Genomic DNA, 135,579 nt, shown 5'->3' on the forward strand with positions numbered 1-135,579 from the left:
GTGGGGGGGCCCTGCTGTTTGCTGTTAACCCCCGAGAAGCATGACTCTGTTGACAGCTGCATCTCCGCTTGGTTTGTTCTGAAAGACGCTGGAAATCCGTGGAACCGCAGCCACGCCAAGGCCCGAACACGTTGTCCTCAGCCTTGTTTACAGCCCCCCTGGCCCTCCAGAGGGGCGATTGCTCACTCTCACATGTGACAGGCAGCAGTTCATCTGGAAACTTGACCCTTCCCAACTGGTTTTGCTCAACCGGGGCCCATGTGACCCTGAGATAAATTATAAATAGACACCTAAGAGGAGCCGCAGACAAAGGCAGGAGCCAGGCTTCGGTTTTAGGGAAGGAGCAAAACTTTGGTCTCTGAAACCCAGCCCAGGGGAAGAACCGGGACCGAGCCAAAGCAGCAAACTCAGGAGCCAGCCGTCCGGCAATGGATTTAACCCGGAGGGGCACTATGGATTACGAACCCAGCATCATCCGGGACTCGAACCCCATGGAGAACCTGGAGAAGCAGCTCATCTGCCCCATCTGTCTGGAGATGTTCACCAAGCCCGTGGTGATCCTGCCTTGCCAGCACAACCTGTGTCGGAAATGTGCCAGCGACATCTTCCAGGTCAGTGGCCAGGCTAGGAAAGGGCAGGTTCCCCCCGCCCCGCATCCGCCAGGGCGTCCGGAGCGGAGCAAGTGGCTGCTACGGGGTCGGGAGAGCTGAATGGGGGAGGGAGAGGGCTGGGGCTCCCTGAATGGCCCCTACCAGGGGATCTTCTGATCCCACAGCAAGCCAAATCGACCCGCTCCAGAAAGTCCATTTCTCAGTAGAGCTGGCTGCACTCAAGGCATGGCTCATCCGTCCTGCTTGCGGGCGCATCGATGGAGCCCCGCAATTTGCAGGGTGCCCATCGCTAGGATGCTGGTGCCACGGAGCCAGGGAAGGATCCTGCTTGGCACCTGCGGTGTGGGGGCTGAGACCTGTAACCTCTGAGCCCACCATGTCCCCATGTCTCCTGGAGCCACGGCCGTCCCGCTGCCCGCGAGCAGAGGACCCCTGGACGGGCCCCAGCTGATAAAGCCGTCAGCGCCGCGTTCCCCGCTCACCGAGCGGCGCGGCACTTGTCAAATCTCAGCGATAAAGAGACGGCGGGGGCGGGGAGGAGGGCAGAAATTGGAGCCCGCGGCTGCAAGGGACCAGGCCTGCCGGCTTGGTGGGGTGGGGGCGGCCACGGGCAGGGCTGGGGCTGTCAAGGATGGTTTATAACTAACAGTTGGTGCACGGCGAGGAGGGAAAGGCGGCATCCCACCAGGCCGGCAGCCACCTGCCGCCGCGGCTCAGGCCTTCGGGGGGTGGGAAAAGCAGCTGTGGAGGTACCCGGACCGGGTGAGCCTGGGAGAGTCATTCCCCTGCCTCGGTTTCCCCAGTGCGGAGCTAATAGCAGTGCCCCCCTCCTGGCTCGCTGGCGAGGCTCGCTGCCCCGAGCCTCGGATGGAAGGGGCGGGCAAAAGTGCAAACCGTTCTGGGAGGCGCGGTGGGACGCTGGCGCGGACGTCCCAGCCCCGGTGGGGATGTCGTGGGGGGACCGCGTGCGCCGGGGTCCCTGACTCGGCCCTCTCCCCGCAGGCTGCCAACCCCTACTGGCAGAACCGGGGGACCGTCATCTCAGGGGGCCGCTTCCGCTGCCCCTCCTGCCGCCACGAGGTGATCCTGGACCGCCACGGCGTCTACGGCCTGCAGAGGAACCTGCTGGTGGAGAACATCATCGACATCTACAAGCAGGAGTACTCCAGGTTTGCCCCAGCGCCCTCGCCTCCCAGGGCAGATGCGCCCCCCAGCCTCACGGGGCGGATCTCCGGGGGGGTCTGATGGGGGAAATGTCCTCGAGCCCACCGCTTTTCAGGGCACGTCGTGTCCGTCACCAGTCTGCCTCTTTTGAGCCTTGCCTCCCGCAGGCCGTATGGAGTAGGATGAGTAGGAGCTCCGGTAACTCCAGCAGGGTGAGATCTCACACCTCCACCGTGCTCGGCGTCAGATCGTCCCCCTCCCTCCCCATCAGACCAAGCAAGTGTTGTGGGTTGACACGATAGTCCCATCACCTTGCAATACTGGAGCCTGGGGAACTAAGTTGGCCAGTGATGCTCGGGGAGAAACTCTTCTTCCAGCGGTAGCCCATTAGCTTGCTTTCCCAGATCCTCAGCACGTTAGGGGCAGGGAGAACCAGAGAAATACGCCCAAGGGCTGGGTTTGCAGAGAAAGGCACGGCAACACTGCTGGGTTTCTGGAGAGCAGGCTGTGGAGGTTGCCAAAACCGAGAGAGATTCCAGCCAGAGATCGGTCTCTGCTCAGGCCTGCAGACACGAAGCACAGATACATCCCCAACCCAGCCGGCCAACAAACTTTCTCCCCCACAAAAGTAAAACCAGTCCAAGGGACTGGAAACAGCTGTGCTGGTTTCCAGAGGAGCCGATCAAGCACTTAAGTGGAGATAGGAAATCTGTCCTGGATGGAAAGACGGGAGCATTGTGACTGGCGGGTTGCGGCGGCAAAGGCAAGGGCAGTAGGCTGATGCCAATCCAGAGGGGCTGAAGGGAATTACAGGAGAGAGAAAATAGATCCATTCATAAACAAGGCAGGGAGCAAACACAATGAGGTTTCCACCATGGCCGAAGCCCCAGCCCGGTCTTGGCTGGTACAATGTGATCTAAGCCAGAGCTATGCAGCGGGGAGGCATGCAGGACCCTGGGCAGGGGACTCGGAAACCACGTGTTTATAAGCCAGCAGGTGCAGCCTGGAGGCCGAGGTCTCAAGGGAATTAACTCATGAATCTACTGAATCACTGTAAATATTATTGTAAAGTCATGGGGATGGGGCAGAGGGGATGCGACGGGCAGGTCTGGTGCTCATGGAAAAGCCGCATTAGCTGATCCCTTTGAGCTCCGAGGGAAAATGAAACAGTGGGGCACACTTTCGGTACGGAGGAGGGAACAGGCCCAGATCGACTCCATCCCTCTTAATCACTTTGTGCAATTAGGAGAGCTAGAGAGAGGCAGATACAGTTTGGTCGATGGAGCGAGCGAGAGCCCCCCTGGGCTCACCACAGCAAAATTCGTCTAGCTGGGCCTATGTACAGCACCTGAGGGCATGGCTTCTGCTCTCCAGTTCCCTCTTGAGAGATACCGTATTTTCTCACATCCAAAGACCAGCTGCTGGACATTGCACTGCACATTATATGCAAGAAGTACGGTAAGAGCAGTTGCTGCCTCACAGGCAAAGGCAGAAGTCAAATCTGCGCTCCAGGAGCAAAGCAAGGAGCAGCCTTGGCTCCGTGGAGGCTGCTGCTCAGGCACTTACTACAAAGGAAGATCTTTATTATTTCATTTGGCCTTTCAAAAACAAGAGGCAGGTTTTATTCCGGAGTGTGTTGTATGTGAGATAATATGGAAATTCACACCCGCCTGGCTCTGAGCACAGATCAGAAGCTGGCCAAGGGGGCACGGCTGGCCGGTCGCACAGAACGGCAAGGGCAGAGCTGGGGTGATGGGGCATCACACCTCACAGCGCTGGTCTGACATTCGTTACTGAGATGGAGCATGCAGAGACCTTAGCCAAGGCTGACCTGCCAGCGTGCTGGGCGCTATGCAAACACACCAGGAGAGGTGGCCTCTGCTCCAAAACATTTAGCGTCTAAATAATCCAAGCAGATGAAGGGAGGGCTGAAGAGAGGGGCTCCGAGCTCCCAGGATGGCTTCACAAGCCTCTCATGATTTTGTCCCTGAAGTCCCAGCTCCCGGGGTCGGTGATTCCGTAGGAATCCAACTGCTATTTTTATTAACATGAATTTTCAAGAGAAAAGCTGGAAAACAGGTCCCTCGATGCCTCCAGAACCAGAAACCACAGAAAAATACTGCCCAGATTTACCAAGTTTATGCCTGTCTCCATGTTCCCAGGGCGGGAGGTGTGATGCTCTGAGTGCAGAGGGGTGGTCAGGCTTGACTTGATTTAACTCCCCTTCTCTCCGCTCCAGTCATGTTACCTATAAAAGGGGAAGCTGACCAAAGGGGCCACAGCTCAACTGCCCGTGTTTAAATATACCCTGGGCTCCTGCAGAAGGAAATAAAGGTCTAGCGGCACCAGGAGTTGGCCTTAAAGAGGCGGGAGGAGCCTCTATCTTGACAGCACCCTGTGTCTATAATTAGGGGATTCTGCATCCTCCGTGAATCTTGGACCAAGGCACCAGGGACTTAATCATCCTAGTGGATCCAGTCACCTTTATGGCTTGCTCTGCGCCGGCGAGGGGTAGAGCAGAGAGATGCCTGCCGGGAGGCGGTAATCTCAGAGACACGAGTTTAACCGCTTTAAGTGGTGGGCAGAAGGACTGATGGCAGGTGGCACCACTGGACAGGGCTGCCTAGTCCTGACCCTTCCCTTCATTAGCACCGAGGGCAGACAGAACCGGCCTCCTAGGCGCTGGACACAGCATCACAGCGGTGAAAATGAGACCCAGATCTAGCCCCGTCCCTCCGAGCTGGGGCTGGGGGAGGTTCAACCGCACTGAGATCCTGGCCCGGGCTCTGGGCTCATGCCACAGCTCAGTCCTAGGCCCGGGTGCCCGTGCTGCTAATGCCTGCCTTCTTTCCCTGCAGCAGGCCCCTGAAGAAGGGCAAGCACCCCATGTGCAAGGAGCACGAGGACGAGAAGATCAACATCTACTGCCTGACCTGCGAGGTGCCCACCTGCTCCATGTGCAAGGTCTTTGGGGCTCACAAGGACTGCGAAGTCGCCCCCCTCCAGAGCGTCTTCCAGGGGCAGAAGGTACCGGCAGCCCTGGGGGCCGGGGAGCAGCCAGAGGCCAAGGGATGCCCTGCCTTGTCCCTCGAGGGGTTCCCATCCGGTCCCCTGGGACATCGATTGGGCTCCAGGGATGGGGGGAGGCTCTGCTGGAAACACCCGAGAGGTGCTGAGCTGTGCCTTTCGGGAATAGCTTCGGAGGCCTGTCACCGGGGTATTCATAGCCGGGTGTGGAGAAGTCACCTTCTATATTTAGAGCCCCTCACGAGGCCAGTGCTGGCTCCAGGGGAGCGGGCTCTCCAGCGGGAGCAGGCACCTGGGAAGGAGGCAATTGCTTGACCAGGGTGCGCATACGGCAGGGTCTCTCCCGGCCTGCACCGTGGCACCCCTTGCTCTGCGCACTGGGTTCGGGGGGAGTCCGAGAGCCCTGAGCAGAGACAAACCTGACTGATCCCGGTGTCCACACCCGGAGGGCCCAGGCCTCCCCCCACAGGCCGCCGTTACCCTCCACCATCCTCCTGTCCCCCCCCACCCCAAGAGATCAGCGGGAGGGCTGAAGCCACCTCTATTTCTGTCCTCCCTCGCAGACCGAGCTGAGCAACTGCATCTCCATGCTGGTGGCGGGGAATGACAGGGTGCAGACGATCATCAACCAGCTGGAGGAGTCCTGCCGCGCCACTGAGGTGAGGCACGGGGAAAACGCGTGAGCCCGCGGAAACCCGAGCGGCCCCGGAGAAACCCGACCCTGAGCCAGCTAGCGTGGGCGTTGGGTGCTCGGCCCTGTCCCTGAGACAAAGGCACACATGGACGGTCCCTCGAGACCACGAGGAGGGAGAGAGCACCCGGGAGTCCTGGCTTCCAGCTCCTTCTTTTCAGTCTCAGATTCAGAGTCTCTTACGAGTCAAAGCAGGGATTACTTTCCCCTTCCCCTGTGGCTTGCACCAGGCAGCCCATGCCATGCCCAGGTTGCCTCCCTTGGGGTTCCCCCGGGGCCGAGAGCTGCGCTCGGGGCACGTATGGGCAGGCGCAAAGGAGCGTCTGAGGCGCAGCGGCGAGGCGCCCTGCTCCGCGGCGGGGTCCTTCCCTGCCAGCCGGGCACTCATGCTGCGCTTCCTCCGCAGGAGAACAGCCAGCGGGTGCAGCAGGAGCTGTGTGAGAAGTTTGACGCCCTGGCCGCCGTCCTGGAGGAGAAGAAGAACGAGCTGCTGCAGCGCATCACCGGGGGGCTGGAGCACAAGACCAGCTTCCTCCAGGCCCTGGTGCAGAAGTACAAGGAGCAGCTGGAGAACTCCACCAAGCTCGTGGAGACGGCCTTCCAGTCCATGGAGGAGACCGGAGGCGCCACCTTCCTCATGGTGAGCAGCACCTGCCACCGGGCGTAGGACGGGGAGGAGGGGACGGGCACTGACGGGGGCCTGGGTCTAGCCATGCTGCCCGTCCCCCGCCAGGGAGATTCCCCCACCTGCCAGATTGGGCCTCCTTTCACCCCGAGCCAGCAGCCGCTGGCTGTGCCCTCTGCTACCCCAGCCAGCTGCCAGGCTCCAGCCTAGCGGAAGGGAGCTCCCCGGAGCAGCTGGGCGACATGCTTCTCCGGGCTCCCCCACACCCCGACCCTTCCCACGACTGATATCCAGCGGGTGTCAGCTCCACCCTGCCGCCTTCGCAGCCCTCCAGGCCTGTTCTGCTCACCCTTTCTCTCTCTTCCCCCACAGAACGCCAAGAAGCTCATTAAAACGTAAGTCCCCAGGGCGCATTAGCGAGCCGCTACCTCGGTGCCACGCTCGTTGTCCCAGCAAAGTCGGCGTCCCCCGAGGGAGCTGCAGTTCCCGGGGGAGCCCTTATCAGGGCGCAGCTTACACATCAGACTCCTTGAAAACCAACCCAAGAGCACTGCTGCGTGGTGTCTCCGTTGCGATACCCCAGCTAGCACGGAAGCGGGACAGGGTGGGACGCCCGAGGGCCACGGAGCGGTTCTGCTGAGTCCATCTGACTCCCTGGACCATGTCAGCTCCCCCCGGACCCGTGAGAGAGGCCCATGAGCGCGGTTTAACTTGGTTTGTAAACGGCTTTAGTCTAACCGGCGGTCAGGGCTCTGTGGGCGGTGGTTTCAGTCCAGCTGAAATGGGTCCCAAGTGAGTGACAGCTGAAAGGAGCTTTTTCCTGCCTCCTCCAGAATCGTGGAGGCGTCGAAGGGTGGCCTGCTGGAGAAGATCGAGGAAGGCTTTGAGAACATGGACTCCTTCAGCCTGGACCTGGAGTCCATCATGGAAACCGTGAGGGCTATTGACTTCGAAGCAGGTATTCTCCTTCTCTGGCCCCTTCCAGAAAGCACTTCTGCTGTGCTGTCCGCCCAAGAGTGCTTCGCAGGCACTGATCGCGCTGGGGAGTTAGGGCAAGAGGCAGGGAGCTAGGAGGACAGCCTCTGAATCAGAGCTTCCTAGACCCTAAGGGCTGGAGGCTGCATGGAGGAGAGGAACAGTAGGAAAAAATCCTGGGTCAGACCCTGTTCACTCTCCCCTTCAGCATCAGCTCCCTGCTGCTGTGTGACAGGAGACTGGGCAGGATGGACCTACGGTCTGACCCTGTCAATGGCAGTTCTTCTGTCCCATGGGCAAGGGGCATCAGACCCACTTCACAGAAGGGAAAACTGAGGCCCAGAAACACCAACCCGACTCGCCCAAAGCTAGGCAATAACTTGTTGACCAAGCCAGGTACAGAACCAGGGCATGTGTCTGCACCGTCTACGGGACATCCTTCTGTCCCTAACCCCAAAGCAAATGCCGACTCGGAGGCGTGAGGGCGCCTTCTCTTGTATAAGCGCCGGGGCGGGACTGAGGGGCTCTAAATCGCACCCTTTGTGTTTGAAGAGGAGGAAGAGGAGGAATTAAATGAGGAGGGAGAAGAATCAGAAGAGGAGCTGTCTCAGGAACAGACAGTCGATGGTAAGCGGAGCGCGGCGGGCTGGCGAGTGGTACAAACCCAGGGACTTGCAGCCCTCCTGGGTCGGGCCCTGCAGGCAGGGGTGCCCGCTCTGTTCCTGCTGCAGCATCTTGTACCCCTCACCAACACAGCGAGGCTCCCCTGGAGCCCCGTGGCCAGTTCTGGGCCCCGCACGTCAGGAAGGATGTGGTCAGTTCGGGAAGAGTCCACCGCACTGCAATAAAACTGGTCAGGGGCCTGGGAGGCAAGACTGAGGAAGACCGGCTGCAAGAGCGAGGGCTGTTTAGTCTGGAGAAGAGAAGATTGAGGGGGGATGTAACCACTGTCTTCACCTCCCCGGAGGGTGATGACCGAGAGGATGGAGATGGGACTTAGTGGGACCGCAGGCCACGGGACTGGGAGCCATGGCCTCGTGCTGCAGCAGGGGAAATTCAGAGTGGAAATGCGGAGGAACTTAGTGACTCGAAGGGTGGTCGAGCACCGGGACAGGCTGCCTGGAGGAGCTGTGGGATCAGACCCGCGGTCCAGCTACCGCCGCAGGATGCTTTAGGGTCGATCGAGTGCCCCAGGCCCGTATTCGTTACCCTCCCTTAACGGGTCAGAGGCGCCAGAGGAAACGCCCAGCAGCTATTAACGGGACAGCACAGGAAAATGCCCCCGAGGCGCAGGCCCGCCCGGCTTCCTGCGAGCCTGGCAGGGCGGCCCAGCAGGTGCTGGGTAGCGGGGGGGCAGGGACAGGGCGCAGGGGTGACTGCAGAGCTCCCGACTCCCCAGCCGCCGCGGGGAAAGTCCCATTAGGTTCCAGCTCTCCCGTTCACGCCACCATCTCGCCCCCTCCTCTTCCAGCACCTCAGTAGCGGAGCCGGAGGGCGTCCAGAGCCGAAGCCACTCCGGCGCAGGGCGCGGAGGACGAGCGGGGGCGCCCGGCTGCAGGCGGCCTGCGCCCCGGCCAGCGCCCGCCTGGGCCGGGCAGGGTGGACACTTGAGCACCGGACACTTTCCCGACGGGTGCAAAGCAGGACTGCTCCGCACACGTCACGCGGCCGCGGTGTGCGGGCTGTGACGGGACTTGGACGTCGCTGCCCCGCGGGCCCGGGAGGGGCCGGAGCGCGGGAGGCTTCTCGCCGCGGCGGGCTGCGCTCGGCCCGCGCCGCCCCGCGTTCCTTGTTCGCGCCGCGCTGCCGCAATAAAGCACCTCGGGGCTGACCCGCGCCTCGGCTCGCGCGTGCGGGGCGGGGGGGGCGGGGGGGGCGGGGCGGGGCGCGCGGGGCCGTGCGCAGCGGGCTCCAGGTGCTCGGCGCTGCACGTGCCGCCGCCCCGGCGCGCTGCACACGGGCCGGGCGCTGGGCGGCGGCGGCATGGAGCGGGGCGAGGAGCGGCGGCACCTGCTGCGCGGGCCCGCGGCCGGGTGAGCAGGCGCCCGGGGCCGGGAGGGCGAGCGGCCCGCTCGGGTTGCAACCCCCCCCCCCCCCCCCCCCCGGGCGGGCCGTAAGGGCAGCTCCGCTCTCCAGGTCCTGCCCCGGCGGGGAACGGCCGGGGAAGCAGCGCCGCCGCGCCGCGCCCGCGCCCGCGCCCGCGCCCGCTCCCGCTCCCGGCCCGGCCCCGGGCTCCGTGGAGCTGGCGGCGGCGGGCGGGCGGCACTGCCACGCGCGGCCGGGCGCCCCCGGGAGGGAGCGGGCGCGGAGGAGGCTCTGCCTGGCGGCGCTGATCTGCCTGGCCTTCATGACGGGGGAGGTCGCAGGTGAGGCCCCTGCCCCCCCCTCGCCAGCCCGCCCGCCCGCCCGCCCTTCGGCTCCGGAGGAGGCCCGCGCTGGCCCGGGGGTCGCCCTGGCTCGCTGAGCTTGCGGCCGGGGGCGCCCCGTGCACGCCCCCCGTTCTCCACCCCGCAGGCGGCTACCTGGCCCGCAGCCTGGCCGTCATGACGGACGCGGCCCACCTGCTGACCGACTTCGCCAGCATGATGATCAGCCTCTTTTCCCTGTGGGTGGCGTCGCGCCCGGCCACCAAAACCATGAACTTCGGCTGGCACCGAGCAGGTACCGGGGACGGCGGTGGTCCGCAGGGTGGCAAGCTGCCTACGTGGGCACGTCCCCGCTGCCTCCCCGTCTGCCGCTGACCAGGTCTGAGGCTCGTGGAGCCGGCCCCCGGGCTCCCCTGGCTGGGCTGGCCTCCCCGTCTGTGCCTTGCTGGACCGGGCGTGAAAGCTGCACGCCCTCCCTTGCGCCGCGGGGCTGGGAGACGGGGCAAAGTGCCCCGTCTAGCCGTACAGCCCGTGAAGCTCTCGGGCAGCGAGGTGTGCCTGAAACCGGGGGCTGGACGTGAGCAGATCCTACTGGAATCAGCAGTGGCCTGTGCCTGGCCTCAGCCCCGGCCACGGGTTGTTGGAGAGGAGCTTTAGATTAGAGGAGGCTGGATGCCTACCTGGCTGGAGTCACCTGAGCCCAGTTTTCTCCTGCCCAGGCGGGGGTCGGACTTGCAGATCTACGAGGTCCCTTGTATCTCAGCAGGGCAGGCCTTTGTTCTGGAAATCCTAGAGGCCCAGGTGTCCATTACCACTTCCACGGCCCTTGGGCTTTCTAAATGCCCCCCCAGGAGTTCCCGTCTGGGCTCTTGCCCTCCCTGCCCTGCTCTCCTTTCTGGTAACAAGTGTTTGTGTGAGCGCAGGGTCTGAGCCTGGTTTCTGCTGGCACAAACCGTGGGCTTTGCTACTCCACCGATGCTTCAGGTTGGGACTGAGTTAACTAGTCAGCCCCGTACGGTGGCTGCAGCCCTGGCCTCTGGATCCAGAAGGCCAAACGTGAGCCCAGAAGCTGGGCTGTTGTCCCTGAAACCACTGAGGCTGGGTGTACGCTATGCAGCCTGGCCAGTGTAGCTGTGCCAGGTAGGAGTGGGCAGGGGGGCAAAAATCGCCCGCCTTTCGAAGAGCGCCGAGACAGCACAGAGCCGAGTGGAGATGCAGGGATGCCAGTAAATAAATGCCTCTTTAGCCATCCCGGCTTTCTGCTGCTCCAAGGACCTGCTGTGAGCCGTGCAGCAGGAGTCCCTGGGTTGGCACAGCCTCTCCGGTGCTGGCAGGAGTGCCAGCGGCCCCTTTGAATGCGTGGACCACGGATACTGAGATTCGTAGAGGTGGCTGACTTGTTAAGAGGAAAGCATCGCTGCAGAGCCACTGCAGGTCTTGCAAGGGGGAAAGGACACCACGCTGCATCTCCCTCGGTCACGTGCGACTGCTGTGTGCAGCCGCGTTGCGGCATTGATGCTAAAGGGCCTAGACTGTCCTGAGTTAGTCTGCAAGGTGCCACGCTGCCCTGCCTTCTGCGTTGCTGTGGTTCGTGCAGTGCCGGTGGGCCGGACTTGCTGCCTTTTAGCCCTGGGGTCTCGGAGCTGCTGCGCTCTTCCTCCAGAGGGTGCGGGGGGAAGCAGCGGGGCTGGAAAAGCATCTGGCCCTGGAGGAGCAAGTTAAGCTTTGTGCGCAGGGGCCTCTCCAAGTCCCCGTCCTTAGCTGTAGTTCCAGGGGCTGGTACGGACCATCAAGGAGCTAGAAATGGCAAGCAGAGGCTTTCCCCCAGTGCTGCCGGCTTCACAGTGCAGCCGTAGCGGGGGCGCTGGAGCCCAATGGGGGGAGCTGCTTTGGGAGACGAAGGGAGGCTCCCGTGCCCACTCCAGGTCCAGGAAAGGCTGTGGGCATGGGGAGAGCTCAGAGGTGAAGCATTCGCTCTAACCGGGGCCTTGCTCCGCAGAGATCCTGGGGGCCCTGCTCTCGGTGCTGTCCATCTGGGTGGTGACTGGTGTCTTGGTCTACCTGGCCGTGGAGCGGCTGCTCTCCAGCGAGTACGAGATCCAAGGGGAGGCCATGCTCATCACCTCGGCCTGCGCCGTGGCCGTGAATATCATGTGCGTGGCTCTGGGGGGTGGGCTTGGAGAGAATGGGTGGGAGTCGCTGGCTAATTGCAAAAGCTAATTCCCTCCTATGGGAATGCCCCAGCCGGCTGGTAAGTCTTGGCCACCCCTAGGGATAATTAATCCAGGGACTGGGAGGTCTTCCAGGGCTGGAAGCTGGGGCATCCCCGTGGGTTTCCAGGGTCAGGTCCTGGTCAGTCAGATGCCAGGAGGGATTTTGCTCATGAATGCAGCTCTGGGCACCTCTCGGACCCACCTCCCCATGCCACAGCCTCTTGACATGCGCCCTGCAGAGGTGAGGATTGCCCCCTCCCCACTCCTTGAGCCCCAGCTGGATGAGGAGGGTCTTGGGGGTGAGACACAGACCCTGCCTCTGGGGTTGCGGCTGCGCGGATGGTGCGTTTGGAGCAGGCCAGGCCAGCCGTGCTCAATGCTGCAGGCTGCAATGGCAAGCAGGGCCCGTTTCCACGGGCTTCAGGCAAGGGGAGAGGCAGAGGCAGCTCCCTCGATGCCCTTACACCGCCGTCTCCCCCGTAGGATGGGTGTTGCCCTCCACCAGACCGGGCACGGCCACAGTCACCACGGCCGCGAACCCGGTCCCCACGGCCCTGACGCACAGCCCAACCCCAGTGTCCGCGCCGCCTTCATCCACGTGGTCGGGGACCTGCTGCAGAGCATCGGGGTCCTGGTCGCGGCCTACGTCATCTACTTCAAGGTGCAATGCAGAGGCGTGGGGGGGAGCTGGGGGTCCCCTCTGGGCACAGCACAAAGCGCCAGCCCTTTGTTGCACTGTGATGGTCGCTGTCCTGGGAAGGGGGGGAATCTGGTCTGAGTACAGGATCGAGTGCCAGGAGCTCTGTGCCTTCATCCCTGCCCTGCTACTGACTCCCTGCATCCATAGGCAAGTCATTTAACCGCCCCACTGGTGCCCAGCACCGCACAGGCAGCCGGGACACAGAGGGGAGCTCTGCGGGGAGTGGAAATTTCAGAGAAGCGCAGGCACGTCGCTCTGCCCGTTGAAACCTGGCTCCAGGATCCTGAGAGATGAAAGCCCATGGGAGTTTTGGCTTTGCTTCTCATCACAGATTGCCCCCCTGGGCCAGGGCATTGACCCTTCCTCAAGGGCACTAGAGATATCCTGGGAGGTCTCCCAGCCCAGCGGGGACCCCGCGCAGCTTGCACTGCCGCTCTCGCTGACGTCCTGGGCCCAAACGGCTTCTCCCGTGGAGCCGTGCTCAGTAACTCGGCTCTGGGCAGGCCCAGGGTAGCTGCAGGGGTCTGTGCCACGCGGCTGCCGGGTGCAGGTCTTGGCCGTGCGGGTTATTTTTTGGGAACCGGGAATTGCGGTGACCACTCCCCTCCCCGCCCTGGCAGCCGGAGTACAAGTTCATGGACCCTGTTTGCACCTTCCTGTTCTCCTTCCTGGTCCTGGGCACAACGCTGACTATCCTCCGAGACGTGGTGCTGGTGCTGATGGAAGGTGAGGTACCCAGCCCCGCTGGGAGAAGGGGCTTCTGCCCGGGGTCCGTGCGACACCGCCCTCCCTTCCCAGCTGGGCTGGGGCACCGACTCCCTTGCCCCCTTCCAGGGACGCCGAAGGGGGTGGACTTCAACAGCGTGAAGGAGATCCTGCTGTCCATCGATGGTGTCAAAGCCCTGCACAGCCTCCACATCTGGGCCCTGACCGTGTCTCACCCCGTGCTGTCCGTCCACATCGCCATCAGTGAGTACATCTGCCCCGCGGGCTCCCAGTGGGAGCGTCGGCCTTGACCTTGGTCGGACCTGTTGGCATTGAGCGGCCAGGTCAAGGCTGAGGTGCTTTGCAGCCCCTGTGCTCCCTCCAAACTGCTGCTGGGAGGGTTGGGGGAGGACTGTGGGAAACCCACAGGACGGACCAAGGCGGGCACTTGTCACAACGTGGCCCCGCGATTCCTGCCTCCGGCGTCTCTCGGAGAGTCGTCAGAGCAGAAGCGAGGCTTTGGCCCCTCCTGTGACCTCTCCCCCCGGGCCCGCGCCCCCCAGACGAGACCGCGGAGGCTCAGGCTGTGCTGAAGGAGGCCAGCGCCCGCCTGCAGCGCGAGTTCCACTTCCACACCACCACCATCCAGATCGAGAGCTACTCGGAGGACATGCAGGACTGCCAGCAGTGCCAGAGCCCCTTCGACTGAGGGCTCCTGCCCCGGGCCGGCGGTGACCGTGAGGCGCTTCAGCTGGGACTCGATGCCCTCGGCGCGGATGCTGGCCTGGAGCCCGCTTGGCATCAGCTTGGCAGCCTGGGTAGGGGGTGTTCCCTGGCCCTGCTGCCTCCGGGTCGTTTTTCACCTCCCCCTGTCCCTAGTGGATGCTGTCACTTTTAATGTTCTGGAAATAAAGCAAATAAAACTTCTCCACCTGGTAGCATGGAGGACTCCCTTACTGCTGGCTGCTTGCCCTGGGACTCTTGGATGCCCTGATCTTCCCTTCCGGTGCCGGGGAGGGTTTCTGAATAGAAAAGCTATGGAGTTACTGTATGGCTTCGCCTACCAAGCTTGTCACCCTACCCCAAAATTAGCTGTCACAAATCGGACTGTCTTTGGATTTGGTTTCTGATTCCAAACATTTTGTTTAAAATGGAAAAAAAATTCTTTTCCCCTTTGTTCCGTCTTCCCAAGCCACGGCACCGCTCTCACTTGTGTGCGTGTGGTATACGGATAAGTACGGCAGGTCTCGGAGGAGACCCTGTCGCCTTCTCGGCAGGGAACTATGCGGCTATGGCATCCTTGGAGCCCTCTCTGTTGGGGTGGGGGTTTCAGGGTTGTGCACCTCCGTCAGGGCTTGTCCAAGGGGGGACTGCAGAAACCACGTCCTTGTCGCTGCAGCTGTCAGCCCTGCACCGTGGATGCGATTGGACTCCCTGGAAAATGCTTCCCGCCCCTGCAGAGCTAGCCGCAGGTGGCAAAAGAAGTACTGAGGTGGGCGCCCCTTCGTGCCAGTGCAGCTCTCTCCACACAGGAGCCCTCCCGGGTGAAGCACTGGTTGCGGGGGCCTCCCCACAAAGCAGTCAAACGCGACTGTAGACCCCTCGCTGCTTGCTCTCGGCCTCATGGGACCCCAGGCCCCCTCCAAAAACACCGCTCTCCGCTTCCGCTTGCGAAAAGCCTGGAGCTGTCCTGTTGGCAAAAGGACTCGGCGAGGTCCAGCCGGGCAGGATGGTTGTGGTGCTCCCAACTCCTCTGGGTTTCGCTTGCAAATCCCGCGTCGGTGTTTGCACGGCTAATATTGCCCGGCCCCCTGGAAAGGATGTCGCAGCACCCCAGGGCTCTCTGGGGCGCGCCTGGTCTGTGGGAGACGGGCAGAAGTGGCATGACGGGAGGAGAGGAAAGTCCGTTTTCTTGTCCTAGCTCAGCTCCTGCATCCTGTCTCCGCCATGAGCACGGGAGGGCAGGTATCCCCCCCCCCCCCCCCCCCCCCCCCCCCCCCCCCCCCCCCCCCCCAGCAGTGTGTGAATGGCCTGGATCCGCTCTCCACCCCTTTAATCGAACCAGTTTGGCTTCCTCTTGACTCCGGTCGTGGCTGGTGTTCCTCCCCCCTTCTCTCCATCTCCTCTCTTCCCACAGTGTTTCCTGGCCTTCCCGACTCCCCGCACCCACCCCGCCACCCCAGCATGGGTGATGGGTGCAAAACAAGAGGGGAAGGGCCCGGGCCCGTGAGCAAAGGGCTCTCCCACCCTCGGCCGTGTTGACTCAGGGCCGTGTCCTACAGAGGTCACAACGCCCAGCGCCGCGCCAGGAGGAGGGAGCCGTGTGCACATCTGCCAGCCAGCATTTTGCTCCAGCGGAGACTGCAAACATCTGTCACCGCTTCTAGGGGCAGGAAGCACGGCCCATTTTAAGGGGAAAGGGATGTGGGATCTGGGGCCCGAGCACCAGCTGCTGTGGTCCTGACTGGCTGCACCCCCGGCCTGTTCCTGTGTCCGAGAGGCTCCAGGGAGGATGTTCCCTCTTCTGCTGCGGGCACGAGGCTCCCACACGGGCCTTGCCAGCCTCCCCAGCACATCAGCTTTAGGGAGAGGGCCGTAGCACCATCCACACCCAGGGCACAGGAAAGGGGAGCGGTGGCCATCGCTTCCAGCAACCCAGAGGGGCGCACCGTGGCTGCGCGTTACAGCACAGCCGCGTCCCACCCCAGAGGTTGCTGCATTGTGCTGGTGGGCGACATGGCTCCTGTCTAGGACGCACATCGGGGCAGGGGGATTCCTCTCCATGCAAGATGTTAGTGTCCCCCAAAATCCACTGGGTGCCCGGCGGATCAGGAGAAAAAGCCGTAGGGCTCCCAGCGTCCGGATCTGTGGTTCCAGGGAGCGAATGCCAGGCAGGGACGGAGCAGGGGGATTTCTTTCCACCCTCGTTCCCCCTTGCCTCGGTTCCAGGCTTATTGATGATTAAACACTGTTTTTCGAGTCTACAACCACGGGCCCATTAACCAGATCTTATCCTAAGAGCCAGCAGCAGCCTGACCGTGGCGCTGGCACCTCACTTCCCAAGCAGCTGCCACGGCTCATTTAGCTTCCAGCTTGAGGCTGATCCAAATCCCAGGTTACGGCTGCTTAATTAGCTGCTAAAAATTTCCTCCTGGACGTTTTTCCTGCTTACGCAGGCAGGACTTGACCTGGAGCACCTCAGGGTATGCTCTCTCTCTCCTGTAGGGTGCTGCAAACTGTGAACTTCCGTACAATAGTGCCCTGCTTTGCCCAGCCTGGGTCCCTGCACAGCGTCTTTTCATGCCAGGGTAAGCAGAGCTCATGCCTTCCACTGCCTTTGCTCCAAAGCTCCCCAAGTGCTTTGCAAGCCACCGGCCCCCACCAGCCTGCCCTGTCCTCCTGATGGGGAAACTGAGGCACGCAGCGGTCTACACTGGGTGTCTGCTGGCTTTGGGTGCCCCTGTGCCCAGGCACCCACCTTGCAGCAGCAGGGTTTGGTTCCCAGAGGTGCCCAGTGCCCACTGATCCCATTGGCTCCAGTGTGATTTGCCAGAGATACACTTAGGTGGAAAATCAGGTCAGAGGGGCCAGGTAGTCTGGGGTACAACGGTGCCCAGCTCTCGGTGATACCCTGGGGAGTTAGGCCCCCAGCAGCCTCAGCTGATTGGAGCCCGGGGCGGGGGAGGGGGGGTCTCAAGCCAGATCAGCCTGACAATTTGCAAAACCCTCCACTGAGTCGCTTATCCAAGGTCACCGTGCGTGCGAGCCCGGGGCCGGGCTCCCAGGTGCTCGGTTCCCAGCTCCGTGCTCTCCCTAAACACAGCAGACCCCAGCTGTCCCGTTTCCCGGTGCTGCCAGCCTACGTACCGCTGGGACGCGCTACCTCAGCTCGCCGGCAGCTTGCCACACGCTGTCCATCGCCCGTGCTGGCTGGTAACCCTACCCGCAGCAGCTCTGGCCCGGTCCCTGGACTGCCGTCTGCACAGCCCGAGCTCCAGCTCCCGGAGCCAAGTGATCCTTTGGATCACCTAGCCCTCCCTCCTGTGGCATCACGCCTGGGAATAAGACATCCCCAACACGTCCCAGCCTGAAGGCGGCAAAAGACAAGGCCGGGCCGTTTGCTGGGGGTTTAGCTGTCATGACGTTGAAGCCAGTCCCCTGACCTGGGGAGCCAAGGCAACAGACGGAGCCAGGGGTGTCCTCGACGGCTCCTGTCGGCCTGGCCCCGACCCTCACGCATGCTGGGTGTCTCTGGGTACATCTGAGAGCATCACCTCACCCCCCCGGTTGCAACGAGGCTGGCTGAGGCTTGGACCTGCTACGGGAGGGCGGGGTGGGGGGCTCAAGCTGAGCTGCTCTTGGGCCAGGGCAATGCAATCTCTGCAGCCTTTTTCCAGGTGCCACAGGTGTGGAGCCAGCCTGTCAGTCCTTGGGGTGAGCCTGTTCCTGGCAGAAGCTGCCCCCTCGCAGCGGCTCCCCAGCATACGTGACCACGTGGGGCAATAACGGACCGTCGCGAGAGAAGCGAGGCAGCCTCGTCCCCACGGCTGCCTGGGGCAGGCCCCCGGGGAGCCCAGCATCCCTGCAAGCCTTTATTTGTACTGGTAAAACCCAATAAGATGGAAATGCCTGCCAGCGTCCAACAGCACGTATCGGCCCTGCTCCCAGTCCAGCCTGGGGACCCTGCGGTGCTGGCTCGGTCCCTGGCCTGGAACCGCAGCCGGCCGGCGGTGTGTTGCCTGGTACCATCCAGCCCCCGCCCGGGGATCCCAGCCAGCAGCCGGCTGCCCTCCCGCGGCCCCGCGGTCCCCCCGCTATTGCTTCTCCAGCTGCCGGTACTTCTTGCGCAGCACGGAGACCTGGTCCTTGAAGAGCACGGGGTCGAGGCGGAGCTGGGAGTGCACCAGCGGCATGTACCCGAACCCGGCGGCGAAGCGGTTGACGCAGGCCTGGCGCTGGGAGAAACGGAGAGGCCCACCGGAGATGCCTGCGCTCTGGGATGCCTGGGGAGACACGAGCGGAGGGTGAGCCCGGGGCTGGGGCGCGGGGCAAGGTGCGGGGTTGCCACCTCAGAGGAGTCGTTCCCACGGCGCGGTGGACGAGGCAGCCGGAGCCGTGATCTGGGTGTCGCCTGTTCTGCTATGGGGGTCTCCATGCTTCGGGACTGTGCTGGGGGCTGCCCCCACCCCTCTTCCCACAACAGGTCGGGGGGGGGTAAGCCCTCCCCAGAGGCACCGAGTGTTGGCAGCAGCCCCGGCTTGGGACTTTGCCAGTGCTCCTGCTGGGACCCCAAGCAAAGCTCCTGGCTAGAGGCTATTGCACCTCTGCTCAGGGTCAGCTCGACGTCACATTTGGGGTCAGGAAGGACTTGCCCCCCGTGCTCAGACTGGTGCAGACGGGAAGGGGGGGATCTCCTGAGTGCGTGTTAACAACCCGTTACAGAAGCAGGACGCCGGCTACTCTCCCCGTGGCAGGTTCGGGTGTGATGTCTGGCGCTGTGTCACGGCTGACTCGTTTTACCGCGTGTTTAGATGATGGATTGTACAGGCTGGTTTGGACAGGGCTGATCCTGCCTCACTACGTGACCTTCCAGCTCCGCTTCTCTAGGGTTAGGTGGAAGCTGAGCCAGGACTAGACAGCCCTTGGACTATCGCCGCTGGCGGGGGGGAAGGATGGAAAGGGCATCTCCATCTCCACTTCGGGGGCTCGGCTGCACCTCCCCTTCACCTTCTCCCCACGCCCGGGGATGGGGCCCGGGCGTCCCCACCTGCTGCGGGGCGGCCTCCTTGTGCTGCTTCCTCTGCGTCACCTTGACGGGTGGCAGGCGGGTGACGGCAGAGACAAGGAAGTTCATCAGGATGTCCTCGCAGTCGCCCAGCTGGTCGCTCAGCTCCCGCAGCCCCGCGGGCAGGTAGTGGGTGAACAGGCTGTGGTAGTACCTGGGGGGGCAGCAGTGCAGAGCCAGGGTGACCCCTGGGCAGGGGCTGGGCTGCCCTCGGGCTACGGGGCACAAGTGGGGAGGAGAGGGCTCAGAAGCAGGCTGCAGGCTGAGAAAGGAGGGTGACCGCAGCCCTGGACCCCCGAGCCCCCCGACCTCCAGGGCGCTGCAGGGCACCCAGCCCCTCCAGCACCAGCCCACGCTTCCCTTCCAAGGGGGCGGGGAGCCCACGGGGCCTACGCCCCAATTCCCTCCCTGCCCCGCGAATCCGCCCGGGGCCCCGGGGCGAATCCAGGCCGCGGCTGGGGCTGGTACCGGTGGTAGAAGGCAGCGGCCGTGAGGACCATGGAGAACTCGTTGGTCCACTTGGAGGTGAAGCCCCAGCGGCGCTGGCCGGGGTCCCAGAAGTGGCTCCGCATGGGGAAGCCGACGATGCGGTCGGGGAAACTCCGCCACACCACGAAGGCAAAGTCCACCTGCGGCCGGGGAGAGGGGAGATGTCGCCGCCTGGCCGGGCTGAGCGGAGGGATGGACGCAGCCGGGCGGTCCTCACCCAGGCACCCCGTGGGAAACAGACTCTGCAAAGCGTGCTCCAGGGACAGCCCGCTCTGCACGCAGCTCCTGCGGCAGGCCCACCCCGACCCCGAGCTCCTGGACCCGGCCCGCGGGGTGCCACCAGCTCCCGCGCAGGCCGGGCGAGTGTGCGCCGGGGGTCTGCAGGGCGAAGCCGGCTGGTGATTCCCTGGACCTAGGGAGAGCGCTAGAGCAGACTGCGTGCTTCCCCGTGGCCCGCGGAGGTGGCTTCCAGCAGTCTCTGGTTGCACCCCAGAGACAGGTGCACGGCAGGGGTGCTCGCCGCATGCCGCTGGGGTCCCGCGGGGTGCTGGCTCTGCGGCGGTGGCACGGTGGCCTCACCTCGCTGGTCGAGAGGCTGGCGTGCTCATCCAGGCTCAGCACGGCGTCCGTCCCGACGGCCGGGTAAGGGAAGAAGCGGTCGCTGATCTGGGGTGGGGGAGAACAGGAGAGTCAGGGGTGCCCACAGCCCCCTCTCCCCACCCCCTGCCCACCCCAGCGGCCAGCGCGGACGAGACAGTCGCCAGCAAAGGCGGCAGTCTCTGGGCTCGTCGCTGTGAGGGGGCGTCCCCTTCTTACCTTCCTCCTCCCGTGAATGACCGTCAAAGGCACTGGGGTCCGGGGCCACTTCCCGCTTGGCGGCGGTGACTTCTCGCTGCCCCACAGGACGAGAACCTATGAGGAAGCCGAGGCAGGAGAGTCAGCGAGGCAGGGGCGAGCGCCGGGGCAGCTCTGAGCCAGCCCGAAGCAGGGCCCATCCGGCCACGTGTCTGTCTGCGGGGACCCTGCACGGCACAGGGCTTGGAGGGCCCTCCCGCCCCCCCACGTACACGTGGGCCTGGCATGGGGGCAGCAGGCCGGGGGCTTGGGCTGCCCCATGCCTGCCCCCACGGTCTCTTGAGGCAGTGCGGGTGTTTCCTAGCGTGTGCACGTCCCAGCCCCGGAGCAAACGTGCCTCATGCCTGGCCCGCCGAAGGGAAGGGAAAGTGGGGTGGGGGCCTGCATCCTTGCCGGAGGCCCAACAGCTCCTTGGCTCCGAATTCCCTGAAACTGCCTCTAATTGCGACCTTTAGGGGCTCCTCTCCTTTCAGATGGGGGGTGGGCAGCACAGGGGGTCCCGCCAGCAGTGTGGGGCTGGGAGGCGGCAGGTATTTCACCTCACTGGGGTAAAAGTCCTGTCCTTTTGCCTAAGCCAAGGCCCTTGGGACCTGCTTTTCCAAGGAGCCGGGAGCAAGGGGGCTGGATCTCTGCCTGGTGTAGTCAGAGAGGGCAGGACGCCCCCATCCCGAACCAGCAGCCAGTCCGTTCACTTCAGCTTTCCAGAAGCCCCAGGTGGGTCCAGCTTGGGCCCCTCACCCCTGGCCTGCAGCCCCCACTCTTCCCCTGACCCCCCAGACAGGTTTCACCCCTTCCCTGACCTGGGAGCAGTACTGGGATGTGGAGACAGCCTGGATGAGCTTGAGGATGGGCTGCGAGAGGGAGATCCCCGGGGACATGGCCCGGATGAGCGCAGTGAACTTGCTGGAAGGGCTGGAGCCTGGGGCAGGAGAGAAAAGAGACCAGGATGTGGGCACGCTAGAAGGGAGGAACAGGCTGCAATTGGACCTAGACAGGCTACAGGGGTGGGGGGACGAGAACAGGATGGGATTCAACACCGACAAGTGCAAAGTGCTGCACCTGGGGAGGAAGAACCGGCACCACACCTACAGGCTGGGGAGCTCCCTTCTCGTCAGGGCAGAGGCAGAAAAGGATCTTGGAGAGTTGTCATTGACTCCAAGATGAACATGGGCCGGCAGCGTGGGGACGCGGTCAGGAAGGCCAACCGCACCTTGTCCTGCATCCACAGATGCATCTCGAGCAGGTCCAGGGAGGTGATCCTCGCATGGTCAGGGGCTGCAGGGCAGGCCCTACGAGGAGAGGCGACGGGACCTGAACCTGTTCAGCCTCCACAAGAGAAGGCTGAGGGGGATCTGGTGGCCTGTTATAAACTAGTCGGGGGGACCAGCAGGCACTGGGGGAGTCCCTGTTCCCCCGAGCACCGCCAGGAGTGACCAGGAATAGCGGTCACAAGCCGGCAGAGGGGAGATTCAGGCTGGACATCAGGAGGCGACTTCACGGTCAGGGCGGCTAGGGTCTGGGACCAACTTCCAAGAGAAGTGGTGCTGGCTCCTACCCTGGGGGGCTTTAAGACAAGGTTTGACAATCACCTTGCCGGGGTCGTTTGACCCCAGTACTCTTTCCTGCCATGGCAGGGGTCGGACTCAATGATCTGCTCAGGTCCCCTCCGACCCGACTAACTATGAAACCCATCAGCAAGGGCACCGGGCCGGCGGTGGGGACGGCCGGGGGCTGCGGGTCCTACCGTGCTGCAGGTGGTAGAAAGGGAAGTCTGGGATGTGCGTGGAGTACTCGGGCAGTGCCAGGAGCCCCCCCGGCAGGGCGTTCCAGAAGAACTTGGGCCGGGACTGCCGCCCGAACACCCGGTCCTTGATGATCTGGGGGAAGGAGGCACAGTCCGCGTCAGCCCCACCACGGCCCAGCCGCCCATCTGGGGCAAGAGAACCCAGCCCAGACCCTCTGCATCGCATGAACGGCGCGTGCTGCGCTCAGCTGCGGGTGCAGCCCTCCAAAGCGCCCGGCAGCGGGGCCGCACCCCAGACCCGCCGCTGAGGAGCGCTCTGTGTTTCTAACCCAGGATGACACCAGTTGCACCCACGACAACGCGGCTCTCCGTGCCTGGAGGGTTACCACGAAGCAGCCCGGCGCCGGCTGCGGGCTGTGCCAGCCTTTGGGGGAGGTGAGAGCAGTCCCTCCAAGTGTGACTCTGGGGCTCGAAGCTACGTGACACCGATGCCAACCCAGCACGTGCCATCTCCTGCAGCGAGACTTCCCTGCTGCTTCTGAACGGCTCCCAGCCTCTCTGTGCAAGCAGGGCTGCGGGTTGCAAGAGCCAGGCTTCCTGGAGCTCCCTAGTCTGGGCCCTGCTAGGATAACTGGGCCCGCCGGCTTCCAAGGGGGCGCGCCAGCCTCCCCCCGTCCTAGCCTGGCAGGCGGCTTAGCGCTGACGACCCCGGGCAGATCAGTGAACCCCAGTCCATGTCTGAGGCATCCTGCTTTGCCTCCAGGACAAGCCGTTTCCATCCCATTCATAGATTTCATAGACATTTGGGCTGGAAGGGACCTTGGAAGGTCATCGGGTCCAGCCCGCCGCCGCAGGTGCAGGAAGTCAGCTGGGGTCAAAGGATCCCAGCAAGATAAACGTCCAAACGTCTCCGAAAGGAGTGCAGAGTAGGTGCCTACGTAGGAACGGGCCCGAGTCCTCGGTGGTGCTGAGTGAACTCTGAACAGCCCTGAAACCCGCACGTCCCGGGGCCGGTTCCCTCTTCATCCCCGTCCCTGCAGCTGAACCCAGGCCCCTAAACACCTGCTCTGCAAGAGAGATGCTAGCCTGCCCCTTCCCTGCAGTGCCTCCTGCTTTGGGAAGCTGGGGCTGCGAGCTTCCCCACAGCCGGCACTCCTGCCGCTCTACCGGAGGGGAGCTACCTGCCTGCCTGTCCTTGCTCGGACAAGCAACCCGCTCCCCAGAGCAGGTCCCAGCCCTCGCGCAGCCCTCACCTGGGGCCCCAGGGCATGGCAGGTGCAGGGGAGATGCCCGCAGGCTGGCACTCACCTCCAGGGCGGTCTGCACGATTTTTTCCACGGAGGAGAAGTAGGCTTCCCACAGGAACTGGGTGTGCTGCTGGAAGGCCAGGACCTTGTCCCTGTGGATGCAGCGCACGGTGGAAGGGATCTGGCCACAGCAAACAGAGAGGGAGAGAAGGTAGATGCAGCCTGACACAACGGCCCCGTCAGCACGTGGCTTTGGGGAGCTGGTCTCTAACCCCAGCCGGGGGATTGCAGGCCTGGCCCCTGGCAGGGGCACCAAGGGCAGTGCTATGCTGGGCCCCCCCCTCACCTGCAACAGCAGCCGCTCGTCCCCCACGATAGCTGCCTTGCTCCAGTCGATCACCTCAGAGAAGGGCAGCTCCCAGCCATTGCTGAGCAGCACAGGGATGCAGGCGGCCTGGGCAAGGGGAGACAGGCCACGATGACTGCCGGGGGCCCAGCACCCACCCCGCCCCAGGACCTCGTCGGGGAGCTGCGCCCCCGCCCTCGCCCCCTCGCAGGTACCTGCAGCGCCTCCAGGAAGCGGAAGGAGCCCAGGCGCCGACCGCGCGGGATGATGCAGAAGGTTGAGTTGTGCAGCAGCTCCCGGTAGTCGAACCTGGGGCCGGAAGGCAGCACGGGTCAGGGCCCAGGGCTGGAGCTCGCCGGCCCACCCCGCCTGTGCCCATTGTCGGGCATCTGCACCCCAGGCAGGCGCGGCAGTCCCACGCAGTTCCCTCGCTTTCACCCTCTGCCCCAGGGCCCGCGAGAGCTCAGCACGCCTCAGCCATTCCCAGGCATGAAACAAGCTTCTTGCCCCCCACCCCCGGCCCCTGCAATCAGAAAGACCCAGCTCTTTTTCTGAGGGAAACTGAGGCTGAGAGAGCAAGAAACAACCTGCACAGCCCAAGACAGGAGAGCTGCAACAGCTCTCCGGGCTCAGACCCCCCGCCCAGGGCTGAGGCTGCCGGCTGCACGACCTCTGCAGTGCGAACATGCCCTAGGCTTTAACTCCGGGGACTGTCCCCACACTGCTGGCTCTGCCACTGACTCACTGAGTAGCCCTGGGCAAGTCTCTTCACTTCATCTCCTGTTTCAGCGGGAAAGTATCAGGAGCATCACGTGGGCCAGGGCAGCAGTGCTGCCGAGGGGCCTGGAGGCAGTGGTGACAGAGCTGCTCTGGGCCCATCTACTTGGGGCTGGAAAGGGTTAACTAAGGACCTCATTACCTGCTCCAGCTGTGAGCCAGCTGCCCAGTACAAACAAAAGCTGTCCAGCTTGGGCTGGGCTGGGCTGCTGCAGGATGGAGGAGCTGTGTGAGAGGTGTGTGATGAATGCCCGGGGTTCCCCTGATTTTCTTCCCGGTGACCCTCTGGGGTGCAGCTGAGCTCTCGGCTGCACAGGAAAGGGGCCGGGTGCTGGGAGGCTGTGGGACAGATGCCCCGGGCACGTGCTGTGACCACCCCCCTTCGCTCCACAGAGGCAGGGATGTGGCATGTCTGCTGTGACCTGGCGTCTCGCTGTGACTGTCCCCTCCTTGGCTCAGAGAAGCCTCGGCTTGGGAGACGGGGCCTGGAGGCTGGTCCCTGCTAAGCCTGAGCTCCTATCTGCCCTGGGTTTGCAGGGGTGACTAGAGAATGGCCTTGTATTTGTGCTGTTTTGATCCACTCAGGGGCTTTACCTGGAGCTGTGGGCTGGCGGAAGGGGACCCTGGAGACAGGAGCCCTGTGTGTGCTGCAGCGGAGCATGCTACCCTCGCATTGCTCTAGCTTTCCCTTCCCTTCCTCCCTGTCCCCTCCGCATGCCTCAGCCCTGATGTGGAACAAGGCCACCCCCGAGAACGAAAAGGGGAGCTCAGTCTCTGCGGTCTGAGTCCTCGGCCTCGTGGCTGGGCCCTGCCAAGAAGCAGGGGGCCAGCCATCGCCAAAAGCCTGGTGGTTTCCGCGGTGCAGACACCAGGGCATTTCACCGCTCCCATCCCAAATGCGAAGTACGTGTCAAGGGCCAGGCCTTCGCATCTTGGAGGCTGTTAATTAAGACAGAACCGCTCCTCGCGTTGTAGCGCCGTCCCCGTGCGGCAGACGCAGATCTGGCTGATCAGAGCCCAGACCCGGCGTTGTCAAAGGCCAGTAATCATGGAAACGTTTCCCTGTGTTTGCCATGCCAAGGAAAACAGTGCTTTTGTCTGAGCAAAACATTCCTGGGCTGCATCGTGGCAAGCCCCAGAGACGGCAGCCTTGTGCTGCCCAGCCCGAGAGCGGAAGGGACTGAAGCAGGGAAACTGCCCAGCCGATGCCAGCTTCCAAGTGGGGCAGGCTGCAAGCAGCAGAGCGGGCATGGCAAACATGGAGACACGAGACGGCAGGCATCTTCCTGGCTGGGCAGGTGAGACGGGTTCAGTGAATACAGACGATGCTTTGGCGCTCAAGCATTGAACCCCGTGGTGAGGTTTCACCTGGTGCCGCAGCTGGGATGCTGATGGTAGCTCAGGCACGGGTCGGAGCAGCTAGTAGGGAGGTATGCCACCCACAGGCTCCGAGCCCCTGGCACGGTAACCCAGTTAAAGGCTAGAGAAGTGGGGCGGGAAGGGACCTCCAGGGCACGTAGTCCAACCCCTTGAGACAAGAAAGGTCTTGTCCCGTATGGAGATCCAACCTGCGACCTTGGTGGTGGCCGCACCCCACTCGAATCGGGCGCTTTCGTATCTCTGGGCCACGCTGCACCCTGCCGAATAAGTGCTTTCATCTCCCCAAGCAACTTCCAAGTCTCCCTCTGCTTAAACTTGAGCCTCCTGCCGCTGTCCGGGCTGGAGCTCCCAGCTCCCGGAAGGCGCTGCTGTCGGCAGCTGGCGTGGGAGGGTGGCTTGGGCGTGAAGTGATGAGCAAAGTGCCCGGGTGCAATGGCGCCTGACAGGTGATGGGTCGGTAACAAAGGCAGGGAGCGACTGTATCGGCGGCTGGCAGCGCTCGCCTTTCAGTACGACTGGGGAACGGGCAGGGCGCCAGTCCCAACATGTTCCTGGTGGCACGTGATCCCCGGCAGCATGTACCTGGCGAAAGCGGTGGGTGGCATGCCCCAAGGCCTCTCCCATCCTCCTCCTCCTCCAGCAAGAGGAAGATGCTGCGGGAGTTGGGGCGGGGGCGGCGTCTCGGCAGTCCCACTGCATGCCACAGCGCAGCTGGCGCTCTGCCTTGGCGCACCTGAGGGTCGGGGCTGGAGGGGCTCCAGACCCCCCGGCTGGTGGAGAGGGTCCAGAGGTCTGTGCCGCACCTCGCCTGGGGCCACAGCAGTGCCGGCCGGGGGGCTTCCCCCAGGGCTGTTTCTCGACGGAGGGCAGCGTGTGCGCCGAGATCCCGGCTCGCCGTCTTGGTAGCAGATCCCCCTCCCGTGCCTGTGCATGCCCCCGACTGTGACCGCAGTATGAGGCCTCCGCATTGGAAACGAAGGAGCCGCTGATCGGTGCTCGGCCCTTCCCGCAGGGTGCAGGGTCTTAGCAGGAGATGACGGCTGCCTCCCCCGCTGCACCAATGCCTCCTTGGGCAACTTACCCCAGCCTCAAGCACCCTGTTTGAGGGCCCGGACCTTGGAGCTGGCTCCCCTCTCTGGGAGGCTCCGTGCCGGGTTATGAAAGGGGCTTCTGTGCCACCGGCCTGTGAGAGGCACATTCACTGCCGGGGCTCCGCAACCGCACAGGAAAATGCAATATTTACACTCATGCTGGACAGCCCGGCTCCTGTTCCTGCCCAGCAAGAGGCAGCACAAACAAGGCGCTACTATTTGCTGCCTGCGTGCCGCGCTCGGCTCCCCGCGCCTGGGGAGAGGGGAGCGCGTCACCGGCGGGGCGGCCACGGCCGTATCGGGCTCAAAGGGCTCCTTGAGAGCGGAGGAGGCTGCGGCTGTTCTGGCCCATCGGCGCCTGCCGGACCTACTGCCCTGCGCCCCAGGGGACCGAGCTGGGGGTCGGCAAAGGCCTTCACCGCCCTGAGCGCGCCACCGCGACGTCATCCCTGCCCAGCCAACCAGCAGGCATGGAGTGGCCCTGCCCTGAGAGTGTCACGGTCATGATGTCATCCCGTGAACCCAGGCACTTCCAGTGATGTCACGCCATGTCAGCGTTAAGGGGGCGTGGAGGTCGTGGTAGCCAAGGTACTGTGTGCTGTGGATGCAAGAGCATCGCTGCTCGTCCCCATCCTTCCTCTTGGGAGGGCTGCAGGGAGCCTATCCCCTGCCTCCCGTGTCCCGGGAGCCTGCCCTTCTTGCTCAACCTCGGCCTGCTCTGCCGTCAGCCCCTGGCTCCCAACTGCATGGGGGCTATTGCCCCGAGCTACCCATGGGGACCGCAGGGTCCAGCTCCCACCCAGCCTGGCAAGCAGGGCTCGTGGATGAAGGCACTAGCAAGCTGCAGCCTTGTCTGCAAGGGCCACGCCAGCCTTGCCCCGAAGCCCAGGACTGCTCGGGAGAAGCAGCAATTCCCTGCCCCGGCCCAGCTCCCCCGGGGGCTGTCCCTCTGCCCCAGAGAGCATGGGACAGGCTGCAGGGCCCTGGCATGGAGGGGCTGGCCACCGTGGCAGGGTGCTGCTCCGCTGCAGCTGCCCCAGGTGAGCACATGCTCCAGGGCCCTGGCTGTCCCATAGCCGTCCACTTTCTTCCCCCACGTCGCAGGGTCCCCTCCCCATCCAACCAGCCCAGGAGGGCAGGCCTGGCACCCCGTGCCCCCTGGATCGCTCTGCACGCTTGGCCAGAGCCCCATGGAGGCTCCCAGCTTGCTACGCTGCAACCCGTGCTGCCCAGGCCACCCGAGCTGCAGCAAGGGGCAGGGGCCAGGTCCTGGTGACCACCCGTCCACAGCAGCGTGTGGCACACGGCACCCAGCCTCACTGGTCCACAGAAAGGCCTGGAGCCACTGCTGGCTCTTAAGTGGGAGACTGTCACCAGTGCTGAAGTGATTTAGGAGCATGGGCCTCACTGACAATCCATTCTCCTCCAGGCTATTCGAAAATCCCATGCTAGCAACAGCATGGGTCTCGTCCCCGATCCAAGCCCCAGTGGGAGTCGGGTAGCTTGGGTATCACGGTCCACGTGCGCGTACATGGATAATCTACATGCATGCACGCTCCACACGCGTGCTCCAGGATCCAGCGTGGCTGTCCACGCTCTCCACATACCGTTCAGCTTGGACATGGAGACGGGCCCAGCAGGCGGCTGTTCCCAGGCCCCCGGATTCCCCCCGCGCTCACGCAGGGGGGCCTAGAGGGGCACAGCCCTCTGCAACCCTGATCCACGATGTTCGTTTTAAAGCCGCCCAGGCCCAAACTCTGCCGTTGCCGTCTCTCTCCTGCCAGCAGATCCCAGACAAGCTCTGCAGCTGGCTTTGCTAGATCTGCTAAATTAGCCCCAGCCAGGGGCTGATGTATTGACAGCATCAAGTTTATGAACAAAAACCACCCCCGGGGAATTGAGGCACGATGCCACGGCGCGATGCTGAGAAGCCCATTAGTTCATCGCGTCTCATTAACGTCCCTGTTCTCGCTCGAGCCACCTGCCGAGAGGGGGGGAGCTTCAGCGAGGCTCTCCCCACGCATCCCATTCCCATGCAATTTCATTAACGAACGCCGCCGTGCCTGTGCTCGCCCCTGCCTGCCCCCCCGGCCCTGTGCCAGCTCCCCAGCCCGGGAGAGGCGCGTTGGCGGCCAGGGGCGGGGGAGCCTCACTCGAACGTCTGCTTGGATCTCGGTTATTCCCGCGCGCTGAATTGCGGGAGGCCTTTGACCGCGCTTGTGGGGCCGGATCCTGATGCCAGCAGCTTGGTCGCATGCTAGCGCGGTGCCGTGAAAGCCACCCCTGTTGCACGGATGTAGCTAAGAGCCTATCCAGACCCCGGCGCACCGATCTTGCCCTTCTGTATCGCGACAAATGCAGCGGGACGCGCTCAAACCCGTTAGCCAAGCCAGGCTGCGTTCCTGAGCTAGCAGGGGTTTCGGAGGCAACGTCCCCTCTGGGGTCAATACTCCCCCTTCCAGCAGAGATCCTGCCTGGTTTCCCCGGAAAACACCATGCAACTCCCCATGTCCTAAGGCTCAGTGTTTTCTGCAGCCCAGCTCCCATCCACGATTGCATCTCTTTTCATTGTAAAGTTCGTTCCCTTGTGTCCCTGCCTCCTGAGCCAGAGTCTGACCTCGGTCCCAGTCGCCCAACTGCAGCGCGACCCCCATGCCAGGATCGGGTACTGGTGTATTGAAAAGAGCTGATGGTGATGGAAGCTGCTGGGAGCTCTCTCTTTGTGCACGTGGCTGCAACCATGCAGGGTACTTGTCCATCCCGGGAGTCCCAGCACTGGGGATGGGACTATTTGATCTTTTGCCCCATTCAGCCCATCAGAGCCACATTTTTACCCCAGAGTAAGTGCTAACTTGCCCTCCACTGAAGACGAACCTACCTCTGGCTTGGCTCCCACTTACCCCAGGGTAAAAGCATGCATGCAGGCAGCACGTAGCAAAGCCAGACCCTTTCTCTCCAGCAGTGCAAGCCCTAACCCCCACTGAAAACACAGCCAGACCTTGGAGGAGCTGAGCTCGAAAGCCCGATATTGGTATTCACTGTAGGATAAAGTCGGGGCTCCCTGGCACTGGGCAGTTTTGCAGTGACACCTTGGAGGATTCATTTTGTTCCCAGCTTTATTGCTCCTATTGCAGCTGCGCTGAGAAATGCCAGGCCAGCCAGGTCTCCACTGGGCTCTGAGATTACACAGGCATACAATGAGGGATGGCCCTGCCCTGACACATTTGTAATTCAGGGAGAGGAGAGAGTCCATGAACTCATAAAACGTGGTCCTGGCAAACCAGGACGTCCATCAGCCAGAGCTACGGGTCTGCCATGGCCCGGCTGCCTCCCCTTAATGGTGATTTAAAACCAAAAGATAAGGAGGATGCAGCCCCTGGGATGGTGCAGCGAGGCAGCTGGGTTCCCCTCCTGTCCCCAGCGGCTGAGTTTTGAGGCTAGCATCCTTCGCCGTGCCTTTGCGGCACCCCGGGACCTGGCGCCAGGGCTCCGGGCCGCGGCTCGCGCGGTCCGATGCAGAAGGGAAAACTGCGTCCCCGAGATGGGTGCAGCTGAATCCAGCCCCCGGGTGCACTGGGGCAGCCGCACGGAGGGAGCGACGCGGGACTCGGCGGCTCCCCAAAAGGGAGGGCACCCCGTAGCCCCGGGGGAGGGAGAGAGAGAGGGCTTTGCACCTAGGGAGGGCATCTACCGTGCAGGGCTGAGAACGGCCTTATCATCCGGGCGACCGCGGCGGTGGCAGCCGGCGTCTCCAGGCTGCGAGGAGCCAAAGGCTCCTTCTGGAAACACTTTGCTACTGACGTTCTGCGGTTTCCGAACAATAATATAGTCAGCGCTTGCCCGCTCCTAGCTCCAGCCCCAGGGACCGAGTGGCTCCGATCGCTGCTCGCAGGCCCCCCATCACCCCAAAGCCAGGAGAGGGCACAGAGGAGATGGGGGGCTCTCGTTTGCCAGAGGCAGGAGATTTATTTTTTCTCCCCCCGACCCCTTTGATCTTTCTGCAGCAGAACAAAGTCGGCCGGCTGCTACAGAAGGGTCTTTATGTGGGCACAGGACCTGTTTGTTCAGGCAACTGCTGGGGCCGGAGGAGCCACGGAGCTGTTAACAAGCCCTTCCTCTGCTCCGAGGGCAGCGCTGAAGGAGGTTTAGTGTTACCTGCGGCTCGGGGCTAGAGCCAGGCTGCTCGTGGCTGCGCCAGGCTCCCCCCCGCCTCCCCGCTGCGGCACAGGCGCTCGGTTATTCGCCTGCCCCGTGGAAGGGAAAATGCTCCGGGGTCGAAGCCTGCTTGAATTGCCGCGCTTGTGACGGTGCCGTGCCAAATGTCTCCTTGTGCCCGATGGGTGCGCTCGGCGCCAACCCGACCGTCCAGGTCCTGAGCCGCTTTGGGGGTCGGGGAGGGGAGGCCGGGCGTACCGTACTCATGCTTGGGGCTCTCCCAGCTGTGCTAAGCAAGTGCTGCCTGACCGTGGGCAACTTGTATTGCCCCTTTCCCCTCCCTGTTCTCCCCGCTACAAACTCGGAGCATGGGCTCTGCAGCACCCGGGGGCCCTGACCTTGTCCTACAGTGAATACCGGTGCTCAGGTCCTCCAGGAGCTGGCTGCATTTGTGGGGGGGGGGGTTAGGGTTTGCACTGCTGGGAAGATGAAGGGGTGAGGCTTTGCTATGTGCCAGCTGCTCCGCGGTAGCTGCCTGTGTGCACGCTCTTACTCCGGGGTACGTGGAGACCAAGCAGAGGTAGCTTAGCCTTCAGTAAAGGGGGAGAAAGGGGCCTGGGGTCAGTTAGCGCTTGCAGAGGCAGGCAGCAGATCCAGCACAGCGACTGATGGGTGGGAAACTGCTCCCATGTCCTAGCCAAAGACTCAGGCCGACCCTTGTCAAACCAGCTGCTCCAGCTGGAAGGGAAACCCCCCTCCCTGCCTTTGAGAACAGGAAACATCCCCTCATTTTACTGATGGAGAAACCAAGAGAGACAATTTCCAACTCCTCCAAGATGACATACCGCAGCCTGGCGCTCTCTGTGCTTGTTAAGTAACTAATGGCTGCACTGAACTAAATACCCTCTAATAGCCGGTGATAGCAATGCCAGGGACGTACATTAGGCCTTTCAGTCTGGGCTCTCCAAGCCCTTTACAGAGGCGAGGCCAGAGGTATCATTCTGCTTTTAGGTGGGGAAACTTGAGGCCTAGAGAGGGGACAGGACTCTGCCCTCGCTGCCCGTTACAAATCCTGCCCAAACTGCTGCAGGGACCGAGGGGCAGGCACGGTCTGGGGGATCTCCCAGCCAGATTCCCCAAGACCGGATGCCACCCCCCGTCTCCAGAGCGGGGGAAATGCAGCCTTTCGGGGGACCCGGCTGCCCTGGGAAATCTTCCTCTGCACAGCCGGGTGCATCCCTGCAGCTGCCGTGACCTCAGGATGGCCGCATCCGTCTGTGATACTGGGACCTTAGTAAGGGAAAGCCTGAAACGACTCCCTCTGAGACACGTGCCCTGCAGCTCCTTCAAGGAGCAGCGCCTGGAGATCTCCCCCCATGCCCGGAGCCCTCCAACCCCGCTGTTCACCATTACCCTGAGATGTGGCTAGAGCACCTAAGTGACTTAGGAGCCTAGCTCTCACTTTCAAATGGTACTTAAGCACTTGGGAGCCTAAATCTCACTGGCTCGGGACTTCGGTCCCTAACGGCCAGTTTTCCAGTCGGTCAGGAAGGCACCTTTAGGGGCCAGCGCACACTTACAGGCATCCAAATAACCCCAGAGCAGGTGCTCAGGGCACCTCGAAGGACAGGATTTAGACTCCCAAGTCACTGAAGTGCCTTTGAAAACCATATTCAAGCTCATCATCTACCGGGATCCGTGTGAGCGGCTCCACCCCGTGCTGCCGTTCGGTGGGTGTCAGAGAGGAGGCAAAACCCCGCGTTATGGAAAAAACCCACGGCAGTGAACGAGGCCCCTCACAAAAGGGGAAGAAAATACCGGAGGCCAGCTCTGCACGGGGAGCGGATTTGATGACAGGTTTTGCTACAAAAAAGACCTGTTGTGACGAGGAAGGTGGCGGACGGTTCTGTGTCCGCCGGGCAGAGGAGGAGACGCGACGGGCTGAAATTGCACCCAGGGAGATGCAGGTTGGATACTGGCGGGACTGTCTGACGCTGGGCGGGGGGAGGCGAAGCGATGGAAGAGATTACCGAGAAAAGTGGCAGCATCTCGGTCGCTGGACGTACTTAAGCGCGGGCTGACAGACTCTGGGCTGGGATGTGCCCCCCGAGAGCATAGAGGTACCGGTGCCCTGTCTCCCTGTAGATCTCACCCAAAGCAGCAGACTGGGCCAGCCGGCCTTTTTTGTCCTGAAGACAAAGCCCCAAGGTGATCAGGTCCCTTTTGGACCAGCTTCACATCCCCAAAGCCCTTTCCTACATGGGCGGGAGGTGGCTGTGCCCCTCATCCCTGATCAGTCGGACCAGACGGGTCATTTCTCCGAGGTAGGAATGACTTTCGCACCTCTCCGAGTGCCACTCGCTGCGGAGGAAGAACCCGCCAGCCACTGGGGGCTGGCCGTCAGAGCCAATTATAACCTGATTGACCTGGTGTGACATTAAAATGCTCAGCAGAGCCCATCTGCTTGCCGGGGGATGGTGTTTTGCAGGGCTACACATGCCTGCAAAGAAAGGCAGTCGGGTCTGGAGGGGCGACCGGTCGGACCTCGCATTGCAGCCAGCCAGGTTGCATTGTATTATCATGGACGAAGCACCGGGGAAGAACATCTCCCATTAAACCACGGGCCATCTATTCCAAGAGGCCTGATGCATTTGTTTTTTTCCTGCTGTAACTCTCCATTGCCGCCTCCTCCTTTCTTTATTGCATTCTCTCCTCGTTAGGACCTGTGAGTCATCCATTCTGGGTCCTTTGCTAGGAAGCACCAGAGTAATGATGCGATTAGCCTCCAAAGTCTGGGGCCTGGGCTAACAGTGGGGGAAATGCCTTGTTGAATCAAGGTCTGTTTGCAGAAATCCTTTTATTTCTGGGCTCCAGGACAGGCTTGCCACAGGCTCCTCCAGTCTTTAGGGCGACCAGCTGAGTCTGATGCACTGGGAAACGGAGGCAGGGCACTACCACATGCTGTGCCCAAAGTGGCAGGGAAACATGTGCCGGAGCCCAGAGAGGGACTGGACGATCTGGGCACTTGCAGCAGCACTCGCCCTGCTCCAGTCGGGGCTTCCCGCACGTCTGCCAAACCTGGGGACTGCCTTGCCTCCGCGGCCCTCTGCTTCTGAGGCCACCCGGGCACTTGTCTCCCTGGGGGGCTGTGGCAAACTTTTGGGGGGTGCAGGAGATGCAGGCACGATCCTGCAGCACCTCTTAGGGAGCGGGAGAGGGGGTGGGCAGAAGCGATGGGGCGGCTGCAGAGAAGAGATGCAGCCACACAGGGTGTTACCGGTATTTCTCACGGGGGCACGTGGCAGGTGATAGCCGTCACGGGAGGGTCCTTGCTCCGGTTTAGGCCGTGCCCCCTCCTTGCCCACACCAGCCTCCATGTTGCTCCCAACACAGCAGGAGCAGCAGCCTGATGCTTTCAACCACTTGCAAGCGGGGGGGCCTATGCTTCTTGCTGCGGCTGCTGGTCCGTGGGTGCTTAACGACACGCGAATGCGGGAGGCCGGCAGCGTCTCTGCCTCAGCTCCCGCAGGACCACCGTTCGGCTGCTCTCCGCAGCGCTTCCAGCCTTCCCACAACTGCTCACGCAAAAATAATCAATACCCCAGGCTGGAAAAATGCCCCGGCAGGCCCAGCTCCGTGCCGCAGCCTGGGCCTGCGTCGCTGGGACCGGGCGCTCGAATTCGTGCTCCTGCTGTTTTGTTCGCGTTCCCAGAAGAGCGTTGCACAACTCCCCTGGCGTGGACCTCCCCGCCGACACCCAGCGCCCGGGGGCAAGGAGGGGCTGGAAGGAGCTGGGCTGCTGCTGGGAAGGATGGGCAGCGGGCGCCTGGGTGTTTGCTCCCCAGCTGCCTCCCCGACTGCAGCATGCGAAGCGGGAGGGCGCCGGAGCCCCCCTCCCCTCCCCTCCCTGCCGCTGGTAGTAACTTGGCCACCAGTGAATCCACATCACCGCAGCCCCACAAAACCCTGGGCTGTTCCTCTCCGCCGGACCCCAGAGGCCACAGCTGCACCCACAACAGCTGGCCGGAAGGTAGTTAGGGGACTGCCTCCCCACCTCTGGTGGCAGGAGCCCCGCGCAGGGTGCCATGCAGCTCCGGCCGAGGTCTGTGAGTGTGGCGGGTCCTGGCTCAGTCCTTGGGCTTTCAAACCCCCAGGCAACTGAGGAACCACCGTGCATTTTGGTGCGCATGGCTGCTATGTTGAGAGCCCGGCGCCAGGCTTGTGGGGCCTTTCCAAAGCCCTCGTCTCCCCTCACTGAAGCCCAGGGGCTGCGGGTGCCTGGCACCCCTTCAAGAATTAGGGACCCGAGCGTGTTGACCCAAACACCCAGAACTGAGGCAACCATATGCGACCACCTTTGCCGATCCAGAAGAGATCATGATCTCTTCGGCCCTGGTTTGTGCCCAATCAAATGCCCTGAGAAGCTGAATGCAACCCTATTAGAAATGTGCTTTCAGCCCCCACGCGAAGGTGCTGTGGGAGCCCAGCCTGCTGGGGGGGAGCTGAATCACACCTACAGCAGGTGCAAAATACCATCTTTTCTCCCCTCCTCCCCCCAAAACCAGCTGCTAGAAACCGCAGGTGCACGTTGTGCAAGAAACATGGTAAGAGCAGTTTCGCCCAGGCTCAGCTTTCTAGCTGCTTAGTGACTCAGTACAAGGACAGATCAGTCGTCTTCATTCTGCCTTTCCAAAACCTGGCGCGTAGTTTCGGCCGGGGCGTGCGGCGTGCTCAGGACGGCGCGTTTCGACGCGAGCGAAGGCGCCCGCGCCCCTGCACGCCGCTGTGCCAGCGTGATGGAGGGTGCGGCTTTGCAAGCTTCATTAGCATCAAGCAGACTCTGTGCCCGGGGGCACCAGTGCCCACATTTCTTTGGCAAGTCTGTGCCCCAGAGCTGGCAAAGGGCCTGGCGTGGTCTGGTCTTAAAGGGCCGCATCACTGTATGTTATTAAAGGGAGCCTTTTACGGTCTGGGGTGCCCCGGAGCTCATGGATGCCGCCGAGTGGTCCCAAGCCTGTGGTGCTGGTAAGAGGCTGGGCTACAATGAAAATGAGCCTCCCGCGCCCGCCTGGAGGGTCTGGAGGCCACGCAGCGAGGAGTGGGGAGTTGTCTTGTCCGAGGCTCCCCTCATTCACAGGTGACTGCACGGCCAGACTTGCGCTCCCCTAAACGAGCCGTGCAGGCGTTGCCTCAACGTGCCCTCTGCCGTGGCCCTTGCAAAACAGCAGCTGCCCACCCGAGTTGCCAGCCGATCTGCCCGGCTGTGCAGGGACGTGCAGAGAGGCCCGCCCTGGCCCCGGCCCCGCGTCGCCGGCTCCTTCGCTTTTACGGAGCTGGCTGGCACCGCTGCGGGCGTCAGCTCCGCTCGCGCCAGTAAAGACGGCAGGCTGGGCCCAGTAATGCAGCTGGGGTCGGTGAAGGAAGGGGCATCTCCCCACAAGCGTCCCCCCAGCTCAGCTCATCGCCCTCCGGCCCTTGGCTGATCTGATGAAGGTGGTTAAAATCCAGGTCCGTGCTCTTCTCTAGAGATGTTGGAGTCAGTCTTGCCCTGGCTCCCTGGGCCAGTTCTTCACTGCCCGCCTAACGGGCCGCACATCGCTCTCAGGTACCTGCGGGCAACCCCTCCGGAGGCCGCCCCTTTGCAACGGCGTCGCAGCAGCTTTCGTAACAGCCTGTGGCACCGCGCGGGTTCACGCAGCATCGGAGCCCCCTTGCCACCCCGATCCCAGGGCTGGAGCAGCCCGCGGGCATGCAAGGCCCCCAGCCGTGGCCCTGCGCTCCTCCCCGACCGCTAGGCTAACGCCGTGCTTGGTGAAAGGCAAATCTTGTATCTGCAAACTGGATTTCCAGGGCGTGGGAAAGGGAAGGGACTTCGGGAGCTCCAGAAGCACCCAGTCCTTCCAGCACCAGCCCCTCTTCGGTCTCCACGTCCCCGCCTGTCGTACCCAGCGCCCTGCTCAGAGCACTTCGCCTTCCCACACGGGTCAGGAAGGGAACGCAGGGGTCTCGCCTCCTTGCGCCTCCCTGGGAAGCCCGGGCCCTGCTCCCGTCGGGCACGGGCCATCCCGGTCCGCGGCCTGGACCCCCGCGGGCAGCGAGCGGGCAGCTCGGCGCTCTCCCCCGCGCTGCCACCCAGGAGCTGCCGTCACCCACCCGCCCCTTCCTGACAGACGGGCGCCGTGGCTCACGAGGAAATGCTCTCGGGGTGGTGGATGGGGCCGGGAGCCGGGCCGGCACCTGATGGGAAGCCAGAGCCAGCCGGCGGCCGTGCCGTTAGACCACCGCGGCGGTGACGGGGGGCAGTTTCCGAGCCAGAAAGGCGCCGAGCATGACAGGACGGGACGGGAGGCCACTGATGCAGCTCGGCCCCTCTCACAAAGCCTCGCAAAAGGCCTTGGAGCACGGCGGAGCCAGGAGGGGAGAGTCTCCTAGGAGCGCAGGGTGCTGCAGTGCCCCCGACTGCGATGAGGCGGCTCCGGGCTGCAAGGGGCAGAGCTGCTGCTTCTCCTTCTGGGCAGGGCCTGGCAAGGGGCATCTGCGCTGCTCCTGGTCCTGCTGCCGTGGGACCCCGGGCTGTTCGCTCTCAGTCTGAGCCTCTGCCAAGCCCAGGGGCTTACCCGGAGGGGGACAGCCAGGCCGCTGCGCCCGTGGGGCAGAGCAAATGCTGCAGGGGCTGGGAGAGGAGAGCCCGGTCTCCTGAGTCCCGGCCCAGAGCTTTAACCCCAGGCACCCGCCTCCGCAGGGCACTGCCTCTCGCCACCCCCTTTCTCTCCTCCTGCAATGCTCGGCATGTTGATCTCTCACCAATCTGCTCCTAGCTCCCCTGGGCTGCGCTCCCAGGACCCAGCTGCACTAATACTCTGCCACGACTCCTGACTCCCCCCATCCCCCAGCTGCAGGACCTCTGCGGCCGAACGGGGGTGCCCAGCTTGGGGCCCACGATGCAGCCCCGCTGGAGCCAGCAGCAGGCTCGGCCCCTGGACAGCCGTCCAGTCCCAGCATGTCACGGGGCGCCTGCGCCTGGCCCCGGAGGTGGATCGCTCACCCGACGGGCACGCAGGCGGCGCTCCCTGCAGCAGGCTGGTGGCAGCCCACGGTCTTCCCCTCTGCCGGGGCCACAAACCAGCTGCAGGACCAGCCTCCCCCCCAGCCCTGGAGGCACCCAGGTCCGTGCTCCGGCCCAGCCTGCATTTCAGCCAGGGCAGGGCAGGGAGGTGACAGCAGCAGTGCCGGGCTCACAGCCTGCAACCCTTTGCTCTGGGGGGGTCTCCTGTGACCCCCTCCATCCTCAGCCCTGGCGCCGAGATCTCTAGCTGGGGGCTTTTTGCTGCGGGGAACTGGGAGGGAAGCCTTGCAAGCCACGTGAGTGTCCCCAGTCCCAGTGCAATACCCATCCCCTTCAGGAAGCCACGGACTGCTCCGTGCCTCAGTTTCCCCACCCCTAAAATGAGGGCGATGGCCCATCCCCAGCTCACAGGGGTCTTCTGAAGGCAAATGCTCTCGTGGCTGGCTGGCGACAGCCAAGGCAGCCAGAAAAGGACCATGGGAACGAACACGGGTCATCAAAGGATCGTGACGGTCCCTGTCAGGTGGGGAGCGGTGAGCCAGAGGCCAAAGGAGGCGCTGCCTCCTGCACCGGGCCCTGGGCTCACGTTCGAGTTCAGCCCCTCCACGTCGGCGTGCCAGGTGGGTCTCAGCTAGTTTCGACTCCGGTCCAGGTAATCTCGGCTTAATGGGACTACGTGAAAGAGAGCTTACAAAATTCGGAGCATACATGCCCTTGGGGCTTCTCTGCCTCCCTGCTACTCCCCAACAGCTGCCACTCCACGACCCTCGTGCCAAGCCTCCCTCTTGGGCTAGAGACAGGACAGAGCCGGGCTTCACAGGCCCTTCTCCCTGCTATGGGCTGGGGCAAGCTGCAGAGCCTCTCCCAGGCCGGTCCAGTGATGCTGAGCTGCTGACTGGTCATGCCTCTGCCCTTGCGGGAGGGGAGGTCTCCGTCTGCCGGGGCTGCTGGCAGTCCTGGGAGCACGGGGAGGGAGATCCCCAGGTCACTCAACCCCTTGGTTGCAGCCCTGCTCCTCCCCAGAGGTGGCTGCCTTTCAGCCGCTTTGTATATACAGGGTCTTATCCTGATCCCCCCAAGATCAATCCTAGTTTTGCTACTGGCTTCACAGGCCAGACTCAGTCAATGCAGCTGGCTGTGTTCTCCCAGGATCCCCGTCAGCATCGGCATCACCCGCCCCGGGTTAAGTCCATCCCCCCACCCCAGGATCCTGCTGCGGGCTCTTCCGGACACGGGGCAGGCACATCGGTGACCCATCGCCGCCCTCCTGCCCGGGCTGCCAGCACGTGCAGCAGCCATGCCCAGAGCCCAGCTCTTGGCCAGCTGCTGTCACCAGAGCCACCCCCCGGGACCGACGGGGCAGCGATGAGTCACTTGCATCGGGCATCCGGACTCCGGAGCCAACAGCTCTCCCGGGAGCCGCCGAGCGCGGAGGGGACGCAGCGGTCGCTATCCGCGTGTCATCGGTGCAGCGCGTTTGACGGAGGAGCCCTCTGCTGAGTCACGTCTCGCTCGCGGGCAGCCACGAACTCGGAACAAAACCCCGGGGCAGAGCGTGTGCACACGCATGCATGCACATGTACGCACACCCCTTTGTACACACACACGCGCACGCACAAATACACATGCACCTGTGCAAACTCTCATGTATACGCATGCACACACACAAGCACGCACACGCATGCATACACACACAAGCACATGCATGCGCACGCACGCACCCATGCGTACACACGCGCATGCGAACAAGCACGTCGGCACGCGCGCACACTCCCAAGCATACACATGCACACATTCATGCGCGTACACAAATGCACATGCATATGCACGCATGTGTGCACATGCACACGCATGAACAGCCACAAGAATTCAACCCCAGGAAACAGGATTCAGGCTCAACCACCAGCACCAAAGTGGCTCAGCACCACCCGCTCAAGGACGGGGCAAGAAACACGGACGTGGCCCAGGACAGAAGAAGTGCCCACAGGGGATGCCTCTGCCTAGGCAGCCTCAGCTCCTGCCCTGAGACAGGGAGGGTCTGATCCAGCCCCCGAACCTACCACTGCAAACAGTTAATCGTGGGGGGAGGCCAAACCTGTTCCCAAGAGAGCTCAGAAAGTTTGAGGGAGCCCTGGTAGGGCCAAGGTCAGTGGGGTCAGGTTCCCAGCAGAGAGGGGCCTCTGGGGCCATCTCCACCCTGCCAGAGGCAGAGTGATGCTGAGTGACCAAAAGGTGCATTAATAGCAACGGGGGCCCCAGGAGCAGGTCCTTCAAGCCTTGCTCTGGAGGTGCTGGATCCCGCCGACGGGGCTGGGGACCCGCAGCGCCACTCAGGAGGGAGAACGAGGGCTCTCCAACCCAGTGCAATGCCGCTGGTCTACGGTGATCCCCGTCCCCGCCACGCCACCGAGTCCACTTCGAATCAGTAGGCTGCTACAGCCAGCCGCTGGCAAGGGCTGAGAGCCACAGGCCTGCGCCCGATCTCAGGTGCCCCAAACGCTGGGCAGGTTCTCGCCTTGGAAACGGGGGTGTTTCCCGGGCTCATCCCCAGGAAAAGTATTTAGACTTTTATTTTGTTCTTTCTTTCTTTGGGGGGGGGTAGTATCATCCATCTCTGCTGGTGTCCAGAGAGAAGGAAATCACATGAAAAGGGCAGCCTGGCCGATCGCAGGGCAGAGCAGCTTGCACGAAGGCATTTCAGTGTCGACACTGAGCAGGGAAGCCCTGAACGTCCAGGCTTTTGCTTTCCACAAGGGAAACTGAGTCTTGCTTTGCTGGCGGGGGCTATGGCAGGGGATGGAGGGAAGACAGCCAGAGCAATTCCCCTCCATCTGCTACCGGGCTCACCTTACGCTAGACTAGGTCGTCAGCTGATGTAAATCAGCAAAGCCCCACTGAGCCCCTCGCCCATGCATGTATACTAGCTGAGGATTGGATCCTGGATCCCTCCTTTTACCTTGGCACGTGCGCGGGGCCATTCTCTGCCCTGAACTCGAGGCGCGTGCCACCGGACACGGGGGAACGCGGCCACACCGAGCTCGCACAGGACTTACTTCTCATAGTCGGTGTTGTCCTTGTCGCAGCGCGCGTCTTTGTGCTTCTCCCAGTCTTTCCCGTGCTTGCATGTGGTCAGCGAGATGATATCCTTGCCGTTGTGGATGTGGTGCAACGCGTTCCTGGTGTCGGAGCCGATGCCGGTCAGGTACCGCTTCCCTTTAAAAACCAGCAAGTACTTCTTCTTGGGAGGCACGGAGCTGCGGGCCAGCCAGCCCCTCTCCCCGCCCTTCTGCGGATGGTCCTTGGAGAACAAGGGGATGGAGACGTCAAAGCCGGGCCGGAAACGCTCCACGTAAAAACTCGCCTTGGCCAAGATGGCCTGTCCGATGTCAAAGCCCAGATCCTCGGTGTAGTTCGGCCAAGTGCCTGAGTAAAGGTTAAAGATCAGGTGGTTTCGGCCGCCGTTCCACAAAGGCAAGCCTTGGATCCTCTCGTTGATGTTGTGGACGTACTGGACGGAGAGATGGTCCCTGTCCAGAGTGTCCAGGTTCAGGACAAAGAGGCAGGCTTCCTCGGGGTTGGAGGTGTAGTAGCGGGACTCCTCGAGCACAGTGATGATTTTGAAGTAACTCTCGGACACCGGGTCCCCTCTCTCCGCGGGGTAGACGAAGACTTTGAAACCGTACTTCTCGCATTTGGAAAAATCGAAGCAGGTTTCCATGCGGCACCTGCTGTTCTTGTAGATGCTCATTCTCGTGGCCCTCCTGGCCTTGGGCGACGGCTGGCGGGGGCCTCCATCGCCCTGAAGGTCGCCGGGGCCCGCAAAGCTCTGCAGGAGGGTCGCGTCGGTCCAGCGGGGCCAGGTCTTCACAGCGTCCGTCTTCCTTCTGGAGAGGAAGGCGAGGCGTCTGATTTGGTCTCCACCAAAGAAGAAGAGCAGAAGCCAAGAGGCAAAGAGAGTCATGAAAATGTATTTCTTCCTGATCTGCATAGGTTCATCGGGAAGCCTGGCTCCTCATCTGACGCAGGAGGCGGGGGGCTGTCGGCCGGCGGGTTCAGGTGAGCCCGTGCGGGGGAGCGGGCTCAGCAGGGAAAGTCCGTGGGAGAGGCACAATGTGCCGGCGTCCAAGCAGGGCCCGGGCTGTTCAGTACTGCTCCTAAGTCAGTGCTTACCCCGGATTAACCCCGTGCGCTCTCTCCCCGCGTCCAGCATCGCGTGCTTGGTAAGGGACTCTGCCTGCGTTTTTAATTCTAAAACCTGCTCCCCCCCGGCGAAGGCTTAATAGCAAACCTGCCCCAGCGTCACCGGCGCCCTTCGATTTCAGGGTGCCACGCGAGTGCCAGGCTGGCCCGCTCCCCTCGGTACCACGCAACAGTCTTTCAGCACGAAACCGAGTTGAGCAACAGCTCCTTTTCCATCCCTCGTCGGCCCGGCTGCCCGAACCCCGGGGCCAGACAGGTCACGCTGCTGCTTTTCCGGCGGCCAGAGTCTGTGTCGTCGTCGCCGGCTTCCCCGTTTGCTGTCCTGGTTTGACGCGGAAGAGCCCACCCCGACCCCGCCACCGCAGCCTCTGCTCAGGAGAAGTTTGCACTCAGATAAATGTCTCGGAGCGGCTCCCTCTAACGCTGCCCCCCGGACACCCGCTTGCAGCCTTGGGTCTCCGTCTCCCCTTTACCTTCACTGGTCTGTAGCCAGAGCGCACCGCTTCCTCGGCCATGGGAGAGCGTCGGGGCAGGCGCCGGGGCTCCAGTCCACTTGCCTCGGGGGAGCCTTGGCTTCTGGCTTCTTGCTGCGTTTGAGGTGCATTTCCAGCGAGAGAGGCCGCTGGGCTCCCACGCGTGCCCCTTTGCACCGGGGATGAAGCCAGGTCTCAGCCCCTGAGCGGTGCGAGGCCCGTCTGCACCCTCTGTGTTACCTGGGACTCCTGGAGGACGACGCGGCGTGCCCTAGGTCTCCTTTGCTTTGCCCTTTCTCTTGGCGGGGAGAGTTATGTCTGCGGGCGGGCACCGACTCGCTCCCGCTTCGCTGGGTGCCGGCAGCATGACACCCTCTAGGCTGGCCGGGCGTAACTACAGCCGCGTGCGCACCCCCGGCAGGGAGAGGCAAGACTTGGGGTGCGTCCTAGGTCCCGCATGCAGGCGGGTCTCACCTCGCGAGCCCCCTGGCTCCTCGCTCGCCTCCTTTGCGGTCCCTTGCACGATTTCCCCCGGGCCCAGATTTTTCCTCCCCACCACACGCCTCTCAGCTTGGTCAGCGGGTGCCCCTCTTCCTGGGTATTTATCTTGCCTGCTCTGCTTTTGTCCCTCCCTGGATGTCTAGCTCTGTCGCTCGCTCGCTCTCCCCCGGTTGATTCGGATTCCCAGGTTTTCCCCCATCTCCCATCCTCGCTGCACCCCTTCGGCTACCGATCCGCCCGCCTGTCTCGCTGGCCCTCGCTCTTGCTCCCACGGGCTGCCCTGTCCAGCCCCAGGTCCCTGCCTCCCCCTCCAGCTGCCCAGCAGCATCTGCTACACAGCGCTGATGCCACCTTCACAACATTGCAGCCCGGGCCCGCCCACCCCCCGGATTGGTCCCCCAAACCCCGGAGGGTGTGGTTTCAGCTTAACCCTTTCCTCGCCAAGTGCCCCAAAAGGGGCGGGGCATGGGCAGTCTCCAGGCTGGGGGGGCCAGTGCCCACCTGTGCCGGTGGGATGGGGGCAGCCCCTTGGAGAAGAGGCTTCTGGATTTGGAAGCTGATCTACAAAAGAGAGGAGGAGGAGGAGGAAGACCCAGGCTTCCCTTTCTGGGGGCACGCAGCAGCGGGACATCCGCAGAGCTCAGACCTGGTGGGGATGGGAGAGCCCTGGAAACCGTGGGCCTCGCCGCCGCGACAGTGGGTCCAATTCTCCCTGCACACCAGCGTGACGCTGCCGGGCGCAAAGATCCATCAAAAGGTTTATTAGCCATTTTGCCCAGGCAGATCACATGTGAACTGGTAGCACTGACAGTCCTGGGGTCTTCCAGACTGGGCAACATCCCCCAAGGTAGCGGAAAATATCACCTGGCCACTTCTTTTTTTTTAACCCAAGTTGGATGTGGGTGACGGACGCCAGCATAAACCCCGTCGCCTGTCTCCATAGTTGTACAGTCCTTGGAGATCCAGAGAGGGGAGCGAATCCCCTCGGTCTCCTTCCTGGGCCCTGGCGTTGCAGGCCCGCACACCGTCCTCCCCTGGGCTCTGCTCCCCTTTCTCCTTCTTCCTGCCTCCCCGCAGCAGCATCACCCGTTTCACAAGACCTGGAACAGGCTCACGGCAGTCGATCTGGCCTCTGCGCCCTTGCTGAGCTCAGCTGAGCTGGTGCCTCCAGACACCAGCGTCTGGTCGGTTCTGGGGGCCGCGCAGACGGGGGCAGGCGCCTGGCTGCAGCGCCCGGGCTGGGGGGGAAGCTCCCTATGCAAGCTGCAGCTGGAGGTGCTGGAGGCACTTGGCTGTCATAAGGGAAAGAATCTGCCCTTTGTGCTGAGCTCCAGCCACAAGCCTGGCTTCAGCGAGGCTCTCTGGGACTTGGGCAAGTCAGGCCAGGACTAGGGGGAAGGTGTGACCCCCATGTCACTACCCCTCCCTCCACCCCTTGCCCTCCTAGCCCGCTGGATCTGCACCCACCATCTCCTGTCCTGCTCCCTCGCCCACATCCTTCCAGCTGGTGCAACCCTGCCCCTTCCCCTCCTGCCCGCTCAGTCTCCCCCTCGCCCTCCAGCTCCTGCTCCTCGCACCCCAGGCTCCAGACCCTGCTCCAGCCTCTCTCGTCACCACCCAGCGGCTTCCATGTCGTTAATCCCCAGCAATTTCTCCTGCCTCCTTTCTTAATCCTCATTCTCGCGAGCCCCCTATAGCACAGCTGTCGGGGCAGGCCGGCCGCCGGGTGACGTTCCCCTGGAAGGAAAGCAGGCCGATACCAAAGCAATTCAGCGATCAGCTTGGAAAGCCCTGCCCCTGACTGATGATAATACAGTACCGGAGTTTGCTTTCATCGTGGATCCACTGTGTGTGGGACTGACGGGGGACGCTGAACCCTCCACACCTTGTTCCCAGTGGAGACGGACACTCAGCACCCGGTGCTGGGACCCCCGGCCCTAAGTCAAGCGTGGCACTGGGGCAGCGCCCACCGCTCTGAGCCCGAGCGAGCACAGGCCGCGCAGAGCTAAACTCCGGCAGCCGATGCGAGAGTCGTGCTGGGCTCGGGAAGGCAACGGGCAGCCAAGCCGTCTTTGATCACGGGGTGGGGCGGGGAGCCAAGGAAAGCAAGGCCATTCTGCACTGCTCTGCCACGAAGTCCGGGGGCTGTCCCCTGGGCTAGAAGCAAAGCCCATTTTAGCTGCAAGAAGCTGTTTTCAGAGGGACGGCGAGAGCGGACCAGGAGCCCCCCGAGGTATTCAGCGGGCTGCATCCCGTCCGTTTCCCCGCGGGCGCTGGTCCCGCATCCGAGACCCGTTGAAGCCAGCAGATGCGCAGGGGACAAAGCCTTGGCTCCCATCAGCAAAGCAGGCGGTCCAACAGGTTCAGCAGCTTGTGCGAAGGATGCAGGTCGCGGAGACTACAGGCCCCATCATGCCATCCTCCACCCTGGCTTGGCTGCTGGGATCCAGAGAGTGTGTTGCATGCTGGGAGCTGTAGTGTTGGACGCTGCACGTCCCAGTGAACAAATCCACCTTCGAGGGGGGAGTCTCGGACGCACTGAAGGGACACCATCCCACTGCCAGCCCAGGGAGGCCAATGCACCTAAACCCTTTTGACAGTGGCCCTGGCAGCCCTCCCAGCTTCTCGCAGCCCAGAGCCTCTGCCGGGCGGAAACCAGGGCTTCTCCTCACCCCTCGCTAAGTCTGGGTTGTTGGAAAGGGGCATCAGTGCTCCCAGGGAACAGGAGGCAGAGAAGCCACAAGTCAGGCTTTCGATTACCAGCATCTGCCGGTGATGTCTATACAGTATTAAGCGGAGCGCGGCGCCCGCCCTGGGCTCGGGCAGTGGTGGTCTCCCACGAGGACCCTGCGAAGCAGTGCCAGAGCTGTGCTGCGAGCCCTGCGGCAACAGGGGCTCGGCTTGAGCTCATTGCCCCGGCTGCTGCCCCGGCCGCGGGGGTAGCCGCGAGTGCTTGTGGCCCACGGCATCTTCCGTGAGCCCGGGTGGATCGCAACAGTGACCCCCAGATCACGGCACCCGGTCTCGCCGCCGGTCCCCACTTGCATGAGACTGGGGCAGCGCCTGGATGAGGACGCCTCGTTGACGCCACTGGGGTAAAGGATAGAAGGGGAATAAAGCCCAGGTTAACCCACCGTTCGCCACAGCCCTGGTAACACGCCTGCAGCCGGAAATAATTCCCCGTCTATCTTACACGTGTGTATGAAGAAAGGAGGCAAACAGAGGAGAGTTTTGGGCAGCCGCCCCGTGCGCACCCCCCCCGGCAGCCTAACGGCCTGTGTTTGGTGCTGATGGCCTGGGTGGGAAACCCTGGTGCCGAACGCTGCCACGGCCATGCGAGAGCGCCTTGTAACGAGGCTCCTGCCTTGCCTCGGCGAGGAGACGGGGTTTCGTACGGGAGATGGGAGACCTGAAGCGCTGGGAGCGTGTCCCCGGGCGCTGCGGGACACGGGGGCAGGTATCACGAGCCACGTCCCTGCAGCCGTCGCAGCCCGGTGGGCTCCAGGGGATGGCGGCAGCTGGACTTTGCTCATCCTGCGCAGTCGTAGGCAGGGACCGGGGAGGACTGACAACGCCGCTCTGCCTCCCCATCCCCTCCGACCGGCTCTCTCCCAGGGTCCCTGTCCCGCCTGGGCCCGCTCAGCATTAGATAATCCCATTCTCTATGAGATCACAGCCTTCGCCATGGCAACCCCGTGGCCCCGGCTGGCGGGGAAGTTACAGTGACATCCTTGCCGGCTGGCACCACGCCGCGATCGAGCCTCTGACGGTGTTTTGCACGGCGCCCGAAGTGGGTCAGGGCCTAAAGGGGTTTGGAAAATCTCCTCTAACAAATCTGTTCCCGGACGACTGGACGCAAGGGACCAGACAGGCAGCCAAGGCGGTGAGTCTCCTCCGCGTCGCATCGGTGTCAGCCAGGACCGTGGTCGACGGGCGGCCACAGGGTGTGGACCGGCAGAGCCGACTGTGCGCTCCCGACTTCCTCTCCGCCGTGAGCTTCTTGTCTGCTGGCTGTGCTTGGCCATCGAGATTTGGGAGGGCGCTGGCTAATGCCCAGTTTACTCCAGCTCTGCCCCTAACCCCGCACTGCCCCCTCCCTCCAGCTCCGGTCCCGGCGACACAGCCCCTTGCTCAGAGGCGGGTGGAGGTCTCATCTGCACCCTGCAAGCAGTGCCAGGGATGCCCCTTACTGCCACTGCCCACAGCCATGCGAAGCAACTCTCCCGCTTGCTTCCTGAGCTGGACGTGGGGCCTGGCTCGGGCAGCTCGCCGCACCACGGGTGGTGCAAGCATGAGGCGACCTGGAGTCGATCCCTGGCTCCTGGTGCGGGACCCTTTGGGTCTACCCTGGAGTGCCTCCACGTGGGGGGCATCTTACACCGGGCATCCCAAAATGACGGGGCCCACGTATTCCTCCGAGCCTGCGGCATGCACAGCAGGGAGAGCAGGACTCCTCCGGCAGGGAGTGCGAGGCCGCAGTCCAAGGCCCCGTTCACTCCCGGTGCGGTGGGGCGGACTTGTGCACCAATATGCAGGGGGGAGAGGCTCCCTCTGCCTGGCGGCCCTCTCTGCTTCCCGCCAGGCCCAGCCGCCGACAGAGGAGGCATGGGCAGAGGAATGAAAATGCCAGTGCCAGGAGCAGAGGAAGCAGAGGCTGAGCCATGGAGATGGGCCAGGCACCTCCGCCAGTGCGACCCCCCAGGCAGGGCTGACGCCCGCGATCCTTTTGCAGGGGCTTTGTCCTCTAGCGTGCGCCGTTCCAAATGGCAGGTTTCCCCCTTGGCGAAGTCCGCCACGGCCGTGCGGCTCCTGCCAGATGTCAGGAAACGTGGCCTGACATTCAGCCTTGGCTTGGAGACCTGCAGGCGGGAAACCTCTTGGAAACGGCGGCTTCCGTCTTTCTGCAGCGGCTCAGGCCCTCGCAGGCACGTTTCCAGCCCTGGCACAGGATGCTCCAGAGCCTGGTGCCCCAGATCTCAGCACCCCACGCACAGGGGGGACAAAAGACCTTCCTGGCACGGAGGTATCCACCCAGCAGCTCTAGCTGGGCCTCTAGGTAAGGATCAAAAGCCTTGCAGGAAGAAAATCAGCATCAAAGATGAGTTTGGAGTTAACTCCTCTGGATCCAGCCTCCCAGGGGAGGTGAGAAGCTGGCGACCAGCAAGGCTGGGCAGGCAAATGGATGCCAATGCCATCTGACCGAAAATGCCACGCGGTTTCCCCGTGGCCCTGTGGACAGCGGGAGGAGGCAGGGACGTGTGCGCTGGCCAAGTGAAGCCTTTTAAAGGAAGCTCCGCGCAATTCCCAGCGAGGGAGAAATGTGATCAGCAGCAGAAGCCCAGCGCCAGTGCGAATGGCTCTGTCTTTCTGAGCCTCCCGGCAGCACCGAGGGACCCCACGGGGACGAGCATGAGCTTCCTCCACCCGGTTCTGGCTTCGCTGCGACCCCGGGGATTTTGCTGTGCATACAGAGACGTGCAGGGGAGCAGACGCGGGCAGAGGGGCGCTGCATCGGGAGCTGCACGGAGCAAGAACCACTGTGCATAAAGGCCCAGTCGAGGCTGCAGGCTGAACTTGGGCAGCTCTGGGCTCCTCGCAGTTGTCAGTAATGCCCTCCCTCGCCTGCCGCATGAACGGGTATGAGCCGGGGGGATGCAGACAGCTGCTTCCACTCTTGGAAATGCGGCCAGCTCTGGGGAGGGAGGCTGCAGCTGTAGGACAGCGCCCAGCTATGGCGTGGGCTGGGGAGTGAAGAAGATCGCAGCACGAAGATGACAGCAGAGCAGCTCAGTTTGGCTGGGAGGGAGCATGGGAACCGCAGCTGTTTCTGCTCCCTGCTCACCGCGGCAGACAGGGCAGCAGGCACGCCTGTCCCAGCGATTAACTGGGACCCATCCAGTGAGGCTGCTCTTCTCCCGCTGACAAGCGAAAGCACATCTCTATTGATAGTGGTATGGGGGCAGGAAGGACACCCCCGTGCCCCTCGTGCAATCCAGCGTTTGGGGGTTTTCAGCGAAAGCGAGGGGCAAACAATCCCAGTGAGGAGTGTTTTTTCCTCTCAGTGACTTCCTTTATTCATTTGCATGGAAACAAATGCCCCCCTCCCCATCCCAGCTGTAGGATTCACTCGGAGACCCTCAGGGAACAGGTCTTCAGAAGCTCGTCAGGTCTGGGTATCCGCACCCCTCACCCTCCAGGAAGGGATGCTGCTGCTTGCTCCCATACGGAGATCTGGGAGCCCAGCGCCGGCACCCCCTGGGTCTAATCACGACCTGCCCAGGCCCCCGAGCAGCAGCAGAGAGGACACGTGGGCACCCTCTGTCCCTGACCCCCTCCATCTCGACCATCCTGGCGCTCAGCCGCCCCCCAAGACGCCTCCCTGCCACCCTGGAATAAATCTGTACGAAACTGCAAAGGTCCATTTAATCAGGAGGGTGGCAGCTGCCCGGGCCAGCGGGTGGGCGAGGGCCCAGGCGGGAGCCCAAGGGAGACGAGGCCTTGAACAACTCTGCGATGCTTTCAATCATGTCCCCTTGGCCGCGCGCCGAGCTGGCTCCTACCCGCCTGCCAGCTTTATGGCTGGGGGATGATCTATGGAGGCTCCTTGGCGCGCGGCAGCCACATAAATACTCATGGCCGGGGCAGGGCGGGGGAAGGAGAAACCAGGCATGAGACGCCCCTCGCCCCAGGGCGCTGCTCCCCGTGGTGCTCTCAGCTTCACGGTGGCGAGAGGTGGGCCGCTCTGCCCCAGGGAGGGTGCAGTGTGCCCGTGGTGGGGGTGACCCGGGAGGCAGCTGGGGCCGTTCCCTGGAGTCGCGCTCCCCCACACTTAGTTGCTGCCTCCCCCACTCTGGTACTCCCCTTTCCCAGCTCTGCCCTGCGCGGTGGGGTCTGATTCCCCTCTGCCCCCCGACATCTCTCAACCCCATCCCATCCCACCCTGCCCTGGGAACAGGAGGCTGCAGCCACAGGGCACGGGGGGAAAGTGGCTTCACCTCTCCATACCGGTCCTGCTGTGATCTCCGCCACTGGCCTGTTGCTTGGCCTTGGCCAAGTCACTCCCTCCTCCTGTGCCTCAGTTTCTCTACCTGCAAAGCCCTGCTTTATCCTGACAACGCCCGTGGAGGGCATCATCCGACGCAAGGCAGCCGCACGCCCCCGGGTACAGAGCTGCCACCGGTGACCTCTGGACCTAGAGCCCAAAGCCAGTACTGTGCATAGCTGGGGGTTAGAGGGCTAAGGGCCCGGGTAAAGGGGGGCTCAGTAAATGTTGTGCCAGTTCCTCAGGGCCTCCTTGCCGGGTGCTCCCAGCGGGAGCCCGCCTGTAACGAACAGCCTGTTTTCCAAAGCAAGGGCACCGTGATTTATTTATCAGAAGCGGGTCTCCCGAGAGCCTGGCAGCTCTCATTAGTAAACATCCATTTCAGCCTGCCCTTTATGGAAATGCTCCTCGCCGGTGATTCATGGCAGGGCCCTTTCTGCTCCTGGCGCTGCAGGTGGCCAGGCTGGGGGAGCGGGACCCCCCTCTGCAGAGCTCACGGGGAGGGCGCGGGAGCGCGGCAGGGCCAGGAGAGGGGGCACCTCTCATCTGCCTCCTGGGGAGGCTGCAGTGGGAACGGGGCGGGAGGCCGAGCCCCGGGGATGCCAGGCTGGGCCGCGGGAGGGACGTGATCCACCTGGCTTCTGCCCCCAGCTACAGAGAGGGTGGTCACTGGGTCCGAGTCGGAGCCCGGGGGCGCTGCCTGGCTGCTTCCCCTTGCAGACAGCTGGTGCCAGGCTGAGGAAGGGGGTGCTCCCCGCCAAGGCTTTCTTTTTTCCAAGTAGCTTTTTAAGGAAAGCCGGGAATCAGCCCCATATCCCGCCAGGCATCTTGCCGCGAGCTGGCTGCGCGGGGGCCGCAGGCTGGGCACCACTGTCCCCAGGCCCCCGGTGTCTGCAGGATTAATCAGAGAGCAAGCAACAGCATTACTCCACGCGGCAGAGGTCGCGGCAGGGTAAGGAGATTAAAGGCAGGGTACACTCAAGATGAATGCTGGGGGGAAGGGGATGGGGAAATCTGTCCAGCTCTTTCCACAGGGAAGGAGCTGGGGCCTGCACCCCAGCTGGACACACCCCGGGGAGCAGCTGGGAGCTGGCAAGGGGGATGGTGGTGCATTCGGCCCAGCCTGGCTACAGGCGCTGTCGGTGAATTGTGCTTTTTAGCATGTATAAACCCCTTGTGTGTCGCAGCAGATCTGTCCCCAGGGGCTGGAGGGCTCACCCCCCCCACCTGACACCCCCCATTTGGGGGACCTGTCCACAGCAGGAGCCTGGTCTCTGTGCCCAAAGGAGCAGCAGCCCCTGTCAAGTGCAGACCTGGTGCAAAGGGCCTCAGAGCCTTACAGGGCTGCAAAAGCCCCATCAATGTTGGCGAAGCCACGGGAGAGACCGAGATGAAAAGCCTCCAAAAGGGCAGAGCATCGGCACGAATGCTGCGGAGCCCGAGTACTGGTCTGGGCCCCATCACGGAGCCAGCCATAGTCAGCACCGTCTTCTAGGTGTCTTGAGGATATTTTAAAGCAGATGCTGCTGACCAAAGCCCAGCCTCCAGACTCCTGGATGTCAGGTGGGTCGAAATCACCAGAAGCTGTCTGCATTCAGGAGAACATACCGTACCAAAGCCTGGGGGGACGTCCCCCTGGCATTGCCCACCCTGCGACGGAGCCGAATCTCCGCAGAGACGGCGCTCCGGGCAGCAGGACGTGTGTGTGCTGAAGAAACAGATCTGGCGCCGGTACAGGCTGTTCCCGCTCCCAGCTGTAATTTGGTGGTGACTCCTCCACAAATATCCAGTCTTTTTTTTTATTTTTCAGTTCAATGTTTGTGGCTGTGTGTGTGTGTCTCCCTGTTTCCCCCCAATCTATTCAGAGTAGGGACGATGCTGAATGCACGGCTCCAGGGACTGACCTGAGATCCGCAGGGGGAGTGAGGCAATGAAACACCTTGAAGGAGGTGGCCTGTAGCGTCTCACTGCAGAAGCAGCTGCAGCATGAGAAGCTGTTGCCTCTGGCTAGCCTGCCCCTGCCCTGCCCCCTCCTGGTAACTCAGTCCCACCGCGTGACCGAGCTCTCACTGGAGGCATTCCCAGACACTGCCGAGAAGCTGAGGGTGACGGGCTCCCTCCCTCCCAGATGTGATAAAACCCAGCTGCTGACGTGCAGGTATTGGGGCAGAGCCAAGCGTCCAGGCCAGAGGAATTAGGCGATGTGGCGACTTGAGGCATGTGTGATTCTTTCTGTCGTCCTGGGTGGCTGCAAACCAGTGTGAGTGAGCTTGGCTATAAGGTCCAAGCTTGAGGCAGGAAGTAAATCTGGGACCCCCGAAGCAGGAGGTTACAGGGGATGACCGTGAGGCTCCCAGCTGCCCTCAAAATATCGGCGAGCAACTCTGCTGCAGCATTCATAGCCGATGCTGGCGTTTCCATACAGGTTCCCCAGCACTGCGGGCTTGCGAAGTCTAAGAAGAGGCTCCCCTGGGCCCAGGCCCTGTGCGCTAGGACGGCCGGTCCTGTCCTGTTAAAGTTTTCACATGTCCAAGCTCTCTCCCAAACAATGATCCAACCCACTCTAATAAAAAGGCTGATCCCTGAAGGCAACCCCCCTACAACTAAACTGCCCAGGCAAACCCGGCTCTGGAACCAGCCTCAATGTGTGTCTATGCTCATTATTGAGATATATTTCAAGCAGCCAAAGGAAACATATTAATTAGTTGGAAAGACCAGCTCGAATGCAGGCTAAGCTCTTGACGTGCCACAAGCTGCCGCAACTTTAATTAAATCCAAAAGGCAATTATCCCACCGTGCTCTGCCATCTTGCCTGGGATGGCTCTGTTCTGCGCATTCTTTCGGCAGCGAGATAAGCATTTTCCATCCCCCAAAATATCATCCGGCAGATGCTGCCAAGGGAGAAAATGGTTCCCAGATGCACAGTGTGGCTTTGCTGGCATTTGGAGCTGCCCATGGAAGCGGAGATCCGAGGCTGGTTGTCAAAGAGAAGTTTCCTCCGAGCTCGGGTCGGCGGCGTGCTGTTCGTAGAGCGGGAGCCAGACTCTAAGCATCACCTCCGACGGCCCAGGGCGGAGACGGAGGGGAAGGGATTAGCTCGCTTCCGCCAAAACGCCCCTGGGCGTCCAGCTCCGGAGCGGGAAGTCGGAGTTGGCGGCTAGTGCTTTAAGCCCATTTCTGCTGTCCCTGCAAAGGAACACCCCCTAGGAAGATCAAAATGCAGAGATGCCAAGAAAACAGCTACAAACCTTCCCCGCCAGCCGCCAGGAGACCCAGGGAAGGGGCAGAGACGCAGCACGTCCAGATGTGGAAGCGTCCCCGCGGCCCGGGCGACAGCGGCCCAGACCCCGTGATCCCTGCCCACATCCGGGGCAAGTGCAGACCCCGCCTGGCTTGTCCAGGGCTGGAGGCATGGCCGAGGGGAGCACGCTGCGCGCTCCCCCGCGGGCATCCCTGCCGGCCAGGCCGCCTGGGACGGCCATCTCAGGCCGACGGCCGAGGCTGCGCGCCGGCTTCTCCCTGCAGCCCGTGGGCGCGCCGGCTTCACCCAGGGCCAGCGCTGCGGCAGACGTGACACAGGCCCCCCACAGCGGGACGGGGCTGGCGCAGGGCCGGGCGCTGCCGCGGGGGGGCTGGCCTGCAGGCACCGCGGTACGGCGGGGCAGGCCTGCTCTGGGAGGGCAGGCGTTAGCATGAGCCGCAAGGAACTATGGGCGCTGAAGTCCTGGGACTCCGCTGCAAGGAGCTATGGGTGTTGTGGTCCAAAGGGAGGGGAGGGTTAAGCAGCAGGGGATTCTGGGAGTTGTAGTTGGGGTAAGCAGCAGGGGGCTCTGGGAGTTGGTCCCGTGGGGGGGGAGCTGTGTCGCAGAGGATTCTGGGAGTTGGAGTCTGGCGGGGGGAATCTGAGCCGCAGAGGGTTTTGGGTGTTGGAAGCTGAGGACGGTCTAAGCCGTAGAGGGCTCTAGGAGTTGGAGGCTGAGACAGGGCTGCGCCGCAGAGGGTTCTGGGAGTTGGAGTCCTGGGGCGGGGTTAAGCCGCAGAGGGGGCTGGGAGTCGTGGTCTTGGGAGAGGGTCTATGGCCGCGGGGACGCTCGGAGTTGCGGTCCCGGAGGCTGCTGGGAGCCTGGCGCTGGGCGTGGCTGGCCTCCATGTCCCGGCATGCCCCGCGCGGGGGTGCCGCCGACGCTGCAGGTGGGTGCTTCCCCCTCCCCCGCACTAATGAACTGTACTCCCCGCGTTGGGCCTGCAGCGCCCCCTGGCGGCCCCGCCCCGCCCCGCCTCAGTTTCCCCACTTGCATTTCGGGACCCCGCACCCCCCTGCACCCCAGGGCTTGGGCCCAGGCGCCTGCGGCCCAGCACCCCCTGGCTCGGCGCTGCCTGGGGCGCTCCGCTCGCCCGGCTTGGAGCAGGCCCCAGGCCTGGAGGGTCTTGTCCCGGGGGCCCTTCGCCGCCTCCAGCTGCTGGCTTCTGGGCAGGGACCCGGCTCGTGGCCGCCGGGAGACGCGGGGCCGGGGTCCGGCGGAGCACGGCGTAGATTTGCACCTGAAAGCAGAGGTTGTTGGGGCGTATAGAGGGGCACAGGGGCGTGGACGTGGGGGTGAGCAGACACGATCGGCAGGTAGGTAGGTAGGTAGGTAGAGACAGCACAAGGGTGCGTGACCCGGAGCTTGCTGCGCTGGGTGCCGTGACAGGACGGGCCAGAAGCTGGGGTACGGAGGCGGGAGGATACAGCCGTCAAGGGGGAGATGGAGGTGGCAGGGCAGGGCTGGGAGCAACCGGCAGCAAACCCGGGGGGCCAGGAGTCACCGAAGCGAATCCAGACCACGGGAGAAGAGCCCGCAGGCCCTGCTGGTCGCGCCGCCGGGCCGCCGGTTTCTTGGGCCTCCCCGGCCACCCCCGCCGCGGTGCCGTGGAGAATGGGGCGAAGGGACTTGGGCAAGGGGATGGAGTGAGGCGGTGACAGAGCCGGGCGAGAGCCCGGGCGTCCCGGCTCCCCCGGGGAGCGTCACCCATGCCACGCGCAGCCAGCCTGGGCGCTGAGGGAGCGCTGGGGTCATGGCCCTGCCTTTCTGCATCGCTGTTGGGTGCCAAGTCCAGGCAGTCGGGCGCTGGCTGGCTGTTGTGATCAACAGGAAGCTGATGAGGGAAGTGGGCTGAACGGACCCGGTTTCATCACCGTGGGGCAAGGCGGCTCCCGTCCGTGATCGGTGCTGGAAGGCATGGGGGCCGTGCAGTCCCTGGGGCTGCCCCCGGCGCAGGGACCTCACCAGGTGGGCTGCACCGACGTGATGGTGGGCCTGACCCGCAAGGTACGGTGGGGGGCGGCTCTAGGGCTGGTTTCCCCGGGGTGGGAGCCTTGGTTTTTTGGGAGCTGATCTCGCCCTGACTGTGGGGAGGTGCCATGGTCTGTCAGGTGGAGACGCGCTGTGAGCTGTCTCCACCATGATCACCCAGGTGGTTTTTCTGCTGGCAGGGGAAAACCACGAACGTAGGACCCTGACTGAGGTTATGCAGTTCAAATGGCACTGTGTAGTGGAGGGTGCACCCTTGTTGGCTTGCGGACAGGGCTCCCTGCGTGAACCTCATCGTTAGCCTCCCACTTAGGCTTCAGCGGGAGGATGCCGACTTTATGGAAATGGGAGGCTTCTCCTTGGCTTGCTCCTGCAGCCGTACAGCTGAGGGTAAACGAAACTCAGGGGCATTCGAACCCCAAGCCTCCAGGCTTGGGCCTGCACGTGGGATGCCCGCCGAAGGATTTAGAAGTATTTGAAGCCCCGGGCGGGGGTGGAGGATGTGTGCCGGTTGTAGGGCCACTTATGGTTCTTGAATGAGTCACACAGATTTGGAATTGATTTGGCTGATATGACTTGGGACACGAAACATTTTCCTTTTAAAAACAACAACAAAAACGCTGATCTTTCCTTGAGTGGGTCACAGGGCCTCGCGGGGGCGGCTTGTACTGACTTGGGGCTGAGGCATCGGAGCACAGAGCTCTGAGCTGTACATTTTATGCTGACTTGGGCTTGAGGCTCTCAGTCTCTTCCTGTCTCCTCTGCCTGGATTCGCTCTCCAGCTGCTTCACGCAGCCCCTGGCATTAGTCACAGAGGGTGACTGCTCAGCGCTGTGCAAGCCCTGGGACCAGAGCCTGCCCTGCAGAGCTCACAGCAATGCGGGTGCTGTGCAGCCTGTCTCCAGCATCCTCTCGCAGCTTTTGAGCTAGTCTGGAAGTGCCCCGCAGTGCAGACGGACCCTAGGTCCTTGTCCCTGACGCCAGCTGTCGTTGGCTTTGCCCTATGTGGCGGGTATAGGGCAAAGCCCAGGCGCAGTCCAATCCTCGCTGGAACGTACAGTCAGATCGGAGCTTTCCTAGTCTTTGCTGGGTACCAGCATTGTAAGCTGGGCCCGGAGCAACTTCCCCAAGCAGGTGAAACCAGAGGGATGCAGAGGAGGGGGAGGGAGCTGCTCATGGCTCTGCAGTGAACTTGGCAGAAGCAGCAAGTTGCCATAGTCAGGGGTTGGGGCCCCAGTGCGCCAGGTGCTCTTTGGATCTACTGAAGCCTGGTCTGTGCCCCAGGGAGCTTCCAGGCCAACTCTAAGACCAGGTGCAGCCTGTGGGTGTAACAAGCAGATGGGGGCAGGAGCAGGAGGGAAGGCGAAGGTGATGGCGAATCACTTGGTGCTTGGGTCCAAGCAGCGGCCAGCTCCTGGTGGAGTCCCGTGAAGTCTTTCTTTATCATCCCAGGGAGGCTGGTGGAGCAGGGCCAGAGCGGGGTATCACCCCGGCTGAGGCCCCAGGTGGAGGGGGCTGGGGAGGACAGGGGGCTGTGGGGTCTAGTACCAGAAGGGCAGTGAGATCCCCAACTTGCTGCTTTTCCAATCCATCCCTTCAGCATCTTTGTCCTCTCGCCTTTGGCCACAGGGTGGCTCCATGCATCAGCTCTGCTGGGCCCGATTCCATCTTCCCTCACAATTTGGGAACCAGGAGCTCTAAATGATGAGCAGCCTTGCCAAGATGCAACCCGTGGCATGAGGAGCGAGGCCCTGGGGGGGGGCTCATGGTGAGGGGGACATCAGCTGCACTGACCCCAGCCATGGGGAGAAGGTCCTGGGTGCCATTCCCTGGCCAGCTTGGGCAGGAGGTGGGTGAGAGGGTCCCCCTGGTCCCTTCCACCGAGTGAGGCCTGCCTCCCAGTCAGAGCCTGACTGGATGGGGCCTGTCTCACTGGTGCCTCTCTCCCCAGGGGCTCTTCTTCCGCCTCTTCTACCCCTGCCTGCCCCAGGAGGGCGTGGAGCAGCCGCTCTGGATCCCGCGCTACGAGTACTGCCGCGGTCTGGCTGAGTACGCCGACCTCCACTGGAAGTGGTGCACCCCACTGCTCAGTGTCGCCTTTGGTAAGTACGTCGCTGCCCCTGGCTTTCCGGGGTAGCCTGCTAGTCATGCCTGCAGTGGAGGCTGGGACCCCTGTCTCACCCCAGCACTGCCTGCCTGGATGGGAGAGGGGCGTCCAAGGGGCGCAGGGCGAGCCCCTTGGAGGGAATCTCCGTGCCTGTTAGAAGGGGCCATAGCAGGTCTGGTGCTGTGCATGTGCTCAGGCACCCAGCATCCTTCCCCACTTCGCTCTGCCCTGAGGCTGGCCACCTTTCAGTGTCCATCAGCTGATGAAGGCACCTCAGCCACTTGTGCGTTGGAGCCTAGGGAGGTTGGGATGCTCCTCCTGAGAGGAGGGAGGCTGGGAGGAGCCTTGCCAGCCATAGCCCTGTGTCCAGCTGGAATCAGGACTTGAACCCTGTGGCTTCTGAGCTCGTGCAGGGCTCATCATTTCGCATGTCCCTGCAGGCTCTTTCAGGGTCCCGGTCAGCTGGAACGGGCCTTTTAAGCCATGCAGCAGCAAGTACCCGCTGATCATCTTCTCCCACGGCCTGGGCGCCTTTCGGTAAGAGTCCCCAGCCCAGTCCCTGCCCCACTACAGCTCCAGTTGGGGTGGAAGGGAGCAGGATCCTGGCTGCAAAGGCATTTGCTTCTCCTCTAGCCCTGATAGCCAGTTGGTCTGGATGCCCAGAGATGTCCAGCCTGTGGTGTCCAGGCTGAGTCAACGTTTGCCCCAGCCCGGCTGGGCAGCGGTTTATTTAGGGGTGGGTTTCAGAGCTGGACAAGCTGCTTATGTGTGCCTTAGCCCTGGGCCAAACTCTGAGCGGGCATCATTGAGCATCGTGACACCGACAGGAGCTCCGTCTTTACGACCGGTTCCGTTCTCAGCTGGTCAGTGCCCCCCACGCCTGTCCCCACAGAGGTGGACTGAAACCCGCCCCCCAAGGTGGACTGGACATCACACAGATGGCAGTGCCCTCCAGCCCTTTTTACTGGGGTCACACTGACACCACGAGCCCTCTACAGAGCATCCCGTGGCCCACTCATCCTGGCCTCGTTGGGATCAGAGCCGCTGTAGGCACAGCAAATGCATGTCTAGCACCATGCCAGGCAGGCAGGCCTCTGAGGTGGCTTCCATGTGCATGGGCACAGAGGGCTGGCTGGCTTAATAGTTAGACGTGCCAGGCACCTGCTTCCCCCGCCCCCTGCAGTCCATGGAAGCTGTGTACTCTCACCCCCTTTGGGATGGGCCTGCTTGTGGCTTGCCCAGTGCCAGAAGCAACTTGAGCCCGCTCAAGGCCTGTGCCCAGGTCAGGATCTTCCCCAGGGAGCCTGGCAGCAAGGCCCATGAGAGCCCAGCCAGCTGGGAATGGGGCAGGGCCCAGACAGACCGCAGGCCTGGTGCTCCCCAGATGTGGGTGGGTGGGAGCCAAGGGCACTTGATGCCCCTGGAGCCCTCACAGCACGTGCCCTGTGTCTGCAGGACAGTGTACTCGGCACTCTGCGCAGAGCTGGCCTCCCGCGGCTTCCTGGTGGCTGCGCTGGAACACAGGTGAGCGGTGCCCCCCTCTGGCTGCCCCCAAAGCTAACGGGGCCCTCCCCTGGAGGGGCCCTTGACCTTGCTGCGGCCCTGTCATTGCAGAGACCACTCGGCCTGCGCCACCTACTTCTGCAAGGCCGGGGATGGGCAGCCCGGCGCCCCCCAGGCCACACTGCAGGAGGAGTGGGTGCTGCTGCACCGCGTCCCCGCCGGGCGGAAGGAGTTCCACTTCCGGAACCCGCAGGTAGGGCAGGTCACGGCACAGAGGCTGGGGAGACCGGCCTGGGCACAGCAGGCACCTGCTGGGCGCAGCCGGCTGTCGGGACTGGGAGATGAGGCTGGAGTCTCTGCTTTCAATTAAAGAGGAATGTTCCTCGTGCTTGGGGTGATTGATGGGCATCGGCAGCCAGGGCTAGGAGCCTCAGGAGCCAGCGATTCAGCCGCCTCCCTGCTGTTTGATCACACCAGTCCTCCCCCTGTTATCCCTGTGTGCCCAGAGCAGGGGCAGGCGGCTGCAGGGCACAGAAGTGGGCTAGGGCTGAAGCCACAACAAGTTGTTCTGTGAGATTTGCTTTGCAGGGGCTGGGCATGGGGCATAGAGCAAGACACCCAGGTGTGCTGTACAAGTGGCATGACCAGGAGCTGCAAGCCACTGCTCTCTCTCCCTTGCCCCTGCTCCAGTCCCCAGAGCCTTTCTGCAGCCCAGAGAGGCTCAGCTGATCATTAGCTGAGTCTCTAGACATTTATCTGTGCTCTGCAGCTGGCAGGGACCCCCTGGGGGATGCAGTTCCAGTGACCACAGTGGGCACTAAGTCCAAAGGGGGCCACAAGAACAGCCCTCTGCCCCTCCCTGCACACTGCAGGCCACACAGTGCCCCCATTGCCCTACAGCGACATGAGGATCTTGACTACAGAGGCCTCAGAAGCTATCATGTGCCAATAGAAAAAGGGGAAGAGATGGCGCAAGAGAGACCATGAGCAGGGTGTCTGTTACTCAGAGTCAATAAGCCAGGGAAGGGCAGAGTGAAATAGGCTGGGTTTTTATCCCAGTTGTAGGAAACATTTTGCTTGGCACAAGGTTTTGTTTTTTTAAGATCTCAGTCAGCGGGGTGCGTGTCAGAACGCCTTATACAAGCCCCCAGCCTCCTGGGAGAGGCGGACTCCATCCAGGGCTTTCCTCAGCAGCCAGCAGACAGGCGCTGGCCTGGCGCTGCCCTGCGCAGCTTCTCCAAGCCCAGAGTGAAATCCGGGGGGCTGTGATCAGCTCCTGCCTGTTAATTACCCACTCCCAGCCCTGAAACCGCCTGAGGTCCGGTCGGTTTTGCTCTGCTGCTACAGCACAGAGGGGCACTGAATGCACCCATGAGAGAGGCTCCAGTCAGGGCAGGTGATGGTGCGGTGCTGGGGGACGTGCCTGTCCCCACTGCTTGCAGTAGCCGGGACACTGGAGAAGGGAAGAAGAAGCAGATCCACCGTGAGGACTCTCCGCAGCCTGGTAGGGGCTGGCTGCTGGGGGCCCTTCCAGCACCTGCCAGCCAGAGGCTGATGTAACACAGGCCCGCTGTGGTGCAGTGCCTGTATGTCTGGTGCCCCCCTGGGATCCGTGCATCGTTATACCCTGTCTGTTAAACCCACAGAGTAACATTTAAGAATAGCTCCTGCAGCCACTGCGCCAGCATCTCACGGGGCCCCTAGCACCTCCCCTCATCCCTGCAGCTGGGCTGCGCTTGGAGCGGAGGCATTTGGACCAGCTCTGGGGCAAAGCCTCCTCCCATTCGTATTGGCCCCTGGCTGGCAGTTTGTTCAAGAGGAGCCGGGGATGAGCACGTGCTCCTGTCGGGGGGGGCACCCGCTTGCTTATTGCTGCACTGGAGATGATGTGCTTCCCCTTGGCCGTCTGTGGTATTATGTTAACTGAACTGTTAAAAAGCTTCTGCAGTCGTTCGTTGCCACATCCCCTGGTGCCTTCTGTAGGGCAAGTCCGTGCTTTCCCGTCTTCCTGTTCGAAAATGTGCTCAGGCCAAGGGCCGAAGGATGGGAATCGAGACTCCTGGGTTTTATTCCTGACTGCACCACTAGCTCATTGGAGCAGCCATGGGGAAGAATCTGGGGGCCTGATTCTCTGCTTGCTCATGACTGCATGAGACAGGAGCCCATGCATGCCCTGTCTGCATGGCATGGGGACCTGGCTTGATGTGTCGCCCTGCTCTGGACAGGCTCCCTCCATAGCCAGGGGCAGCGTCTGCCTGGCACTGGGTGATTAGCACTGCTGAGTGTCAGAGCCGGGAAGCCCAGCCTGAAGGTGCTTGAAGGCAGCTGGCTGGGAAGCAGCCTGCACAGAGGGAGATGGTGAGCTGGCCACGTGGAGGTGGCTACACAGGGGGCAAGCGGCTGAGAACTCGGCCTCTTATCGGCCCGTGTGTGTCAGATGGACGTGGTTGCTCCTGACCAGGCCTGTGCTGAGACTCACTGATCCTGTAGGTTCCCTGCCGGGGCTCAGACAGACATGCTTGTTCAGGGAGAGCAGGGGATGATTGCTCCTTGCCCTTCCTCTCCCGGGGCCAGATTGCCCTGGAGCAAGGAGGAGCCGGACCCAACAGGACCCTTCTCCTCCCAGGTTCACCAGCGAGCAAACGAGTGCGTGCGAGGGCTCCGGCTCTTCCAGGACATCGGCCACGGCCAGGCTGTCACCAACATCCTGCACAATGACTTTGATCTGGCTGCACTGAAGGTATTTCCCGCTGGCTCTTCCCTCCAGAGGAGAAACACGGCTTCCCACAGGGCCTGCCAGGGGGGCTAAGTGGGGCTGCCAGTGTTGCCTTTCCCGATGACCCTGTGACCACCTCTCTGCTGCAGCTGGGGGAAGCCAGGGGCTCAGAGCTGGGACCTTCTGTACCTCTGATTTGCTTTCCTTTAACCCTTCCTCCTCGTTCATTATATCTGTCTCCGTTTCTCCCCCTCCTTCTCCCACTTCTCTGTTGGCCCTTTTGCTGCAGCCACTCCAGCTCATCTCCTTCTTACCCTCTCTCCCTCCTGGCTTTCCCCTCCCTCCCTGCTGGCTTGGCAAGGGAAAAGCCTGGAGAAACAACACCCAGGTCCTCCCATCCCCCCAGCTTAGCCCCCACCCTGTATTTATTCCAACCTTATACGAATCCCAGCCATCGCTGCTGCTCGATGCGCAGCGCCTCTGGTGGCAGAGCTCGGGGCCTGCCCAGCTCTCTTTGTTCTTCCCTGCGTTCGTTCTCTCTCCTGCCGGCTTTCGAGCTGGGGTCAGGGCCTGGCGCTTGCTGCCCCGTGTCAGAGCGGAGGTGACTGGAGCGCCTGGTGGACAGGGTGTGATGTGGGCAGCGCTGGGTCTGAGGCTCCCCAGCCTTGGTGTAGGATGTAGCACGTTGGGGCTGGGCTGCCCACGATGGAGCTGGGATTTGCTGACTCCACGGCACGGGCTGGGCTGAGCACAGAGCTTCTAGCCACTGGCTTGGGGCATCATTGTAGGGCAGTCAGGTGCTCACCCTGTGCCTCAGTTTCCCTTGCTGTAGAACACGGGGGTGATGTATCTGCACAGACACGGTCCACATCAGGCACTGTCCAGCAAGCACTGACTGCACAGCTGGGCTTCCCTGGGGTTGCCCAGTGGAGGGGCCTGGCTGAGGACCAGCTCCGTTCACGTTCCCCTCTGTGCAGGACAGCGTGGACATGACTCAAGCCGCTGTCATGGGCCATTCGTTTGGAGGAGCCACCGCCGTGCTGGCCTTGGCCAAGGAGCCCGGTTTTAAGTGAGTGTCTGTCCCTGACTGCTTCCAGCCTAACGGAGGAGCAGGCCTGGGAGCCAGGGATGGGAGCAGCCAGCCTCAGACCTGGCCCGGTCCCAGCCGTCTTGTGTCCCCTGCAGGTGCGCAGTGGCCCTTGACGCCTGGATGTTCCCCCTAGAGAACGCGCTGTACCCCAAGGTGGTCAAGCCGGTGCTGTTCATCAACACCGAGACCTTCCAGACGGCTGAGAGTATCGCCAAAATGAAGCAGCTCAGCTCCCGCAACAGCCAGACCAAGATCATCACCATGCTGTGAGTGGCAGCAGGGAAGTTGAGGGCTGAGGACACCAGGCAGGGCAGGAATCCTGGCTGTGCCCTGAGTGACCCCAGGCAGGCCACTTCCTTGTTCTGTGCCTCAGTTTCCCCATCTGTGAGCCAGGGATTGCTCTGCTGAGCACAGCAAAAAGCTAAGTGTGCTTGCTGCCCCCAGGCCCCGCAGGCTCCTTCACCATCCCTGAGCCCTCTGCAGCCCCACATCCATCACCAGCCCATCTTATTCCCTCCCCATCCTTCCTCTCTGCCCCTTTTACATGAGAGCTGCTTGTGACAAAGGTCTTCCATCACACAGTTCCTAGGAGCCAGGTGTGGTTATGTGGCCTATAGGAGACGACAGAGACATGTATTAGCTAGACTGGGCAGTGCCACACCTTTCGGAGTCTTGTCTACACTAGTGGTAAAGTCCTGGCCTCTTCAAGCCTGTGGCAAAGCACCCCGAAGGCCAGGTTGTTGCCCTAGAGGGTCTGGGGACATCTCCCACTGGGAGCTCATGTGACTGGTGGCATGTTCACAGCCAAGTTGGAGGGGCTGGTGACCCTGTGCTGGCTGCAGTCCTGTCCCAGGGTGGGTCTCCAGGGTCTAGATGTGGCCTGCAGGACAGGCCTGTTGGCTACAGCTCATCCTCCACTCCGCAGCGGCTCGGTGCACCAGAGTCAGACCGACTTCACTTTCCTGGCTGGGAACCTCGTCAACACAGTCTTCCAGACCAGAGGCCCCCTGGACCCCTACAAGGGCCTGGCCATCACCAGCAGGGCAGCGCTGGCTTTCCTGCAGAAACACCTCGGTACGACACTGCTTTTGGGGGGAAGGTCCTATCTGACCTGGCCCAGTCCCAGTCGCCTTGTCCCACCCGAAGCAGGCCTGGGGGTGGAGCTGGAAGCCACATGCTCCTGATCCCACCCACTGCTCTGCTGGGGGTTTTGGGCAGCCGCTTTGCTTCTGTGCCTCAGTTTCCCCAACCCCATGGGAGTCCCTTTAAAGCCTTAAAACCCTGGGTCTAAGCTGCACAGAACTGAGAGTCTCCAGTCTGGACAGGACGTGCTGGGGGAGAAAGGAGGGGGCACAAGGTTGCTAAATGAATGAGGGGAGGTAGGAGAAAAGTGAGCATGTGCCAGTCGGCCTTAGGGGACCTAGGAGGGTCTCTGCAGGCTAACACCAAGCAGTCAGTGGACTTTGGCTACTGAGTGGTAGTTGGTTGTAACCGTGGGGTCCTCTCTCCACCCAGAGCTGAAGGAAGACTTTGATCAGTGGAACGACCTCCTGGATGGCATCGGGGACTCCGTCATCCCCGAGGCTCCCCTCTGCCTGTCCAGCCTCTAGGGATGCTGCCCCTCGGTGCGGCCATGCAGTCGTCAAGCCGTCAAGGTCCCAGGGAACTCGGAGCACCCCCTTGGAGACCAGCCGTTTCCCGTCACTGCTGGCACAAGGAGGCCACGAACTCGGTAGCTGCTAGTGCAAGCCAGAGACCTAAAGACCTCAGCCATTAGGGAGTCCTGATGGATGCAGAGGCCAGGGGTGCTGGGCTAGGGCTGGCCTGGGCAGGTAGAGCCTGGGTGCCTCCCAGCGATCAGGCCGGAGGCTTGCGGTGGCCGCAACACACTGCAGAGCCCAGAGCATCAGCACCTTTAGGGGGGGCAGAGCCATGTCTCGCGTTCGTGCCGTGCCATGCCAGGCCTAGCACTGCCCCTTCCCCACCTCCGCCGCCGGCGCGAGGGCTGGACGCTGCAGGCTATGCAGAGGAAGGCCCCGCAGCCATGAGGCCAGAGCTGCTTTGGGTACGTGTGACAGGGTGGGAATCTTTCCCGTTGTGCCGTGGGTGGAAATGCCTGAGATGCTGCTGTGACAGTCTGTAGCCCCGGGAGTCGTGTGCTCTGTACAACAGTGTCTTCATGAGACGCTGCGTGTCCTTCTTGCAGACGTGCAATGAACGTGGGGTGGACTCCGTCATACCTCTCTAACCCCGGGGGCTTTACTGCTTACTAAAGCGCCAGCTGGAGCAGCGGGGTTGGGCACACAGGAGCCTTGGGTGCTATTCCTGCCTCTGCCACTGCTTAGCTCAAGGGCTTTGGGCCAGGATCTTGCTCACCTGCTCTGTGCCTCAGTTTTCCTATCTGCATAATGGGAATCCTAATACTCAATGATTTGTAAAGAGCAGTGAGAACTGCAGGAAGGGGTTAGGGACCTGCAGCCCTGTCCTGCTACCCACTGGGGCCCAGACTGTAAGACAGAGGGTAGAAGGAGAGATCCTAGCTGGGTTGGGAAGGGAGCAAGCTGACAGCTGCCCCAGTGGGGCCGACTTAGCGCACGTGAAGTGGCGTCCCATGAGGAGATCGCGTGAGTACAAAGCAGCCTACACCTGTAACGGTATGGCCTCGTTCCCACTGCCCCTCCGTGATGGTGGCTCTTTTCTCCTTCTCCCCTCCCTCTTGAATGAAGAAGGCGCCAACCAGCTGCACTGCCCGGTTCCTTGCCCCGTCGTGAAAGCCTGCTCCTGCCACGGTGCCAGCTTGGCTCAGCCCTGCTCCAGCTTTGCCCTGGCTGAATTGCCTGTGGGTTCCCTGCAGCGGGGAAAAACAGGAAGGGCTCGAGATCCCGGTTGCTTTTCATAGGCTTTGCATCAGCGCTTTAAGCACCAGCATCTTCCTCTATGGCTGGATCCATTCCCATGATCTCCCATGTCTGCCTGGGAGCGCTGTGGCTGCTGTGGGCTCGGCCTGCGATGGCAGGGGGAGCTAATGGATGCGGAGCCTGGGAAAAGGGACAAGCCCGTGCGTCCCCATTTACAGTGCGAGACAGTGACTGGTGTGCAAATCAGACTGCATTTGCTTCCCTGAGCTAGCCGTCCGGGGATGCACCATGACAGCTACGCTGCATCCAGGCAGCTCTCGCGGGGCGCCCGGGAGAAGAGCTATACATTGTGCAGGGCTCTTACATAAGGGCTTTGGGGGAGGCCTGGAGGGGGGACGAGTCACATGGACGGTGCCTGCAGAACACGAGCCCTTCGTGGGATGCCCCACGTGCCGATAGTGCACAGCTCCGGGCTCCCCTTCGTCTGAGCCAGCACCTCTCCCCGCTGCGATGCCAGCTCAGCCGGGGCCTTTGCACTGCTGTCACGTCAGTGCAGCATGGGTGCGAGACGCTGCCACGTCAGAAGAGCGGGGTCTGGCACTCGCCTGGCCTCTGGCTGCCCACCGTGCGGGCCACAGAGCAGTCCTGCCGGGACAAGCACAAGCCGGGGGGAGGGGTGGCTAGTGACTAGGGCACAGGGCGGGGAGTACTGCAGACAGGCAAGCCCTGGCTGCTCTGGGGTCTCAGTCTACCTGTCTGTAAAACAGGATCATTGTTCTCCCTCTGAAAGAGCTTTGAGATCCTCAGCTGGAAGATGCCCAGCGTTGTTTTCTTCCCCATCACGTGGCTGTGCTGGCTCCAGTCCAGAATGAAGAGGAGAGAATAGTTTAGGGCTCTCCCCAGCAGGCTCCACATGCTGCCCTTCGCCCTTTCCCTCCATGCTGCTTGTACCCAGAGCCCCTGCTCCTCCCCCTGCATCTTCCTGCTCCCTGCGCTCCTATGGGCCTTCACCCCTGCCCTGAAAGCAGCTCTTCGCCATTTGCCCACACCCAGGAGCCCCGCTGCCTCCCTCCTCTGGGTCCCTCGGCAGCTGGAAATGTTTCCTGGAGCGCTGAGTGCTTGGCCAGGCCTTTTGCACAGAGGATGCAGCGTCCAGGGGTGAGGAGGGGGCTGTTCTCCCCCTCGTAAAGGGTTAGGGTTGAGGGGCTTCCCTGGGCCTGAGGCTGCAATGAAAGGACCTGAACAGCTGTGCTGAGGCTGGCACGGAGGCAGCCGCGTGCGAAGCGCCGTGCGGGGTGCTTCCGTGTTACCCACGCGGGGCGGAAAGGCCCCTGGGCCTGTAACCAGAGGGTGTTTTGCCTGGAAGAGGGTGAGGCCGTTTGCATTGTGCATGCTGAGGATGGGCTTTACCTGGGCGCTGGGGGCCAGCCACAGCTGTTTGGGCTCCTAGAAATCCCCTCCCCAAAGCAGAAGGGCCCTGCACCGGGGTAGGTGCCCGGGTAGGAAGCTTTCCTCTCGCCTGGGAAAGAGGGCGCTGGGCAGCCGCCCAGTCTGGGAGCCAGGGGCTGCGTTCATCTGGGCTGGGCCCAGCTGGGGTCCCAGGCGGCTCTTCCCCCGCGTGCTGCTGATGGGCTGACTGGCCTCCTTCAGGAAGGAAGAGCCACGCCAGGCCCAGCCCCTGCTCCCCAGAGCAGCTGCCCCCGGCTGAGAAGGGTCAAGGAGGCTCCAATCAGGGAGAAACCCGGCTGGTTTCCCCCATCCTCGGGGGCCAGCACCGACTGCGAGGCTGCCCGCAGAGCTGGGGCTGTTCTGCGCAGAGACAAGGAGCCGCGCGCAGGTAAGGCAGAGCCCCTCGCCCCAGCCCTGGGGGGGCAGCTACCCCTCATCGCTGGAGGGAAACCCGGGCTTTTGTTTCTCAGGGCTGGCGGGTGCGTGCTCCCCACCCGCAGGCTGTAGCAGCATCCCCTTGCCTTGGGGCTCAGCCTTGCCACCCCAGTGTCAGCGCAGCCGCCTGCCGCTGACGGGGAGTTTCAGCAGAATCAATAATGTGCCGGGCGGAGGTGCGTCCTGGAGGGCTGTATTGTGCAAGCTTGGGAGGGCGCGTGCGAGCGCAGCCGCTGGCGTGCGTATGGCCATGTGGGGGCTTGGGGGGCAGTGACAGCGTGGAGCGGGGCTGGCCGGTGGGGGTAGATGCATACTCACCCCTCTGTTTTGGGACGAAAGCAGGTCCTGGACACAGCTCCTGGAAGCCAGCGAAGGCAACTGGGGAGGAGTGGTGAGAGGGTTGGACAGTCCCAAGCCCCTGGGCCTGCCGTTTCGATGGCCGGCGTATCCACGAGCCTGCTCTGGGCCCAGGTGCCATCAGCCAGTTAGGAGCTGCTTGCATTTCAGCCTCTGGAAACTCAGGGGCTGCGAAGAGCCAAGTGCGGGATTTTGCGCCCGGCTGTTGGGGATTTGCCAGCCACGCGGGCGTAGCGAGGATCCCTTGCGGGACGGCTAGCGGTTTCAGCAAGGGGACTGGGAGTCAAGGAGATGCAGCTTCTCTTCTCGACTCTGTTGCTGGGTTTCCCTGCACCCAGGACCTGCTTTTCCCCCTCACCCAGCCATCACCAGCACCTGTAATTGTACGTGCATCTGCCAACGAGAGCGCTGGCGGCAGCCAAGGCACGTGGGCTGAGCTGGGAGCGCTGCAAACCGGCGCCGTCCGCGGCTTCCGGTTCTGGAGACGAACACCCGGGAAGCAGCAGCCCCCAAGGGCTGCTCTAGCCGGCTGCAAGTCCCAGAGGGGTGGGACAGGTGGGGGGCCCGGCTGGGTGACACGTGGCATGGGGGGTATGCAAGAGGGTTGTAGCTGGGGGTTGGGAAGTGCTGCCAGGTGGGGAAGGGGGAAGAGGGAAGGGTGGTGATGGGGAGAACTGCTCTTCTTCCAGGTGGGGGCAGGGGGGCAGAACGGGGCCTGGACGCCGCCTTTGCATTTGCTTCCCTACATATCACTGCAAAACAGGGCTGAATGTGCCTCTACACCCCCCCGACGGGGCCAGCCCTGCCCCACACGGGCACAGCCCCAATCCCCCACGTTGCCATACACGCGCCAACAGCCACGCGCAAACTTTTCTGGGCCTCCGTTTCCCCTCGTGTGCAAGGCAGGGGGTTTACTCCCCCTGCAGCGCTTTGCCCGGCGGCTGCTGGTAGGCGTGAGCTCATAGTGAAACCGTTGTGTGCAGCTGTGCTCTGAGTTGAATGCTAGTGAGAGGTGTTGGAGCAGCTGCACCCACCCCGCTGTGTATCTGCGGGGTGGGCACCATGCATCCGCCTGGCTCTACTCCGGCCTGCGAGGGGGTCTTAGCCTGCGCCTGGAGGCACCGCTTGCGAGCACAGCCTCCTCTGCCACGGTAATGCTCTGTGTGCAGTAGGTGCCCACCCTAGAAGGAGCAAATCGGGACCCACTGCGTCATTTCTCACCCGCCGCTGCGTGGTCATCAGCTCTGGCTCGCTGCCAGGCGTGGCCACAAGCCATCTTACACCAGCCGTGGCCCGCCCCACCTATCAGATGCCTAAGACAGCTCTGGCACCAGAGCGTGGGCCAATTCCACCCTGCCCGAGCCACTGAAAATCCCCAGAGGCGTCGATTTGTCTGACACGCTGCCACCTCAGCCTTCGGACCCAGTCGCGCGCAGGCAGCGAGGGGCGGGGGCCGTGCCTGTTGTGCTGACGGACTCCCAGGGATTTGCAGGGGGGAATCGGATCGTCCAGTTCAGCTCTGGCTTTGCCCCTTCTCCGTGCAGGTGTTTGCGCCGGGCCCCATCCAAAGGCGCTTTAAGTTAGCCGTAGCGGGAGAAGCAGGACCGGGTCCTTGGGTTTGGTGCGGTGCAGGCCACGCAGCCCAAGGGCCCGATCCCGATCCCGTCTGCGGGCCTGCGAGGGGCCGAGCCTCGGCGGCGCGAGAACAGAACGGGTGTGGGGGGGAGGACAAAGGCAGCTTCTGCGGCGCGATGCTCGCAGCTTCAGGACACAGCTGAGCATTTCAGATCTTGGGGGGGAGGTTAAATATTCAAACTAGCAGCTTTGAAAATAAGAAGGTGCCTATTTATATTCCCCTTGCAGCTGTGGTTAGAACAGCCCTCGCCTGGGAATGGCATACGTTCAGGGTTGGGGTTTTTTTATTTAAACCCCAGCTTATCTTTGCAGAACAACTTCAGCCTCCAACCCGCTTTCACTTCAAAGGCTTCTCCCGGCTGCTTCTGGGAGGTTGCGGCTGAGCCTGACGGTGTCGGCGCGGGCTGGGCCAGCCGGAAAGGGTTTGATGTTCAAAGCCCCCCGGGCGGCTCAGACCACGCCGTGTCGAATTCACACGCGTGCCCTAGCCACTGTATTTCCCAGGCAGGGCCTGCCACAGAATCCCCCGTCTTTGAAAGCAGCGCTTGCTTAGTTGACGGCTCCTTTATTGCTTTCCATTAAAGGAAGCTGAGATGCAGGGTAAAGCCGCTATTTAATTTCCAACAAGTTCGTTCTTTTTTTATTATTAAAGAGAGAGGAGTCCCCCAGATGGCTGCGTTCGGCAAACGCGGCCGAGGCCCCGACCCTGCAAACTGATCTGGGCCTGCGAGGACCCCAGCTTGTCTCAGAGGGGCTCCGCGGAGGCACAGAAACCCATTTGCGTGGGTCACGGTGTGTGGCTGGGGTGGGAAGCCGTATGCCTCCCAATTAAAAACGATCCAGCAGCCCTTAAAGAATTTCCTGGGGCACAACCAAAGACTTTCTTTGTAGTGAGGCTTATGAACTGCTTTATATAAATAACTTGGATCAAAGAACTGGCGCTGCGGAGAGTCACGGCCCATGGGGAAGGGAAGGGGAAAATCAAGCTCATTGATACCTGTGACACGTTCGTAGAGGAAAGGTGTGGCAGCCACTATCGAGCACAGGAGTGAGGGGCACGGCCTCTGAATCGGACCTTCCTAGACCCCAAATGCTGGAGGCTGCGAGTGGGAGAGGAATGGTGGAAAAATCCCCGGTCGGACCCAGCGCCCTCTCCCTTTCAGCATCCGCTCTCTGCCGCTGGGCAGGGTGGCCCGAGGGTCTGACTCAGTCAGTGGCAGCTCTTATGTGTGACCGTTCATAGCAAAAAAATCCCAGTTCTCACGGGCTGCACCCGCTCCGTGTCATGGGGTCCCTGGGGACAGAAGGCAGGTTTCTATTGCTAGAGAGGGGGACTCTCCCTCAGCTCTAAGCAGTACAGTGCCGATGACTCCTGAACGGGTGGTTGAAATCCTAGTCGTTGCGGGCGGCGGGCGCTAGCAGCCACGTCAAGGCGGCGGCAGCGAGCTAAGACCATGCTCGCTGCGGGGTGGGCTTGATGACTCGGGGTCCCATCCCGCTCCTTGAGTCCCCGGCGGTTTCAGTCAGAGGCAAGAACGGGAGGGGGCTCCTAAAGGCCGGATTCGCTCCGTGGCGCCAGGCTCAGGCCCAAATCTAGCAGCTCTCCAAGCTAGATTCCCGAGAGCCAGTGAGGTTTGTCGAGTCAGCACTAGTCCTACAATGTGTGCTTCTTTTTCTGATCCTCCTCATTTATTAGCTTAACAGCAGCATCCAGCGGCTCGGGCTGAGACGGCGCTCCCCGCGCAGCAAGAGCCAGCTCCTCTCTCATCGCGTTTACGGGCGACGGCAGGTTGAGAACTTGCCCTCTTGCTAGACTGGAGGTCCCCTGTGGGAAACGCCAGCTCTCAGTTTTCACTCGTTTTGGGGCTACAGAAAAATACTAGATCGCTTCTTCTGTTGCAGAGACAGGTCGCCCCGGGGCAGAGCGGCTTGGACACTCAGGCTCGCTGTCTGAAATCTCTGAGTTGATCCTGGCTTAGTCCTCCCGGCACTAGCGCCACAGCCCGGGGCAGCTTTGGAAGGATCTCCGGGCCGCGCCCGGCGCTGCGGCACCCACATGGAGAGTCACTGCTGCGCCCGGGCGGGAAGGGGAAGCAGAGGGAAAGCGCAGTGAAGTGATGCCGGCGGGTGGCAACAGCGGTGGGGTGCAGTCTCCCGGGCTGGCTGGCTGTGCACTGAAGCACGCTGCCTCGAGTGCTGAGGGGGGTTAAATTCACCCAAGTCCCCTTCCCAGTCCTGCCCTCTCCGAGAGCGGGGGCTGGGCCTTGCTCTGTCCCTGCGCACAACACGCTGGCCATCTTGCACGCGTGTGGGGACGAGAGCCAGGCCTCGGCTCCCAGGCAACGGCAGGCTCGGTTCTGTGCGTGACCGGGGATGCGGAGGGGCGCGCTGGGCCTTGCTCTCCTCCGGGCCCCTCTGTCCGGGAGAGGGCGGGGAGGGGGCCAGGAACAGATGCAGCCGGCACGTTATTCCCAGACGAAAGCAGCTTGGGCTGGGTCAGCCAGGCGATTCCTCTGAGTGGCTGAGCTGCCAAATCGCAGGCCGAGGATGGGGAGGGCAGGGGAGTTAATTAGGTTTTATTTGTTAATGGCCACGTGCTCGCCAGGCGACCCGCTCCTGCCCATCTGCTGCCGGGGACTGACAGCGCTGGACAGGAGCAGCCGGGGCTGCTGGTCCCCCAGGCTGGGCTGGGCAGGGGACAGCGGCACGGGGGTGCGGGGTGGGGGCCAGGCCTAGGCGCTGGTCCCAGGGGATGCGACGTTTGCCCCCCCGTTGCCATAGAAACAGACAGGCAGCAGCTGCAGGAGGAGGAGGAGGAGGAGGGATGGCAGCGACAGCACTGCCGCCCTGCCTCTGGCAGATCAGATGGCACCAGCCCAGCCCAGCAGCCTCGGACCCCAGGCCGGCCGGCAGCTTTCCAGCCACGAGAGACACCTGCCTCCTGGGCGTGCGGCATCTGGCTGCTCGTCTCGGCTGCAGCAGGCTGGCATCCCTGCGTCGCACCAGGCTCCTGAGCCCCAGGGTTTCGGACCCGCCGAGCGAGGCAGCAGACCGGGGCATTGTGCTGTGAGACGTGTGTCGGGGGTCCCCGGCTGGGAGCCCTCGACTGATGGGGACATATATACCGGCACTGATGGCTTTGCTGTGGATTTGGAAGAGCCTTTGTATTTATTCATGCACAACTGCACATGCATATATATGTTTAATTTATATGTGCATACATTAAGCATATTCTACATGAGATAATATAATATGGTATTTGGCATACAGAAATGCTCCTTCAAATACACAACAAAGCCCCTCGTTCAGGGCCCAGTCCTGCCAAGACCTGAGCACATTCATTTTCCGGTTCCCAGGACTGGCGTCTACTTGATTGTTCCTGGTGTCTGCTTGATTGTTACTAGGCAAGTCTGCATTTTATCTCAAAACACGTATAGTAGGGACAAAGCCCTGTGGCTCTCGTAGGCTCGGGTCTATTTTGGATTAAAATGCGGGGACTTGCCTTTCCTCTGTGCTATGCAATACCATGCACATGCCTTTCGTGCTGCTGTTTCTGAATGTACAACAGCTATTTATTGCATGTGAGATCTATGTTTGCTAGGAAAAGAACTCCAACCGTGACATTTGTCCTTCCTCGAGATTACATTTGTTGCGGGAGGAGGGGTTAAATAATAGCTGTAGTGTATTGTTCATTAACCGTTTCACAGCCCAATATACAGAAACAATCACACTTGGCAATAAACACATTTAGATGTGGATGTGTTATTGCCAAACTTTTGTTTTCAGAATATCACAGGGAAGGCTTTTATAGCAGTCTGAAACCCAAGGGAAGATATCTATGCTGGTTTTTTTGAATGGACTGAAAGCATAAAATACTATATAAACCACCTCCGTGGATTAAGCTTGAAGGTATCGTTTAATAAACGAAATGTAGCTTCCATGATTAATGGTGTTTAGTTTGGATTAGGAAAAATAGACAAGCGTCCACTTAAATTTTGTAGTACTCTGATGCTAGCAGATGCACTTGGATCGTTAACTCTTTGAGCTAAGGACCATGTTTGCTCCCCTGTGTGTATCTAGCACCTAGCACAGTGGTCCTTAAATGGAGCTGCTAGGTGTGCCTTCAAGCAGGGATTAATTATTAATTACAGTGATAAATGCTTTGAATGAATTCGGGTTCTGGTGCATTAGCCCACAGCTACAGCACATGGCTTTTAGGTCCGAGAGATTTGTTTTCACAAATCTCATGCTTTTGGTGAAGGCTGATCTTGCTCTGTCTGCCTGAAGCGATTTGGGAATTTCAGGGCTGTAAGTAAATCTGCTCATCCCATTGCTGATATTTATTTAAAACAAGCAAACGGCACTGCCAATTGGCAGCCCAACGGTTTTGTGTGTAAAATGGCTTTGATAAGCAAAGGCGTGAGTGTGTTTTCATTGACTGTAGCAGACAGGCTAGGTGCGGAGCCTCTTCTACGGTTTCAGATTGAGAACCTGAATGATCTTGCAAGCAATGTGCCTTTCAGAGGGCTTCCATCTATGTAGTCCTCCCGTCAGGACACTTACAGGGGACACATCCCTCTTGAAAGGGTAATATTCTTAACTGAACCATGCCAGCAAGGGATCCATAATACCAGGGGTTTTGCTGAGTTGCTGCTCTAGCTGAACCTGTCCCTTGAATTCAAGGGATTAATTAGGAACTGGGGAGTAATTAGAGCTACACACAAGTTCTTCCTCTTTTTTTCCAGTTCATTTCTTTCTCCGAGTGCCAAAGCAAATGTGTTACTGGAATCTTCTTTCTGTTGAATATTTTATGGCTTCTGTGTGCGTTGCTATTCTCTGCGTTGTCAAAATCACGTCATCTGCTTTGCACCGTGTCCCAGATGAGCTGGCTGACTCTGACACTCTTGGAATCTAATTAGTGCGTCTCGTGTCGGCTTCCAAAAAACTCCCCCCTCCGACTTTCATCTCGCTTTCTAGCTCCTCGGTTATTAGGGAGCACTGGGTAGATGTAGCTACAGGCACCGCGGTTATTTCTGAACCTGCAGCAAGCAGTTGGCTATTTCTGGCCTTCCTCAAAATGCAACCTTCTCTGCACTCCATATGGGAAATGTGAATTCCTGCACACAGGCTGGGAACCGAGGGGGGGAAAGTTAGCCAGGGCGTGGAAAGCTGATACAAAGCCCTCTAATAGCGCCTGAGACCTGGATTATGATTCCACGCATCATACTCCGTGAACCCTCTGGGGAGGTCTCCATGCCAGCCGTGCACTGGCGAGCACTTGTGAGCCGGGGGAACCAGAAGACCCATGACCACGTCGAATCCCACGTAGACCCGGTCTTACACGTTTGAGTCGTGGCACCCCGGGGGTCTGCTACAGGTTGGGCAGCGAATGTCGTTGTTCTCCAGCCCCTGCTGAGATCGAATGCAGACCCCAGACTGAAGAGTGTGGGATTTGGTTCGAAGAGACTGTACTCGTCTGGCTGAAGAACGCCCTCGCTAACTGGCATTCGCTGACTTGACGAGAGAGAAAGGCCGTTGGTGTTGGTCTGAAGAAAGGCAGAAGGCAGGGCAGATGCGGGGGACCCCCGTGCCTGTGTAGATGTGCACCTTACAGACTAACTAAACTGAAGATGTGTAGCAGAAGCTTTTGGGAGCCCAAGCTCTGACGAAGCAAGCTCGGGCTCACAAAAGATTATGCGATACAATACATCTCTGATTGAGTTAGTCTATGAAGGTGCGCACCTACCCTGCCGCCTTTGTAACAGGGGCCATTTCAGGGTCATTAAGGTGGTTGCAAAGGCAGCAAAGTGTTTTCAGCAAAACCCTCAACGCACTATTCCCTCACTCCCGCTATTCTGTATAGGTTATTATATAGCCTTCATCACCATAGCATCCAAATGCCTTCCAGTACTGCATTAAGCAACATCTGTCATGTGATTTTTTTTTTCTTTTAAGAGAGGAAGGACCAGAAATTTCAGGGTCTTAGTGCCCACATCAGCTGCCATTGTTATATTTGTGCTTCCATATCTTTAGCGGCAGCATCTGTGCTAGGTGTTACCAGCTCCAGTTTCTAAAGGAATAAAGCCCAGACATATCCAAAAGGCAGATGAGACTTGCTGAGCTGGGAATGGAAACCAGCAGGACTCCTTGTTTGTCTCCTGCTCAGGCAGTTGCGGCCATGCCCAGGAGTATTTTCCAAAGGCAGATTTCTAATCCTGGACAAAGTGTTTTGCTGAGTCGTAGTCATGGTTCCAGGGTTAACCTAAAATGAAGCAACCTATTTATACGTAAGGAAATGGGTCATTTTCAGATGATTTAGCCTCCATCCACTGAAGAGCTCTCGCTGAGCCTGGAACCTGTACCTTGCTTACCTCGGCCTTTGGCAAGCCATGCGTTCAGTTGCTTGATCTAAGACATGATTTGGGATTTGAAAGTATCCTAGCCAAAGATCTCCACATGTTTATACACTAGTTCTGAGCACCCTCGCACGCTGTCCCGGGCAAGTGCTATTACCTCTGTGCAGCCAGATAAATTGAGGCATGGAAAGGTTAAACAGTTTGCCCAGGGACAAGACAAAGTTTCTATTACACATACACTGGGTTTCTATTAAAACCAACAATATCCTATTGCAGAGACCTTTCTTCTATTAACCTATCCAGATGTAGAAACTACTTGACATTAACATTAATTACAAAGGCATCTGAAGACATTCTTTGCATCACAGACATACCTGCCAGTCCATCCACCACGGACGTTATAAAGTTGGCAATTTGATATTCGGAAAGCACGTTCTTACTGGCGATTAAGTATTTTTGCAAGTTGAAAGAGCTGCCGTGGGCTGAGTTGTTACCCAATTATGTCAGTCTCCTTTGTGGGGCATTTTGATAAGCACATCAGAAGAGAATCTTTAATCTTCAGGCTAAGTATGATTCCTTCATGTCCTGAATTCACGTGTTCAAATATTCCTATGGATAAGACCTTGAAACTTATAAGAAAACCCACTGTAGCAACCCACTGTAAGAAACCTGTGGTTATTCTAACACATTTTTTTACACTTTCAGGCATTTTGGGAGATGGCGTTGTCCAATATGCCTGGGTCGTTTTGTTTGGTTGGCTGTTTTTGGTCAGCTCTGCTCCTGACTGGTTTTGTCCCCTTGGTCAAGTCACTGGAATGCTCTGAGCCTCCATTTCTTTTATTTATTTCCTTTGTTTCAAGGTCTTTGGATTAGAAATGCTAAATGCTCCCAAAGACAGACCATGCCCTGCTTCTAACATAACTTCTCTGTGCTTGCTGCACTTTTACCATCCACGAATCTCCACACCTTGAATAGGTGAAGAGGATGAACATAACTGCATCCATGTGCAAGATGAGACAAAAATAACTGAAGTCTGAGGTTACACATCATATTGATCACAGAGGGATTTAGGCATTTCACATACTTAGATGGTCTTGGAAATCCCACTGTACACCTGTGTCTTTAGGGGCCTAAATACCTTGGGAAATCTAGACCCAGGAGGATTTTTATGTCATGTTAATTTGTGGAAAAGTAAAAAACCCAATCCTGCCAGGAGTGGGACGTTTCATGATAAGGAGTGACAAGCTGCTCATATATTGAGTGATTACTGACCACGCATTGGGAGCTCATTGCTAAACTCTCCCAACTCTCCTTGAAATCAAAGACATATGCCTGCTCTCAGGGAAGTCAGAGCAGGGAGGGTACAAACGTACTTGAGAAGCCCACCCAGACTGGAAATTGGCTCCGATATCAGCAGCTGGGGTTCAGTTCGTGCTGTAGGTGACTTGATAGAAACTGCAACAGTTTTGTATCAGATGAAAAATGCTGCGACTTGACTGAATATGGGGGATGTGAGTGGTGCACAGAGTGGCATCAGCTGCTGAAATCAGGTTTTATCTTCAGGATAAACAAGGGCTTAGACATCTTTCCTCATCTTGGATTGACTTCTGTAGGCTTGCAAATGCCCCTGACTCCTGTCAGTGTGCACAAATTCATTCACTGATTTGGTCAGAAGTTTAAACTTGAACTGTGCCATTCACTCATAAGTTCTGACTTTATCATGACCAGAAACAATGACTTACCTGTTAGACAGAAATTTCCAATTCTAGTGTGCAAAACTTCACGTGACAGCTGGAAATAAAATGAAAGATTCTTCTTATATGTCAGAAACCCAGTAACCAAGGAATTCTGTGGCTAAAGGCAATTGCACTTTGGATGGAAAAGGACAATGTGTTCAGTTTGATGAACTGTCTGGTGTAAATTAAACCAAAGCTTTTCATACACTTTGGGGGAAATGCTGGCAAAACCCAGGCACCTAATGCCAATCTGCTTTTTGGCAATCAGGAATCTCCTAAACCAATATGGCTACAACCTGGATTCCTGACAGTCTGCTTTTATGAACTTTTCCCAAAATAAAATCACTTCAAATAAGAGACTAAAAAGAAGATATTTAATCCCCCAAACCTAAATACAGAGACAGCTATGAGCACCTGGAAATATATGCTGATTATTTCTTTGCTTTTATATTACTGCAGAGTGCAGAAACTCCAGTCAGAATAAGGATCCACTTAAGATGGTTATTGTGTGTGTGTGTGTGTGTGTATAATCTGTATATATCGTGAAAGACAAGGTTTGGAAGAGACCTTAGACAAGTTTTCAGGCATATGGTACCCTTTGCTTGGATCTGGGAAAGAAGCAGATGCAGCTTGAGCTAAGGTATCTTTTATTGGACCGAATGTATAGTTGCCAGAAATAATCTAAAACTTCCTTGCCTCTTGCACATTTTCTGGATCATCATGGTTACATCACTCTAACACTACCACCACAAAGTAAAAGACAGTTTCCATCCCAAAGAGTGAAATGGCCAAGGGAAAAACCCACATCTCCTGACTCCCAACCCAGCACCCTTATCTTATCCCACGGGATCTTAACCTCAAACATGATCTGCAAAGGAAGATCAGTTAAACTTGGACCTTTTTAAGTACTTTAAGGTATGTAAAAGGAATCAGAACTCATGGCAGGGGTGATATCTTTTATTAGACCAACTAGATTTTTGCAAAAAAAAATATTTTACAGTCTGTAAAGCAGTCAAGAGATGAGATGTTTAGCTGGTGGGCACTGAACCCAGCCCCACGCGGTATCTAAACCCTTTTCTCTTTATGGCAGAAGCAGGTGCTTCGACATGTCTCTGCAGGGTGGGGATTAGCGCATGGACGTCACAGTGTGACATCACACACAACCCCCTCGACCCCAGGAAGTCCGAATCTGAGACTCGCCCCAGCTCACTGTGGTTAGGAAAGGGCTTTAAAATCAAACCGCTCTGCCGGCCATTCAGTGCACGTGGATAGCAATAAATAAATGATAACGAACGCAGCCCACTTCGGTTTGCGGCACGGGCAGTCAGCGGCCGCGGCTTCCGGGCGGCAATCGCAGAAGTGCGTTGGCAGCCTCTCGACATGCAAAAATCTCCAACGCTTGGCTCCAAAACAATACCTTTGCTTAGGCCGACCGAGAAATCACCAATACGTATGTTTTCTGCTATCTTTATTTTGCAGCGCCTCAGTCGGTCTAATCGACGGTATCATTTTGCGGCCCAGCGTTGGGGGTTGTTGCATCGCTTTCGGTCTCGGGCCCACGCAGCCCCGCATCCATCCCTTCGCTTGCCGGTGACTTCGGTATAGGGGGTCGTTTTGTGCCGTTGGCCCCTGGGCGGCTGCCCTCTGCCGTGGCGGGTGTGCGGCCCCCAGACGGGCGTCCTGGTCCCGGGTCCTGGCACCCAGCGGGCAGACCCGTGACACGCCCTTGGGCCGCCGCGGAAACCGGGCCCCTGCGCCGCCTGCAGGGATGGAGGGATGGATGCGGTTTCCATGGAAACAGCCGTCAGATCAGCCCGGGCGTCTCTGCTTTGTGGTTTTGGTCACAACATGCGCCTCTTGTAAAGCAGGATTTCATGTGCAAAACTGTCAAGGGTTTTTTTTTTGGTACAATATACACCTTTTTTGGGGGGGGAGGGTTATTCCCCCCGTCACGTCCTGAAATAAAGAGTTGGGGTCACAGACCTGCTCGTGTGCCACGCCGGTGTAAGGGGGGAGGGTCCGTGGCCGGGTCCAGGCCCCTCGCGCGGGGGAGGGGAGGGGCGGGGCGGACTACAGCCCCCGGCACGCCCCGCGCGGCGCTGGGGAGGGGGCCGGCCCCTAGTCCCCCCAGTAGAGCGGCACGTGCCGCCGCGCTCGGCCAATGGGGGCGGGGCGGGGCGGGTCACGTGCCTTTGTTTGGCGCTTTTGTGCTCGGCGGGGCGGGCGGGAGCGGAGAACGGCTGGCGCTGCGGACGGAGCTGGTGGGCGCGGTGAGGCGCGGTATGGCGCGGCGCGGCGCGCGGAGGGACCCTGCCCCCTGCCTCTTCCCCTTGCCCCTTCCCCGGGGGGGTCGGGGACACAACGGGGGGGCTCCCATTGTCCCCGCTGCCGTGGAGGGAGGGGCCGACCCCTCCCCGTCGCTGCTCCAGTGACAGCCTCGCCATTGTTCGCGGGCGGGGGGCGGGGCCGGGCCGGAGGGGGGGAGGGGCGCGGTGAAGCGGGCGAGGGGCGCGCGGGTGCCCGGATGCTGCCGTTGGCCCCGCCCCCTCCCCGCGCCCCCAGCCGCGCGCGCGCTCAACGGCCGTTTGAATTCGGCCGGGGGGCGGGGCTGGGCGGGGCGGCTGCGTCCTCATTGGCTGGGCGGCCCTCGCGGTCCAGCCAGTAGGGGTTGGGTAGAGCTGGCCCCACCCCATTTCTCCCTCCTCCCCCGGAGATCTCTGCTACCTCTATTATTCCTATCTCTAAAATGGGGGTGTGAACACCAGCCTCCTCCTCCTCCCAGTACTGGGAAGGTATAGGGTGTCCAATCATCATTATTATTATTTTTTAAAGACAATGACTGATCTGCAGGTGTGCTATAATGCAGCTTGGACTGGAGGTAGACACATACTTGACCATCATAAAGGGGTCGGGGGGTGGAAAGACACAACATACCCCATCGGTGCAGACTAAAAGCTATTTAAAATTAGCTTTTGTTTTTTATTATTTATTTATCTATCTATTTATTTATTTTTAAGACTAGATGCGTCCTCATTTTGTTGAGGCTTCAAATGTATGCAGTGTAAATGTCCTGAATCCACTTCTCTTGGACCAAGCTATTCTTCCCCCCTCACCACGCACGCGTGCACACGCACCCTTAAAATATAAAATGTACTTAATCATTTAGAAAAAGTCAAGGGGGCATTTTTTTTGGATGGGGGCGTTGTTTGCTTTCCTGGTCTAGCAGAGTCTTTGTGGCTGAAAGAGATTTCCTGTAACAAACAAGGCCTGACAGTGTTCAGGGACCACCTGGCTCGAGCAGCACTGTTAAATGCTGGAGCCACGTCTCCGCAGCAGTCTTTCACGTGGTCTCCTGCTTATTGTAACTCCCATCCAAATACCCATGGAAAGCAGTCTCTTTTTGTAATGATTTTTCTTTTGTCAAAGACTTAATCTCTGTTTCGTTAGTTGGAGGTCCAGCTGGCTGGAGATCTTGCGGAGCAGGCTTGTGGTGTCCACCATCTCGGACATGGCTACTTCAGCAGGTACGTCCTGTGTCGGATTCATTAGCGTGTAATCGTGGTCAGTTTACCGAGTGGTGTTTAACTGTCCTCCTGTGTTGCGCTACTGTGGAGAAGATGTTTAAAATCCCATACGTTTATATGGGGGGGAAGAAACGTTTTGAGTTGGGCTGGCTGCATCTGTTAGCACGTGGCTTTCCATTCATCTGTTTGCCATCTGGTCAGTGAAAGCAATCGCTGTAACGTAGATGTAGTGAACAAAGCTGGTGCCCTAGCACTGCTGCTTTATGAATCTTGGAGAACAGACTTACCTGTTCACAGGGTAAGAACAGAATGCTTGGTTCTTGATGAAATATATATTCATTTTTTCATTCTTTATAGAATGTAATCCTGGAAGAAAAGCTAGCCAGTTGGTTGTTGTATTGTGCAGGGGCACAGGAGTGTAATCAAGCCCAGTCTTGCTCTAAAACCTTGGGCAGGTCTGTTTAACTCCTTTGTTTTTTCAGCTTTCTCCAGGGGTAGAATAAGTCTTGCCATGCTAAAAAATGATCCTTCTAAGTTCATGTGCAAGGGACTTTACTGTTCAAGTTGGAAAACAAGGTGTTTAACCTGCTGTTGGATCTCACTGCTGCTTTAAACAGGCTTACCCCCTCTGTTTAAATGCTCTCTGCTTTGTTTCATTGTACTCGTGCACTGCATGCTTGTCCATGGTTTAACTAAAGTTAAGTCAGTGATTGGCTCAGTTTCATGTCCCTTTCCTAGACATTCAGGTGAAAGAGCTTGAAAAGCGTGCCTCTGGCCAGGCATTTGAGCTGATACTCAGCCCTCGTTCAAAAGAAGCAGTCCCGGAATTTCCTCTCTCCCCTCCGAAAAAGAAGGATGTCTCACTGGAAGAAATTCAGAAGAAATTGGAAGCTGCAGAAGAGAGACGCAAGGTAGATGCAACATAACCGTAGCTTTCAGTAGGCAAGCTGGCTTGTTTGCTGATGGTACTCTGCGTCTAGGGATGCCAGTGGAGTGGAGCAAATTTCAGTTCGGGAAGACAAGTTACTGCCTCTTCTCTCCCCTCCCCACTAAGTGGTGCAGATGCAAAGGATGTTAATTTAAATGACTTCCAGTAGAGGTTCTGGGGGTTTTACTCTTTTATGTTTAAACTATGGTGAAACCTGTGCACTGTTTACCTGGTCACTTGAAAGTGGGAGGGGAAAATATTTAGCAAGGAGTATTAATATGGCTTCAAGAGACTGAAAGTTTTACTGAGAGTCCTCCCAGGAAAATTGACAGCTCTGTCTGTGGGTAGGGAGTTGACTAAAAGTCCTGTTTGGCAGCAAGTTGCTTTGCTGAGACATGACTTCAAGTACTTGGTGAGAACTGAGGGAGTCAGAACTCCATATGCTACTTGATATAGGCACACTGACTTCGTACAATCTCTAATGCTTCTGGGTTTGCACTAAAACAGTAATCTCTCTTTTTTTTTTGTTTTTTATTCTCTCCTGAGGACAAAGATTTATTATAGGGGAGACTTAACTGGGGCTAGACCACGTTCTTGCACTTCCAGGGAACTGTCCAGCTAAGTTCTTGCATTTAGCTGCAGTGACTTATTTCCCTGTGTAGTCAGATGTAACGACATCATTTAACATGCATGTCTGATGCATGTTGAATGACTGTTTTTGCTCAAGGATGTAGCCTAAAGTCTCTTCTCTTCAGTGTAGAAGCTGCCCGAGGTGTAAGTATTTATATAGTTCATCTCTCCTGTGTCTAAACGTGCATGGTCTATTTTGTTAGTCTCATGAAGCAGAAGTCTTGAAGCAACTAGCTGAGAAACGAGAGCATGAAAAAGAGGTGCTTCAGAAAGCAATTGAAGAAAATAATAATTTCAGCAAAATGGCAGAAGAGAAGCTGACCCACAAAATGGAAGCTAACAAAGAAAACCGAGAGGCACAAATGGCTGCTAAACTGGAGCGCTTGAGGGAGAAAGTAGGTGTAGAGTTCCAATTCCCATCTGGGAAGAGAACTTGAAATGCTCTTACTATGCTGACTAGCTAACGACTGAGTGGGGGGGGTTGTTGGAATAGGCAGGCACACTCGGGTGTCGGTTTAATAGACTGAAGTCTATTACACCTACAAAAGACCTCATGGAAATCCATGCTTAGGGAGAAGGGGCCTGGGGAAGCTTTGATTTTCTTCCTTTTTTCTAAAGCAAGGTCCTGTAGTAGAAGAGTTCAGGGTACACTGGTTAGCTGGGGCGGCGGTTAAGAAGCTAAAAATGGGGTTTGGAGGACACAGTATATGATGCCAATATGGAGGTAAAAGTCCCAGCACAAACATAGTCTTGGTTTATTTAGTGGACTCTGTCACCTTTTTCAGGACAAGCACATTGAAGAAGTGCGAAAGAACAAAGAAGGCAAAGACCCCGGTGAAGGTGAAACTGACTGACTTCATTCTGGAAACTGACTCTCCCCCTCCCCTAAATATCCAAAGACTGTACTGGCCAGTGGTTTTTCTTCTTTTTTTCTGTTAAGTTTCTAGAAAACTGATGTAGAACTGTAAAGGTAGATCCAAACTGTACACTTGCTTTGGGGACAAAAGGGGAGACTTTACATGTTTCACTTTTTTCTAAAGTGTTGTCTTTCCAGTGTAGCTATCTTGTTGCATCCTTTTCTACTCCAGGGCACTTGTGCCCAGGTTGACTTTTTTTGCTAGTACTGTATCAGCTCTGTAAAACATGTTTGTGAAAGGAATATGTAGTAATACTGTTCCATGCTGAATATCTGTTCCACTTCAAAATCTGACTCTGTCCCAGTCTTATAAGATACTGCTGTAACTGAGTGACTTAATAAAGCTGCACAGTGCTCTTATGGGACTTTTTTTTTTTTCCTGGACCAGCATAACTGAGTGTTTAAAAATGGCCAATGTAGAGATGAGTGAAGCCTAAAACAGACCTTCTTACTTAGCATTAAAATGAAAAGCCTGTAGCAGCACTCTCTCGCCTCTCACCCAGCTACTGGGGGTGCTGTATGGCAGCCTTTTCCCTAGCCCTGTTTTCATTGTCTTAATTCTACAATAAGAGCTTTGTGTTGACACCTCAGCACTTGTCAGCTGCTACTGTTTTCTGTTTAAAATGGTTCAGAACCACCTCCCTTTGGATGCTGATGCTTCAACAAATAAGTCCTTGTTACATGGTTGTGTAATGTGGCTTTTTTTTTCCCCCCTTCCTAACATAACGAGTATTTCCCAAAAGCTACTTGAGCTCTTGGCATGGCATGATGCAAGCACTGTGAAGAAACTACTGGAAACTGCAGAAAATGATTTGGGCTTGTGTGCTAGAGGCTTGAATTTGCAAGGGGGGTGAGGGGTGGGTCCTATCAGAAACTCCAGTACTTGGAACAAACCTGTTGTCATGGACACTTAATTGTGGGAATAGGGTGCACACCTCTAAAACCGAACAGCTCTTTTGAACTCGGTCACCTAGTATGAAGGAAGGGAATGATTACTGAAGGCAGACGCATGGCCCCGTAAGCACCAGCTCAATGGGCAGTTAATCACGTGGATGGGAAGGTTTGCAGTGTTAAAGTCCCCTCAAACTAAGGTCAGAAGGGACCTTGTAGATCTTCAAGTCTGACCCCCTGCCTGGGCAGGAGAAAAAATGGCTTGATGCCTACCTGGCTGGGACCTTTTAAAGTCCCCCAGGGTAGGACCCAGCACCACTTCCTTTGGAAGTTGGTTCCAGATCCTAGCCGCCCTGACTGAACTAGTTCTTACAGGTGTCTAATCTAAACCTCCTCAACAACTTGTGGCTGTTATTCCTTGTTATGCCAGGGGGCGCAAGGGGAAACAAGGTCTCCCAAATTCATGCTAGGATTCACTGTGGTGCCTGCTAAGCCTTTTTGCCACCTTGCCATGCTTGGTAGCTTCCCAGATGCTCCAAAACTGGAATAACCTAGGATGGTGGTCCCCAACCTGCGATTCATTGGCAACACATTGAGCAGGAGATGTTCCAGCATTGGTCGCAGCCACTTTGTCTCCTGTAAATGTTTGCTCTGAGAGCGCAAATGCTGTACTCTGTTGCCTGCTCTGCTAATTGCTCGGTATTGTTGGGCCAGCAAGGGCTGGAGGAATACTGACTTCCAAAGTTTTGCACATTCACAAGTGCCAATCCAATGTGATGCACACTGGCCTGACATTTGGGGGCTTTTTTTTTTTGCCAACCTAGATAGAACAAGGGTTCACCTTTTAAAAAAAAAAAAAAAAAAAAAAAAAAAAAAGAAAAAAATCCTTCTGAGTCTGTAATACATGACTTCATATTGAGCTTAACTTTGTTCGTCTCTTCCAGAAACTGACAGCTGTTTCCATTGACTAAAGTTGAAATTCTTGGTGGTAAACACTTCTAAAACATCCCATAATGGTGAGATACCCATAGTCCCTCCCTACTTCTCAATCACTTTGGCCTTTCTGTTGTAGAGACAATATTGTTTGATATGGAGCTAGATGCAAATCAGAAGGATACAGGACCCTTCACGTGGCTGGAGGATGGCATACCACCTAAGCAACAGTGGCATTTATTTACAGTGGTGGGAGCTGTATGGCAGGAGGGGGGAGGTGAGCTGGGGGCCGGCAGACAGAATCTTTGTTCTTAAATCTGTTGATTCATTCTCAAAGTTGGTCTCCCCCTGCCGTTTCCTGGGCGTACTGCTGTAGAAATCTCGCTTCTCAGCCTCGTGGTGAGTTGTGTTCTGCTTACGTGAGCTAAGTGTTGAAAAGGGGGGTGGGGAGGAGACTAGGAATATCAGAAATGCAGTTGACGTGATCTCTTCCTTCAAGGATCTTGGAGAGCATTAAGTATTTTCGTGCCTGTTCCCAAGAGAGGAAACAGTGATGGAGGTAAATTGGATTACGTGGGCTCATGTAGCAGCGTAAGTCAGGCATGAATGGTAGGTCTCCCAGCTACTCCTAGTGCTGCACCTCCTGAAGCACACTACCAGCACGGCTTATAGCGTTCCTGAAAATGCCCCGCAGAGCATGCTGGCTCCCAGGGGGAAGCCCAATCCTGCCAGGCTGTAGTGAAACGTCAACCCTGCCTCCAGCCATGACTTGGAGGCCTTTCATCGTGGAGGCCTAGTTATACCCGACAGTGATTCTTGCATTGCATCTAAAAGGAACGCAGCTCACGGGATATGCCTGCCCCATCTCATTTATCCTGGGTCCGAGGTGTGCGGTTTTGTAGGCAACAGCCTACTTTGTCTGCTGCTACATTTGATTAAATAAACTGTCACCTGTGGAAACTCATGCATCCGAACCCTAACCCTGCCCTGATTTCAGACTAACATGGCTTTACCCTAAGAAGAATACGAGATGGCGGGTACTCGAGAGACAGTATTAAGGGGGAAGAGAAGAAAAGATGAAAGTGCCAGGAATTAGGTGGACAAAAATAGTGAGGTGATTAGAGGGGATGGGATGTGTTGAGGGAAGAGATCGGTCCCCCAGAAGCACCAAGTTTTGAAGCCAAAAAATAAGCATGTTGTGTGGATTATTACCAACAAACAAGTCTGAGCATTGAAGCAAATGCTCAAGAAAGGTGGATGCTCTAGGTCTTGCTGTCTTCAAATCAAGGTTGCTTTTCCAACAGGTATGTTTCAATCCAGCAGAAGTTTTGGGGGCTCTTACAGAAATAATCGAGGGGTTTGATAATAATGGGGCTTGACAGACAAGTTGCAGTAGAGCAGTGGGGGCCAGCCTTGGTAGCATGCCACATGCTGGGCCTGGAGTGCCCTTCGGATCCCCTTCCTGCTGCCTGCCGTGCTGCTGTCTGCTCCCTGCCCAATCCATGGCTGCGCTGCCTGTCCTGAGCTGTGACACGAACTCCGTGTGCTCCTTGTAGCATTTGCACCACAGGTTTGCTACTTAGTGATTGGGCCTCAAAGCCTACAACTCCAGATTCTTGGAAAGATTGTGGCGGGGGAGAGGAGAGAGAGCTGCCGCTGTTTATTAAATGCACTATGGAGGTAATATGTAGGCTGTTGGGCCATTGATTTTTTTTTTTTTTTTTTCCCCCCGCTGACATTACGTTTTCTGTTTTAGCCCTGATGAGATCTAGGCTGTCGGATGGGGCTGGCGTTGTGGCCGCCGCCTGGGGGAGACCGGGGCGGTCTTGCCACCCAGCCACCAGCACCTACTGCTTTGGGTTCACGGAGCGCACCCATCCGTTACTGCAGCAGCAGCCTCCACTTAGCAATGGGCACACCTCCGCTGCATTGCTAGCCAGAGCGTGACGGCGGTGTCTGTCGGCGTGGGCACGTATTGTAGTCGCATCTTAGTGCTGGGCAGTCAGCAGTGCCAGAAGGGCGTTTTTCCCACGATCGAACCCTGCGGTGGGGTGAAACCCAGCGCTCCAGCCCCAGGTCGGTGGGATTCTGCCTGTGCCCCAAGCGCTCAGCGCAGCAGTGGCAGGGGAAGCATGGGGCTTGGTCTTTTGTGAACGGCTTTGTCCCTGGCCTTGGGGTGGATCCTGCAGACGTTGCGGGAGCCTGATCTCGCATCGCCCCGCAGCGGCCGCTGGCTACACTTCAGCTCCGGAAACGAGGCATCCGCTTGGGTCTTTCGAGTGGATCATGAAAGCTGCCTCAGAGTGAAAGGAGCCCACACAAGCTGCTAGTCATTATCATCGCTACTTCCGCTGTCTATGGAAAGCAGCTGCCGCTCCCTTTCTCCTGCTGGATTTTGTTTTAAATGTAGAGGTGCAACTGCAGGTCTGTGCTGGAGGGAGCTGATGGGCAGAGAGCTGGGCCACTAAACGCACTGAGCCCTAGGCAGGCAGGTAGGGAGGGGGCCCGCGGTGACAGCGGCCTGTGCGGGGTGGGGGGTGGGTGGCAGGGTTGCTTCATCTCCCACCCAGCTTCTGGCCTGGGGGTGCGGAGCGCGCGGGCCGCCCCAGCCCCCTCGCCGCCCGGATGCCGCGGGGCTCCTTCCCTCCCCCGCCCAAGCTGCTTCCCGCTCCTTCCCCTTCGCTTCCTGCCGGCCCTGCAGCGGGGCGAGGAAGGCGGGTCTGAGCTGGCTGCCGTGGGGCAGCCATGGGCCGACAGCCCATTCTGCAGCGCAGGTACCGGTAGGAAGCGATGCGCCAAGCCCCGGCTACGAGCCACTCGTGTCTGCCGCGTGGAGCCAGGACACGTGTGTAACCAGCGCGGGGGGAGGGGGCTGCCCGGGACTGCTGCTTCCCCGGCCGGCGGGAGAAAGAGCGCACGGGAAGCCCGCAGCCTCGCCTCCCGCTTTGCAAGCTCCCCGGGACAGGCGTACAGCACCGAGCACCGGTCTGCGGCCTTTCGGGCGCGACGTGATACCACTTCAATGCCCCCCGTCCCCACAGCCAGCCTTCATTTCTCATTTCCTCTGAGGCTAATGGGACCATCATCCCCTCCTCGCCAGGCTCAGGGATCGTTTAGAAACCCCCCAGCCTTACATAACCGTCCCCGGGAAACCTGCTCTAAGCTTTCTCCTCGTCTCTTCCCGAAGGTCTTTTGCTGGGCAGCAGAGGAGAGTTTGATTTCGTCATGGCAACTATTGTCACGGAAAAGCTCAGCCGCCTTTTCATCCATGTCCAGCAGCCTTGGCACATCCCCAGGCTGCTGGAGGCCGCGTTCCCTGCCTCCCCATCCACCGTGGGCACTTCGGATGTGCCCAAGATCTTCCGGAAGCCCTACATCCACACGGGCTACCGGCCTCTCAACCAGACCTGGAAGTACTACTTCCTGACGCTCTTCCAGCAGCACAATGAAGCCATCAACGTCTGGACCCACCTGGTGGCTGCCGTGGTCCTGCTGCTCAGGTTCCAGCAGCTGTCCCACACCATCGACTTCATGAGCGATCCTCATGCCCACCCCTTGTTCATCATCCTCGTCGCCTCCATCACCTACCTGACCTTCAGCACCCTGGCCCACCTGCTTCAGGCCAAGTCCGAGTTCTGGCATTACAGCTTCTTCTTCATGGACTACGTGGGCGTTGCCATCTACCAGTACGGCAGTGCCACGGCACACTACTACTATGTCATCGAGCCAGCCTGGCACGCCAAGATCAAGGGCTTCTACATGGCAGGGGCTGTCTCGTTGGCTTGGCTGTCCTGTGCGGGGTCCTGCTACGCCAAGTACCGGTATCACCAGCTGCCGCGATATCTGAGCAGGCTGTATCAGGAGATGCCCTCGGGCCTGGCCTACGTCCTCGACATCAGCCCTGTGATTCATCGGATCTACGTGACGCAGTCCTCCGAGCACCCAGACCCAGCCATCCTGTACCACAAGTGCCAGGTGCTGTTTTTTCTCCTCGGCGTCTTGTTCTTCTCATACCCCTACCCAGAGAAGTGGTTCCCTGGGAAATGCCACTTCTTTGGGCAGGGCCATCAGATCTTTCACGTGTTTCTGGTGCTGTGTACCCTGGCCCAGGTCCAGGCGGTGGTGTTGGATTACGAGTCAAGGAAACAGGTCTATGCCGGTCTGCACGCCGAGATGCCCCACAACTTCTCTGCTCTCTGCCTCTTCACAGTCATCTGCTGTGTCCTCACGGCCACGTATATGGCTGGCAAAGTGAAGCGCAAACTGAGCTGCAAAGCAGAGTGATGCCCCCGGACTGCTCCCAGGCTACTGAATCCTGGCTGCCGAGCTGTCTGAATGGCACTCGCCCTGACCTGCGGGTTAAAACCTGCCCGGGGGCTTCAGGATACAGTGGAGGTGGAAAAGGGGAAATACCGAGATGGCGGGCCTTGCCAGGGGGTTTGATTCTGTATCCTGGAAAGCATGCATGGATGTGTGTGTCTGTGTGCACGAGTGTGTGTGTGAAAGGTTTTCCTCCCGCTGCTTGTTTTCTGCATTTGAAATTCAGACCCCGTGTTTCCCGGAGCACTGTATGAAGCGCTGGAAACCCAGCAGGACTGCAGCGTCAGAGGTGCCCTGCATTTGAAGCCCGGAGATGCGCGGGAAGGGAAGTGACTTAAATCAGAGTAGTTAAAACTGGTTTTGCTGTAATTCTGATTAAACTCAAATGCCTGAGATAAAAGCTGTGTGTTAGAGTCCATCCTTGTACCCTGAGGTCTGGAGGGGGGAAGTTCCCTGGTCACATCTGGGGTCCCCAGTGAGGCTTTCTAGCAACACAAAGCAGGGCAGAGCTGACAGTCCTGAGGTTTCTGTGGGAGAAGTTAGACATCAAAGCCAAATCCAGCTTTCCTCCATACATCACAGAGCAGCAAGCAAGGAGACAAGTCCAGGATGGGTCTCGTTTGCCATTAGGACCCACAAGCACCCTCTTGCACACCGCAGCCACAAAGCACCTTGGTAGCAATCAACCCTGATGTGCCCCGGGCCAAGAACAGGGGAGATGAGGGCTTTGCACTGCCAGCGGCCCACGACAAGGATGGGCAGGAGCAGGAGAGGACATGGAAGGAGAGGAGGCCTCATTCCCACTGACCTCTTCCCCCTGCAACGCCGAGGCACGGGGGTTGTGCAGACCCGATGGGAGCAGAGTTGAGTGACACAGGGCGGCTGCTCTACTCCTGCTGTGCCTGGAGCTCCACCTGCTTCGGCGGGAGCAGAAAATGGCAAGGACTAGGAGCCTGCGGGAACAGGGGAACAAATGCACCGGTGGAAAAGGGCAGAAGGGAGACACGCTGAGAGCAACGGGTGGTTGGTGGGGAGGGACAGGAGCTTGTGGGGGAGGCACAGGAAGATCCTTCCCCATTAAGGACAGCCTAGAGGGAGACGTTTGCTGCAGGGCTCATGCCGGTGACCCCTGAGGGGGAGGGGGTGGGTTTGGTGAGAGGCTGGACAGCAGGAGAGTCATTGCTGGTCTCAAATCCAGGCCTGGCTGCAGGGGAGGGAAGGGTTGCCCCACATAAGAGCGGCCACGCAAGTTTAGGGTTTGCTCCCTCGGCTCCTCCGCAGCTTGGCCCAGCCACCCAGGACTCTCCCGGCTCTCCACGGGGTCTAGTCTGAGGCCCTGCCTGCAGCGGGCGGGAGTGGGGGGCACTGATCGGTTGTGCTCTGTGCCTAGCCTGAAAGGGGCTCCAGTCACCAGGACCATTTTGCAAGCTGCAGCTTCGCTCGCTAGTGCTGGGCGCTAGGAATGCAGTGAGTGCTGCAGAGCCTGGAGGCTTGTGGGTCTAATCCTGGCAGGTGGGGAGCATTTTAATGAAGCTTGGCAATGCCTTGGTATTTAATTAAGCTTTAAAGCACACTGGCAGCCTACATGCTGCTTCACGTGCCACAGCCAGTGCTAATGAGAGAGCTTTGTAAGGAAAAGCACATGGCACCAAGTACCCGATGGCAACTGGCCTTGAGCTGTGCAAGGCAGGGGGTGCCGGGATGGATGGATGAGGGCATTTCTGCTCTGCCCCGCTCTCCCCAAGCCAAGGCCTGATCCTGAGCCCAGTTGTTAAGGGCTTACCCAGACTCAGGCCCTGGATCTCACCAGGACTTAACGTGCCAAGTGCTCTGAGGACAAGAGGCAGGGTCTCAGCGCTAAGGCACCGCAGCACTCGAGAGCGCTGGAGGCGTCCGTGCCTCCGAGGGGGAGAGGAGCATCCCTGACTGTGCTCCGTCCCCTCTAATCCGTGCGACCGGCTCGTCCAAACCTGGGTGCGAGGGGCCGCGTCTCTTCTCCGGTGGCAGCAGTGTCCTGAAGGCAGGAGCTGACTCGCGGCCAGCGTGGCGCCTCATGGCAGGTGGCATCTGCTGGATGTAGAAGCTGCCGTGCCCCGTGTTAACACAGGGATGCAGGATCTGGCGACACCCGTGACCGTTTTCCCCCTGTGGTGGATTCCTGCCCCTGGGGCTGTAGAGCGGAGCAAACGAGCCTGGCGGTGGGGAGAGAAGCCGGATCTGCCCCGCTCCAGTGTTCTTTTTCTGGGGGGAGGTCTGTGGCTGTGCTGTTGGGGTTTGATTCCGGAGAGGACGAGGGCTGAGCCCCGGAGATGGATGAGAGGGCCTTGCTTTGGGCGGTGCAGCCTCTCCCAGAGGGCCAGCCGGCTGGAGGATAAGGCTGCGCTGCCAGGGCGGCGCCCGCTGTCTCGAGGGAGCTCGGACAGTGGGAAACGGACCGGCACGCAGGCGAGGCAGCGCGGCCAGGGGCTGGGCACCAGCCGCCGGAGCGGGGTCACGCGGGCCTGGGCTTCGGGCAGGTTTCTTTCGCTGAGACCTGCGGCGGGAGGGGAGGCCAGGGCCTTGCCCCCACGGCGCCTTGTGTCCCCGGCCGCGGCTCCAGCCGGTCCCGCTGTTCGCCCCGCGAGCCTGGCCGCCCGCTCCGGCTGCGCGAGGCCCCGCGCGCTGCCGCCCGCGCCTGCTCTCGCGGGGCCGTGGGCGAAGGCGCTGCTCGGGTCACGGCGGCCTCCGCTGCCCCAGGCGCTCTTACCCTCACGGCGCCTGGCCCCCTCCCCCCCTCGGCAGTCCGGCGGCTCCCGCCCGGGCCTGCAGGTCGCTGGGGCGCTCCGGCCCGCCTCGGTGCGGGGCCCGGGGCACCTCCGGGGAGGGGAGGGCGGGGAGGCGCCGACACCCCAGCGGCCGCTGAGGGAGGGTGGCGCCGCACGGCCGGGGCGGGACCCAGGGCGGGCTGGCGGGGTCCGTCTGCCCCCCCGCGCACGCGCACACGCACAGGCGCTGAAGCGCGCCCAGCCGGCGCGGGCGATTGGCGGGCGGCGGCCCGCGCAGGCGCAGACGATGCGGCGCGGCGCGGCGGAGACGTGCGGGGTCTGGCTGGACACGGCACGGCCGCGGGCCCGGAGCCGCCAGACCCGCATCGCCGCCTTCTTCCCGGCCCGCGCAGGCCCCGCGGGGCAGAGCCGGCCGCGGGCTCCCCTCGCCGAGGCGCCGCCGTCCGGCCCCGGCGGGGCGCAGCGCGGGCAGCCGCTGGCGCGGCCCGGGCCGGGCCCGAGCGGCAGGCGGGCGGGCATCGCCGCGCCGAGCCGAGCCCGCGAGCCCGAGAACGCGGCCCCCGCGGCCCGGGCCGGGGGCGGCCAGCCGCCCCGCCGCCCGCGCCCGGGGGGAGCCGGCGCCGCCGAGCCCCTGCGGCCGCTCACCAACACCGCGGCCGCAGCGGGGCCCGGGCAGCCCGGCGCCCCCCTCACCCGGGACTCGGAGGGACGCCGCGCCGTGGCTCATCGGCGGCTCCAGGCGGGACTCGGGGCCCCTCCGCGGAAGAAGGCTCGGCAGGACTGGGGCGGTGGGGCGAGCAGCCCCTCCAGCGGCCCAGACGCAGCCCCTGACTTGCTCTTCACGGAGGACTCGGAAGGGAACAGAGTTATTAGACACCTGATCTGCACCCAGGAACAGGCTGGACAGGATGGTCTGGTATTCTTTAATGAGCCGGGGAAGCCCTCCGATGTCTGCGCCTTGCACGGCTGTCTTCCAGGAGGATGCAAGGAGTACGCCAGCTTGCACCTGGTGGTGTAGCAAGCAGAAGGAGCTGGGAGTTGTGTGCAAATAAAGAGAGTATTTTTATCCAGGCCTGTTGTAATCCTTTCTTGCAATATCCCCTACACAGGCTGCATCCTCCCGCAGCTACTCGGCTTTTCAGGGAGCGACCATGCGCGTTCCTGGCAAGGCCCGCGTACAGCGACTGGCTCTCTAATGCGGGTGGGAGAGATCCTCAGCGCTTCCTATCGACTTCACCCACTGCCAGTGCCCTGGTACTGGTTGCATTCGGCAATGCGGCAGCATCCTGGAAGCAGCAGTGAGAGGTTTCACTAGCAAAAGCACAATGATTTCCACAACCCCCAGAGCTTTGCTGCACAAGCTGCCCTCTCGCTCAGCATGTCGCTGTGCGGGTGGTTTCAGACCCCAGCTGCCCTGCGGGGTTCAGGTCCAGCCACCAGCTTTAACACCGTGTGTCTGTTACTCTAGAGCATGCTGCTAGAAGTCACTGGCTGCAGGAATTGGCAAGACTGAGACTTGGTTTTAAACAGTGGTGCTAAGGACAACCCCCCTTGCTTTGGGGTTAATGCAGCCAGGGTCTGACGCATGGCATGGGAAAGCTGACCTGGGGCTGGAGTTTGCAGCTTCCTTTTGTTAGGTGGCTCCGGCTGCCCTCGGAGAGCTCGGTGAACTAGATCATGCGGTACAACCGCTCTCACCCAGGGCGTGGTATTTTGAGTCGCAGGGAAGCATGTTTGCTATAAAAAGACACTGAAGACCAGCTGCCACTAGCTCCTACAGACCTCCCGGCTCCGTGCCTTTATTAGCATTAGCAGGACTCAAAAGGTAGTTCAAACTCACCCAAAGCTGCATTTGCATCCCCACCCCGCAGACAGATGGCATGTGCATGGGGACAGGAACAGCAAGGGCTTGGAGACCTTGCCCTCCCAAGTGGCTGTGGCAGGGGAGGGGGGCTCCAAGGTCTTTAGGGCTGGTTGCCATCCACATCATGGTATGACAGCGCCCACCAACATGGTTACTCGTGCCAGAACAGAAACCTCAATGCAGGGATTGCTGCTCTTCCCGCGCCGCCTGCGGTCTCCCTGGTAAAGGGGGCAGTGGGATGGAAGCTTTCTCGCTGGCCCTACAGGTGGAGGTTTGATAACGGCTGGCGTTTCCTCCCTGGCTGAGCCATCGCTGGGGAGTATCATCACACTTTTGCACAAACCACCCGGATGAGAGGCCTACGTGTTCTGCTAACGGCCACTGCTGGCACTTGACTTCTATGCTGCTGGAGAGACCAGTTCGCTCCAGTAGCCCTTGCCCTGCCTAGGCAGACGTCACTCCTACCGCTCAGGCCCCGGTAGGTCCTGAGATACCACGCCACTGGGCTGTTAGCCGGACTCTCGCTGCAGCCAAAAGTGTCTGGTCCAAGGTCAGCGAGGCCCCGTGAGAACTCTGGACCAGGGTCTCGGTAGAGCCTTTGGCTCCGGGTGCGTCAAGGAGACCGGGCAGAGGAAGTGGAGCTCCTTGCCTCTTCTTTTAATGCAGTGCTGCTGCCAAGTATTTTTGGTCACTTTAAATGGTAGGGCCTTCTGCTAAAATATTCTTGGCCCTCCAGGCAATACTAAGGGTGGATCTAGACGTGGGATCATTCCTGACACCTTTGTTCTGGAGGAAGACGGAGCTATACAGGAAGCTACTCCACTTTCAATTCAGCTCCCCTAAACCTTAGCCCAGGTATCTTGCATACTTAGATTGCACTTTAGGCAATGGAGCACCGGCTGAAAGGCCAGGAGAGGAAGGCACACAACGGGGGATGCCAGAACCCAGCCCCAGGCAGGGGCTTACCCTGCTGATAGGCAGGAGCCATGCTCTGTAGGGATAGCGTGGGCTGAAGGATAAAGCCCTGGATTGGGACCGATAATCTGGGGTGTATTCCCAGTTCAGCTGCTGGCCTGTTAGGCAACTCTCAGCAGGCTGCTTCATCTCTCTGTCTCAGCTTCCTCACTTCTATAACGGGAATTCGTTCATAGATTGCAAGGTTGGAAGGGTCCTTGGAAGAGCATTGGGCCCAGCCCCCTGAATTATCGTTGGGATAACAATACTGAGCAGCTTGTGGAGGCCTCCAAGACATGCACGCGAAGAGCACTCCAGGAACCAGGCGCAGCATTGCCCCTCAGCCGTTGTCTGAGCTGAGCCAGTCACTTCTGCAGCAGTCGGAAAAGGATGCGTCCTACTGGGAACCGGCTGATTTGGGCTAAGCCTTTCCGTGACCGTGTCGAACCTGCTGTAAGCGCCGGCAGAAGGGACCCCCCCCCCGGCTCTCAAGGTGAGGACATTAAGGACACCTGCGAGGCTCATTGGAGGACCAAGCATAGGGCTCTGTTTATACAAAGGAAACATTGCACACCCTGAATACAGCCGTGAGGAACAGTTGCAGACAGCCATTTTTACCCAAAATAAATGTCTCAACCAGTGAGAATCACCGCTTCCTTTGAACAGCCTCCTTCCCTTTCCCCTCCCTCAAGTTCCTTGCGGTGTTAATCGCCTCGCTCTGGTGGGCTCCGGCCATTTTATTCAAACTATATCCTTGCTGAAATTTGTGTTAATAAAATACATTTCATCTGACTAGAAAGATCACATTCATGAAACACGGAAGCCGACTTGGGACGGGCTGTGGGCCTGCTATCATGGATCTCTGGGGACAACTTGAACTTTAAAACATTACAAAAATACTTTAGTCGCCCTCTGGCCTGCTGACACCAACCTCACATTTTTTTAATCTTATTAAAGGAGTCCAAAAATTCACATCAACTCTTCCTGTCCCATTTGGGACTGGAAAATAATTGGAAGAAGCCTTAGGGAAAGGTATCCTTTTCTGGGGAGAGTGACACAAGCTCCTAACCACCTCAGTCCAAAGCAAAACTTCCTAAAGACCTGAGGATGAGGAAGGAAGCAGCAATTTACTCTCACTGACAGCCTTGCTCCAGGCTCTCTGGGAAAGTATTAGGAGCTTGATGTCCATTTATATCTGAAATGGGTAACTAGTTACCCCACGACAAGGGTGTCATGAGTTTAGTTAACTTGAATAATTAATTTGAATCAAAACTCACAGAGGAAGATATACAGAGGAGGGAAAACTTCACCTAGCCACACACACATCACTCGTTAGAAGAACCTCACCAGTAAAATGCTTCGGTTCAAAATAGGGTGGAAAAGAATTTCCATTTTCTTAAAAAGTTTTTATATATTAAGATACGTGGAAACACTGCAAATCCAAAGTTTCTTTCTCAAATAAGTGTCCAGTGCAGAAATAATTCTTAATTAAAGAGGCAAAAAAGTTTGATCCTTAGGAAGGCAGCTACTGTGGAGAGAAATCTCAGGAGCATGATATATGTTGCTTACGGAGTTAAATTAGAGCGTGATGTCACTTTTCTTTCATGGCTATATCTTCATCCTTTAAAGCAAACTTTCTCCTCAGTGCTTCTGAAATGAGAATAGCTGGATCTTCCTCCTTCAGTAAAGTTCGGTTCCTAAAGGCAAGATACAGAGTTAACGTGAACAGCGCTTCTCCAAAGCATTACTTCTCCAAAACTATGGCTAACAGTTCCTGTTATGCTTCAGTTATGAAACTTTAGCCTGAAAAATACTGTTCACTTAAAAACCTGTTCTGATTTCAGTGTTCTCCTGCAGCCACGGCTGTCAGTGAGTCTCTAAGCTGGGTCAAGCGCAAAAACCTGAAAAGGCAACATGAGGACTGTTTGGTTAAGCCTGAGGTTTTCAAAACTCCCTGGGATGTTTAGAAACACAGCTCCTCTTAATGGCACGGGACTTTTTTGTGTATTATTTTACTGTTGAAAAATCTCAGCACAAAGTGCCCGCTGCTTTCCAGGAAGGTGGTAGCAGCAGGTAAAAACAACATGCCAAATCCGAGCTCTCTGAAGCCTTCCTTAGGGCTTCCAACGGATTTACTACTTTGAAAAACATCCCAGTCTATATTTACAGGTTTTCTTGCAACTAATTTGATTGTGGGAAATGAGTTGTGCTGGGTCAGGTCAGTTTTATTTCCTCTTTACTCACACCACTCGGTAGCAGGCTTACACTATCTTCACCGTCCTGCCTCTTGCTGCATGCCAATGAGCAGTTTACTTGCAAGTAAGTCAATCACACATACATCCTGTGCATTTGCTTCACAGGACGGCAAGAAGTATGGATTATAGCAAGCTACCAACAATACCTGAGAGGAAGAGTTTGCTTGGATCTCATGTAAGCACTGATCCGAGAGTAAAAACTCCCTGTAGGCTGGAATGCCATCAGTTTAATTGTTTAAAGGCCTCTAAAAGCACTGATGAAAGCACAAAAAAGGGGTTTCTGTCTGTTTTAAACACCTTCAGCTACCTCACTGCATTAACACTCTTTACTAGAACATAAAAGGTTAGAAGGTCAGGACTGCAAGCCACAATTAATACAGTGTACACATTCAGCTGTTGGGATTATATAGCTGGTTTTGTAGACTGAAACCCTCCACTGATTTCCCCCAAAGCGGGACTGTTCCCTCCAACACCAATGCAGACACAGGAATCACAACACGGCCTCCAAAGAAACTGCTGAAGCCATTACCTCCACCAAGGCAAGCCTAAGAGAAGTCAAAGTGGTCCAGGGTGCCAATGCACTCCTCCCTCCAGAGAGGTAAGGAAGGGAAACCACTAGTAGGAACAGAGGCAGCAGCTGGCCAGTAGCACAGTGAGACAGGAGGGACAGAGATGGAAGCGGGGCTGATCAGAAGGTAAAAGCTGCTCCAAGATCAGTAAAAACTCATCCACCTGGGTGGCTATCAGAGAGGAGAGGACAAGCCTCCCAGCAGCAAGGCACAACCAGCAGCTATTGCAGAAAATTGACACCAGAAACTAGCAGCAGAGCCTGTGCCTCGAGCTGATATAGAAGAGCCCGGGGGTCAGATGGCAGCATCTCAGTTCCTTCGAGATTCCCATTAAACTACCCCAAGGACCAGGCAGGTAAATCACAGGCAGTCAATGAGTGCAGTGATGCCTGAACTAATCAATCCCATTATAAACAGGGCTTGGAAGGATGTACTCACATTCAAAGCAGATCCGCACGCTACATGCTTTTAACCACACACTGAATGAAAGGATCAGCAGGCACACTACACAGACAATTCCCTTCCAAAGGGCATCACAGACATTAAGAGGGCTCTATTTTGACACGTGTCGACACATGCACTTCTGCAAGCATGTCTCATACTCATTTCTGCAGCTTCCAGGGCTGTGTTTTAACACCGATTCCTAAATAGAGAAGCATCTATTTAATCATCTTTGTTAAGTGTAAACCACACTTCCACCCACACAAGTTACATGGGCACACACCCTGCTTTTTATAAGCCTTCCCAGCAGGTTGTAGGCTGACCAGTACAACCTCAGGCTGGCTCTAAACTGGAAGCATCTGACAAGTGTATTATACTGGCAAAGCACTCTCCTAATATACAGCTCTGCTGGTACAAAGCCACCTTTCACAGGCAGAGTAAAAGCTATTTTGCTGGGAGAGCTGCATCTACCCTGGGGGCTGTTTCTGGTACAGGGATAAAACCCTCCCCAACCAAAACACTGTGCTAGTGGCCAGGAAGCTTCTGCCAGCAACATCACCATGGCCCAAGGCTGAAGCAGGAGATAATTATCGAAACACTGAACTGTGTCAAACAATAGACTGAATAACGACATTGCCTGAGTTATTCCTGATGATTCACAGGCCTGCAATTCAGGTACAGCAACCGTATGCCAAAGGGCACCTCTTGTACGTCAGAGGCAAGGCAATGGGCCGAGACAGAGGGACAAATGAAAGAAATGCAGCTGAGCTCAAACAGCAAACGAGCTCAAGGCTATGGGTCGGCATACATGTGGGGAGAAGTGTCACAGGAAGCGTGGTGCTGCAGCCTTCCCACGGATCCATGCTGTTGACCCCAAAGGTCGCAGGGCAATTTGTTATTGCTAGCACAGTTTATTGCCCAATACCAGGGCAACCCAAAACACCCACTTACCAGGGAAAAAGCCAAACTGTGGATACATCTGCTAAATCGGGATTCAGCTTCCATCACTCCCCAGCCATCAGGGCTCCATACGGATGAAGACTCAAGAGTTAGGGGGGCAGAAAGAATGGGGATCTTCCCCCTCTGCCCACCAGGTCCCAGGGGGCCAGAACACGTCAGATAACCTCAAACCCCGAGAAGCCCATGCTAACACTTGCTGCTGACTCTTCCCATGATCTTGTTCCTTGAAGGGGACATTGCTCCCCACTGTAGTCAGCCCCTTCTCCTTGGGGAAAGACACAGGCCACTAAATGCAGTCCCCCAAACTGTACTGTACTGGTGCTGATTCCCTTGCTGTCGCAGAAGGGTGGCCCACACTGAGGTGGATGGAAAGGTTTAATAAGTAGATTCACCCTGGTGAAACACCCTCTCTGCGTCTCCTCACTCTGCTCTGCTGGCTGAAGAACGAGACCGAACATTTGTGTGTTCAGCTAAAGTTCTCCCTACCCACTTTGGCTGAAGAAGCAGCTTGTCCAAATACCCTCCGTTACAAGACAATTCCCTCCCAGCCACAGCAGGCTTTTAGCAGGAGCTCAGCTGGGGCTGAAGGCGGCCCTGAAGCAGCCGTGCTCCACATCAGCCCCAGGCAGGGGGGGACACAGGCCTCTCCTGCTAACCCAGCTGCATGGCCAAAGAGCTGCTGAGTCTGGTCAGCTTAAGGTCAAAGGCACCAGCTCTGGTTGTCGAAGTCCACAGATTCAGTCCAGCAGAGCCCGGTGGACTTGGTGAAATGCCTGTTCATATAATGTCTGCTTCCCCTGCCTGCCTTCTCCTCAGCACCTCCTACCATGTACAATGAGACCCCGTAACTCAGCCTCTGAAAAACAGCAGGATCCTGAGGTCCTAACATGTTTGGCTGTTCCCTCTCTCACAGGAAGGGTCTATCCTCCATAAAAAACCAACGATGTGCCAGTCTGCTTTTGCACTTTTAACAAGATCTGCATTGCAGCATGCCTCCTGCAAACGGAGGAAAGCGTAACCAAGACTTGTGTGCCATTTGAGGGTTAACATTTTACAGGCTGTGAAGCAGAAAACCAGACTCCTATCTTCAAGAGCAGAGGATTCCTGTTTGTCTAAGTTTAACACGAATGACCCAAATGTGACCTCGCAGCCTGTTAACTAACAGCGAACCAAGTCTGAGGCAGCCCAGCTAAATCCAGCAAAGTTACAGATGTGCCTTTGGAAAAATGACATCTCCGAACATTCAAAATGGCTTTGGGATGCCAAGAACTGCTGTGTTGGGCAGAAAGACAGAAACCTGAGGCAGCAGTTCAAGGAGGACACGCGGCTTGTATTTATGAGGAGGAATTCATTTAAGCTCTGTGAATTCTACTCCAAAAAGAGCAAGCACAAGAATGATAATGAAGGAGAGACTTCCAACTCGGAGTGATGTTTCATTCTTTGGATGGCTTAAGGAAGAGGATAGTTTTGCTGAGCTGCAGAGAGCACATACTAGGTCATTTCATTTTTGGAGAACAAAAGGAAGACAACAAAAAGTTTTTCTAATCATGTAAGACCTAAAATGGACATTGACTGTAATTACAATTCATTCAGACCCTGGGCAGGGCTCCCAACAGTATAACAACTGTCTGCCTGGGTTTTAGGGCAGCAGCTGGGGAAGACGCGAGCTTTACTGATGCAATTCCACATTTCCCCACATCAAATAGAAACTGCACAAGAGGCGGCTGAGATATTACAGAACCGATGTTATCAGGTGGACTCCTGTCTCTTAGTAATGCAGAGGCATGTCATCATTCCAGTTTACAAGTCAAAAAAGGAATTATACATCAACAGAGGCATGCGCTCTCCTCAGACAGATGCTACCTCAACCACATCCTTCCAGCTCAGAGGGGAAGAGGGGCGCAGATACATGGCAATGCAAAGGCAGCGTCTCAGACACTCACAGCTTTGAATGGCTTTTCTCTAATTTTGTTAAGTAGTGTGTGCACTCCCTGAATTAAAAAAAAAGGAAAAAAAAAAAGATAATTTCGAAGGTGGATGAATTGTAGTGGTTTGCCAAATGTGGTGCCAGTACAGTTAGCTATGGGTTCCCTCTTCCATTGTCTTCTACTCTAAAATTCAAAGGCACAAGCTGAGTTGAAAAGCTGTCATTCTGGAGGCAAATAAAACAGCACAGAAACAGACTGTCAGCAGTTTTCTGCATAACTATTCCTCTTTGTAAATCATGGTTACCAACCATAAGGACAAGCAGACGCATGTAATGTGCAATGATCCTGCCCTGCTCTGACACAAAAGATGACAAAGAGAAATTACGATAAAAAATGTTCAAAGAAGACTTACAACTCTTTGTTCTGCTTCATGCGATGGATGTCTTTGAGAATGCCCATCATGTCTGCAAAACTGCTGGCCTTCGACAGAGAGATGGAATCCTCCTCGTCGGGATCTTTTGGCTCCGGCTTGCAATACTCGAGAGAGGTTGCAGAACAAAGCATGGACACGGAGGGGAACTCGGGAGTGTCTAGTTCTGCCACCTCCTCTGTGATGTCACTAATGACAAAGGAAGTTGTAGATTGGAAAGAGGATCCAAAACAAGGTAAGGGAGAAGAGACATTTGAACTTTCTGGAGATAATAGATCCGGCGTTAATGAAGCAGACGCTGCAAAATAAAAACACATAGAGAAAGGTCAACTCGAGCCAAAACACCATTTTTCCCTTAGCAGCAGAATAAAAATCAAGCCCCAAACTCAGCCAGCCCAGGTTATGCAAAACAGACAGGCCTGAGGACTCTCTTTAACACTTCACATCACCACACTCAGTCCAGGACCTTCTCCTCAGCACCACTGCTTCCTACACCACCAGCCTTCTACCTGTCCCAAAACCTAGGAACAGACAAGGCCATCACCACAGCACCTGCCCCCCCACAGACTTGATGTGGACCTCTGGGAACCAGGTAAGTATTCTTTCCCTTCTTCTTGGGTACGCAGTAGTATTATTCCCATTTTGCAGAAGCAAAACTGAGGCACGGAGATTAAGTTACTTGCTTCAGGTCTCAAAGGGAGCCTGCAACAAAGCTTGGACCAGAGCCTAAGTCCCAGTACAGTGACCTAACCAGGAGACCATCCTTTCTCTTCCAAGACAGGGCTGGACTCCTGGCCTAGAGCTCCATCCTCTCCCAAACTGTTCCTTCCAGTCCTCCTCTTGAGAACTCCTTAGTTTGTACAAATGACATGGTATGAACACAGGGCCATGCTCTGACCTTGTTCAGGTCAGTCTCTTTGCCCAATTTCTCTCATCTTGGCTACCAGGCAGAAAGGCAGGCTTCACTCATTCCTGTCTGCAAAGTGCTTTACAACAGCTAAACAAACCCAAGTGTTGTGACGCAGGAGAGGCAGGAAGCTAGGGAGTGAGCCAGAGTAGGATTAGACTACTTCTTCCAGAAGGGCTTTTTCTGCATCAGAAGGGAGCCAACAGTACCTGGCCAAATAAAGGTACTTAAAAGCAGAGAAGACATGAGATAGCTGTCAAATACCAGTAATCAGACTCTCTCAAAAGTAGATAAAGTGGAGCTCACAGTAACAACCCCTTGCCATCAGTGCCTCCAAAACAGAAGAGATAGCTACAGTTATCTCCTGGACCAACCAGTTCCTTAGCTCCAGCTACACTCTGTATTATCATTCCCAAGCACTGACAGCACAATATGCTGCAAGCTTGAAAGAAAAGCCCATAGAGAACAGCTGACGCAGCCAGGCCCATTGCTGGGTGAGAGGAAGGAACAGCTGGCACATTTTCTCCTATACAGATTTGAGTCATTTCTGGCTATTCCTTTCCCTGAATTAAGGTGGAGTTTTCTAGCACACGGACTGAACTACTGGGATGAGTGATCACTAACCTCTTGCTCTGAAGCAAAGGCACATATAAAGTTCACAGGAAGAATTCATGGCATTTCTTCCTGTTCTTTGCTTATTTCTAATGCACCTGCTCTTATCTGATCCTACACAGGGAAGAAAGGACTCGTCTGGGCTACCTCACTTCACACTTGCTGAGTTGGCTCTCTTGGCTTGGAGAGATTTTCCGTTCTTTGAGACTTCACGGCTTCTACCAAAGCAGGACACCAACATCCTTCCTTTCCCTGCCTGACCTTACTACTGCCCCATTTGTCTACATGTTTGTATTCCCCTGCTGTAAAAGGGACTGACATTTTGCTATTTATTTCCAGCTTCGTGGTCTAATACTTGCCACAGTCAGAAACTGACAGCTCTACCACCTTTTAACTGTTCCCCACACACTGAGGCACCAAGACGATTGTGGGCCTTGCACAGTTGTGTCACTCAGAACAGCCCACAGAAAGAACAAGCATCATGGCAGGCTTGGGGGCTACCCAAAACCAGCCTGCATATTTCCATAGAGTGCAGGCCACGAAAGGGTGGAGCTTAAACTTGCTGTGAAAGGGTAAGGAATTTGAGAGAAGTAAACAGACTCCAGCCAGCCTCTTTTCCAAGGGCCTCTTTAGCTAGAGCATAAATCAACCCTCATCTCGGATCAGGAAAACAGAAATGCTGGCATCACACTCCCACAGAAACAGTAACCCTTTCATACAGTCACAGGGTTGCATGGGCCCCGAGGGCCAGCTAGTCCAACCCTCTGCAGTGCAACAGTCCTAACACATCCCAGCCTCAGAGGAAGGAAATTCCACAGCTTCCCCTTGGGCAGCTTGTTCCACTGCTCTCACAGTGAGAAAGGCTTTCCTGAGGTTTAAAGTAACCTAAAACAATGTATTGAGAGGCCCAGGACCATCTGATAAGACCAGGCATCCTACACTTCTTTGCAACGGAAGACTCAATCCCCTTCCTCTTTCTCATATACAGTAGCAGCTCTCACAGTTATATTTGGTTCCTTTTCAAACTAGACAGGATTTATCCATTTAAGCAAAGGCAAGCACCTAAATGAAGTTCAGGACCTTCTAACCAGCAACAGAAGAGGTCACCCCCAGACAACAAACAACAGGGAGAAATGTGGAGTCACTGGTGCTAATTGCATCTCTGATCCTCTATGCCATTCTTGTTCCTCACTCTAGATGTTTTAAAGTCACATGCGTGTTTCAACACTCTTAGCATTTAGGAAGCAGAACAAATGTCGCTTCCATGCTAGCCAAAACTCCTACAATGGTCAACTCAGTTGTAGCAAGCACAGCGAGATGTGCAAGAGGTTCTGCTATGTATATTGGGGCTCTTTCACAGCACATGTATTTGTCACAAATCCCATACTAGAGACATAAAGAGAAAATACTGACAATGTTTAATACAGTATGTGATCAGTACCAGCAGCTTTATGCTGGGATCATCACTGCTCAGGTCTCCTCACTAGCAAAGAAGGGCCATTACACTCCTACCTGAATCACCAGCTACAATTTTAGCTATTTGGCTCCGCAGGTGACTCAGCTCCTCCTGAAGCTCCGTAGTCCGACTCAGGGCAGGTAAACCAGGTTTCTTCAAGGCAAGCAGCTTCTCCTCTTGCTTCCTCAAGTTGGGGACTGAGGCATTTCGCTGGATAACCATGAAGGGGCTGGGCTTCCACTTGTGTTTTAGTGGCCGAGTGTCACTCCTAAGTGGTACAACACAAAACCTCTCCATCATTCACATGGAGCAGACCTGTTGTGAGCACAAAACTTCGCATTTCTGTTGCCTACCAAGGGATCTCCAAGCACTTTACGGACAACAAATTAAGCCCCACACCACTTTTGGGAGAACAGTGTTACGTCCACTTGACAGACTGGAAAAAAAAGCAGCACTGGAAGTCTGGGACAGAGGCAAAAATGAAACCAAACCTCCCAATTCCCAATCTTGAACTTTAACCAGGAGAACAGCAGAATATTCCTGTCCTGCTGGTGACTTAGGTTTCTATGTGATGAAGTACAATTTGGAGGCAGTGAGTGAGGTGTCACCCAGCCCCACAGCTTGTGGGATCATCTGACTGCAAAACTCATCGCATTTTTCACAGATGACATTTAATGTTAAATGACTAGAACTTCAAGTACTTAAATGGAAAGAAGACGGCTCCCTGGAACCACAGGTCTGAATCCCAGAAGGAATGACTCAACCCCTCATCTCTGAGACAGATGCATGGGGTCTCATGCAATTTATTTTATGGAAGTCTTTCAGTTAAGACATTGGAATTTAGGGCTGTATCTACTCTTCGGGGATATTAACTCTCTCCCTGGTAGCTTCTATAAGGAAGCGTCACCATAATCTTGGTCAAAATATCTCTACCCTTCTCACTCTTAAAGCAAAAACAACCAACCAACCTTCAATAGGTGTCCCATTAGAACTCAAAATGACTTGAAATTGGGCCTGGGGTCAACATGGGAAAAAAGTACCTGACTCTAGCATATGTTTCTTCATCATCTGCTGCTATCCACGCAATGTCTGCCAGAGTAGGGACCGGAGGTATGTCATTTAAGTACAGATCAGAGACATTTGGCAGAACCTAGGAAGAACATTGCAACACCAAAGTAATTTGTGACTTTGTTCCATTTAACATGTGTGCTACAAGTTCAACATATTGACACATGCAGGCCTTTTTTGCATCAGTACTGTAGCTAGGTCTCAGCTGGAGGAAGTTAGTGAAAATTCATTTGCATAAATGCAAACTCTGTTGCAGTATGGTTTATAGATCTGTTATCTTTGCTTTTTTGGAATATGTCCCAGAAAACTAGAATATCAACCTGCAAAAAGTAGATGCTGCAGTACTTAAATTGTTGCTGGAAAAAGACAAACATGTGCAGGTGCCAAATGAGCTCAGCAGGACAGCCCAACTTGTTCTCAAATGTACACCAAGGCAAACAATCCCCATTAGCATGACTTTACAGATTAGGAAAGTAAGGCATGGAGGTTAAGTAATTTCCCAAGGACACTCAGTGAGCTAATGGCTCAGCCAGGAGGTTAGACTCTCAGCCTCCTGGAAGCAGAAACCACCATCCTTCATAAGTGCAGCCATTCTCTTAGGGAACACGTATGATTTGCAGGTTGCTGTTGATCATTTTAAGATATGCAATTTACAAAAGCCAAGAGGGAAACTAGTCAAAACTCAAACTAAAATGTGTTCCCAAGCATAACCCTGTGGGCTAGATGTCATAGGCGGGGGGGGAAACAGTGCAGGAAAAGCACTTCCAGGGCTAGACCAGTGCCTATATCCAGGATCTGGATCTCACATGCTTACCTCAAAGGATGCCCTGGGACATGGTTTTAAGGGCAGGTTTGTCCCAATCCTCCTGACTACGCTGCGTGATGAGCCGCAAGGTTTGTTCTGCCAAATTGGGATAGTCTAAGAGTTGAGACAACAGTTTACAAAATCAGATAGTACCTGCAACACACCCAACTTTTGAAGGGACTGTCATCACAGAAAATTAAATCAGAACTATGGCACCTTTATCACCTTTTATTCTTTTTGATGCATCTCATCACGAGTCCCATCAAATGCCACAGGTTTGCTTTCAAATGAGGGTCCTTCCTGGAAATCTGCATTTGAACTTCAGATGTGGGAGGGAACAAGATTGCTCATGTGTAAAGCTAAACACGTGGGTACTTATTTTCCAGGTTTTGGGGGTTAATGGCATTAGTTAATGTATGTGGGCTCAGAGATGAAAGTGTATGGAAAGGACAGTAGCAGTGCTGTATATTGGATAAAGAAGAAGGAATAAATGAGACCACCACCCCAAGCCAAAATAACTGTACATGGGCACCTGGTCATTCAGGCTGGGAGAATCACCCAGCCAGATTTGAAGCTGGCTACATCACTCCTTGATGTTCTGTGGTCTGCAGAAACCAGTGTTCCTTCCCCAACCATGCCCGATAGGGGACACATGGGGAGATCTTCATCTTCAAATCGTAGTCCCATTTAAAAGAGTATTGTCAGTTTTTAAAGCAAGTTCCCTTGATTGTATTGCTATCACCTCCTTAATAAAGCTGAATGTTTTCAATACTATTTGCAATTGCTATTTACTCTTTCTAGTTTTCATCTGGGGCAATGAAAACAGAGTTGGGGAAAAATATCTTAACAGTTAAGTGCCTCCCCCTGACTTTGATAAGGAGCTTGGGATTTGTGCCTCTGCCCATTGTCAGTTTTGTATCCATTTCTAACTGTTTTCTAGTCAAGTGACAGTTCTCAGGAACCAGCACAAGGCTTTGGGCAGTGTTCACTTCAGGCAAACTAACAATCTGGATCTGTTCTGTCCAAGCAAAGATTCCTATTCATAACTGACGCAAAATTGTACCTGATCTAACAAAGCCCGTAAGTGACCTCAGCTATCCCAATTAGGTAACAAATAATTTATACGTACACAAAATAAAATGAATCACTGGGCTCCGAGACATGAAAACCTAAGCATCATTTGACTAATGGCTAGCAAGCTCCATAAGCTGCTTAATACCCTTGTAATTCAAACAGAGCTGCTATAATTTATACGCAGTAAATCCCAATGCATACTACATTCATGCAGCAATAATACCCATCTCTGTAGCTCTTAGACCAGACAATTGGAGCTTGTAGTACCAGGACAGATGGGCAGCCATTTCTCTGACAATAACTTGTATAGTTTCAGAATTCCCTCACTGTACATAATAAATATTTTTGAAAAGAAACACTGGACTTACTGAATCTGTTGCCATCTCAGATTGTATAGAAGGTTCCCAAACTGGATGTATGAGTAAATCAGAAACAGAAATTGTAGCTCCAAGAAACATGAGGTGGTTTCATATTATTTCCTCTCAGAGAACAAAGACTCTCTCACTGAAAGACACAAGGAGACTTGGATGAGGGCAAGTCCCACATTTTATATTCATCCAGACAAGCAGTTCCCAAACTCTGACAGATCGCGCACGACCTATTTAAAAATATACAACCTTAAGTATCGCTGGCAAATTTTTATCGTATAAAGTCATTATAATAGATCTGCTATAATTATAATAAACCTGTTCAGGAGACATTACTTTACAGTCAGGGCTGCCAGGCTCTGGAACGGGCTCCCAAGGGAGGTGGTGCTCGCTCCTACCTTGGGGGTCAAGAGGAGGCTGGACAGATATTTGGCTGCGGTGACATGACCGGGGCAGAGGGTTGGATCTGATGGTCTGCTTAGGTCCCTTCCGACCCTAAGCACTACGATACTATGTTAACACGTACCGCTAACAGATCATCTGTGCACCGCCGGTGGTCCGCAGACTATAGACTGGGAACCGCCGGCCGGATGACAGCCGGCCTGCCACGGCTCCTGCACGCACTCAGAAGCGACCGCCAGACAATACCAAAAGGAGCAGTGAACTCCCCCCCAGGACAGGGCTGCCCAGGTTCCCCGGCCCCTCTAGCCACATCAGAAGCCCTGTCACCGGACACACGGCTTCCACGATGCTCCAGCCCTGCGTCTGCTGCTCGCGCGCTTGAGCGACTGGCCCTCACGTGCCCAGCGGGCATCAATAAGCAGCAGCCAGAAAACAAGGAAACAACAGCCAGAGAGAGCGGGAGGGAGGGTTTTATTGCACAACCCCCCTTTCTTCAGGGGCCGGACGAGAAGCTGGGCATGAGAAGAACGATCCACTTCCCCTCCTGGTGCTGGCAGGTCGGGATAGATCACAACACAGTTACATTTATAATTAAATATCGTTATATTATTGCGGTCACTCGCAAGCCCCGCGTTCATCGTCATCCAGGTGCACTTGGCTGCCGGAGGAAGCGCGAGTACCGCAGGCCCCTCCGGCCGGGGACGCCGGGCCAGGCCCCGCTGAGGGCCGCGGGGCTGTGCCAGGAGCTGCGCCCGACCCCACGGGCTGGGCCTGGGGCCGGGGCCGCCCCCGGGTCTTGCCTCACCTGGAGGCCGGAGCAGGGCCGCCGCGTCCTCCCGTCGCCGCTTCCGGGCGGCCATGGGAACGCAACCCGGAAGCAGAACGCGCTGTCACAGTTCGCTTCCGGAAGGCCGGCTCCATCGCTGCGCCTGCGCAGCCGCTTCCTTCCGGGTGGTGGCGTCACCCCGCAGAAGCGGCACGTGCTGCAGCTCGGCTCTGGCCCGCCGGACCGGAGCAGGGACACGAGGGCGTCGGGCTTCGTACGCACAGAGGACCCCCGGGACGGTCTTCGAGGACGGCCTCCCCGGGCGCCGAGCCGGCGGTGCCCGAAGACATGGGAAATGCCCCACGCTCGGGCGGATCGCGCCCCGCACATTTAAAACGATACCGCCTCAAGCACCGGCCAGTTTTTCCGTTCAGCCTTAAGCGCCACCACCAGCACATTTTGGTCCTATAAAGTCACGATCATGCATAGCTGCCGTCTGCGTGGCGCTGGTGGTAGCCGGACCACCGACTGGGCACCACTGCCCTAGCCTGGGTGGGACCAGACCCGTGGTGCCCGGTTCGTGGAGGCTGAAAGCGACAGTTAAAAGCATCAGCTGCCAGAGGCGGGAGGGGAGAGCAACAGCCGGGGCCTGACCCAGGGTTTCCCCCGTTCCTCTCCTCTCACGTGCAGCCTCGGGCACTTCAGGCCAAGGACGGTGTGATGCAGAGGCCCTCCGTGCCCCTCCCTCCCCTGTGGCGGATACCCCTTTCCTCCCCCGCTTCGTGAATCTGGCTAGGCTGTCAGCTTCCCCATGTCTGGTGGCACCGAGTCCCGCCCGTTCAGCCACGCCATGCAAAAAAGAACCACCTTGTGCTTGTTTGAAACTTACTAGGTACTCAGTTTATTTTGTGACCCCGAGTTCTCGGTGTGCGAGAGAGTATAAAAGAGCTGCGAGACCCCTGCAGCAAGAGAACAGCCGTCTCTCAAGGAAAATCAACTATAAACACAGTGATCCAAAGAGCCCCAGAAGAGGAGGGTACAAGATGTTTTTCTCCTGATGTACAGCTGTCAAACATCAGGCCTGACCCGTTCGTGATTTAAGGTCAGACCATCATGAAGAACAGCTAACGGGGTGGGTGTGGGGGAAAACTTCTCTGCCTTCCTTCTCTTCAGTGGTACTAAAACAGCCTATAAAACCCTATGAATGATGTAGCAAAAATATGAAAGTGTTCGGTGCATATTAAAAAAGTGTAAAACACGGCTTCACCTCTCGCAACTAGATCAACTGTTACCCAGCAGTAAGTGAACAGTGATTAGGTCTTTCCGGTAGCTTTACTGTTAGAAGATTAATAGCAGAAACACTTCCTTCCTGCTCTGTTGAGACCCACTGAACAGTCCAAACTGCTGGAATAATTCTGTCCATTTCTGAAACAAAAGCCATCCTGAAATGCTTACACTTGTAGTGAAGTGACACATTTTTGTGGAAAAAATTGGCATTTGGGGACACTAGAGGGAGATGTAGCAATGTAAAACAGCCATTCAGGTCACCACAGAACTATTTTTTTTTGGTCCTAATTCAAAGGGAATGTTTTGGGAACTGACTACCTTTTGTCAACCCAAAAGCTCGTACACCCTACCTGTAAGGTTTTGCTCACTAAGTGTATCCTGGAGTTGCCAGCACTGCTCCCTGATGACTTACGGTTACTTTCCAGAGGTGCCTGGTGATACCGTAGCGCAGCAGTGGGTAGAACACAGGCATTAAGTGATTTACCATCACACTGGGATGCAGCCCTGACATGATCGCACTGACTGATGGCTACCCCTGCTTCAAATGAGCACTAGTGAGACAGGCAGCAAAATGCAGACTTAAAAACTCGGACTATGGGTACTTCTCTCAGGATTTAACATCAGTCACTGATGACAAAGCCCTGGATCATCTCTCCTTTTATTAAATGCGTTTTCACATGGAGAAGATTAAAACAATCTCTGCTTGTTCAGACGTGGCCCTGCACTTCCTTCTGTCCTGGTTTGCAGCACCAAAACAGAAGTGTGGAATTAATTCCTTGGGATGGTAATATTTACACAGGGAATGGTCTGAAGTCTAAAACCCACCCTTATTTGAATTGAGGGGGAAAAAATAAACGATGAAAATGCTTCCAACGAAGTTCTGTAAAACCCGAAAGGTTGAACTGAAACAAAGGCTAAGGGAATTAGATAGCCTGAAATTCCCAGTTTGAGCAACTACAGCCCCTTTAGCATAAGAGCTACCAAGTGCTTGCCTGGTTCACAGTATCAATAGCTAAAGTGATTTGCATTGTCAGGATCGGATTTTGCTTTGAGGCAATAACACTGTTTACAAACACTGATAATTGGCACAATTGCCAGTCAAAAACCTGCCAGACCTGATCCTGTGACTTCCTTCTACCATTTCAGAGGCCTGCAGAACAGGGTTGACACAGTTATAAAGCTAATACTGAGAAACACCCCAACGGTTATTTAACACACTACAGCAGTGGTTCTCAACCTTTTTAGACTCAGGGCACCCCTATTACCAACTTTTGTGAACTGAGCTGCACCCTGTTTAAAAAACTGATTTAATACAGGGCATACCTTCTTGTAGAGGGGCTAGGCAGTAGGACCAGGGGAGTGGGCAGTCTGGGAAAAGCCTGAGCCTCTCTGCTTATCTCCTCACATCTCAGTGGCACTCTTCAAAGGTGCCCAGATACCTTGGTTGCGAATCACTGCAGTACAGCAGACCTGGGACAAAGACCTCTCTACCAGATTGGTTTTTTAATCTGAAGTATGCATCCCATGAAGGAAGGAAAACAAGAATCCCAAACAGCACAGGGGCCTTGGGGGCTGTTCATCTTGTTTGGTCCGCTGAGTGCATTTCAGATTAAATTGTGCTTCACTGAGCAGGGGGGAAAAAAAAGCATCACCAGCCCTGTTATTTGGCTGTGGCAACTGGCTGCTTTGATTGTTTACCACTGATTCTGTCTGACCCAGTGACAGGACAGTAAGTGTTCAAGGGGATGATAAAACAAGTAATCAATAGTTATATCCATGGACTGTAATAGGATTTTGCTATCTAAAGGACATCTCCATCTTTTTAATTAATTTATGTTTATACAAGTTCTTGGCTGCAGGATCAAATAAGAGCAGCCATTGAAGACTGTTAGAGAAGAAGGATCACCAACAGTTTGATGGCAAAGTCTCCTTCATTCTTCACCCTTGGAAAAAATCTTGTGTGCAATTCTCAAAGATGTCCGGGAAAAAACACTTCATTTCTATAGCAGCTAACGTGTGAGACAGATACTCAACCCTCTCTTTCTAATAAATCTTTTGCAGCTGATGAGTTCACTTGTTCAGTGGACTTGGAAACATAAAACATGCAAGATGTAAAGTATGGATGGTAGCAAGGTACAGCTATATACAACATGCAAAGTCTTCTGGATGAATAATACCTGGGAATCAAGTTAGGATGTCTCAGTGTTTGAAGGCTCTCAGGACAACACTGAAAACATATTTTGATGACAAATTTCCCACTGCCAGTTCCACCAGGTCGACTCTATGATCTCCCTCTCAGGTGAGAGCCTGACAGAGGTCTTACGGCACACCAAACTGATCTAAGCAGCTATCTGATGCCCTCGCTGAGAGATGTGGAAATACAGAGATCCTTAAAAAAAGGCCAGGACCCAGACTACACAATGATTTGTAGATCAGAGTCAACTCATTTGAACTGCTCCAGAAGCAAGGAGAACCATTACCAAATGCTAAATGTTTGTAGAAAGTATCATATGCGGGCAGCTCAGTTCTGCAACCCTTGTCCATAGAGAGTAGCACATGACATGTACAAGTGTTGTATGGACGGTGGGTAAGGAAGTCAGGCCCTGGAGAACAAGTGTTTGAAGTCTTCGCTCGGGATAGTTACAGCATGAGTGCTACCAGACATAACTTCTGGAGTAAAGATTAAGCAAAAGAAAGGGGTGGTAATACAGACTGTGACACACATGCACAAAAGGCTTATAAATTAAGGTGTTTTAGCTCCTCTAGAAGTTTCCTAAACTCGCAAGGGGAAGTTATGTAAAAAGAGAAATTAAAACCTTTTAAATGATTCTGTTCTAAAATCTACAACCCTACCATTCAGTTCAAGGCTGCCATCCTAGAATCTTCTGCATTTCAGTATCCACACCGTGTTTACTCCACAGAGGAGGAAGAACCACCTTAGCCAAAAACCAAGCTCTAACAATTCCCAAAGTTAGACTTGCTCCTTTTTTTTTTTTTTAAGTCTGCAAGAAGGGTTTTGCTCTGTGCAGTCCCTCCTTCAGGAACTGGAGGTAGGTCGCAGTAGAAGGATCTTCAAAATTGGTTGAGAAACTGAAGACACTGCTCTCAACTTCTTCAGGCTTCATAGAAGTAATATCCAGGAAGTAGTTGGCATTGATGTGGTGAATCTGAGGAAGGAAGCATGCCACAGAAAGACACAGTTTAAACAACCACCACTGTAAGGGCAGTTCACCAGTCAATGGATTAGCCGATAACCAGGTGAACAACATACTTATGCCCTTCGCTAAGTCCAAAGACCTCAAAGTGCTTTGCAGTTGCTAGTGAATTATGCCTTTGAGAAACAGGAAACAGGGCTTCCATTTTACAGATGGGGTGAAGCCATGAGAGATTAATGGCCTGCTTTCCAACACCGCTAAGCACCTGCAGCTCCATCGATTTCAGGGGCAGCTGGCATTACCCAGTGCTTTTAAAAGCAATGTTCAGCCACAGACAGAAGGGGTAGGATTACACAAGAGTCCTTGTGCACAGGAGCCAGCACCCTCAAACACACTCTGTTATTGAGAGGCTCCTTAGAGAGGACATTAGGAACAAAGCATCCCTTTCATTTTGCAAGGATTACATGCACCTCTGTCTGGTTCCCATCATGTGTGCACTACTAGGCTGCAAGGAGTTAGTGCTGTCCTGACAGGAGACACCCATGGAGAGAGGCAGACAGCAGGTGTAGACAGCACTGTCACCCACACTTAGCTGGAGCAAAACAAGCATCAAATGCTGTTGCCTCTGCTGCACTTCTCCAGTCCAAGGGGGCACAATGGAGTCAGTCTGCTGACCTACTAATGACTAAGATCAACCCAGACAGGGGGTGGGGAAGGATTAAAGTGCTGGAACCTGCTGTGAGTAAGAAAAGGAGTCTGCCACACTGACCTGAGATTGGAGCCTGATGGCAGGTTGGGGCTGAAACTATTGGTTGTAATGGGCTCCCTGGAAGATGCTGACTACAATCTAGAGAGCTCTGAAGAGAGGTAAAGGCAAGGAGGCAGGATCTGGGTTTGGGTTATTCTGCCATAGATTCCCTCACAGAGTTTGTCTGCAGCACTTTGGAGCTGTGCCTGTCACAAAGCCCTTGAAGGATAAGGCAGAAATGTGGAGGGTCCACAGGTTTGGTGCCATTCTGGGGAGGTGTGGAGGAGCTAACACTAAGTTCCAGCTTGATTGTTAAGTCCCATCTCTGAGAAGGGGCGGCTGGAGAGACAAGCACACTGAAAGCACACCCAGAGGGCCAGCCTCAACTCTGCCCAGTACAGGGAACCAAAGATCACAGCATAATTTAGCACAGCCTGAGGAATACCCATTAGCGGGCACTCAGCCAGGGTGTGACAGATCGTTTCAAACCCAGACACAGAGAGCTGGAGAGGGAGGGGTGAGCAGGGACTCACGCATCCAGATCCTGATTTTGACAGCAAGAACAGATCTATGCTTCAGGGTCCTCATCTATAAAATGGAATCATATTTATTTGTTTGGTATTGCCAAAAGCAGAGCTGGGGGCTTTGCAGACAGTTGAAACTGCATCCTGGCAAACGTTCATCTTCAGCCTTCACTCAGGTTCTTGGAAAACAATAAGGGCTTTGTAAGGGCTCAGCATTTCTCCTTGTGTAACTATAAGCAGCTCTAATGGCTCATGTCAGCAGAGGCTTATTCCACTCCAAACTCCTGCTATTTATCCCACTAAGTCTGATTATATATATTTTAAAGCAAGAAAAACTCTGCAATGCCAGGTGCTATCTAGGCACCCAAGACTCCGCAGGATCTGCTGAGAGATAAAAGACTGAATGCGAAGGAAGTGGGTCATGGATGGGAAAGCAAGAGACCCAGGACAGAGGGTGGCTGACGTACCACTGTTCCATTGGGAAGGCAGATCATCATCTCCACAGGGAAGTTGTATTTCTCTAGGTGCAGCTCTGCTAGCTTCCTGTAGAATTCATTCTCTCTCTTGGTCTGTAAAAAAGGACCCCAGAAGGGCATTATGTGCTAAAGACCAGCAAGATAGAGAAAGGGGGAGCAAATGCAACATACACATGAAAACACGGGAGGGAACAGGACTGAAAAGCTGGACCTGTTCTGCATGCAATGCTGGCCTACTGGCTCTCTCAATCGGGGCACCCCGATGTTCATTACCATGGCACCCCCTGCAGTCACATTGATGCTGGCAAAGGTCCGATGGCAGATGTATCCAGTATGCTTTCTCGAGGGAATTAAATCTCTATGACCCACTGATGTCTGGATCAATGGTCAGGGCTAGGAAACAATCAACATTTGTGATCCACTAAAGATCTGGCAAGCCAGGGCACTCCAAATTAAGCTGACACTTCCTAGCTCACAACACTGGGGGGAGCAGGCAGAGAAAAATGCCAGTGCTAAGTAGGCGAAGCTCCCTTTCTGGGGGGTTTTGCAGGCACTGTATCTCTGACCAAAGGAGGATTCTTGAGCTGCCGCCTCAGTTTGCCTCCATCTATGCATTGTCTTTATTCTACCAAAAGGTGCCAGACTGGGAACGCCACAGACTGCACACAGTGTGCATCTCAAGGAAAGGCTTCTGGCTGAGCAGCAAGCTGAGAAGACCACCCCATCCCTGGAAGAGCTCTGTCTCTAGCCAGGCCAGGTGCTGGTAGCAGCACAGGTGGACATTATCCTGCTAGAGAGTGGACAGAAATTCAACTCCCTTCTGCCCCAGCAATGGCATCTTCTGCCCTCAGCCAGGAGAAGAGAGAGGCAGCACATCCCCAGCTCATCCAGCCACCTGCCAGCATTTTATTCGCCACTCCGATCTATTATGTTCACCCCTCATGCACAGCTGTTAGGATTTCTATGCAAAAGCTACCATTAGTGGGGTGAGGAGGCAGGAACGCAGGCAGGGAAGCCAGTGCCACACAAGCAGTGCTGGCCTGTGTACGTAGCACAAGGGAGCCAGGTGGCCGAGTGCTTCACCACAACCTTGAATGCAGCTGGGATACTGGAGTGCCGTCGCCTCTGGTTTACTAATAGGAAACCAAGGCACAAGGAGTGTCTACGCTGCACCCTCGCTGCTGTGGAGCACGTTTGAGTGCCCCCTGCCGGCTCACGTGTGCCAAACCTGGCAGTGGGGCAGTGTAGATGCTCTGGGGCATCTCAAACACATGGGAGACCTAGATCCTAGGAACCTTGGACACAGAGACCAGATGTCTAGGGGTGCCCAGAAAGTGGGGAACAAAGCCAGGGCCCCCCAGAGACCCCATCCTCAGCACCGCCTGGTCCCAGGGGTGTTAAGCAACTGCCTTTACCAGCCATATCGGCACAGAAGTCAGACAGGACACCACTTACCTGCAAGTCCTCTAGCTCCTTCACTAGTGACCAGCTGCTGACAAAGCTCTCATTCAGCAAAGCGAGGATGGGCGAACTTTCCAGGACTGTCTCCCGGAGAGTCCGCCCCGAACCTGCCAGAGACAGACAGACTGATTGTCCCAGCAGCCCCCCAATGCTGCAACAGGGGGTCTTGAATGCAAGCGCTCTGGGGGTCACTGCTCTAGATGCTACATTGGTCCAATCTGGTGGCTGGGGAGCAGTGCATGGGAACAGGCTGGAGAATGCGATAGGCTCTGTAAGCCTAGAGGAAAGCAAAGATGGCTCCCCGCCACCAAGATGCAAGGCCAAGACCTTTCCTGAGGCTCAGGGTACTGCAGTCTGCGGTGGGTTGGGCCCGCTGCAGAGATGCATCTGTGCTGCAGGGCTCTGGGCTGGGCAGTGACTCTAATGCAACCTGTTCTCACCAGCACAGCATCACCTCAGCCAACTGCGGTTCATTTTCCCAGTGATCCCGACTGCCTGAAGAAGCCTGGACAAGGCATTCCTACTTGGGAAGGGCAGGGGGCTTGGCTGCTCATGTAGCATCCCCTGAACCTCCCCTTAAAGAGAGCCAAGGTGGCAGCTCCTCACCTCAGCAGGACTGGTCGTCCAGCGCGCCCCACAGCAGGATGGAATGCACCAGCTTGTTCTCAGCTTTTGCTCTCTCAAAGGCTTGTGTAAAGGGCAGGTACGAAATCTGGAAGTAGGGCAGAGGTTTGAAAACCCGACACCAAAGCAACCCAACAAACACAGGGCAAGGTTCAGAACGGCTGGGCCTGCCCCAGTGTGTGTCACACAATGCAAACCGAACCAGCATGTAAACCCAGCTGTGCACCTCCACGGGTTCAATGCACAGCAACTAAATCTCGGCATTTCCAGGACAATAATCCTCTCTGCCCCACTGCCCCCCTCGCTGCCATTCAGAGCCCAGTCTTGCAAGCGACTGGGACCCAGGACTCTGGGGGCCTGTTTCCAGCTCTCCCACTGACTTGCTCTGCATCACTTCTCTCTGTGCCTCTCCCATGTCCAAGATAAGACGAGAGCACTTCCCTCCTGCCAGGCTCCAGACAAACGAGATGGTGCATTCACTGACTTTAGAGAGTGTGAGGGGATCCTCTGGTGAACATGACCAGGAGAAAGGTATGTGCTAAGCCTGGGGCTGGGCAGGTCAGATACACTGTTCCCTGGCACGAAGCACAATTTGTCTGAGAAAGATCTGAGATTTATGCAGTTGCCCTACAGAACGGCAAACGGCTTCTGGGGAGATTTCCAAAGACCCTGACAGGAATGCAGAGGACATATGCCATTACACGTGTGTGCACTAGGTAGGGGTTTGTCCAGCTCAGCTTGCTCACAGGCCCAGAAAAGTTGATCCTGTTTATTAGAAAAGATGCTGCAGAGAGGTGGCTCCAATCACTCAAAGCAGCTAAACTTTATTAGTGCCTTGGCAGCTCACAGAAATACTCATCCCAGAGGAGATCCCGTTCCAGGGCTGGGCTTGTGCTTCCTTTCACTCAGCTGCAGAGGAGCAACTTGCTCTTATGGCTGCTGGGTTATTAAATCACTTGGGTCACCCAGTGCCACAAACACACTTTTCATTTGGAGATGCTGAGCCATGAGCAGCTCATGTGGTGCCTGCCAATAAGAAAAGCACAATCCCAAGGTTCAGCTGAGACTGAAGGGAAGCCATTTTTCAAGCACCATCATTATCGGCCTCTTACAAAATAGCATCAGTGGTGACTGATAAGAGCAAGGCGAGATGAGCTTGCACTTAAACGAGCCCGAGCCATGAGAGATCTGAGCTCCATCCCCGCCTCCCGGCGACCCTGGATGACCAACCTCTCTGAGCTTCTGATTCCTCATCTCTAGAGCAAAGACACCACAGACCAACCTCACTGCACTCAGTCCAGCTTTGCCAAGCTCAAGTCAAGCGCTACAACACACAGTCAACGCACTGTGTGGGGTCCCTCGGCATTTCTCTCTTAAGCCAGCTACAGCTCTACAGCTTTTATTGGGCCTCAGGATGACTAGAGCATCTCAGTACAGTTCTCTTTTTCTCTCTGAACCACACCCGGGAGAAGAAACAGGGCAGGCGCTTTGCTTACTTTCTTAAATGGATACATGGCAACTTCCAGCTTCTGAGCTGCTTCCTCCCAAGCGATTTTCTGCTGCCAAGTTATCTCTTCAAACACAAACTGGATGGGCTCCCCCGTGGGATCTCTGCTGTCAATCACATTTCCATTTTCATCGTGAATCACAGAAGGGATGGATGGCCCCATTGATTCTAACTCCATCTACAACAGGAGCACAGAGCTCAGTCCCTAGAAGAGGCACCATCCCCAATTTCCCTCTGCCCCGCCACCTTCAAACCCATTCCCAGACACCCAGATGTGTGTGCATGTGCACACGTACACGTACAAGGGTATCTGTCTGCAAAGAACATGCACACCACCTCTTAGTGTTCACTCAAGCCCTGCTTAATCCATTGACATGCACACATTTGAAACATTTCCCCCAACTCCACATTTCTGTACCGCTCACAGCGTTGCACTGGTTTGGATTGGAAAAGCGGAGATGCTACCCCTACAAAGATTTAGCATGGAGATTTTACATTTGAGGGCACCAGATGCCCAAGCTCTTCTCTGGGACTTGCCATACTTGCAGTACTATACAGATGTTTCTCTATTCACCCTGGCAGTGAAGCAGTTTTATGGGCAGCTGCAAATAGGAAGGCTGTTACCGAGCTTCTCTACTGAAAGCAGTGGCCAGGCCGTGTTTATAGTGCGTGGTCTATCCTAAGTGATTTGGGAGATCTGTCATGAGCCTTATTTTTAGTTATTAAAGAAGATCTAAGAGAAACGGTATTGCCAATCCCAAGACATTAAGAAAAAACATCATGCAGTAGGTCCCCTGTCCCTGAGTTATGAGATATCATTTAAAAAGAACTGGGGATGTCTAAAAGCCAAATGCATGATGTACTTTTTTATTTCCCCTCAGGGCTGTAAGTCTTCAGCACACAGGCTCCCGAATTATTCCAAAGCCACCCAAGCCAGAAATTAACTTTAATTTTTAATGAAAGCCAAGATCTTACATAAATCACATGACTCCTGGAGCTCTGACTCAGAGACAAAAGTACCACATATCACAATACCAGTTAAGAGAGTTGGCAGCCATGGGCAGCGTCTCTGTACGGTGCTCTGCGGGCAAGCTGGGAACATTAGGCTCACGTCCAAGCACTCAAGGGGAGTGCTAGCAGCCCTGGCAGCAACAGCAGAAGCGAGTGCTACAGGGCTGCCATGGGATATATTCTGGTGAGTCACAAGTGTGCACATACAGCCAAGTACATTGCTACCAACCTGAGGGAGGTAACCAATGTCCACCTCCATGTTGCTGCTTTCGCTCGCCCCATACAGCCATTCCATGTCAACGTTTAGGGACCTGGAAGAAGAGACCAGCACATTTACAATAAGCCATGTCTAAGAACCGTGCATGAAAAGCTCTCAATCACAGGAGTTGTTTAAGATACGAGAACCTGAGGAACAGCCACCGTCCCTCAGTTGGATCCAAGCCTGCGTCCCAGATCCCAAGAGCCAATTCTATGTAGAGCTCCATGGAAGTGAGCCGGCAGGCTTCCACAGAGCTCTATAAATAATGGACCTCATTGAAGGATTGTCCAGAAGAGCAGCAGGACTCACGCAAGCAGTTAAGGGTGCGTGGAGTTTTTGGACAGGGGAGGGAAGCGTCCTTCCCAATCCCTGAGACTGCAAATCCCATCCCTGCTGCACGTTACTTTTTTGTACTAGCTAAAAACTCCTGGAACAAATGTGCAGGCAGAGCTGCAAGTTGCCTGGGGAACATTCCAACAGAACGGTCTTGGCCCATGACGGTTTGAGTGAGAATTTAGCTTTTTATCCCTTGTAATGCTGCCAGCTGCTTCCCAGAGAGCATATATCTACACATGCTGAATACTAGCCTTGGAAATCTTGTTAGCTTTGCATTTCAAAGCAGATGAGTCAGGCTCCTGTGAACCCCAAGGTGCCAAGACACAGGTGGAGAAACCCCCCTTTCCTGCCACCTTCTAAGCTGCAACAGAACCAGCTCGCTATGGTAAATGCGAGCATATGTGTTCAGTCTATTCAAGGCTCTGGCTGGCAGAGAGTTCTCCATGGCTCTGTTAAAAACATGTTGCTACTGCAATAATGTGTTCCTCAGTTTTATGGACAACAGTGGAGCTGGTTTCATTTGGACTTTCAAAGGGCTTATCACAAAATGTGAAACATCAGGAGGTGTCTAATACAACACGAACATCTGATGGTTCTTCTGGACCTGGAAATGGTCCTGCTGCCTTCTGCATTTGCAAGTTATAGCTGCTGCCTGATCTCGAATTGCAGGCTGAGCCTTCTCTGGAACTCATTCAAGAGAAGCTGGCCAGACATTCACTGTGAATGCAGGTTTGCAAGAGCACAATTAAAGAGGCCAATGTGCATCTGACGTTTTTTTATCTGGAGTTCTTTGAATGCTTTACAAACAGTAATTAAGCCTTGCACACAGGTAAAGTAAGCTGAGTGGTGTTGTTTGTGGGTTTTTAAAAAAATCAAAAAGCAGAAAAAAAACCCCAAACAAGCACGGGAGATAAAGTGACAGAACCACAGATAATGAAGGTTGGAAGGGACTTCAGGACGTAACGTCTAGTCCAACCCCCTGCTCAAAGTAGGGCCATTCCCAACTAGATCATTCCAGCCAAGGCTTTGTCTAGCCAGGTCTTAAAAACCTTCAAGGATGGAGATTTCATAGCCTCTCTGGGTAGCTTGTTCCAGTACTTTACTACCCTCCTAGTGAGAAAGTTCTTCCTAATCTCTAACCTCAACTTCCCTTGCTGCAACTTGAGCCCATTGCTCCTTGTTCTGTCATCTGCCACCGAGAACAGTCCTGCTCCATCCTCTTTTGAACCCCACTTCAGGTAGCTGAAGGCTGCTATTAAATCCCCCTCAGTCTTCTCTTCTCCAGACTAAATCAGCCCAGTTCCCTCTCCTCATAAGTCCTGTGCCCTAGCCCTTGAACCATTTTTGTAGCCCTCCGCTGGACTCTCTCCAATGTGTCCACATCCTTTCTGTATTGGGGGGCCCAAAACTGGACACAGTACTCCAGATGTGGCCTCACCAGTGCTGACTTGATAAGGGTGGGGAAAGAAGTCAGTCCAAGCTGGTGAGCTTCAGAATCCATGGGTCCAGAGTGTACACTCCAATCTCAAAGGAGTTCTCCTCCCTTACTATGTTTAGAGCTCAAAAAGTAAATCTATTTTTTGAATGTCCAGTCAAGTGGTAAAGGATGCATTGTGTGCAGGTAGGATAGCATTCCCTAGGATCAAAGCTTGGCACAGTGAACTTGGTCTCCCGAGTTCAACCTCCTTCTGACATGTTCATCTGCAAGTCTGGGTGAGTCACTTGTCTCCCCTGTGCATAAGTTGGGAATGGAGGGGTTGGTTTGAGCAATCAATACACTCGGATACCTTCAGGCAAGAGATGTCACCGTAAATGCCAGGTAACACTCCCTAGTTGTGACATGCACACACAGCATGGAGCAGGGGGAAATCACAGATCCCCATGGCTCTCACTCCTGTTCCACGCTGTAACACATCTCAGGTCTCTCCTCAGTGTATAAACAAGGAAGAATGCCTGTACCTGTTGTTTGGGACAAAGAGCTTGAACTCTCGAACATGGGAAGAATCTTTGGAGAGGATGACGTGTCCTGTGAACTGGCCAGGGGAGAACCAGAAAGGGAAATCTGGAGGCTCATTCAACTGGAACTCAGCATGAATCCTGAAATGGGAAAACAGCAGTGAGCCTGCGTGCTCCAGCTATGGCCAAGGGACCACGGGGAGGAGAAAGCAAAGTCGACATGACTGCTGGTTGTCACGTCACGTGCTGCACTTCTGAAAGGCAGACAGTTAGGTGAAAAAAGCCATTCAAGGCCCTACACAGCATAGACAAGAAAAGAACCGTATGCAGCATAAAGCTGTTTGAGGAGCCAGATGCTCCTAAGCAGCATTATCCTTACAGCACTGCTACACCCTGTGACTGACCAGACCTTCCCCTTTCAGTTCAGGCCATCACCAGAGGGAAAGGGGAGGTTGCTAAGTCTTGTGGATTTGCTTACAGGGCAACAGTTCCTACACAGTTAGGAGCATGGGCTGCTTGTACACACTGTAGGGGTCTACTTCAGTTTAATTCTCCCTGAATTGAAGCGATGGGTTTTTAAGAACACTGCTTCAATTTAGGGAGAATTAAGCCAAAGTAAACCCCCGTGATGTGTACACAAGGGTCAGGCCTGACCCTTATCTGCCTCTCGGAGGTGTTTTATTTTGCTACATCCAAAAAAGTCATTTAATGCGCAATACGCCACTGACAGTATAAACAGCAGGGCCATTAATGCGTAATACTCTGCCGACAGTGTAAACAGCAACGCCATTAAAGCGGTGCATAAGGGCTTTTAAGCAGCTTTAAAGACCAATTTTGTGGCGTGTACAAAGGCCCATGGGCACCATCTACAGGAATCAAGGGAGTAACGCACATTAACAGCCACTTCCTGCAAGACTGGCCTTGGGAGAGTGGTCTATCTCCTCATCAGCTCCACATATAGGGTAGCAAGGAGGGTGTGTGAACACATAGCCCAACCCTGAACTCACTCTGCTTCTGGGGTGCATTCAAGTACACCAGCACCTGCTGCCAGGTTGGCTTCTTTAAGCCTCCTGCCTTCTCCCTTCCCCTAGTCTCTGGCTGTCTAGAGGATGAGGTCAAGACCTTTTTACTTGCCAAGTCCTTTCACACCCTTCTTCTACCCCACAGATGAGTTACAAAAACTAACATTTGAGAAATTTATAATCCTCAAATCTGTCACTTCCATTCTGATTTGATGGGGAAAGGGGACTTGGTCTAAAAAGAAGAATGATGTAGATCTAACTGAAAACATGCCCTATCCTCCTAGTTAACACCCCTGCCTCTTCTGCCCTCCTTCCCTCCCCCTGCACATACCTGCAGCCCCTGGGAGTTCTTACCTGAATGCTATGGTATAGTAAAACTCACTGCTTGCCTGGATGCAGGCCACAGCGCCTTGAGGCGCAAAGCGGGTCTTTACAAATGGACGTGGATGGAACATGCTCAAGAGTTTGTGGATTATGATCTGTGGAGAGAATCAAAGACAACAGACGTGAGACCAGTCACCTGTAACACACATTTCTGCTAAGCAGAGCTCAAAACCTACCCATTTAGACAGCCAGGAGGATTAAACAATCGAGACAATTTAGATCTGACTGAGATGTCTCATCTTACACTTCTCCCTGGCACGTTCAAAATCTGGCTAAGTGTATTTAATAATTCTTCTATACACTCTGCACTTCCAGAGCTCTTAAAAAAACATACATGAAAAGCACAAGGTTCAACACCACAGAAGAGCCCCCGTGCCATGCACCTCCCCTGGGTAAGAAGGCAGACTGTGATTCGGAGAAGGTGGCGTTCTTACCTCTTTGCCCTTGGGGGCTGGAGGGTAAAACCGGTTGTTAGAAAGGTACCCAGTGAAGATGTTCAATTCGCTAGGGATAATCCACCAGGGATCACCGAGTTCCAACTTATTCTTTGGAGGGAGAAAAGCTTTGAACTGCCTGGCAAACATCATGTTCACCGGGGCCGCTGGGGCAGTCCAGTTCCGGAGCCCAGACAGAGCAACGTGAGAGATCTGCAAACGCAACAAGAGCATCAGAACAGCTGAAGAGGACGCAGGAGGATTTGAAGAGTTTTGCCATATGCAATGCTGATGGATACAAACTGGTGCACAGGGGTCAGCTGTCTGGAGAAGGGAAGCAGAGTCTATCCAAAACTTTGCCTACAATCAAGGGCTTCTTAGCAATTCCACTGCAGCTGGAAGTTTCTGACAAAATAACTAGTAATAAAATAAAACAGCTAGCCTCATCATAGTGATGAGCAGCATAGAAATGGCCATATATAAACACGGTGTCTGGAGTGTAACCGCCCCCTCTGAGAAAGGGGACTTTTCAGAGCTGAAGCTTCAGTTTTGCAAATTCCAGCTGAGAGTATTATGCCCAGGCCACACATGGGAGGTTCCTCTTCAGTGCATAAGCTTTGGAAGTACGTACATAGTATAAAAAAGGGGAAGGTACTGCAAAAACTTGTGAGGTCACTAGCAAAAGTGCCAAAATAATGTGCCAATGGCCTCTGGCTTAGTCTGATCCCTGGTCATAGAAAGAACCACCCTAAAAACAAACACAACATATTCGTGTTGAGGTTATTCCAATGTCCAGAGCCAGCTGCATGGGTGCTGGTGAGAAACCGATTCACATGCATCCTGTGCACTTACTCCTAGAAAACCGTCTTTGCTCTTCGTCATCGTTTCCATGAGCAAGGGCTGGAATTTAGCAGCAACAGACAGCATCTCCCCACTGGGATCCAGTGTCTCTTCCTCTTCGTATTCAGAGACAGAAGTAACACCTAAACAAAGCAACAATCATTTAACAGCTGGGTTATTTCTTCCCCCACCCCCTGCAACCCATGATGAGATGATTATACGTTTACTATCGGAGCAAATTCATTCAAGAACCTCACAGCTGTCGCTTTGCTGCATTCGGTGGCCCTAAGAGAATTCAGATCCACCTCCTTCAAATAGCACAGGCCTCTGTTACTTGCTTTAAAGGAGAATCGCCCCTTCGCTGAGAGCAGTATAAAGCCTATGACCCAGCTGAGCTGGTCTGATTCCGATTCCATCTAGCCAGGAGCCGATATACACACTCCAGCCAGCTCAGTACAGCAGGATCAAACACACTGGGTATTTTCACTGTAGTTTAAACCCACCCGTGTGTTATCGCCATGATATTTCAAGCTGTTTGGCTTCCCTGAGAACCATTTGTTACAAAGGGATGCAGGTTCCAAATGGGCACTTGCTCAACCACTATCAGAGGCAAGCAGAGCAAAATATGAATGGAGCCCAGTGACTCCCAAATGGGCTTGGCCTCACCAGCGCTGAGCTGTATCTATCAGTTGCCTTCACCCACCCCAAATCCCTTTTACGCTCCAGACAAAAGTAACTTATGCGCTTTACTAGTCCAGCACCGGGAGCATCAGTCTGACAAAGACCGTGCTTGGTGAAAGCAGTGTCTGACACGTAAGCCTTTCCAAAAACACTTACAGCTTAGCGGCTTCTCACTGTAGAGGTTAACCCCTGAATGGCAGGAGGGAAAGAAAACGTAATGAAAGCCACTGCATACATGTTATGTTCAGATCCTCACTGTCCATCCACTTCACTGCACAGCTGACCTTTCAAGGTCAATACCTACCCGTTAACTTCTCAGCTATTGGCTTGAACTCCTCAGGGCTCAGGTACAGATCATTGTTAGTGTCCAGGGAGGAGAAGAGAAAAAGGCCCTCATTTCCCAGAGCCTTCAAAGCTGTCTCCTAGGTGAGAAATAAGAGGCAAAAGAGTCTTAATTCAAGCTGCTCTACAAAATTCATTTAGGCCCCCCCAGCTCAAGAGTTACTGTGCATCTTTAACAACTACAAACAGAGCTGTCCAATGCACAGACGAATGCTCACTGGCAATACCTTGCTCTATTGACAGCAAAGATTAGTGTCTGGGAACTGTTGACGGAAGTGTATTAAAACTAAATCTGGCTGCACGATTCACAACAAATCATTTGCTCTAGCTTTTCCCTCCTCTCTTTTGGAGTTGTCCCCAACATCCCTTGCTGAAGGCATTGTGGAGGCCGTCACAGAAAGTGTTTTGCAGGTAGTAGGCTCCCTGTTGGTCATGGGCAAATGAACAAGTTACAGAGAGTTAATGGGCTTGGGCATTTAGCAGTCGCTGTGCATTAATCACCTGTGTGCCTGTTCTTGCCGCAAGCGAAGGGGAAAGTAAACCATGCTAATTTTGCCCTGTTTCACTGAGAGCTAAGTTACTGTGGCTTAACTTTTATCTGACATAGGGTAAGACCAGGTGCACGGACATTTAGCACACACCGGCTGCTCCACAGCAAGTCCCCACCCGCTCTTAACTTGGTAGAATCGGTTCATTCATTCATGCGTTCCCACAAATGCCAGGGAACTATTTTCATAGCTAGGCATCTTACCCAGGGTATGGTGACTTGCCTTAATTACCCAACATCCTATTCAGAGCTTGGCAGTGATTATCTGAATGAAAGACTCACTTCACACAAGTGAAGGGAAAACTAATTGAGCCCTTGTACATTGGTAGAAAAGGAATAAAAAGCCCACAACCCAACAACATTCACAGCCTGGGTGTCAATGGTGGCCATCTAGAACCAAACCAGGATCTCATAAGCAAAGCAGGGTGGGATGACAGCTTCGGTCCCTTGCCCCTAAGAAGGGATGTTGCCAGGTTAAGTCAGAATTCAAACGTTCCTTCCTCTGCTCTGTGAGACAGCGCGTAGCCTCGGGGGGGGGGAGCAGGTCCAACCACCCCGTGCCTCACTTCCCACACTGAGACACAAAGAGTGTGGACAGACATAACAGTGCCACAGGTATTAAATTATACTGGTATAGGCTGTTCACACACTGACACAAACCACTTGAGTTAGCATTTGAATTTACAGCCATTTCACTTATTCCAATACAGGCCTGGAGAGAAATAACCATTATGTAAAATAGCCAATTCATGTGTCCAAGAGGTAACTCCTTTCCCCCCTTCCAAATGACTGAAAGTCACATCTGTCCTGAGCCAAGCCCTCTCGGGCCTCCCCTGAGCAGTGTGCAAGGCCTAATTCATTTCAGAAAAACATGCGGAGAATCTCCAGTGGAAGGTGCCACCGAAATGCAACTGTCACTTGGCAGAGACCTAAACAGATGGCTCTTCCAGCCCGTTCCTCTCCACTGCATTCAGAGCACGGGGGGAAAAAGAGAGACAAAACACAGGCAGAAGGAGAGCATCAGGATGCTGGGGAGAGGGGGAGATAAGATGGGGAAGGGAAGGAGAGGGTCAGACAGCCCTGATCCTCCTTGCCACTCTGCAGCAGACTCTGGCTCGCCCATCAAAGACCACGCTGACAGATGGGGCCAAGTCCCCACCAGCAAAGCCTCCAGGACCCAGAATAAATAGTCTTTATTCTTTTGTTTATTCTCCACTGCCTGCAGCACCATTAGCAGCCCCAGAGCTCCTGAACCCGTTTATTTTCCATCTGCTGTCTGCCAGCCTGAAACATGGCTAATGCAGCCTGGAAGGCTTTGCTCCTGTTAAGTGCAGCCAAAGCAGCACTCGGGGACTTCCAGGGTAGAGGGAAAAAGGGAGAAGGAAAGAAACCCCCCCACCCTGGCAAGGCAAACAACTGGCAAAGCACCAGTTGGTGACTTGGACTCACAGAGCATGGCAGGCAGGTCTCTCTGGGCCAGTCAAGGCCCCTTCATGAGAAGAAGGTGGGCCAGAGCTAGAATATTAATAAGGGAATGATGGATTGGAAGGGGAATGAGCAGTGAATTAATCCAGGTACTGAAGCTATCCTGGGCTTTGCCAGACAGGATCATGACTTTATTCCCTGTAGAAGGGCCCACAGTGCAGCTACACGCAAATAGGCAACCACAACGTGTTGCGGTGCTGCCCGGGCATGGCTCGCACGAGCTCCTGCAACCGGCGCAGCCAACTCGGGGCCAGTTTCACCGCATTCGGAAGTATTTCTAAAAACACACCAGGCATTTCAAACGTGCCCCCACCTTGCAAGTCAGCGTGACCGGCTTCTGGCAGGGAGCTAACCCAGGAGCTGGGGAAACTCTTAAACATAAACAGCATCATACAAGGGCAGATGGCACCCGCGGAGCTCCGGGCAGGCATTCCCCAGTTGGATGAACCCCCGCCAGCCTCTGCGCCTTTCTGTCTTGTTTTCCCTTTGAACTTATTAGGTCAAAAATTTCACTGATCTGGGCCTCACGAGACTCCGGGCCAACAGCGACGGCTGAAGAGCCTTTCTGGTTCCCATGCTGCAATGGGCACAACACAACACAGCTTCTGCCTGTTCGGATGCTGCAGACACCAGAATTTAATCTGACTTTATAAATATAGAGAGGTGGGAGCCCTCCCCAAGCTGCATGCTCCGAGGGGTATCTCATTGTTTGCCAATGGGACAAGCAGTTTCCCCCGTTTGTATTGTATTAATCCCAGGCTGTGGGGGCCAGGAAAGATCCCTTCCACTCCCCAATTTGAATACAGTACTAGGCTTGTAGGGTCCCCACCCCCTGCCTTTTTCTGCACCGTCAGACTTGGACCACAGCTAGCGGTGAGCCTGCCTGGGGCATCCTGCTTCTCCCGCTGGCACCAAAAACCTCTCTGGTTCTTGGCTGGTGCATCTTAGTCAAGCACTCAGGAAAGACGGTCCCTCCCAGGTCCGACTGGGGAGGACCAGCAAGGGGGTTTCACCTTCCTTCACCCTGTGCGGCATGGTCCGCTTGCTCAGATCACCTGGACACGCATTACCTAATCGGTCCCAGGCTACCGGCAGTGCCCCCTGCTACTCCTGCTCTCCTTCACTTGGCATGCTGTTAAGCTGATTTGTACTCAGGATCCTACAGGTGTGTTATGGGATTCTTTGCGGCTGGGGTACAAAGGAAAGCCTGGGCTATTCCTGGGGCCCCTTGCATGTTTTTTCCCCTAAAAGAAGCATTCATTCTTTGAACGACAACCGGGCAGAATCCAAGGGAGTTGAGACCTGTGAGAGGGGCTATAGTGTCACGTGCGTCACATGCCATCAGCCAGCTGGGGCGCACATATGTGGCATTGGGGTACAAATGGGCACCCCTCCGCTCCAAAAAGCACTCCCTGCCACGAGGGTTAAAATAGCTGCTCTTCCGGCAAAGCTAGTACCTGGGATTGGACAGGTGTTTTTCCAGGGGGTATCTGACCAGCATAGGGATAGCTTGGTCCCATTAGAAATACTAATAGAGACACAGCATAGGAGGCCTCACCATCCAGGGATAGAACAGCACTTCAGCCCTCTTGGAGACGATGCTCCAGAACAACGAAGGAGCAAGCTACCAAGGCTTTCAATATAGCTCACAAGCCAGTCCTGACAATCTGAAACCAAAGGAAGAGTAGAGACAACCTTTAAAAAAAAAAAAAAAAAAAAAAAGGTGGGGGAATGGACATGACAGGTTTGTGCCTTTTTGCTTCTCTACAGAATGCAAAAAAACAAAAACAAAAAAGAGAGAGAAAAAAGAACCAAGATTTATTTTCAAGGTTCAAAAAAACAGGCAGTATCAGAAATAATAACTGCCTTTGATGGATGGTGGAGAACCTGAGGCAGAGATGGAGCTCCCCTAGTCTTCAAATGAAACAGCAGGAGCAGCTGGAGGCTCCCCCAAGCCTCTATTGGTCATTTAAGGTAAAAAGGTGCTATTAAAGGAAGAGAAAATGAAGACATTTTAAACAGACTAAAAGGAAGATAAAAAAGCCTCCCCCCCAGTATGAACGCTCAGCTGCTCAGATATCACGCTCATCTCTGGCTGCGTCCGACCCAGTCTCCGCCATCGTCCCTCTGCCTGAAGGATTCAGCGAGTAAGACCTGCTATGTCTGATGCAAAGCGACTCCGAAAAGACATTCAGAGTGGAAATCCTCTTCGACCCTCTCTGCATGTCCCACTGAAGCAGGAAGGGACAGAGCAGTCCCCTCTGCACTCAGCTTCGCGGGTTACATCCTTCCACATACCGGGGTGGTGCCCTGTTTCAGCCTCTTGCGCTCTGCATTCAAGGCTTAAAAAGGTCTATTTCAAAGAGGGATTTTGCCCCCGAGGAATCCCAGGACCACGTAGACAGATGGGCCTTTGCTGGAGCCTTCCTGGATGTCCAAAGACACACCCATGAGTCTTGCCTGCCCCGAAGATACTCATTACTCTCTGACTTTCCATTCATCAAAGACATCCTTTCTCCCAAGTATGGCAGAAGTCACCTAAGTTGCATACGTATAAGAACTACTTTAATGGGTTTGATGGGGAAAAAAAATCTATCCTCCTATTACGCGACTGTCGTATTTCCCCCTTTTGATGGAATTCCTGTAGTTCTGCAATCACGCCCCGTCTCCCCACACCTGGCACCACTCACGGCTCCTGCCTGCAGAGTCCCTCTAGGCCAGGCGTTCCCAGCCTTGCTGGACTCGAGGCACCTCTCCGTGACTTTTGTGAACTGAGCAGCACCCAAGTTCAAGAACTAATCTCTACATGATGGTGCGCACTTCCTTGCAGAGGTCTGGCAAGAGGGATCGGAGACTGTCCAGGCTCCTCTCCTCACCTCTCAGGGCCCCCTTCAAAAGACCTGGCAGCGCCCTGGTTGAGAATCACTGCTCCAGACCTGAATTCGTGTTCGAAAACATCCGCTGAAGACCTGCTACCTCCCAGAGACACAATACAGCAGCAAGGGAGGATGCAAAGGCCATTTTGCCCTCTGCGGGTCACCTTGAAAGCTGGCCCGAGAAATTCGAGCCCGCGCAGGCCTTCACCCTTCTGGCCGCGGTCTCTGGTATCGGGGCTTGTCGGAAAAGCACCGCCGTGTCTCCAGCTTGCCAGCTCTTGCCCTGGCCAGACGAGGCTCTTTGGGCAAATCCGATGTCTCTTATTAGACCCGCCCGAATACAAGCCAGCCAAGGAGCCCTGGCCGCCCAGGGGCGCGCCGACGCGGTGGGCGCCGCCTCCTCGGGGTCCCCGTCCCGGGCGTGCCAGGAGCCCCCTGCGCTCGGGGCCCTCACGGGACCCCGGTTCATCCTGCTCGCTTCCCGCCCCGCCAACTTTTCCGGAGCCCGCGCGCACCCGCCTGGCATCGACGCGCTGCACGTGGGACGGGCGCCAGGCTCTTCTCGCCCGCGAGAGGCCTGGCGCCCGCCCGCGGGGCCCTCGCCCCGGCCTGGCGGCCTGCGCCCGCCCCGCGCCGCCGTGGAAACTGAGGCACGGAGGGCGCCGGGAGAAGAAAGGGGCGGGGCCGCCGAGAAGATCCCTCAGGGGCACGGGGGGGGGGGCACGGATGTGCGCAGGACGAGGCCGGGCCCGCGCCTGCCCCGCACCCGAGGCCGGTACCTGCTGCCGCGCCGCTTCCGCGTCCTGCCGGTACTTGAGGGCGGCCAGAACGGCCAGCGCCGCCACGGCCACGGCCACGCGCGGCACCCCGGCCCACGCCATGGCCCGCTCGGCGGGGCAGCGGGGCGGGGGAGGGGCCGGGGGCGGAGCCAGCGCGGCGGGGCGGGGCGGGGCGACGCCCGCCTCCCTCCGGCCCCGCCCGTATCCGCGTCTGCCTCCGCGCCCGCGTGCGGCCGGAGCGCCGGGCCCGGCGAGGCGCGCGGGCAGGGGGCAGGGGCAGCCGGCGCCGAGCGAGTCTCACCGGCTCGGGAGAGGCCTGCACAGCTCTCCCCCCAGACGGATCCACCCGACAGGGTCCAGGGACAGCGCTATGGCCCTACGCCTGCCTAGAGAGAGGGCTGCGGCAGCACTGGCTAGACAGTACACGTCGTGCGTAGGGCAGCACAGGGAGCGGAGCAGGGGCCGGGGCCGGCACCGGCGACGCGGGCTTTCCAGAAACGTTTGAAACGGCAGATTTTCCAGAAAAATGTCCAATGCCCTCAAGGGAGCGCGGTCGGATTTAGCGTGTTGGTTTGACTTGGATTTAGGAAAACAGAACTCGACGAAGTACCCCCGTTGTTCATTTGATGTCCCAATAGCCACATGCATTTGAACTGAAATATCTCATTGCGGGGGGAATTAAATACAGCGCACCGAGTGTGGTTTAAGTGTTATATTCAAACAAATTCAAAGCTTTTGGTGGAAAGAAACTTTTTATTGGACTACTTGTAGAAACGTAAAGACAACACAGGCAACCCCCTTCTAGCACTCTTGACTGGTTTCTGAAAAACCAAGCATTAAGCAAAACCGGAAGTATTTGATGCCCCAAGATGGTGACCACAAGTGTTTTAATGACCCAGGTGGCAATCGCACATACTGTAACAAAGCTCGCTGAGCGCGAAGCGGGCTCAGGTATCAACATCAGATGAGCATTATAGCGAAACCGCACTAAGCAGGGGTTACCTGTACACAATAGCATGGACTTCCCTTGCATTATTTGTTTAAATTTAAGACAAAAAGCCAAAGGTACTAATAACTGTCAACACATTAATTTTAGCACACCAAAAGAACTGTACACGATATGCCGTGCTTCGGTTTTGATTTGACCTGCACAGCCAATTAGGTGAATTCATAACTTGATTTTTGGTTTGGATGATTATGTGAGTGCATTTATCCACCTGTTCACAAATCAATAAAACATAGACGTACTCTCTCTCACAATTCTGAGGGATAATCACTTGAACAACATTCATTACAACTTTGAAACTGCCAGGCTTGCCTAATATTGTACTGGTGTCCATTCATCGGCACTAAGCATTTTATGAAACAATTAATTTTTTAAATGGAAAATTTCCCACGGAAAATGAAAGCACTGGAAAATTTTCTGTTTGGGAAAATTTTCCGCTGCGCACCTCTGGTTGGCACTTCTGTTTGTATGGGGGTGCCCGGCAATGAGGTGCATGAAAGAGATCCCCAGAGATTTCCCGTGAATCCAAAGCGTTAACGTGACCCTGCCCGGCCGTGGTCTGCCCGAGTTCTTTGCACCAGAAGATGTGCTCTGTTATTTTTCCTGTGGTCAAAAAAAAACCAAAGGGAAAGCCAAGAGCTGGTATTTTTGGAGTGGGGTCTCAAGTCTACAGAGGAGACCTTGAGTCTAAGGTTAAAAACCCTATACAGAGAGAGAGCGAGAGCTGGGTCTAGGGCCCCCAACGCTGGTGGGATGCAGAGTTTAGAACGGATGGGGGGAGATGACAATGAGCTGCAAAGTCAAGCGACTCCCTCAGTGCTGCCGGATTAGAAATGTTGCTGCCACTGCCAGGGGGGTGGTTTTAAACTGTGGGTGGAGCAGGAACCAAAATGGCAGAGGGGGGCAAATGCACCCCCTGGATCTGCCCACATCAGGGGTATATATTTGCAATTCAGACCTCTTCTTACCAGCCGGTTTTACTTGCTCTTGGCCTTGTGGTGTCAGCACGGCCTGCACCATGGGCAGGATGCCACCGGCTTGAGCCATAGTTATGTTCCTCCAGCAGCCTGTTTAGCTCCTGGCTGCATCACCCCAGGCCCGGAGCTATTAAGAGTGCACCAAGAGATTTCTTGGGACAACCAAAGCAGTAACGGGGCAGGCAGGAGCAAGGGTCAGAGGTTAATAATAAGTGCTCCAAGGGGAAATCATCATGACAGGCCTGTGGATGTGCCATTCCCAATCATGGGCCAAAGCCCACCAAGTAGAGCTGTAAGTCCCCCTTGATGAGGAGGGCTTAAAACTCTAGCTCCCACTGCCTTGTGGGCGCTTCTTTGCAGGAGAAAGACTAAGGGACATCACCCCAATTGTAACGTGCCCTTGCTGAGTTAGGCAGTTGGCAGCAGTTTTCATCTGTTCCCTCTGCAGAAGCGACAACCACGGAGGCACTGCGTGTCTGGACTCAGTCTGCCTTTGGATTCTGTCTCAACGGTCTGAAGAGGGGCTGGTAGGTCCAGGGCAGCTTCCACCCCTCCTTCGGGGTACATCTTGAAGGTCCTGGTGTGATGCTTACAGGACTCCCTACAACTGGATCCATCAGGCACCCAAGTAGATCTCTTATGCATGCACCATGATCCAGAGGATCAACAGTTGCCTGCCTTGATGAGGGGGGCCACTAAGGGCACATCACTGATTGCTTGGGACAACGAAAGGACAAAGTAAGGACAGGAGCGAAGGTCAAATGTTGGCACACTGTTCTTTGCAGGGTGCTAGGCAAGAAGGCGTGCACAAGAGAAACCCAGAGATTTCCCCTAGGAATCCATCGTAGTGTTAAAACTATCCTGCCCTGCTGGGGTCTGTCCAAGCTCTTTGCGACACAGAATTACTGTTAGTTTTCTGTAGTCAAGAAACAAGTGGAAAATTAAGAGCTGGCATTTTCCAGGGGAGGCCCTGAGTCTATCAAGGGCTTTCTCAAGGTTGAGAACCACCGCTGTAAAGCATTTGAAAAGTCAGGCTCATCTTGCAAAGGTTTAAGCACGTTCTTAACCTGAAGCATCTTAGTTTTTCCTGGGCTAACTAGGACTACTTAGGAGTGGTGCTAACGACCACAGCTGTGACAGCTACGGGTGAGAGCAGAATGGTTGTTATGTTTGGCAGCAGAGTCACTGCAGCACCAAAGAAAGCTCAGGGACATTTCTAGCATGACAGATGCTACTATAAAGCTAAAATGCATCTGCCAGCAAAGCTAAAGGGGTGTGGAAAACAATTAGGAAAGAAGAGAGTGATGAGAATACGAACAGGATTCCTAACAAATG

At 56.8% G+C, this 135,579-nt stretch overlaps 8 protein-coding genes and 1 long non-coding RNA gene across 18 annotated transcripts; 5 read left to right on the forward strand and 4 right to left on the reverse strand.

Annotated features, from left to right (window-relative positions):
• The first annotated feature begins 286 nt into the window (after window positions 1-286).
• On the forward strand, window positions 287-14,004 carry LOC149859305 (E3 ubiquitin-protein ligase TRIM63-like). 2 transcript variants are annotated; one of them, XM_090056559.1, is made up of 13 exons: window positions 287-611; window positions 1,614-1,780; window positions 4,634-4,802; window positions 5,366-5,461; window positions 5,900-6,133; window positions 6,491-6,513; window positions 6,952-7,076; window positions 7,646-7,720; window positions 11,459-11,612; window positions 12,156-12,333; window positions 12,993-13,098; window positions 13,207-13,341; window positions 13,641-14,004. In XM_090056559.1, exons 1-13 carry the CDS (start codon window positions 429-431, stop codon window positions 13,784-13,786), a joined length of 1,791 nt encoding a protein of 596 aa, XP_089912685.1. In that variant the 5' UTR covers window positions 287-428; the 3' UTR covers window positions 13,787-14,004. The 2 variants fall into 2 exon arrangements, with proteins under 2 accessions (XP_089912685.1, XP_089912686.1); XM_090056560.1 differs by having other exon boundaries at window positions 13,727-14,004.
• Window positions 8,571-11,452, forward strand: LOC149859306 (proton-coupled zinc antiporter SLC30A2-like). The gene is made up of 3 exons (XM_090056564.1): window positions 8,571-9,126; window positions 9,230-9,459; window positions 9,608-11,452. Exons 1-3 carry the CDS (start codon window positions 9,077-9,079, stop codon window positions 9,832-9,834), a joined length of 507 nt encoding a protein of 168 aa, XP_089912690.1. The 5' UTR covers window positions 8,571-9,076; the 3' UTR covers window positions 9,835-11,452.
• Window positions 14,005-17,622: 3,618 nt separating the features above from the next.
• On the reverse strand, window positions 17,623-43,534 carry EXTL1 (exostosin like glycosyltransferase 1). 2 transcript variants are annotated; one of them, XM_090057474.1, is made up of 12 exons: window positions 42,686-43,534; window positions 41,066-42,580; window positions 23,759-23,852; window positions 23,544-23,651; window positions 23,259-23,378; window positions 21,951-22,083; window positions 21,007-21,125; window positions 20,168-20,263; window positions 19,931-20,017; window positions 19,331-19,491; window positions 18,845-19,016; window positions 17,623-18,080 (listed from the first exon to the last, which is right to left on the reverse strand). In XM_090057474.1, exons 2-12 carry the CDS (start codon window positions 41,998-42,000, stop codon window positions 17,892-17,894), a joined length of 2,214 nt encoding a protein of 737 aa, XP_089913600.1. In that variant the 5' UTR covers window positions 42,001-42,580; window positions 42,686-43,534; the 3' UTR covers window positions 17,623-17,891. The 2 variants fall into 2 exon arrangements, with proteins under 2 accessions (XP_089913600.1, XP_089913599.1); XM_090057473.1 differs by having other exon boundaries at window positions 41,066-43,534.
• Window positions 43,535-52,964: 9,430 nt separating this feature from the next.
• On the reverse strand, window positions 52,965-53,926 carry LOC149859308 (uncharacterized). The gene is made up of 2 exons (XR_016443643.1): window positions 53,612-53,926; window positions 52,965-53,414 (listed from the first exon to the last, which is right to left on the reverse strand). It is a non-coding gene; the product is annotated as an uncharacterized LOC149859308 (long non-coding RNA).
• Window positions 53,927-54,294: 368 nt separating this feature from the next.
• Window positions 54,295-65,120, forward strand: PAFAH2 (platelet activating factor acetylhydrolase 2). Of its 5 annotated transcripts, none has more exons than XM_090057193.1 (11): window positions 54,309-54,419; window positions 55,361-55,537; window positions 57,471-57,621; window positions 58,067-58,163; window positions 59,082-59,150; window positions 59,241-59,382; window positions 61,756-61,869; window positions 62,823-62,914; window positions 63,031-63,201; window positions 63,861-64,009; window positions 64,451-65,120. In XM_090057193.1, exons 2-11 carry the CDS (start codon window positions 55,448-55,450, stop codon window positions 64,543-64,545), a joined length of 1,170 nt encoding a protein of 389 aa, XP_089913319.1. In that variant the 5' UTR covers window positions 54,309-54,419; window positions 55,361-55,447; the 3' UTR covers window positions 64,546-65,120. The 5 variants fall into 5 exon arrangements, with proteins under 5 accessions (XP_089913323.1, XP_089913319.1, XP_089913320.1 ...); XM_090057194.1 differs by lacking the exon at window positions 54,309-54,419 and adding an exon at window positions 57,149-57,368 and having other exon boundaries at window positions 54,426-55,537; XM_090057196.1 differs by lacking the exon at window positions 54,309-54,419 and adding an exon at window positions 57,149-57,287 and having other exon boundaries at window positions 54,426-55,537.
• A 14,841-nt stretch (window positions 65,121-79,961) lies between these two features.
• Window positions 79,962-84,119, forward strand: STMN1 (stathmin 1). Its single transcript, XM_090057203.1, has 5 exons — window positions 79,962-80,041; window positions 81,209-81,285; window positions 82,024-82,196; window positions 83,047-83,238; window positions 83,629-84,119. The coding sequence occupies exons 2-5, from the start codon at window positions 81,270-81,272 to the stop codon at window positions 83,695-83,697; spliced, it is 450 nt and encodes a 149-aa protein (XP_089913329.1). The 5' UTR covers window positions 79,962-80,041; window positions 81,209-81,269; the 3' UTR covers window positions 83,698-84,119.
• A 136-nt stretch (window positions 84,120-84,255) lies between these two features.
• On the forward strand, window positions 84,256-89,874 carry PAQR7 (progestin and adipoQ receptor family member 7). 3 transcript variants are annotated; one of them, XM_090057198.1, is made up of 3 exons: window positions 84,256-87,659; window positions 87,808-88,007; window positions 88,771-89,874. In XM_090057198.1, the coding sequence occupies exons 2-3, from the start codon at window positions 87,941-87,943 to the stop codon at window positions 89,865-89,867; spliced, it is 1,164 nt and encodes a 387-aa protein (XP_089913324.1). In that variant the 5' UTR covers window positions 84,256-87,659; window positions 87,808-87,940; the 3' UTR covers window positions 89,868-89,874. The 3 variants fall into 3 exon arrangements, with proteins under 3 accessions (XP_089913324.1, XP_089913325.1, XP_089913327.1); XM_090057199.1 differs by having other exon boundaries at window positions 84,256-88,075; XM_090057201.1 differs by lacking the exons at window positions 84,256-87,659; window positions 87,808-88,007 and adding an exon at window positions 88,126-88,357.
• A 6,136-nt stretch (window positions 89,875-96,010) lies between these two features.
• Window positions 96,011-109,693, reverse strand: MTFR1L (mitochondrial fission regulator 1 like). 2 transcript variants are annotated; one of them, XR_016443466.1, is made up of 8 exons: window positions 109,567-109,693; window positions 108,360-108,495; window positions 106,927-107,031; window positions 106,085-106,194; window positions 105,101-105,312; window positions 102,052-102,367; window positions 98,749-98,953; window positions 96,011-97,183 (listed from the first exon to the last, which is right to left on the reverse strand). XR_016443466.1 is itself a non-coding variant. In XM_090057202.1 (7 exons), the coding sequence occupies exons 2-7, from the start codon at window positions 108,447-108,449 to the stop codon at window positions 97,078-97,080; spliced, it is 939 nt and encodes a 312-aa protein (XP_089913328.1). In that variant the 5' UTR covers window positions 108,450-108,495; window positions 109,567-109,693; the 3' UTR covers window positions 96,011-97,077. The 2 variants fall into 2 exon arrangements, 1 of the variants encoding a protein (XP_089913328.1); XM_090057202.1 differs by lacking the exon at window positions 98,749-98,953.
• A 708-nt stretch (window positions 109,694-110,401) lies between these two features.
• On the reverse strand, window positions 110,402-132,418 carry SELENON (selenoprotein N). Its single transcript, XM_090057192.1, has 12 exons — window positions 132,262-132,418; window positions 126,537-126,654; window positions 125,564-125,694; window positions 124,712-124,924; window positions 124,248-124,372; window positions 122,875-123,012; window positions 120,550-120,631; window positions 119,299-119,487; window positions 117,785-117,890; window positions 117,173-117,285; window positions 115,709-115,810; window positions 110,402-113,981 (listed from the first exon to the last, which is right to left on the reverse strand). The coding sequence occupies exons 1-12, from the start codon at window positions 132,361-132,363 to the stop codon at window positions 113,811-113,813; spliced, it is 1,590 nt and encodes a 529-aa protein (XP_089913318.1). The 5' UTR covers window positions 132,364-132,418; the 3' UTR covers window positions 110,402-113,810.
• Window positions 132,419-135,579: the final 3,161 nt, after the last annotated feature.

Source organism: Crocodylus siamensis, chromosome 7, assembly GCF_052110815.1.
Source record: "Crocodylus siamensis isolate JL-2025a chromosome 7, ASM5211081v1, whole genome shotgun sequence".
NCBI classification, from domain to species: domain Eukaryota; kingdom Metazoa; phylum Chordata; order Crocodylia; family Crocodylidae; genus Crocodylus; species Crocodylus siamensis.

Excerpts from the sequence above, each read along its gene's own strand:
- LOC149859305 (XM_090056559.1), top strand. The coding sequence starts at position 429 with ATGGATTTAACCCGGAGGGGCACTATGGATTACGAACCCAGCATCATC. Across the intron at positions 1,781-4,633 it reads TACAAGCAGGAGTACTCCAG|CAGGCCCCTGAAGAAGGGCA; the intron begins GTTTGCCCCAGC and ends CTTTCCCTGCAG. Across the intron at positions 6,134-6,490 it reads GAGGCGCCACCTTCCTCATG|AACGCCAAGAAGCTCATTAA; the intron begins GTGAGCAGCACC and ends CTTCCCCCACAG.
- LOC149859306 (XM_090056564.1), top strand. The coding sequence starts at position 9,077 with ATGGAGCGGGGCGAGGAGCGGCGGCACCTGCTGCGCGGGCCCGCGGCC. Across the intron at positions 9,127-9,229 it reads CTGCGCGGGCCCGCGGCCGG|GTCCTGCCCCGGCGGGGAAC; the intron begins GTGAGCAGGCGC and ends TCCGCTCTCCAG. Across the intron at positions 9,460-9,607 it reads CATGACGGGGGAGGTCGCAG|GCGGCTACCTGGCCCGCAGC; the intron begins GTGAGGCCCCTG and ends TCCACCCCGCAG.
- EXTL1 (XM_090057474.1), bottom strand. The coding sequence starts at position 42,000 with ATGCAGATCAGGAAGAAATACATTTTCATGACTCTCTTTGCCTCTTGG. Across the intron at positions 23,853-41,065 it reads GACAACACCGACTATGAGAA|GTTCGACTACCGGGAGCTGC; the intron begins GTAAGTCCTGTG and ends TTCCGGCCCCAG. Across the intron at positions 19,017-19,330 it reads GCCGCTGCCTTCTACCACCG|GTACTACCACAGCCTGTTCA; the intron begins GTACCAGCCCCA and ends CTGCCCCCCCAG.
- PAFAH2 (XM_090057193.1), top strand. The coding sequence starts at position 55,448 with ATGGGGGCCGTGCAGTCCCTGGGGCTGCCCCCGGCGCAGGGACCTCAC. Across the intron at positions 59,383-61,755 it reads TCCACTTCCGGAACCCGCAG|GTTCACCAGCGAGCAAACGA; the intron begins GTAGGGCAGGTC and ends TTCTCCTCCCAG. Across the intron at positions 61,870-62,822 it reads TTGATCTGGCTGCACTGAAG|GACAGCGTGGACATGACTCA; the intron begins GTATTTCCCGCT and ends CCCTCTGTGCAG.
- STMN1 (XM_090057203.1), top strand. Across the intron at positions 82,197-83,046 it reads CTGCAGAAGAGAGACGCAAG|TCTCATGAAGCAGAAGTCTT; the intron begins GTAGATGCAACA and ends CTATTTTGTTAG. Across the intron at positions 83,239-83,628 it reads TGGAGCGCTTGAGGGAGAAA|GACAAGCACATTGAAGAAGT; the intron begins GTAGGTGTAGAG and ends CACCTTTTTCAG.
- PAQR7 (XM_090057198.1), top strand. The coding sequence starts at position 87,941 with ATGGAAAGCAGCTGCCGCTCCCTTTCTCCTGCTGGATTTTGTTTTAAA. Across the intron at positions 88,008-88,770 it reads ATGTAGAGGTGCAACTGCAG|GTCTTTTGCTGGGCAGCAGA; the intron begins GTCTGTGCTGGA and ends CTCTTCCCGAAG.
- MTFR1L (XM_090057202.1), bottom strand. The coding sequence starts at position 108,449 with ATGTTTCTTGGAGCTACAATTTCTGTTTCTGATTTACTCATACATCCA. Across the intron at positions 106,195-106,926 it reads GTCCCAGGGCATCCTTTGAG|GTTCTGCCAAATGTCTCTGA; the intron begins GTAAGCATGTGA and ends TGTTCTTCCTAG. Across the intron at positions 97,184-102,051 it reads ATGAAGCAGAACAAAGAGTT|GAACCGAACTTTACTGAAGG; the intron begins GTAAGTCTTCTT and ends TCTTGCCTTTAG.